This window comes from Grampus griseus (genome assembly GCF_964374135.1).
Source record: "Grampus griseus genome assembly, chromosome: 14".
In the NCBI taxonomy this organism is placed as follows: Eukaryota; Metazoa; Chordata; class Mammalia; order Artiodactyla; family Delphinidae; genus Grampus; species Grampus griseus.
In genome coordinates this window covers 38,125,251-38,263,972 of record NC_139008.1, presented here as the reverse complement: position 1 = coordinate 38,263,972, position 138,722 = coordinate 38,125,251, and the positions used below count along the sequence as shown (strand labels likewise).

Sequence of the window (138,722 nt, the reverse complement as noted above, 5' to 3'; positions counted from 1 at the left end):
GGGAATTCCTGCAGGTAGCTTTTTTTTTATTTGGTGGGAATTTCAGTATCTACAAAACAGCTCAAAGAATATAGCTCAGAATATTATCTGTGGCCCTTGAGAAGACACTAAAAGTCCTTGACTTTGTTCAATGGCTAAACTATTATTTTTTTGTCTTGCTTGACTGTTTTCCTTTGTTTCTGCATTTTTCTCATTTCTCTGATTAAATGTATTCTTTGGCTAAAGTTTTCCTCCAGACAAGAGGCAGACGGAGGCATGGGGAGAGGGAGTGGCCTGTGCAGGGAAGGCCCCAGAGGGTCCTGTGCCATTACAACAGTGCTGTAACTCGGGGTTCCCAGAAGCTGGGGGACGGACGCCACCTCCCTGGATGTTCACATCTTAAGGAGAGACCCCCAGGTCCTTGAGAAAGACTCTCCGGGGTCACAGAGCTGACAAGAGGCCTGTCTAGGCTTCAGAAGGGTTAGCAGGCATTTCAAAGAGAGGAGGGTGTTTACCCGTCTTCTAAGTAAATGATCTGAGGGAAGGGAGGGGGGATCTCTTCCCTTATTTTCTTTTTTAAAAAATTTATTTATTTTATTTATTTATTTTTGGCTGTGTTGGATCTTTGTTGCTGCGTACGGGCTTTTTCTAGTTGTGCCAAGCGGGGGCTACTCTTGGCTGCGGTGCACAGGCTTCTCATTGCGGTGGCTTCTTTTATTGCAGAGCATGGGCTCTAGGTTCGTAGGCTTCAGTAGTTGTGGCATTCGGGCTCAGTAGTTGTGGCTCGTGGGCTTAGTCCCTCTGCGGCATGTGAGATTTTCCCGGAGGAGGGATCAAACCCGTGTCCCCTGCATTGGCAGGCAGATTCTTAACCATTGCGCAACCAGGGAAGCCCTCTCCCCTTATTTTCTTTTTAATTAAATTAATTAATTACTTAACTTTTGGCTGCCTTGGGTCTTTGCTACTGCGCGTGGGCTTTCTCTAGTTGCGGCGAGTGGGGGCTACTGTTCATTGTGGTGCACGGGTTTCTCATTGCAGTGGCTTCTCTTGTTGTGGAGCATGGGCTCTAGAGCGCAGGCTCAGTAGTTGCGGCGCACGGGCTTAGTTGCTCCGCGGCATGTGGGATCTTCCCGGACCAGGGCTCGAACCCGTGTCCCCTGCATTGGCAGGAGGATTCTTAACCACTGTGCCACCAGGGAAGTCCTCCCCTTATTTGCAACGGGGGAACTAAGCCTTTTATTTTAATCTTATTTGTCCTTAGAACACACACACTCACAAGTATTGGGTGCTTTCTGTGAAGAATTCCACAGGGAGGGAACAATACACTGGATACCACAGTGTCCACCAGGAGCTGAGGAAATCTTGTCTTGCTGTGATGGCTCTTTACTTTGTTGTTTTGGGTTTTTTTAAATTTTTTAATTGAAGTAGAGTTGATTTACAATGTTGTGTTAGTTTCAGGTGTACAGCACAGTGATCCAGTTACATATATGTATGTATTCTTTTTCATGTTCTTTCCATTATAGGTTATTAAAAGATATTGAATCTGGTTCCCTGTGCTCTACAGTGGATCCCTGTTGGTTGTCTATTTTATATATGGTAGTGTGTGTCTGTTAATCCCAAACTCCTAATTTATCCCTTCTCCTCCCCTTTCCCCTTTGGTCACCATAAGTTTGTTTTCTAAGTCTGTGAGTCTGTTTCTGTTTTTTAAATAAGTTCATTTGTATCATATTTTAGATTTCACATATAAGTGATATATGAAATTTGTCTTTCTCCCACTGACTTCACTTAGTATGATCATCTTAGTATGATAATCCTGTTGCTGCAAATGACATTATTTCATTCTTTTTTTATGACTGAGTAGTATTCTGTTGTATATATACCACGTCTTCTTTATCCATTCGTCTGTCGATGGACACTTAGGTACAATTCCATGTCTTGGCAATTGTAAGTAGTGCTGCTATGAACACTGGGGTGCATGTATCTTTTCCAATTAGAGTTTTATCTGGATATATGCCCAGGAGTGGGATTGCTGGATCATATGGCAACTCTATTTTTAGGTTTTTAAGGAAACTCCATACTGTTCTCCGCAGTGGCTGCACCAGTTTACATTCCCACCAACAGGGTGGCAGGGTTCCCTTTTCTCCACACCCTCTCCTGTGTTTGTCGTTTGTAGACTTTGTGGTGATGGCCATCTGACAGGGCAACTCTGCCTTGAATATGCTGCAGAGGAGCCGGGTGGCGCTCTCACTGTAGGGCGCGCTGCTTCACTCGCTTGGTGTTTTCAGTGGGTGATGCCTCGGCATCCGCGTGCCCAACCCTGTCCCCGTTCACGCACGTCTGCATCTGCAGTGACACCAGCATCGCCTCTTTCCGCGTCTGCCTGCAGTAGCCTGGACGGTAACAGGGCCACCCCCAACTCAGTCATTCATCTCAAACCTCAAGTTTGAGGTTGTGTCCTGATTCTGCTACCACGAACATGCACAGGGTGTTTCTGTTTGAATCAAGTGCTGACAGGGCCGATCTCCCACCTCACACCCCCGAGGGCCGGCGGCCTGGCTCTGGAGCCTCACGGCCTCCAGCACCCGCCCTGCAGAGTGGTGGCACCTGTCATTGGCCTGAGAACGTCTGTATCCCTCGTTCTCCCATCTCTGGGTACCATCCTCTCAATCTTTACCCATCTGGGCTGCAAAATGGTACCTTCTGGATGCTTTAAAGAGCACTTCCTAGGGACGGGGCTGGGGGACCAGTTTTCTAATGCTCACATTCTGTCCCGTATTCTGAGAAGCCCCCTCAGTGTTTGTGGTCTGTCTCTGGGGCTGAGACTTGTGGCCTGTTCATGGCAGCACATGGCACCACGTGGCACCACGTAGCCTGGGCTTGGAGCCCCCATCACTCCCTGTCCTCACCCTGCCCTCAGCCTGAAAGGACCTCAGATCCCTGTTCTCCCGCATAAATCCCATCCAGACGACAGGAACCAGCTCAAAACTCGGCTCTCATCAAACGTGCCTGGTGAGAGCAGGGGCACGTGACCCACCTTCTTCTCCATCGTCAGGATGGAGCCCCATGTCAGCCACGCAGTCTACAGGTGAAGACTCATCCCAGCAAAGACTCTCACACCCTGGCCCTGCTGTCGGTGCAGCTGGCTCACCTTCCAGAACCTGCACAGCAAGACGGGATATCGGGCAGTTCCACCCACTGATGGGCTGGCTCCCTGGTCCCTCGGAAGGAATAACTCGGAGCCATATGTTCTCCTGGCTCCCGAAGAGCCTCGGTTACCCATAGTGGGAACACTCTCCACACACGTGTCACCAGCCATTGTCTCTTCCCCGCCACAGTTCCCTTCCTTTCCACATGGTGCCTCCCCTGAATCTTCCTCTCAGGGCAGAACTGAAAAAAAGGCAGCGTGCAGCACCCTCCAGGGGCAGGGCTGGGCCGGGTGAGTCAGGCAGTTGGGGGATCCCGACTATGCCTAACGTTTTGAGAAGTCATAGATCATTTAAAAGAACACAAACCAGATGTTGTATCAGATCATTTGACAGCAAGTGGTGAAGAAAACAATTTAGAAGCAATTGAATGGCTATTTGAGGATGAGGGCAACATAAGCATATTCTCAGAAACCTTTGAACCAGTTTCAGTAAAGCTCTCATAAAAGGAAAATGTCCCAAGAGATATATTCGGCAAAGGAAATCAAATCTCATCATCAAGCCTACTGTTATCTTTCTAAAATAGATCATGTCAGAGAGAAAGAGAAGAGAGAACCACAGTAACCCAGAATTAACAGTCTAAATGATATCAAGATGTCAGATTCGAGGGGATGTGAGACCAGGAGATGTGAGCAGCTGATAAATGTCTTCTCTTATTGAGATTACATACAGACGTCTGTTCTAGAAGAAAGGGGAGAAGGAGGAAAAGACACAGAAATATTGGAACAGTATAAATGAGTAAATTAAGGTGGGAGAAACCAGTCTGACCATATCAGTGATTATATAAATGCAACAACAGTGAAGTCAACAATTAAAACACCACTGTTGAAGGTGAGTATCAGAAACACATCCGGATGCACACTGTTTACAAGAGAGAAGCAAATGTGGAAAGTAAAAGGATGCAAAAAGATATTACAAGCAAATACTAGCCAAAGGATAGCATGATTCATAAAAAGAAAATTTGGGATAAATTGATTTCACCACAATTTAGAACCTATGTTCCTCAAAAATCACTCCTAAGAAAATGGGAGGAGGAGTCACAGGGAGAAAATAATTGCAAAGCATAAAATACTTGTAACCAGAACATATAAAGAATTCCCCAAATACCATTGTGAGAAAACAAAAACCCAATTGGAGAAATTGTTCAAAAGATGTAAACAGTTTGCAAGAGAAGCTATGAGGATGGCAAATAAGCACATGAAAATGCTCAATGGCCTTAGTCATTAGGAAAATGCAAATTAAAATAAAAGCAAACCAGTTAAAATGGCATTTTAATGCCATTGACAAAGCCAAGGGCTAGTGAGGATGAAGCAAAACACAGGCTTTCCGTGAACAAGGGAAATGGAAGCACATTCCCATGAAAACCTATATAAAAGGTTCAGGTTGGCCTTATGCATAATCACCAAAAACCTGAAACAATACCAATGTCCTAAACTGGTAAATTCAGGTGAAAAAAAAAAGAAAGCAAGAAACTTCAAGTAAAAATAAATGAGAGGTCTTCCCTGGTGGCACAGTGGTTGGGAGTCCGCCTGCCGATGCAGGGGACACGGGTTCGTGCCCCAATCCGGGAAGATTCCACATGCCGTAGAGCAGCTGGGCCCGTGAGCCATGGCCGGAGCCTGTGCTCCGCAACGGGAGAGGCCGCAGCAGTGAGAGGCCCGCGTACCGCAAAGAAAAAAAAAAAAGAGAGGTAAGCAAACAGCAGTGTATGCATGCAGGGGACAATGGATGCAGCCCAGAGGCCAGAGGCTGGGGCTGGGAGCGTGGCACACGGGGATTTTTTGGAGTGAGGTCATTGTTCTACACCTACAGTACAGTGGTGCATCTGTCAGAGCCCATAGATCTGTATCCTAAAGTTGACAAATTTTACTGGATGTCCCTTACACCTCAATAAACCAGACCCTACAGAGAGATCATGGAAACAACAATTTGTGAAAATAATCATGAAACTGGGTCCATACAAAAAATCTTAAGGGAAAAATAAAAGCTCCAGGCATGGATATTTTAAAAATGAGCTCTACCAAAATTTCAAGCAATTGATCAGCCCAATTTTACACAAAGTCTTCCCCAAAGAGAGGGAAAGAGGGAGCCTTACACATCCTATTCTAAAATATCACCATAAGACTGATGTTGACACCAGATCAAAATCATAATAAGAAAGGAAAATGTAAACATCAACAGGGTTCTAAAAATTAATAAGTTGTACCCACCTGGGAACACAAGAGAACATGACCAGGCTGGGTGTGTGCAGGAATTCAAGTTTGGCTTATTAATAATAGTCCATGAATGTAATCCACCACGTGGACAGACTAAAACAGAGAAATCATATGATCATCTCAATAAGCACAAAAAAATCATTCAATTCATTAGGTAGAAGAATAAATCTCTTAGTCACAAGTGTTAGAAGGAAATGCCTTTACCTAGTAAAGCACATCTATAAAAATAAAAACCTAGAGGAAACATTACCCTAAGTGGGTAATGATTAGAAGTTTCTTCTATAAAACAAACCAAAAAATAAGCCAAGGAATACTAGCCCCACTTTTATTTACCATGGTACTGGAAGTCCTAACAAGTGTAATGAAAAGAGGGGAAAAAAGTGTCGCCTTTTTATATACCGTCAGCAAACAGCTAGAAAGTCTAATGAGAGTACACCATTTTCAGAGTCTCTAGGAATAAATCTGTTAAAAGGGGTGCAAGAACTCTAAAAAGAGAAACTGTAATACATTATTAAGATTTTTCCAAGTTTTTATTGTCGTAAAATACACATAACATTTATCATCTTAAACACTTTTAGCGGACAGTTCAGTGGTATTAAATACATTCGTATTGTTGTATAACCATCTCCACCATCCTCTCCAGAACTCTATTCATTTTGTAAAACTGAAACTGTTTCCATTAAACACTAACTCCTTATCCCCCTCCCCCAGACGCTGGTGACCACTATTCTACTTTTTGTCTCTGTGGATTTGACTCCTCTAGGGACCTCTTAGAAGTAAGATCATAGAGTGTTTGTCCTTTTATGACTGGCTTATTTCACTCAGCATAATGTCCTCAAGGTTCACCCATGTTGTAGCCTGTGTCCCAATTTCCTTCCTTTTTAACCTGAATAATGTTCCACTGTACATATGGACCACGTTTTGCTTATCCATTCATCTGTCAATGGACACTTGGGTCGCTTCCACCTTTGAGCTATTGTGAATAGTGCTGCTATGAACATGGATGTACTATTCGGATGCGTTTCTGAAGAGACCTAAATTGATGGAGAGATAGATCTTCGTCTTGGATAGGACAACATATCATGGAGATAGATGTTAATCTTTCTCCAAGTGACCTGCAGATTCAATGTGATTCCAGTATAAATCCCAGCTGGATTTTTTCATTGACTTTAATGAGATTTTCTGAAAGTAATACAGAATTCCTTTGGGCCAGCGATAGCACAGACAATTCCAAAGAACAGGGAGGGAGGACTTCCTCTATTAGCATCAGGACCTATTACCGACTGTTCTGGGGTCGTGCTTTCTCCCACTTCAGGTCAGATTGACTCTGGGCAGCCTGCCCCTCCCCCTTCCTCCTGGAGGGTGAGTGCTTGGCTGCCCCGTGTGGCCCCAGGTGGAACTGCAGGTCATTTGGCTCATCTGTCAGGCCTGTCCAGGAAGGTCCTTTGGGGGACAGGGGCAGGGGGGGTGGGGTGCGCCCAGGGGCAGGCAGGCAGCAGGTGACTTCTGCCTCGGTAAATGCAGCGAAGCTCCTGGAGCAGTGCCCAGTGCTGGGATGGTCAAGGGTGGCCCCGCTCAACCTTAGGCCGCCAGTCCCAGCCAGGCCCGCCCCAGGGACCAGACCCCCAGGAGTGCTATATCAGAGGGGGTTCAGCTCCCGGCCTTGGGGGCCCAGCATCCCAGTGCCTTTTCCCTCTGGGAACAGCCTGCTTCCGACGGTGGTGGTCTCCACCCACTGTCCCGCCACGTCCGAGGCTGCCGCCATGGGTACAGGCCCTCCACAGTCTTGTGGGGTCGTTCCCTGTGGTTTGAAGGTGCCCACGGGGGCCCTCCAGGATGGGGAGAGCCTCCTCTGCCCATTTGAGGAAATGTGCTCCCGTTTCATGGAGGGGGCGGCTCGCTACCCCAGGGCTGTCCCCCTCCCCGTCACAGTCCGATTGCAGGTGTGTTCATCTACAGGAGGACAGTCAAGGTCCAAACACGTCCCAGCGGTTGCGGTGAGGACCACGTGAGAACCACGGGAGTGCCTGTCGTGGCCTGGCAGAGAATAAAGGCCCCGAATCCCCACGAACCTGCCCATCCGAGACCCCGGCCCTGTGCACATTCAGGTTCAAAGCAGAATTCCCCTCAAAAGATCAAACACAGAATTAGCATATGGCCCAGAAATTCTGTGCCTAGTATAGACCCAGAATAATTGAAAACAGCTGCTCTAACAGGTGCTGGTAGCCTCAGGCTCACAGCAGTGCGATTCTCAGGAGCCAAAAAATGGAAAATACTCAGGTGTCCATCAACGGAATGTGGTCCATCCACACTGTGGAATATTACTCGGCCATAAAAAAGGTCCATCCACACTGTGGAATATTACTCGGCCATAAAAAAGGAATGAAGCACTGACACTCACTACAACGTGGATGAGCCTTGAAAACATGTTCAGTGAGAGAAGTCAGACACAAAAGACCACACGATGTATGATTCCATTTATATGAAGCATCCAGAACAGGAAAATCCACAGAGATAGAAAGTAGACGGCGGTCGCCAGAGGCTGGGGAGGGGGAGTGAGTGCTTAATGGGGACGGAGCTTCTCTTTGGGAGGATGTTCTGGTGACGGATGGTGGTGATGGTCATACAACCATGTGAACGTACTTCATGCCCCTGAATTGTACAGTTAAAAATCATCAGAATGGTAACATTTTGTTGGGTATATTTTACCACAGTAAACAAGGAGAGGATTCGCCCAAATCACAGAGAATAAAGCATTTTCAGCAAAGCCACAAGCACCTGTATTCAGCTAACATGACCCCTGTACCTCCTGGTCAGACTGGAGTAGGTGGCCACTCGATCCAGTGGTCGATGTCCTTGTAAGAAGAGGTGGAGATACTGGGAGATACACAGAGAGGACGGCCATGTGACCACGGAGGCAGAGGTTGGAGTGACGCAGCCGCCAGCCCAGGATGCCGGCATCACTGGAAGCTGGAGGCATCCTCCCCGGAGCCGCCCGGACACCTTGGTTTGGACTCCTGGCCTGCAGACTGTGAGGGTGCCTTCCTGCTGTTTTAAGCGCTCCCCCCACCTTCCCTAACCTTGATGCCCTCACCAGGAAGATCCCACCCACCAGCTGCCTTGGCCACACCCACAGGTAAGGACACAGCCCAGAGCCTGCTTTTCATGAGCTACAGAGGGAGGCAGGGGTCCTGGATACTCCCCCGACCCAAGCCCCATTTTAGGGCACAGTCTGGCCTCTACTTCTCAGCTGAGGGCAGGGCCAGGTGGGAGAGTCTCAGGGCAGGGGGACGGTGGAGGACGCCAGGTGAGGTGAAGAGCTGGCATCAGGGGCCCCGAACACCCTGGAGGGTCTGCCTTCAGCTCGTGCCGGCAGCACCCTGCTTCCCGCCCAGGGCTGAGGGGGTGAGCGGCCGCAGCGGTGGCCCCAGCACAGGTAGGTGGTCACTCCAGGAAAGCTGGGGCGACTGCAGCCCTCCGACAGCTCACCACCCCTATCTGGAGCCAGGTTCCCTTCCAGGTACAGCACTGCACCGAGGCGAGGCCAAGTCTCCAGAGACCCTCACTCCCTCTTAGGGCCAGAGTCACTATCATCCTTGCCAAGATCCTGGTTACTCCAGGGGGGCCCAGAATCCCAGGAAATACTCAGGAAACAACCATGATCCAAAATGGCTGGGGGGGCCAGCAGGGAGGGGGAGTCCGCGTGCAGGAGAGTGGGGCCCCGGGGCACAACCTCTGGGTGGGTGAGGGGCTTCCTCCCCTCGTCCTCTGCTCACCGGCTGTGGTGGATGTGAGTTTGGGGCCTGTTCCCAGGGTCCAGCTGACAGGACAAGTCACAGAGGTGACAGCAAGAAGCCACAGGCCCTCGGGCCAAGCCTGATGCTGGAGCCAGACTTCCCGTCCCCCAGGGCCGGTGACCACAGCTTCTGAGAGGAGCCCCTGAGAGGTCCCTGGGGGCAAAGACAGCATCTGAACGTGACCCTCGGATAAGCCAGAACCAGAAATAAGAGGTTTGAGGGTTGTGGGGAAAATGTCTCACGACTATTATTGGCGAGTAATATGATTTTCTTCCCGGAAAACCCAAAAGCCTCAACTGAAGAGGTTTTTAAATTAAGTTTCTTAAAGTGTCGAGAGGGAAGATAAATGTTTTAAACACAAATAAGTAGAGAAAGAAGAAACTCATTCTTGTTTCCCAGTAATAACTGGGAGGGGCCGTAATGGTAAGGACTCGGTTTACAGCAGCACCCGCAGCACTGCACCCCCCATAATAGCTTTACGAGAAACGTTCAGAGTCCGTGATGACTACAAAACTCTCCTGAAAAGGAAAACAAAATGTCATGCAAGGTTACTGTCATCAAATGTCAACTCTTCAAAACTCCAAAGTGACATGAACTGCAGGAGAATCCGGTCGTTTTCATGAATGTTGAAGTGATTACCAAGTTTGTCTTGAGGGAAACACAGGGGAGGACGTCCACGGAGGCCACAAAGCAGAGCACGGGGCAGCCGGTGTCACAACGTTGTCACGGTGAAGACCAGGGCCTTCCAAACACACAGCAGTGGACGCGCTGGCTCTCGAGCTCACCCCCTAAACCCCAGCCACAGAGACGGCAAAGTGGCTGCAGATAAATGGCAGCGAGGGACTTTCCTGGTGGCACAGTGGTTAAGGCTCCACGGTCCCAAAGCAGAGGGCCCGGGTTCGATCCCTGGTCAGGGAACTAGATTCCCACATGCTGCAACTAAGAGTTCACATGCCACAACTAAGGTGCCCACCTGCCACAACTAAGAGCGGCACAACCAAATAAATAAATATTTAAACAGCATCAACTCAGGGGGACGAAGACAGAGGCCACAGCATCGATGTTGGACAGGCAACAAGCGAGTGTCTGGACACCGGATGGAGGAGACAGAGAAGCGGGGCCGGGGAGCACAGCCCACTTTGCTGGTGGATTGAAGCCCCCTCACTCTGCTAGGAGGACACCCGGTGAAGGAGCCGCCGTGTTCTAAGGGACCCAGGCGAGGGGGCTGGAAAGACAGTGTCCTCACAGGGTCTGTGAACAGGGAGGTTGTTTGAAACTCTGGTCACAGAGCTTCAGAGCCTCCTCGGGCGGGACGATGAGTTGCCCACCCGGGACACGGGCCCAGATTTACTCTTGGCAGAAAGTGAACAAGACTCAAGGCTTAGGACCACCCAGCACGGAGGAGGGTGGCAGAGGGGCATGAGGCTGAACACAGAAGGATTAGGAGGTCAGGGGAATTCCCTGGCCGTCCAGTGGTTAAGACTCCGAGCTTCCACTGCAGGGGGCACAGACGGGTTATATCCCTGATTGGGGGACTAAGATCCCACATGCCGCATGGATTGGCCAAAAAAAAAAAAAAAAGGATTAAGAGGTCAGGACCCCAGCCTCCTTCCCCCTCCTGCACCCAGGGTCATGCCCCAAGGAGGAGGCTGAAAGATCCAGCTCTAGGTGACTGTGGGTCCCAGAAAAGACCAACAAACATGGGAATGGCACCTGGGAAGCCCAGTTTCTTGCCCAGTCATCTTAGAATAAAACAAAATAGTCGACAAGCCCAATGAGGGTGACAGATTCAAATCATCACCTGAGAGCCTCACTCTTATTGAACTTTTGATAAACACAGTTGTTCTCGTCCATTAGGAAAATACCCTTGGCTATTCTGGGAGCTTTGGACATAAACCACCCTTAAAACCTAGGGATTTATTCTTTTTATCTTTTATCTTTTTTTTTGGCTGGGCTGTGCAGCTTGTGGGATCTCAGTTCCCTGACCAGGGACTGAACCCAGGGTCATGGCAGTGAAAGCACCAAGTCCTAACCACTGGACCGCCAGGGAACCCCCTTACTCTTTTTCTTTTTTTTTGAAGTATAGTTGATTTACAAGGTTGTGTTAATTTCTGCTGTACAGCAAAGTGATTCATTTATATATACATACATTCTTTTTCATATTCTTTTCCATTATGGTTTATTACAGGATGTCGAATATAGTTCTCTGTGCTATACGGTAGGATCTTGTTGTTTATCCATTCTAAATATAATAGTTTGCATCTGCTAACCGCAAACTCCCACTCCATCCCTCTCCCACTCCCCCTTCCCCTTGGCAACCACAAGCCTGTTCTCTATATCTGTGAGTCTGTCTCCTAGATGAGTTCATTTGTGTCGTATTTTAGATTCCACATATAAGTGATATCATGTGGTGTCTGTCTTTCTCTTTCTGACTTACTTCACTTAGTGTGATAACCTCTAGGTCCAGCCATGTTGCTGCAAATGGCATTATGTCATTCCTTTTTGTGGCTGAGGAGTATTCTGTTGTATATAAATACCACATCTTCTTTATTCATTCATTTGTTGATGGACATCCAGGTTGTTTCCATGTCTTCGCTACTGTAAATAGTGCTGGAATGAACATTGGGTTGCATGTATCTTTTCGAATTATAGTTTTGTCTGGGTATATGCCCAGGAGTAGGATTGCTGGATCATATGGTAACTCTATTTTTAGTTTTCTGAGGAACCTCCAAACTGTTTTCCATAGTGGTTGCACCAATTTACATTCCCACCAACAGTGTAGGAGGGTCTAGGGATTTATTCTTAAATAAGAAGGAAACAGTTGGGGGTCCCCGGAAAGTGGTGAATTAGAGAGTTAGAAACCAAAGTATAAAAACAAACCAAAACAAGGTATTCAAAGCTATTCAACTAACAATAGAGAGAATTAGAAGTTTAAGGAAACTCAGGGAGAAGATGCTGCTTTTATGAAACAAGAACTACATACTGTGTGTTTTTTTAATATAAACTTATTTATTTATTTATTTTTGGCTGCGTTGTGTCTTTGTTGCTGTGCACAGGCTTTCTCTAGTTGCGGTGAGCGGGGGCTACTCTTCGTTGCAATGCTCAAGCTCTAGGCATGTGGACTTCAGTAGTTGTGGCACACGGGCTCAGTAGTTGTGGCTCGCAGGCTCTTTAGGGCAGGCCCAGTAGTTGTGGCACACAGATTTAGCTGCTCCGCAGCATGTGGGATCTTCCCGGACCAGGGCTCGAACCCATGTCCCCTGCATTGGTAGGAGGATTCTTAACCACTGCGCCACCAGGGAAGTCCCACTGTGTTCTTTTAATATGAAATAGAGAACAACCAGGTGCCCTTGAAAATTAAAAATATAACAAATTAAACATTCCATAAAAGAGTTGGAAAATCAATTCAAGGAAACTTCTTAGAAAATGGAACAAAAAGACAAAGAAGGGGTCTTTCCTATTCTCTTGACAACCTGAAAACAGAACTGAGCTCGAGGTGGCCCCGTCCTGGCTGCACCAAGGGCTGTGCCTGCCCCAGCTGCCTGCCCTTCCCCCGGGGCAAGCTCTCGGGAACAGCCAGACAGAAAAGCAAACAGCTGTGACTCAGGCATAAGCCGCCTCAGCTGGGGAGGCAGCTGTTACTGGAACTCCACGGAAGCCCAGCCGCCCGGAGCCCATGGGCTCCCAGGGAGCCATTGCATGAGAAGCCAAGCTCTGGAACAGCCCAGCATTTGGGAGAAGTTGCAAAGTTGCAACCGTGGAGCCATCAGACACGGCTAGCCATTCTGGGTCACTCCAAGAGAGTTCCTGGGGTCACACTCTGAAAAAGTCCTGCTTTCTCCACAAGAGTGATGTCACACATCTCAAGAGACTGGAAACGAGGGAGGGGGCTCAGAATCCTCTACCCCCAGGGTGCAGGCGGAGTGGAGGTGTACTTGGCATGCAGAGACTCAGAGCATGCACCCCAAGGTCCCTGCTGCAGGTAGAGGGCAGTGTGCAGGAGGTTTCTGGGGAGTCAGCCCCGGAGGGAGGCCCTGCTTCTTCCCAGCCAGGCCCTGGCCTTGGCAAGTAGACCCCGCTTTCTCTGCCCTGAGCCCCCGGCGGCCGGGCTGCGCTCACTCTCAGCCTTTAATTGCTCGTTAATCTCTCCCAGCTTCTTCTCTTTTAACGGGCACCTCCACCGGGTTTACAATCACTACTAAGCTCCCGGGACCCAAAGCCCCCATCCTCCCCAATTTCTCACACTGCCTGCTCCCCCGGCACAGCTGGACCCCACACTGCAGTCTCGTGCTACCCAGCGTCAGTGTGTGGGCCCAGCTCCAAGACCCCGCCCGGCTCCAGCTGCCATGGATCAGGCTCAGGAAGCCCACACTCAGGCGGGACTAGCACACAGGGAGTTTTATGAGGGTGGGGAGGAGGGCAGGACCGGGCAGAGGGAGAAGCTGGGCTGCCACTCAGTCAAGGGCTCAGCCGATGCCACATGGGGTTTGGGAGCAGGGCGGCCCCAGGCAGGAGGCTGGGGGGGGCCTATATAACCTCCTGTCGTCCGTTCGGGATACGGACGCCCGGGAGGGGGCCTGGCCTTGGTGAGCGGCCCCCCAGCCGTCCCTTAGAGATGAAGCGTGAGGGGCCTGCCCGCAGCCCTCCCAGCAGCGGGGGCAGCCGGGTCTCCCCAAAGGGATGTGTGAAGGGCATTTCTGAAGGAGCCACCGCTGACCACACAGCGCGTCCCAGGGCTGCGGGAAGGTGAGTCGGCCTCTTGCTTCTGTTCCTGGACAGGCTGTGTGGCCAAGCCTGATTCCCACAGGCAGGGGTGCATGACCCACTTTGGGGGGACAGTCACTACAGGGGCACAGACTAGGGTGGTCGGCTACACACCTCCCCATGTGCCAGGGAAGGAAGGAGAAATGGAGTTCCAGGAACAAGGGGAGCAGCACAGGGAAGGGCCTTCCATGCACCCTGGGATCCCGTGATGGAGGGAACCCGAGGAGGAGGGGTGCCGGGGCCCACAGGAGGCCGTGACACCCCTGTAGTGACGGTGGCTATGCAGTCAGTCATCCCTGGAGACCTGGGCGGGATGCCATGAACCAGGCCCCGGGTCACTCCCTCAACAGTTGCACCAACGTCCTGGCATGGCCCCACCTCCCCCCAGGCCCTGGAGGAAGTGGGGGCCGTGCAGATGGCCGGCCATTATGTCCTTCCTCCTGCTTCAGAGGGGGAGCCCCTAAATGCCCCAGAAGGAAGGGGAGGGAGCTCAGGACCCTCCGCTGCAGGGTAGTCAGCATCTCCCAGCACCTGTCACCATCCAGGTGTCACTGCTGAAATCTGCCCCCGTTTCCCACCCACCACAGCCCACCTGCAGGCGCGGCTCGGGGCTCAGGCCCCGGCGCCCTGGGAGGGGTCCCCACAGCTCAGCGCTGACCCCGGCCTGGGGAGGAGTCGGGGAACTGCACTTTCCTCCACTCCGACCCCTCTCCAGCCGTTTACTCCAAAGCATCAGCCTTCCCGGGAGCCCTTGAGGGCAAGGCCGGGTCTCCAGTTTGTCTCTGGCCCCCGGGGGCTGGGGAGCTGTGCACGGAGTGGACACGTCTGGCGTTTGCACCACCCAGACGCCAACAGAAAACTGCCCAGGGGAGGGCGTCCGGCAGGCTGCGGCCACCAGGGGGCGGCAAAGAGCAAAGGCAGCTGCTCCTGGGAGTCCTTAACCTCCCCCATCTCCTGCCCCACGTTTTGTCTTTAAATTTGTTCAAATGTTGAATGAAACCTGGAATTTAAAAATCACATTGCTGTCGGAAGTGGAAAGCCAATATCACATTTCATGAGCAGAAAACCGACATTAAAGTGTGGAAAGTGGAAACAAAACATCTCTCCGCTCTGGGAGATGGGGGAACTGCCTGGCTCTCCAGCCCAGGGTGTGTCTGATGTGGGAGAGGGGAGAGAAACTGCCACTGTTCGGGGGGAAACCCCATCCCCTCTGGGCTCCAGCCTCCTGGCTGCAGATGCAGGGCAGGCAGGTCACGGGAGCCTCAGAAACTGGGTGCTGTGGGCCCTCAGCAAGGCTCTTGACCTCTGTGAGCCTGGGCTTTTCTGTCTCAATATGAGGGGCGTTGTCTGCCCCTGGGGCATGGGAGGTGCAGGAGAGCTCAGGTCCTGCCTGGCCAGGCAGGCAGGAGGAAGACCAGGCTGTTGTGCTCGGAGAGTGAGGGGCCTCCATGTTCAGCAGGGTGATGTCTGCACCCCGCCAAGGCCAACAGGCTTTGGTTTAACTCGGGGTGCTGGGTAATATGGGTCATCTTCGTCGGCTGGCTGTGGTGGTAACATTTCAGCTGCCCAACAGGGACCCCATGTTTTGCAGTTATATAAGAAAGTGGGGGTGGGGAGTTCTGAATGTTGGCTGTGCCCCTTCTGGAGCGTTCTGCAGGGAGTTCATCTGGTCTCTTCTTGGGGAGGGGCTGGACATCCCCCCACAAAACTTTTTAAACAAGATGCTCTTCTGTAATTGTCAGGTTGGAACTTGATGCAGGAAAAGCATCCCCAGGGGCTGACAGGGTCAGAGGGGACCCAGCTTGGTGGGGATCATCCAGGGAAGGTGTCGTGTAGGGACGATACATACATTTGTCGGACCGACAGAAGGCATGACATGGAACCAGCCTGGGGTAGACGGGGGTGGTGGTGGGGCTTCAGCCAGCAAGACTGTGTCCATATCAGATCATCAGTCCTAACATGGGCACCTCAGGATGAGGATGGCCACAGAAAACTGTGTGAGACCTGGGCTTCCTGACACAGTTTTTCTCTAAATCTAAAAATGCTCTTGGGAATTCCCTGGAGGCCTAGTGGTTAGGATTCTGGGCTTTCACTGCTGAGGGCTCTAATTCAATCCCTGGTCGGGGAACTGATATCCTGCAAGCTACATGGCATGGCCAAAAGAAAAATATATATATTCTTAAAGAATAAAGCCTAGGGACTTCCCTGGTGGTCCAGTGGGTAAGACTCCATATTCCCAGTGCAGGGGGCCTGGGTTCAATACCTGGTTGGGGAACTAGATCCCACATGCATACCGCAACTAAGAGTCCACATGCCACAACTAAGACCCAGTGCAACCTAATAAAATATATTTTTTAAAAAAGAATAAAGTCTAGTTTGTGTATATATATATATATATATATATCTTTTTTTTTTTTTTGCCTATGTTGGGTCTTCGTTGCTGCGCGCGGTCTTTCTCTAGTTGCAGCAAGCAAGGGCTACTCTTCATTGCGATGCACAGGCTTCTCATTGCGGTGGCTTCTCTTGTTGCGGAGCATGAGCTCTAGGCGTGTGGGCTTCAGTAGTTGTGGTGCACAGGCTTAGTTGCTCCGTGGCATGTGGGATCTCCCCGGACCTGGGATTGAATCCGTGTCCCCTGCATTGGCAGGCCGATTCTTAACCACGGTGCCAACCGGGAAGTCCCAAAGTCTATTTTAAATTGCTTGTAATTAACTAGGGGGAAGAAAAGAAAGTCTAAGACAGGCTCAAGGCATAGAGGGTGAGCTGGGGGAGGGGGGGCAGGTGTGGAGGTGACCAGTGGGGCCAGGCGGCCACAGAGCAGGATGCAGAGTGAAGGCACCACCAGATGGGCCGGCGTGAGATGTCACAGGAGACGCTGCATGTCCGGTCGCCAGGTAGAGTCCTCGGGGAGAAAGTGGCAGGAGCAACCCTCTCTATCCGCCCACCATGTCCACGGGAGAGAGGAGTGGTCCCTTCACTTGGCTGAGACACAGGACACCAGCGACCCCTGCCACCTGGGCCTGCAGGACCTTCTGTCACCCAGGGGCAGAGGAAGGAAGGTGAGAACATCTGGCATCTGTGAGGACACCCTGCAAGTCCTGGGGACACATCCACGAGTGACAACTGCTGCAGGTGTGGGCAGAGCAGGGTGGAGGGGATGAATTGGGGCGCACGACCCACTGACCATGCGCCGGGGCTGCAGCCTTAGGAAGCCGTGTGTAGCTGCATGGCCGTGGGGTAGACGTGCAGGAACGTATGGGTTGGAAGTTACGTATCACCCAGTAAGCCGGGCAGACCTACAGGATCGGGGTGGGGGTCTCTTGCTGGCCCCTGCCTATGTGCCACCCTGCATCACACCGGTGGCGGTCCCCTGACCACACCTCTGGCTGACTCCTTGGTCAGTGACACCTGGGTGCCAGCCTCAGACACCGACTTCGCTGACTCAAGCAGAAGAGGGATTTCAGGAAAGGATGCTGGGAGTGCAGCTTCCACCTGGCGGGAAATAGGGCCCCATAGACTCCTGGCTCCCTTTCCCAGACTCAGTGGATTGGAATAGCATCCGCAAAAAATCCTGTCCACCCGGAACCTCAAAAGAGGACCTTATTCAAAAATACGGTCTTTGCAGTTGTAACAAGTCGAGGTCATACTGGATTAGGGCATCCTTAGGAGAGAAGACAGAGGCAGAGGGTGGAGTGATGTGTCCACAGGAAAGAGGATGACAAGGATGGCCAGGAGCTGGGAGAAGCCGGGGGGGCTAGAGCAGGTGCTCCCTCAGAGCCTCTGCAAAGAACCCACCTGCTGGCACCTCAATTGCAGACTTCTGGCCTCCAGCACCTTGAAAAAATTAATTTCTGTTGTTTTAAGTCATCCAGTTTGTGACGCTTTGTTACAGCAGCCCCAGGAGAACAATACACCAGCCGAAACAAAATAATACCCTGGGAGTAGAAGGACGTGTGAGTTGGGGGCTGGGATCCCCGTGACAGAGGGCAGCCAAGGCCTGGCGTTGAGGGGAAATGGCTCAGGGCAGCAAGGACACCAGGACAGAGGGCTGAGCTGCTCACTAATTTCTCTGCCACATCAACCAGGCCGAACGTGAAGTCTTGTGTGATTGTGTACTTCTGTCAAAAACTCATCACATTGTATACTTAACGCTGATGAGTGTTATTAAATTACACCTCATTAAAGCTGCCTTTTTTAAAAGAGACTTTACAGGTACTGAAATAATGCACGCAGGACATTGGTGCAGAATTCTAAAGATCAACCGTCAGAAAGGAAAAATTTAAAACCTAGGTAATAACAAAATTTGGGGGAAGGCAGAGAAACGGGCGCTCTCGGTTCCAAGGTGAGTGGACTTGTTTCCCATGGCTGCTGTAACAAGCACCAAACTGATAGCTGAAAACAACAGAAATGTGTTAATTTTCTCTTTTTTTATTGGCGTGATGGCCACATCACTGCTGTCTCTGCCTCCATATCCACGTTGCCTCCGTGTCCCCTACGTGTGTCTATTATTAAGATGCATTCGGTTGCATTCAGGGCCCACACATGAAATCAAGACAGGCTCCTCCTCTCAGGAGCCGTCATCACATCGTTTGCCATATGATGTAACACCCACTGGTCCCAGAGGTGACGACACGGACAGATCTTTGGGGGTCAACATTCAACCCACTGCAGTGGAGTGGCGACAAGCACGGTCATCGGCCTGGTACTTAGTGAAGTGAGGCGTGCCTGTGCCCTGGCCTGACGTTTGCACCCCGGGCAGAGAGCCCAGAGAAGATTCCCTCACGGAGAATGAGATCACAAATCATCAAGATGCGAGCAGCATATGGAAGAAGAAGCAGCACATGAGAAGTTAACTCAGAGATGTGGCTGGACTCCCCAGGCTTCACGCTGAGTGAGAGGATGAATCCCGGACTTCAGCTCTGCTTGGAGGGAACCTGACCCCAGATGGGCCCAGAGCAAACACCTGGGGGCGGGCTGGCAGGGAGGCCCTCCTGCCCCAGCAAGTGTTGCAGCAGGGTTCCACCAGGGGGCGCAGCAAAGGCGGGTGGGAAGGACTGGGCGATTTCACACCCCAGGAGTATAAATCCCAACCGCTCGAACCCAGCACAAAGAGCAGGGCCCTCGGTCTTTCCCTCTGGGTCCTGATTCACCTTCCCTGAGGCAGGCGGGGCTGAGATACGAGGAGACGCATCCTCTCTGCCCTCAGACCTTCTGTCTGTCCACCAGGCTTCCTCCCCTCCTCTCCACAGCCCCGGGGTCACTCCCACACCTGGCTCCGAGGGCAGGAAGAAAACTGCAATGCTAGAGGTCAAGGGTACAGACGGGGCCAGCAGCACACTTCACACTACAAGTGTCCACAAGAACCATGCGCGCGAAGGTGGAACTTTATAACCAAGATCTTTTTTCCCCTCTCAAGTCCCTGGTCTGTTTGAGTCAGCCAACTCAGTGCAGACGTTTCAGTTAGTGACCAGCGAGGGTTTGGCACGCAAATGTGAGCAGTTTCTGCAGCCCTAAAGCCCGTACCCGGAGCAAGAGTTTAAAAATCGGCGGTGGGTGGAGTTTACAGCGCCCGGCCGGCCGGCCCCCGGGGGGTGGGGGGCTGGGGCGTCCCAGCAGCGCCGCCCCCACCTGCAGAGCCGCCAGGTGTCAAGAGACTGGTCCCACCTGCGGCCCGACCTTGGCCACGCCCCTCCTCCCGGCCCGCGCGCTCCCGTGTGGCCTGGAGGGGTAACTGCAGGCCCCATCTTTTTTTTTTTTAAGATTTTTTTTTTTGCTGTGGACAATTTTTAAAGTCTTTGTTGAATTTGTTACAGTATTGCTTCTGTTTTATGTTTCGGTTTTTTGGCCGCGAGGCATGTGGGATCTCGGCTCCCCCAACGAGGGACTGAACCCGCACCCCCTGCATTGGAAGGCGAAGTCCCAACCACTGGACCACCAGGGAAATCCCTGTTTTAAGCATCTTAACAGGCAGCGAGCAGTCAGTGCGCGGGCGGTCAGGGCCCCGCGGTCCTGCGGAAGCTTGTCCCCGTGTCCCACCCACCACAGCCCACTTGCAGGCGCTGCTCTGGGCTCAGGCCCCCGTGCCCTGGGAGGGGCCCCCACAGCTCAGCTCTGAGCCGGGCGGGGCGCACTTCCGTCCACTCCGGCCCATCTCTGGCCGTTTCCCCCAAAGCACCAGCCTTCCCGTGTCTGCGGTTTGTCTCTGGTCCCCGGGGGCGTGGGGGGAGGGTGCCGGGCACGGAGTGGACACTCCGTTTACACCACCCAGAGGCCAACAGAAAACTGCTCAGAGGAGGGCGTCCGGTAGGATGCGGCCACCAGGGGGCGGCAAAGAGCAAAGGCAGCTGCTCCTGGGAGTCCTTACCCTCCCCTATCTCTGCCCCACGTTTTGTCTTTAAATGTGTTCAAATGTTTAGCTAAGATCTGGATTAAAAACAAAAACTATATAGCACAATCAGAAACGGAAGGCCAGTGTCACTTGACATAAATAGAACTACAACACAATAGTTAAAACGGTGAAAAATAAACTCAAAATGGATTAGAGACCTAAATGTAAGACTGGACACTTAAAACTCTTAGAGGAAAACATAGGAAGAACACTCTTTGACATAAATCACAGCAAGATCTTTTTTGATCCACCTCCTAGGGTAATGGAAATAAAAACAAAAATAAACAAATGGGACCTAATGAAACTTAAAAGCTTTTGCACAGCAAAGGAAACTACAAACAAGACGAAAAGACAACCCTCAGAATGGGAGAAAATATTTGCAAACAAATCAACGGACAAAGGATTAATCTCCAAAATATATAAACAGCTCATGCAGCTCAATATTAAAAAAACAAACAACCCAATCAAAAAATGAGCAGAAGACCTAAATAGATATTTCTCCAAAGAAGACATACAGATGGCCAAGAAGCACGTGAAACTTCTGCTCAACATCACTAATTATTAGAGAAATGCAAATCAAAACTATAATGAGGGGCTTCCCTGGTGGCACAGTGATTGAGAGTCTGCCTGCCGATGCAGGGGACACGGGTTTGTGCCCCAGTCCGGGGAGATCCCACATGCCGCGGAGCGGCTGGGCCCGTGAGCCATGGCCGCTGAGCCTGCACGTCCGGAGCCTGTGATCTGCAACGGGAGAGGCCACAACAGTTAGAGGTCCGCGTACAGCAAAAAAAAAAAAATGAGGTATCACCTCACAGCAGTTAGAATGGGCATCATCAGAAAATCTACAAACAACAAATGCTAGAGAGGGTATGGAGAAGAGGGACCCCTCTTGCACTGTTGGTGGGAATGTAAATTGATACAGCCACTATGGAGAACACTATGGAGGTTCCTTAAAAAACTAAAAATAGAACTACCACATGATGCAGCAATCCCACTACTGGGCATATACCCTGAGAAAACCATAATTCAAAAAGACACATGCACCCCAATGTTCATCGCAGCACTATTTACAATAGCCAGGTCATGGAAGCAACCTAAATGTCCATCGACAGACGAATGGATAAAGAAGATGTGGTACATATATACAATGGAATATTACTCAGCCATAAAAAGGAACGAAACTGGGTCATTTGTAGAGATGTGGATGATCTAGAGACTGTCATACAGAGTGAAGTAAGTCAGAAAGAGAAAAACAAATATCGTATATTAACGCATATATGTGGAATCTAGAAAAATGGTACAGATGAACCAGTTTGCAGGGCGGAAATACAGACACAGATGTAGAGAACAAACGTAGGGACACCAAGGGGGGAAAGTGGCGGGGGGGGGTGCGGGGGTTGGTGGTGTGATGAATTGGGGGATTGGGATTGACATATATACACTAATATGTATAAAATGGATAACTAATAAGAACCTGCTGTATAAAAAAATAAATTAAATTAAATTCAAAAACAAAAACAAAAAGTGAAAATGGGGACTTCCCTGGAGGTCCAGTGGTTAAGACTCCAAGTTCTCAATGCAGGCGGCACGGGTTCCATCCCCGGTCGGGGAACTAAGATCCCACATGCCGTGTGGTGTGGCCACAAAAAAAAAAAGAAAAGAAAAGAAAACGGTGAAAATGAAGCATTGTTGCCAGATTCTGACTCTGTACTGCTGTCCATCAAGAGGTGCCACCTCCTCCATCCCAGGACTCAGGGGAAGGAGGACAGAGAGCAGTGAGCCCCGTTTTCCCAGAGGGAAGTCTCAGATCCGCTGTGGAGCCTTTATGGTGGGAAAGCCTTCTCCTCTCCCAGCCAAGTCTGTAAGTCAGATGCAACAGGACATCCAGCAGGACCAGCCAAGACCGGGCCACACTCAAGACTGCAGTGATGCAGGGTGGTCCTCATCACGTCCCCTGAACACACCACTACAGCCCTGCAAGAACCACACGGATCCTGGTGGATATTTGGTAACTTTGACTGTAGATGCTGGGCTGGAATCTTCACCAGGACAGATCAACAAGCCTATGGCACCTGGAATGTGGCTACGGATCTGGTGGGTGTGTTCTTTCCAATCCTCATCAGCAAGGAGGATGGAAGAGTTTACCTGGGGGGGACACCAGTGCATGCACGTGGTCTTGCCCTGGAGCATCCAGCCATCCCGTTGATGACATCATGATGATGGGACTTGGTAAGACACACACCTGCCAGGGGTGTGGTTCATTGATGAGTTTTTCAGGGTACAGTGCTTTGGGGGCATCCCTTCCAAGAAAAAGGACAACTTCCATGTTGCACCTCCTGCTGTCAACAAAGCAGCACAGCACTCAGCAGCACCTCTGGTTCTGGAGGTGTGTGGACCACACTGGGAATGCTGCACCAACACGTTATCAGGTGAGGACCAATTATCAACTGCCGATTCTGAGTGGAGCCCAGCAAGAAGGGGCCCCACAGCAGACTCAGGCTAGTCCAAGTGGCCCTGCTGCCTGGGCTGTACGAATTGGTGCTGTGAAGGCATGATCTTCCCAGGGTCTCACCGGGTAGAGCTGGCACTGGAATTCTGTGCCCCATGGCTTGTGGTCTATTCAGACCCCCTGAGCATTCAGCACACAGGACTGGGGCTGGGGCAACGGCTGGGCTTTCTCCCACCTCACAACGACCACCCCCACACTCCACACCCCCACTCCAGCCAGGAGATCCATCCCAGGTGTGAAGAGGCCCTCCCGCACGCTCTCTCTGCCTCAGGATCGGGCTGGTGTGAAACAGGCAGAACACTCCTGCCCTGTGCTCCCAGTTCCTCCCCGGATGCAGGAGTGCCATTCCCTCCTGCCGGGCCTTGGTAACACGTCCTCCCACCCTCCCGCCTCTAGGACTTCTGAGCCCTCCTTTCTGAGAGCCCCACGCGATTCATTCATTTGTTCATTGATTCAACACGCCTCTCCCCAGGCTCTCTGCCTGCGCTGAGCACCATGAAAGTGGCCTGAATAAGACACTCCCCCGCCTCAGGGCTGCTGCACCGCTGACCTGGAGCTGCTCCAAGGATCCCTCAGGCCCGTCTGCACCCGCCTGCCACTTCTCCCCCTGAGCAGGCACCCCTGCTCAGCTCTCGGCTCTCTGCCCTCTGCAGACCACCAGGGGGCACCACTTAAATAGCAGGCCCCGTAGGTGGGCAGCCAAAGGGCCGGACACATGGAAGGACAGTGGACAGTCACCCAGGCCTCACAGCAGTGGATGGTGCCTCCGTCTGCTCGGCCCCGTAACAAACCACAGACATTTACTTCTCACAGCTCTGGAAGTGGGAGGTGCAGGACCAGTGTGGCTTTAACGTAACAGATTGGCAGGGTCACAATTCAGCCCAGAGCAGACAGTGTGAGCACCCAGTCCTGCCTCACACCCTGAGTGATCTCGGAATCTGAGCGTCACCCCTCAACCCGGGCAGGAGGCGGTGTCCTGTGGGGTTCCCCCCACTCTTCTTCTCCAGCTTTGCTCCCCAAGCTCTCTTGCTCACACATCCTTCCTTGCAAGGCCGCGGAGAGGCTCAGTGAGGCCCATCTGGACCCAGAAACTCGGCAGGGAGGGCTCGGCAAGCCCTGCCCGGTGACCCCACACCCAGGGACCCCGCCGCTCCCTGGGTGAGCCTCAGTTTCCCCTCTGTTACCCCGATCTCATTCCTCTGCTGTGAATCATTGGCCTCTGGTCTCCCTTGGCCAACCAGCTTTTCAGGTTTTGGTGTTTGTTTATGAAGTTACTTACCTCTTCTTGGGTCATTCTTGCTGAGAATATTTCTCTTTCCCTATTTAGAAAAAAAAAGTTTTTTTAATGCATGGCACCAACTGAGTTTCTTATCAGCATTCAAACACACCTCAAATTGCTTGGATTTAGAAACAAAACAACAAACGCTCTCCCCTGACCGGCACTTTCCTCCAGCTTCCTCTCTGCTGCGTTCTCTGGTCCACGCAAGCTGCTTCCTTGTCTTCCCCACTCCCCTCCTGCCTCTCGCCCCGCAGCCCCGCAGCTGCTCTGCCGAGGTCAACATCGACCTCCACACGTTCTCTGTCCCAGTCTGTATATGGTGGTGACCTGCCATCCTGACCTGTCCAGACTGAGGGGGCTCCCAGGAGGTGAGATTTCAGGACATTATTACAGTATTATTACCATTATTATTATAAAACACACAACATAAAATTTGCCATTGTAGTCGTTTACGGTGAAGGATTCAGTGGCATTTAGTGTATTTACAATGTTGTGCAACACCCACCTCTTTCTGGTTCCAGAACATTTCCAAGCCCCAAAAGGAACCCCATCCCCATGAATCCATTGCTCCCCATTCCTCCTCGCCCCCAGCCCCTGGTGACCACCGATCCGCTTCCTGTCTGTCTGTGGATTTCCCTGTTCTGAACTTGCCCGGGTGGAGACACACGCTCTGTGGTCTTTAGTGTCTGGCTTCCCTCGCTCAGCACGTTGCCGGGCGCGTCCACATGGTGCGGGGCGTGGGGCCTGACGATGCTCCACTGTCTGGATGGAGCAGTCTGCTGCTCCCTCTTCCGCTGACGAGCCTGTGAGTTGCTCCCGCTTTTTGCCTGTCATGAAGAGCAATGCTGTGAACACGTGTGTACACATTTTAGTGTGAGTGACTGGTTTCAATTCTTTTGCATCTACGCCTAAGAGTGGGATTGCTGGGTCCTATGGGAAGGGACTTTCAGTGTTAAAACCAAACTGGGTGGTGGGCCACCCCCCGCCCCCATATTGCCTGACCTCCCAGCTGCCTTCACCCCACTCTTCTGGGCTCCTTGACAAGCTGCCTCCGCCATCCTGCTCCACATCCACTCCTCCGCAGGCTCCTCTGCCCGAGCCCTGTAAGTGGCATCACAGCCTGCCAGGTGGGGAGTGGTGGGCAAGGCCAGGGAGGTGGCAAAAGTGGCTGTCAGCCCCTGGGAGAGGCCCTGTCGGACAGGGGCCCTGGTGACAGGGAAGGTGGCAGGGGAGCCCATGACAAGGCTGGGCTGCCCTCCCTGGCTCAGGGCTCTGGGCCATGCATCTGCCGCCTGAGACTGTCCCCCTCCTCAAGGTCAGACTACCAGGGACAGAGACCCCGGTCAGCTTCAGGGACACACACGCTTGGTCCTGAGCATCACTGAGACCTGGAGACCAGGGTGTGGAGTCTGAGCACCAGGCAACTGGGAAGGGATGCATCAAAATGGCCTTGGAGCATGTTGGCTTTGACTCTACGCAAATCGTTCAGAGTGGGGACAAGGAGAACATGTGTCCACAGATGGTTCTGGGGGCTCAAGGAGCCTGTGTTTAAAAAAAACATTGAATTATAGAATGAAGGAGACATAACAGTTTCTTGTAGAATCCCTCAGATTAAAACAAAGAGAAAGGTTTCCCTTTGGGCCACTGTGGTTACTTTTTTTTTTTGGCCATGCAGCATGTGGGATCTTGGTTCCCCCACCAGGAGTTGAACCCGTACCCCCTGTGGTGGAAGCGAGAAGTCCTAACCACTGGACAGCCAGGGAAGTCCCTAGCCACTGTGGTTGCTCTAACACATCTCCAAGTCCTGGCGTCCTCGACCCCTCCCACCCCCCACCCTCACTTTAACAAGGACAGGTGCAGCCAAAATCTTGTCAGGTAACCTTATCAGGCTTCAAACTCAAAGTATGGTCAGGTTTGCACTGTATTTCTTTGGGTGCAAGGCATAGGGACCCAGCCCCTATTCAGCTGTGATGGGAAGCCTCCTTTCATCACGCTTACTTGCCAGCTGAGTGAGCAAACAAATGGCTAGCCTGCCGCCGCAGCACCTGGCACACAATGGGGCGGGCGGGGGTCGAAACTGCGTTACCTGCCGCTGCCTCCGTGGGGCGGGGGCGGAGAAGCGGCGCTTTGCTGCCACTTGGCGGCCGAGCGCAGGGCAGGGAGGCGCCGCTGCCGCATCGGAACAAGCCGAGCCAGGTAAGCGCTGTTTCCTGATTCTTCCGCCTGACACATTATAAACTCCTCCCACCACCTGGGCGCAGGTTGGGAGGGAGCCCCCCAAACCGAGGGTTGTAGCTCCAGCGAGCAAGGCCTTCCAGCGCTGGGAGAAGGCAGGGAGGGGCTGGGGTTTAGAGCAGGTAGGAGGGGAGGGGTGGAGGGAGCCACCTGGCTGCAGTGTTGGGGGAGAGGAAGGGAGGCCGGCGGAGGGGACAGCGAGCAGAGGCCTGGAGGCGGGAGCGACTTGGTGTCTCAGCCTCATCCTTTGAGGCAGAGTTGCTGCGGGGGGTGGGGGCGGAGGGGCGAGATTGGGGGATTTGACCTGCCCAGATGGGCGAGGAAGAATGCTGGCAGCGGCTCTGGGGTCCCCAGAATGCCTATTTAGATGTGGAGGACTGAGTCTGATAGGGGGAGATGCTGAAGCAGGGCTCAGGCTGGGCGGGGGGGGGGGGGGGGGGGGGAGGGGAGCTCTGGAAATGCCTCCAGGAGCGTGTGCACCTGCGGGGGGGTGGAAGCCAGGTCCCTCCACTGTGTGCCCAGCTCCCGTGTGCTCTCGATCCATGCCTCTCTCTCTCTCCCTCTCTCTCTCGCACACACACTGTCTTGGGGTAGCAAACATATTCTCCAATCTTAAGATGAAATAAAAACCAACCAACCCTTCTTTGGCCCCACGCTCAATGACCAGGGAGAGAGGGAGTGAATGAATGTATGACCAGGTGGGAAGTCACCTGGAGAGAGAAGGAGGCCCCCCCCACCCCATGTGTCCTCCATCTGTTTCATGGGGGTTGGGGCCCAAGCTCTGTTAGTGCCACATTCTTCCTACACAGCAGTGAAGAGGCTGTCCAGCTGCCCCAGGCAGCCTTATTCTCCACTCACGGAAATGCTCCTGACAATCAAAAACTATCTCTCATCCTGGTGGCTCATCTCTCTGCAGGCCAGGGGGAGTGGAAGTAGAGACTCGCCCTCTCTGAGTCCCACCACCTGGGCGCTGGGAGGGACGCACAGCAGGGGGTCCACCCTCCGCCAAGTTCTGAGCATCCAGCCTGATCCCAGCCTCTCTCTTCGGTGACAGTGGCAATTTAGCAGCCGGCAGTGATGGGCATCCAACGACCATCTTCCTTTCTCATTTGGGACACAGAAAAGCAATCACACCCACAGTTCACGGCACAGGCAATCAGAGACAGTCCCAGACTTTGCTCCTTCCTGTTCTAATGTACAAAACCATCCAGTGGATGAGACAAGCAAGCTCGGGGACCCTGACCAGGTTAACACGTGCACAGATGGGGGGGAGTGACACTTTCACACGGCCCCAGCATCCCAGCTTGGGCCTCTAGAAAGCGTCCTCTGGGCCCTTTGGGGCCAGGCCAGGGCCTGAGGAGCCATGCGGGGGTCTGAGAGGTGCCCCAGCCCTTTCAGGTCAGAGGGTTCCCTCGGGGAGCTTGCAAGGGGAGCCCCTTGAAAAGGGAACAGTAGAACCCATCACAGCTGAGTCACTGCTACTTAGGAACATCTTGCAAAGGGCTCAGCCTGGCTCAGCTGGACTGCAGCGGGGGAGTCTGTCAGAGGCTCAGGGGGTGTCCTCTATGGACCTGGAGAGCCTGAGGGCAGCACTGCCCACCAGAGCCTGGAGGACGAAGCAGAGGGCACTGGGGCTGGGCCTGAGGAGAGGGAGACTTTGGGGAGCAGATGTGGGCACCCATCCAGTGCCTCTCAGCACCCCCTGCAATCCACATGTACCCCCATAGCAGAAAGATGGGGCTCCTCATCCTCCAAGGACTGTTCCCAAGCTCAGGGAGACAGATGCAGCCCTTCCCAAGCCCCTGGCCTTCCCGCCTTCCAGATTTTTCCACAGCAACTGCATCATTTTACATAACCACCAGCAATGCTCAAGGCTTCCCGTTTCTCCACATTCTTGCCAATGCTCATTATTTCCTGTATTTATTTATTTATCTGCCACACCGCAGCAGCATGCAGAACTTCCCTGACCAGGGTTCAAACCCATGCCCCATGCAGTGAAAGCGCAGAGTCTTAATTAACCACCGGAGGCCAGGGAAGTCCAGTTTGTTTGTTTTTAAAATTACCATCCAATGGGTGTGAGGTAGTATTTTAGAGGGGTTTGATTTGCATTGTTCTAGTGACTAGTGGTGTTGAGCATCTTTTTTTTTTTTTTTGCGGATCACAGGCTCCGGACGCGCAGGCTCAGCGGCCATGGCTCACGGGCCCAGCCGCTCCACGGCATGAGGGATCTTCCTGGACTGGGGCACGAACCCGTATCCCCTGCATCGGCAGGCGGACTCTCAACCACTGCGCCACCAGGGAAGACCTGTTGAGCATCTTTTCACGTGCTTATTGGCCATTTGTATGTCTTCTTTGGAGAAATGTCTTTTCAGACACTTTGCCCATTTTTGAACTGGGTTTGTTTTGTTGATGTTGAGTTGTAGGAGTTCTTTATATATTCTAAATATTAACCCCTTATCAGGTATGTAATTTGCAAATATTTTCTCCTATTCTATGGGTTGCCTTTTTACTCTGTCAATAATGTCCTTTGATGCACAAAAGTTTTCAATCTTTTTTTTTTAATACATTTATTTATTTATTTTTGGCTGCATTGGGTCTTCGTTGCTGTGTGCGGGCCTTCTCTAGTGTGGCAAGCAGGGGCTACTCTTCGTTGCGGTGTGCGGGCTTCTCATTGAGTTGGCTTCTCATTGCAGTGGCTTCTCTTGTTGCGGAGCACAAGTTCTAGGTGCGCAGGCTCAGTAGCTGTGGCACATGGGCTTAGTTGCTCCATGGCATGGGGGATCTTCCCAGACCAGGGCTCGAACCCTTGTCCCCTGCATTGGCAGGGGGATTCTCAATCACTGTGCCACCAGGGAATTCCCGAAAGTTTTAAATCTTGATGAAGTTGGATTCATCTAGTTTTTTCCTTTACCTGCCTGTGCTTTTGGTGTCACATCCAAGAAATAATTGCCAAATTCGGTGTCATGAGGGTTTTCCCCTGTTTTCTTCTATGAGTTTTATAGTTTTAGCTCTTATGTTTAGGTCTTTGAGTTGGTTTTGTATGTGGTGTGAGGTAGCGATCCAACTTCATTCTTTTGCATGTGGACTTTCTTCCTTTTTAATCCAGCCCCTGGAGCAGCAGCCCCTGCACACAAACCTCCCAGATGCCCATGGCCTGACCCTCAGCAGGCACCCGGGGGAGCTGGGGGTGCTGCCCCTACTCTAGGCAGCTCCCAGTCACACTTACCCCCTCCCCACATGGTGGGCACATGACCTGGCTCAGTCAGCCAGAATCCTTCCCCAGGGCTTTATATTTACTGACATTGCACAAAGCTCCCCCCCCTGCAAGCCTCAGTTTTTCCGTTGTACCCAGGGAGCTGGACCCAATCAAATCCCCCCTCTCTCACGAGAACTGTTGCACTTTGGACACAGCAAACTCCCCAGCACAGTGGAAATGTCACTTGTGGTCTGGTCTCAACTGCCTATCCCACCCCACGCCTTCCCCTCCTCCCCTCCCCCTTGCTTGCTCTGCCCCATACACACTGGCCTTTCCCTACTCAGCCCACCTCCCTCTCCTTCTGCCGGGAAGGCTCTTCCCCCAGCCCTCCCCATAGGCCTGTTTGGAGGTCACCTCCTCGGAAACCTCCCTGTCTAAACCAGGTGCTTTAGTCAGTGCTTGCTGTGTAACAAGTCACCACAAACTCAGTGGCTTTAAAGAAGGCACCTCTTTTTTTAAAATCTTGGTTTCTGTGCATCAGAAGCCCTGGCTTAGTGGGGTCCCCTGCTCAGGGTCTCGGAAGACTGGGGTCACCTTCTCCAGTCCTCTTGGGGCTCAGGGTCTCCCGCAGACTCCACGATTGTTGGCAGCTGTCAGCTTCTTGCTATTGAAGGCTTGGGATCCCTGCTTTCTTGCTGGCTGTCAGTGGGGGGGCCATTCTCAGTTCCTGGATGTCACCCCCTGTTCCATGCCATGTGGCCCTCCCTACAACATGGCAGTGTGCTTCTTCATGGACTGTCAGTTCTGGATACACGTTTGTGAATGACTGATGAGGGGGATCACCGAGAGGCCACCATGGAGAACCTGTGTGCAGGAGTGCAGGCTGCTCACATAAGGCTTCTGAAGGTTGAGGATTCCAGAGCCTGCCCACTCCCTGCCCTCCTCCAACCCACCCTCCAGCTAAACGTCCCTCCTCTCTCCAACGATCCCAGCACCCTTTCTCCCCGCCAGCATGAGGACCCCACACCACCTTCCACTGGGATAGGAGTTCTCTTTGCTGGTTGGAACTCAGCCACCTGGGCTGAGGGCCACACCTCCGCCACCTCCGGGTGTCCCCTCACCAGGACTTTGTCTTGCATCTCCTGCTCCACAGCCTTCTATGGCTCCCCATGGCCCACAGAATCAGGCCCAGGCCCTCCACAACCACATGCCACATCCAGTCTGCCTCCTCACACTATACCCACCATTACCCCTCCAGCCCACCTGCCCCCACCTCACTGTGAGCCCTACCCTCTCTTTGCCCCCTTGGCTGTGCAGAGCCCATGTGGGCCCCTAGTTCTCCTCTCCTTCCTCCAGCAATGGCCACCACCTTTCACTGGCCACTGCTACTTGCTGGGTGCCTTCCTCATGCAGCCCTGTGCAAACCTCCTGGTATTCTCACAAGAAAGATGGCACTGGCACCTGAGACCTATGCTCCTGGGGTTTCTTAAAGTGTAGCTCTGCAGCCAGGTGCTGTGCAGCAGGCCCACCTGGGGCATTTGTTAAAATGCACACTTGCAGGACCACTCAGAGCCAGCGAACCAGGGCTGGGGACCCAGAGAACAGATGTCTCAGACAATCCCTGATCCTGGCATTTGCCTCAGTGGAGGGACAAAGGGAGGCAGCGCCTCAGGCCAGGCCCACGCTGGGTCACTGTGGGGACCCAGGAGTGGGCAGTCCCTTTGGGCTTCAGAGCCTAGGAGAGACTTGGAATGCTCACATGCGGCTCAAGGGGGCTGGGCCCTCTGGCCTTTGTTACCTGGGACCCCAATCACTATAACCAGGCCCTCTCGCTGGGCCACTGCTGACCAGGAGGTACCCTAGACAGACCCCCTCTCCAGCCCAAGAGAGCCACCAGACCCAGCAGACTACCCCCGACACACACCGCTGCCCACTCCCCATCTCAGGGCTTGTGGCCTTCCTCACTGTACTCCTCCAGAATAACAGAACTGCTGGGAGCACACGCAATTCATCCACTGAACACCCGCTGAGAGCTTTGGGCCAAATGTGGGCCTTGGGACACCAGACCTAGGGTCCCTGCCCTGGAGGCCAACAGTCTCAGCACAGTGCCAACTAGGGGACTGGGGTGGGGAGGGGGAATGCAAAGAAATGGAGGGAGGAAGGAGGAAGGAGACAGAGGGAGACTGTGAAAGGGAAAGAAGCAGTGAATGAGAGCAAGCCCTCTCTGCTGTCCAGGGCCGCCAGGAGCCCTGCACCGGCCGCGCGGCCCGGGTCGGGGCCCGGGACACCTCTCGCCACCTGATCCCAAAGCGCCCAAGGGCGAGGCGGCCTGACCTTGGAAAGCGCCCTCTCCCACCGCGAGCGGGGGAGCGGGGTTCAGGGGCCGCCCGACGGGGAGGCGCCCAGCGTGGTCGGGAAGGACCCGCGTTTGCACACAGGTTCAGGGTGGACCCGAGACCGGGACGGCAGAGACTTAGCCGTGATTCGGCCAGCTTCCTTTCCCCTCCCCCACCTGCTCCCAGCCCCGACGCCCCTCCCCCCAGTGCCAGCCCCCGGGTTAGGGAGCGTCCGCACTTCTCCTTCCGTCGGTCGGGCCAGCACTCGGCCTTTTGTACGGGGTCTGCTCATTGGGCAGATTCGACAAACGCCCCGCCCAGAGCCCCGAACTGGCCAATTGCAAGGGGCTTCACAGTGTGCCGTACTCGAGGGATCGTCACCTTGCTGCGACGCTTTGGGGATCCCTAGGCCTCAGTAGTCTTTGCTCCCCTGCCCCGGATCCTAGCCTCAAGGAGACCTCTGGGAGCCGTGCCCGGGGAGGTGCCCGCGGGGCATCCGGGGAGCCCTTGGAGATCTCGGCCTCCCCGTTACCCCGCCGCTCGCCGGTGTGTCCTCGGGTGGACGCGTGCCCCGCGAAGGGGAGTTTGCAGACGCTCCCTCACATCGGGGACGCGGCTCCTTTAAGAGAGTAGGTGTCCAGGGCGCCGCCTGACTGGAAAGCCGCCCCCGGGCCGGGCTCCCGGGCCGGGCCCGGGGCGCGGGCGCGCGGCGGTGGAACGCGGGCGGTGGGCGGCGAACGGCCTAGCGGGCGGCGCGGGGCGGGCGGCGGCGGCGGCGGGTTGCGGGGCAGGCGCGCGGTGGGCAGGCCTCGCAGGCCCCGCCCCGCCCCGCCCGCTCCGGGGTCCTCGAGCGCTCGGGCTGCGCGCGGAGCGGGCTCGGGAGGGAAGTCCCGAGACAAAGGGAGCGCCGCCGCCGCCGCCTCGTCCGCCTCGCTCGCCGGGCCGCGGCCGCCCGAGGTGAGCGCGCGGGGCGGACGGGCCGGGGGCCAGGCCTCGGCGGGCCGCGGCCTCCGGCGCTGTCGGGCCCGGCCGGGCGGGCGCCCTACACCCGCGGCCCGGCCCGCTCCCGGGAACCGGCCCGCCCCGGGCTGCTGACGCCGTGGCGGGGGCCGACCCGCTGGGCTCACCGGCCCGCGGCCCGAGCCCCGGCCCGTCGCAGCCCGGGGGGGCGGGGGACGTTCGCTCGGGCGCGCGCTCGGGCGGTTCGCGGCGCGCGGGTCGCGTCCGGGGCCGCAGACGGCGCCCGCCGCTCGGGCCGCGGTGACAGGAGCGCCGAGCCCTCCGCCAAGGCGGAGCGTTTCCGGGGTCAAGGTGTGCGCGCGAACCTGTGGCGCGTTCTAGCCCGGGAGAGGACACACCGCACAAAGAGTGCAAAGCCGCGCGCTGCAGAAGCGCGGGCGCGTTTGGGGGGGTGGCGTGTGATGCCTAGAAATGAAAACAAGTCCGAGCTCTTGCGCCTCCGGAGCTCCGCTCCCAGTTGGTGGGACACTGAGTGTTAGCGCTCCCCTTAACGGGGAGATTTCCTCCCAAGACTGCTTTGTACCAATTGCATGGAGGCTGGAACTGGTAGTTAGGCGAGTAGGAGGAAGGCGAGGCGATGATTAGCTGGGATCATGGTAACAACGACAACACCTGCTCCTAAATCACGGACTTAACTGGTTTGGTTTGTATGATTTGGAAATAAGCTTAGTTCTTCAGTTAGCAAAGTTACTGTTCTGTGTTTGCGGAACTGGCTTTTGTTGGTCTCCTTTTAAAGCCTGTAGTCGTAAATGTTTCTTGTTCTTAAGGAAACCGTGCGTTTGGATAGAAAACCTACCCAACAGAAAAGAGAGATGGATCCCAAGTTTGTCCTGACTTGTTTATGGTCTTTCGGGTGGTTTAGGCGTGAATTTTGTATCTTGTTGCACCTTTGTCTGGTGAATCTTGCTGGGGGTTTGGGGCCTTGCTTCAGAAACGGCTTGGGGTCCTGGGAAGTAATGTCAGGAAAGAACAGGGAACTGCACCTGGTCTGGAGTGTCTCCTGAGTGCAGGGTGCCTACATCAGGTGAAGCCAGTGCCTTCCCCTGGGGAGTTTACTTTGGGTGAAAAAAACCCATCCGGGGCTGCTGATCCTTTATCAGTTTCATCCCCGGCCAACCTGTGGGGTCACAGTGCTATTGTCCATTTTACAGGTGAGAAGGTTGAGGGTGGTAGAATCCACTCGCCCACATATGCAGCCAGTAAGTGGCTCTGAAGTTTCCTGTCAACTAGAAGAGCGGGTTCAAGTACAGCCTGATCTGGAAGAAGGTGACGGCAGATTTCCAGGGTCTCCCTGGAGAACCCAGGTCCTCCCCTGCAGGCTGTGTTTAGCAGTTCATAGATATCTTATTTTCATATCTTATGATTTTGCTGTTTTAAAGTGTCTAGTAACACTTAACTGCTCCTTAAGTGCCTCTCTGTTATTTGGGGAAGGCAGATTCGATCCTAAGTGCGATTCTGAAGTAGTGGCTCCATGTTGTAATTAAAATGTACCAAATTGGCTGCTTTCTCCTGGGGAGCAGGAGGCCAGGTCTCTGCTTGGGACAGTGCAGGTGTGCACCTGTGGCTGTTTGCCCTGGTGGTGGAAGCGGTCTTTTTGGTTCCCACTCTGGTCCATTGGCACCCCTAAGGAAGGGGCTGCAGGAACTCCTGTAGGGACCCCCCCCCCGTTACCTTTTGCACCTGAGACAACCACAGCTGGTGCTTGGACAGGGCCTGCAGAGGCAGCTTTGTCCGTTGTCAGCAGAAGAGGTGGCCTGTGGCAGGGTCCTGGCATGCGGTCAGTATACAGGCGGTGCTCAGGATTGCCCTGCTGGCCTCTCCTGCGTCCTGGCCCAGCCCTGCCCCTCCAGAGCCGCCCGAGTACTGGCTTGCCCATTCCGGAATCCACGGATCCTCGGTGTCCAGAGTGCTGCCCTGGGGCTCCAGAAACCAGTCTTGATGCCTGGCCGAGCGCAGACTCGGGAACCTCACGCCAGCTGCTTGTCTTCTGCTGCTGAACTTCTGCGTTCATTAGTTCAGAGGTGGCCGCCAGCCTATGCTGCGTGCTCTGCCCTGGCTGGTGAGGGGCTTGCTGTGGACATCCTCCACATCCCTCAAGCCCCGTGGGGGGGGGTCGTTCCCACCAGCCCTGGGGATGAGGTGGGGTTGAGCCCTATTTAGAAGAGCCATTTGAAGGGTTTGAAAAAGTCTCAGGAATGAAGGTTTTACAGTTTTACAGACTTCGGGGTTACTGCTCTAGCCTCCGACAAGAGAGTCTTAAAGACAAAAGCGGCTGGCGCTCTCCTGTGCCCTGATCCGCTGCATCTCCCCGCCTCCCTCAAGCAATCCCAGGCCCTCAGGACCAGTGCCCACCCTTCCAGCTCTTTCTTATGTTCCTGCACTGAGCCCATTGCTGCAGGCTGTGTCCAGGCAGCCACCTGACCACCATTAGGACCCAGGTGCCGCCCGTCTCGTAGTCGTCCTGCTTTGTGTCTCCTGGCACCTAGCACTTCTCCCCATGTCAGCCGTCCGGGCAGCGACACTCATACCATTCCTCAATTTATGTTGCATGAATGAATGAAAATAGCAGATAGAGGTGTGCCATCCAGGGAAGGAGATCCTAGACGTGTTACTGACGGTCGGGTCCACGGATGGGGAGGAAGCGGGCAGACCAGAGCTCTGGGGTTGGGGGTGGCAAAGAGAAATTGTGTTTTGGGTGCAGGCCTGGTGTTACTTGTCTTGGACTTAATCTTGAGGTTGGGCAAGTTTATAGCCTTTTAGAAGGTGTGCTTGGGTCAGAGTGCTGCCAGGGCAACAGTTCCTGTCACCATGCCTGCTGAGTGGGGGCTTTGATTTTTTTATATATATAAATTTATTTATTTTTGTCTGTGTTGGGTCTTCGTTGCTGCACGCGGGCTTTCTCTAGTTGTGGCGAGCTGGGGCTACTCTTCGTTGCCGTGTGTGGGCTTTTCATTGTGGTGGCTTCTCTTGTGGAGCACGGGCTCTAGAGTGCAGGCTCAGTAGTTGTGGTGCAGGGGCTTAGTTGCTCCACAGCACGTGCTCGACCAGGGCTCGAACCCATGTCCCCTGCATTGGCAGGCGGATTCTTAACCACTGTGTCACCAGGGAAAACCGGGCTTTGATTTTTGACCCTCGCTTTTTTTCATGATGACATGAGTATATGTGTTTCTTGATGACACACCACATCCCGTTGCTCTGGTGTTTTGCAGTAACTCACCCCACTTCCTGAGACCTGGGCTCGTGGGTGATGCTGGAGGCTGCGGTGGCCATCCCAAACCCGCCCTCCCCCCCAGCTATGCTTACTTCTTGGGGAGTCGTCCAAGAGCCAGATCCCCGCAGAGTTCCTGGCTCCATGGGGCCACTGGGCCTGGGGACGTGCCCTTGTAACCAGCACCCAGTGAGGTAGCCGCCCAGGGCCCCACTGATCGGCTGGTCTGCTGTTGCATTGTTGATCTGACTCCACCTCTCCTGCAGGAACGTGGGCGTGTTTGTGTTGTCTGAGGCCTGGGGGCAGAGTGTCCCAGCAGATGCTGCAACAAGGTTTTGATTTGGATTGCTGGAGCACTTGGGGGTCAGCCTTAGCCAAGGGAGGGGGCTGCAGGAGTGAGTATGAGGCAGGGGCTGCAGAGAGGAGCAGCCCTCCTGCCGGAAGTGGGAAGACCCCCTGGGTTTGAGTTGAGGCTTCTCCCTCAGTGGGCAGGTTACTCCTGATCTTCCCTTCTCAGGTCTAAAACGGGCTTGGTGGTCCCCAACTCTGGGTCAGGGCCGGCACAGCTGGGAAGCACGGCTGGTTTCCAGTTCTGTCTTTGGCAGAAGTTTGTTCTTCTGTGCCTGGTTGAGAGCTGTGTTGTGGTTGCGGAGGGTGCCCCGTGTTGTCCTAGGGAACTCGAGGTGCTGGACCTCTTCCCTGCCAGAGGTGCAGAGGGGGCCTGTCCCCGGGCCCTCCAGTGCAAGCCTGCAGGGTGGGGACAAGCCACCGGCCATGCACGTGTAGGATACACTCTCTTCGGTCTTGTTAAAGTCTTGCTTAATGGAAATACTTGATTCAGGGTATCTTTAATGTTCCCATGGACTCTGAAGACCAGCAAACACACTTGGGATCAAATTCTTCAGCAAGTTTTTGGGTCTTAGTTGCGGCGTGTGGGCTTAGTTGCCCCGCGGCATGTGGGACCTTAGTTCCCCCATCAGGGATCGAACCCGCATCCTGTGCATTGGAAGGCAGATTCTTAACCACTGGATCATCAGGGAAGTCCCTAAGGGTCGCGTTCTTGTGGGCAGAAGGAGGCTGAGGGCAGCAGGGGTTACGATAGAGTGCCACATGCCTGGTCTGGTCTGGTCTGCGTGCTGCATTAGCAGCACCTGGGAGATGGGCTGACAGCTCCGGGCAATGAATCTGAGTGGCTGATGCCGCCAAGCCCTGAGGGTCTGTGGTCCAGAGGTGCAGGGGAGCCGATATTCAGGAGAGACCAGGAGTTTGCGTAGCTTGGCTGCAGGGCCTGCTCCCCCTTTTGTTGACTTTCCCAAAGTCACTGGGAGACAGGTCTTGGCCCACTCACAACAGGTGGAGTGGCAGCGGGTCCTAGGGTGGGGCTGTAGGATGAGAAAGTGGCAGGGGCCAGGGAAGGCCCGAGCCCCCAGGCCTGGTGACAGGTGGGTCTGTTGGATGCTGGTGGGAGGGGGGGTGCTGCCTCTGGACTTGTGCAGCCCCCACCCCTTGCATGGTTAAACTGCTCTCTGCCCAGGGCTGCCTTCCTCTTGGTTGCCTTCCAGGACCAGGGCTCTCCTCCTGGCCGGGCATGAGTCTAGATTCTGAGCCCCTGATTCTGGGCCGGAGGCCTGCCAGCACCCCCACGTCCCTGCACCGGGAAAGGGGAGTGCTCAGAGACTGCCCCTCCCAGGTCTCGGGCCTGCGCTCTGGACATCCCCATCTTGTCCCTGCCTCTGCTACGGAGTCTGGTGGAATTGGGGTCCCTGTCACTCCAGCAGGTGCACAGGAGAAAGAGGGCAGGGCTAGTGGGCAGGTGGCTGCTGCGAGTGCACGGCGCCCCTCCCCATGCAGCACCTGGCAGCTATGTGACCTGGGCCTGGGGCTTTGCTTCTCTGGAGCTCTGTGTCACCAGGAAATGCAGGTCACAGCGTATGCCATGGGGGCCTGGGGATGGGAGACCCGCTCCCTGTTCCCTGGTGAGCTGCCTGCACCAGGAGGCTGGGAGGCTGGGGTGGGGGGAGCTGTGACAGCTTGTCCAGAGCGGCGTGTGGGGCCGGGCGGGAACCTTGGTTTCCCTGCTTCTTGGAAGCGAGTCTGTTGGGCTGGGCTGGGCACGGGGTGAGGGGGCAGAGGGCCCACAGCTGCCGGTGCTCATCGCACACTGCCCATCTCTTCTAGGGACGCAAACATGTCGGGGATCGCTCTCAGCAGACTTGCCCAGGAGAGGAAAGCTTGGAGAAAAGACCACCCGTTTGTAAGGAAAGCTTTACTTCTGCGTGTGGCAGGGTGATGGTTTCCCCTTGACAAGAACGTCAGGTCCCTGCGGGTCAGCCATTTGGCCTCTGGGCTGATGCTGGCGGGTTTATCCCGGGAGCAGGGAACTGGCTGCCACGGCGCTGATGTGCCCTGTGTTGTTTTCTCTCAGGGTTTTGTGGCCGTCCCAACAAAAAATCCCGACGGCACGATGAACCTCATGAACTGGGAGTGCGCCATTCCCGGGAAGAAGGGGGTAAGAGGGGCTGCCCCCCTTCAGAAGGACTCAGGTTCAAGTGTGTGTGATGATTGTGATGGTCACGCGGGCCGTGGTCCCATCCCCTGGCCAGGGGGACAAGGTTAGGGTGACATGTGGCCCTCCGGGCAGTCTTAATTCAGAAAGAGGCTGGGCTCTAGCAGATGGGGAGGGGTGGCGTCATGCAGCCCCCCTGCCACGTCCCAGGAGCAGGAGGAGCCCTGGAGGGGGTGGAGGGGGGCTGAGGTTGAAGCAGCCCGGACATGGTGGTGCTCTGGGGCACGGGGGGTGTGGGTCTTGAGCCTGGGACACCTGCAGATCCTTAGACACAGAGGCCCGGCATCAGCCACCTAAGACAGCCATGTGGGGCCCCACATGTCCTGCACTCATGGGCCACGGTGCTGTCTCCTCCGCTCACCTGAGTGTGCCTGGGTCCGTTAGGACTGGCACGTTGGAAGCATTTGGGAGGGAGGGTCTCTTCTTGGGGGAACTGGAAGGAAGGAGGAGACTCCTGAGGTGTCTGGGTGATGACAGGGCTTCATCGTCTCCATTTTCTCCTACCCATGGTTGGTTGTAAGCATACAGCAGTAGGCCTGGGGGTGGCGGGTGGGGAGGGGTGTTGGGCCGTGGAACTGGGAGGTTGCCCAGGGACCCATGGGACCTGAGGGAGGAGCCTCACAGAGCCGCCAAGTCTTCACTGTACCCACTCAGTGTCGGCGGGAGCCCCCCAGGGCCTCCTGTCTCTCCAGGGAAGGCCCTTTCCAACTCGGGGGTCATGGAGGCCCCAACAGTCCTGCTAGTGGGCTGTGAGCCATTAGGAGCTGCCTCTGGGGGGCCCTCACCATCCTGGGGTGCAGCTAGAGCAAGCTCCTTGCCCTTCCTGGGCCCAGCCCGCCGCAGAGACCCGCAGCACACCTGATCACAGTTTTATTTCCCAACAGACTCCGTGGGAAGGAGGCTTGTTTAAACTACGGATGCTGTTCAAAGACGATTATCCATCCTCACCTCCGAAATGTAAGTAGAACGCAGTCCTCAGAAGTCGGTCGGCTTCTGCCTGTTCCTTCAGAGAGCTTGGGCCTGTGGAGCTTCAATTATGTCCTGCTCTGCTCCTGGGGTGGCTCCAGGGACTCTGATCCCTGGGGCTGGCTGTGGATTTGAGTCTGTTTGTACCCCCAGTGGCTAGAGGTGCACATAATAGGCCCAGTCTCAGACCCAGAATCCCAGCTCTCATCACTGAGAGGTGGGCCCTTAGTGCTACCAAGTTCCAGCCCTGGATGGGGTAGACATGCAGAAGGACAGCGGTCCAGAGCCTCACCCCACAGAGGGTTTTGTTGCCTGTTAGAATTTGATACTTATGTGGTGCAGCGTGTGCACCCTGGGTGGATAGCGTGCTGAAGTCTCCAGAGAAAGCGGCAGGAAGAAAGAGCCAGGGCTGCATCTGAGATAGTGCAGTGGCCAGACCATCAGAACACATTTCAGCAAAACTCAGAAGGGACCCCAGGTCCCTCCCCTTTTGTAGCTGGAAATGAGCAAATGCTATCTGTGTCTGGTTAATTGGGTGTTTTAACGCATGCCCCAGCATGTGAAGAGTGCCCCCAGCACCAAGACTGTCAGCGTTCACTCTGGTGGTCAGTAATTCAAGATGTCTGTTATAAAGACACAACCAGAAGAATTTCTAAAACTAACAGTTAACCACTGGGATGGAGACTTATTTCATTTGGGGTGGTTCTTTGCTGTTTGAATTTTTTTGCCACGTGCAGGTATTACCTTAAAGAATGTCTTTAATCAGAGACTTCCCTGGTGGCGCAGTGGTGAAGAACCACCTGCCAATGCAGGGGACATGGGTTTGATCCCTGGTCTGGGAAGATTCCACATGCTGTGGAGCATCTAAGCCCATGTGCCACAACTACTGAGCCTACACTCTGGAGCCCACGTGCCTGGAGCCCATGCTCCGCAACAAGAGAAGCCACCGCAATGAGAAGCCCGCACACTGCAATGAAAGAGTAGCCCCCTCTCGCCGCAACTAGAGAAAACCCATGCCAGCAACAAAGACCCAATGCTGCCCCCAAAAAATTTAAAAAGAATATCTTTAATCAAGAAATGAGACATTGTAGCTACGTTCATCACTTCTATTCTACATTGTATTGGAATTCCAAGAAGATAGAGCCCGACAAGAAAAATCCCAGCAGAAGAACTGGAAGACAAGACTGCAGACAATCTTTCCCTGAGTCTAAGATTGCTGAATAAAAGACTAATTCACAAAATTTTTTATTTAATTTAAAAGGGGGGGGGCTTCCCTGGTGGCGCAGTGGTTGAGAGTCCACCTGCGGTTGCAGGGGACACGGGTTCGTGCCCCGGTCCGGGAAGATCCCACATGCCACGGAGCGGCTGGGCCCGTGAGCCATGGCCGCTGAGCCTGCGTGTCCAGAGCCTGTGCTCTGCAACGGGAGAGGCCACAGCAGTGAGAGGCCCACGTATAGAAAAGAAAAAAAATAAATAAAGGGGGGGACTTCCCTGGTGGTCCAGTGGTAAAGAATCCGCATTCCAATGCAGGGGACATGGGTTTGATCTCTGGTCAGGGAACTAAGATCCCACATGCCGTGGGGCAGCTAAGCCCGCGCACCACAACTACTGAGCCTGCGTGCCGCAAACTACAGAACCTACGCCCTCTGGAGCCCGCGTGCCACAGCTAGAGAGAGAAAACCTGCACACCACAACTAGAGAGAAGCCTGCACGCTGCAACGGAGTATCTTGCATGCCCAACAAAGATCCCACGTACTGCAACTAAGACCCAGTGTAGCCAAAAAAATAATAAATATAAATTTAAAAGGGAATTCTCTGGTCCAGCTTTCACTGCCAAGGGCGTGGGTTCAATCCCTAGTCGGGGAACTAAGATCCCACAAGCCCCAAGGCGTGGCCAAAAAAAAAAAGATCTCTCCGCTGAAAATGATCAGATGTTTCTGCAAGGATCAGGGGCAGCCTTGATCCCTGGCAGGGCAGGCCGTGTGCACAGCTCAGAAGACTGAGTGCATGTGCCTGTTCTCTCCCAGCTCTTCTGCAGGTTCAGTGTGATCCCAGTCACAACACAAGCAGACTTTTTTGGAAACTGTCACGCAGACTCTAAAATGCAGGAAATGCAGGGTGCTGAGAACAGCCATGCCCTTGGAGATCTGTGGGGGGAGATTGTGAGGCCTAGGCTGAGGCCGCTTGGGTGAGGAGAGCACCCAGACCTGTAGGACGGCAAGATGGAAAGCGGGCTGAGATCTGCTGCAGGGACACTGAGACACAGGCCTGCAAGGCAGAGTCCAGAGAGGCCAGCCGTATACAAGCTTGGCTGATGACAGAGGCAACTCTGGGAGGCATGGGGGGCCCAGTGGAAGGAGAGCTCGCTCTCCTGCGGATCTTGGTGCCCGGTGGGAAGTACAGCTGTGGAGGAGACGGGAGGACCTCTCCATCACGTGGGCAGGCTGAGAGCACTTTACCCATAAGGAGAGAAAGGATGAGCTGGACTGCATTTAAATCAAGACCATCTCCTCATCAGGAGACACCAATGAGAGTGAGGAGAGAGATGGGATGTGTTTGTCAGTTCTCGTTCCAAATACATCAAGAGCGTTTGCACTTCAGTGAGAAAGGGCAAACTGCCATTAGCTCAGGCCCTTCCCAAAAGAGGCTCTCCACCCAGCCAGTGGGCACAGGGGAAGGTGCCTGACCTCATCACCAGACACTGCAAGTGACAACCCAGCAGGAACAGGCAGGCAGTGGGGAGCGAGGGGCCCAGCTCTAGAGAGCACTTCCCTCGGAAAGCTCTCGGTTTGTCTACTGAGGCTACACTTAACACCTGCCCTGGGACCGGCTGTTCACTGAGGAGAGACCCAGTGCAAGTGTGCACACCGAAAGGCCTGGGCGGCATGTGTCTGGAAAAAGCTGGGGGCAGTGCAGGTGTCTGTTCACAGTAGAATGGACAGATGAACAGTGGGACAGTCTGCAGCAGAGAGAAGGAAGAGTCTGTGAGTGTTCATGACATGAGTGAGTCTCCCAGATGCCAAGGAGCTGGACCAGGTTCCGTTTGTGGAGGTCAGCAGTCCATGTGATGGCAGTGTTAGGAGTCAGGAGGGTGACCTGGTGCAGAGGCAAGGCAGCCAGTCACCTGAGATGGGGGTGAGGGGCTGAGGGGTGCTGGGAGACAAATAACAAAGGGCCTGTGTCCTGCGTATATAAAGAGCATCTGCAAGTCAACAAGAAAAGCGTGTGAGAGGTTTAAAGAAGAGCTTCTCCAAAGAAGCAGCAAGTGCGTCGCAGGGAGTGAAAGGAAAATGCAAATCAGAACCATGAGAGGCAGCCACTGTCATCAGGGTGGCTGAATTCCATGGCTGACACCACCAGGGGCTGGCAAAGTCACAAAGCGTGGGAACATGCAGACCCTGCTGGCGGCATGTAAGTTGATACAGCTGCTGTGGAAATGAGCAGTATCTACTCAAGTTCAACATGGACACCTTAAAACCCCGCATTTTCACATTGTGTGCACTAGAATTCACGTTCAGGAATGTTTGCAGCTTCAGTCGTAGTAGCTCAGATGTGCACTTACGGTGGGGTGGGCAAGTCCATGGGCAGCTTCTCCCAGCGAGGCCTGTGTGGCAGCAAGGTGCAAACTGACCCCTGGGTGTAGAGCCGCGAGTCCTGGTCTGGGGGCGGGGCGGGTGTACAAGTTGGGATAATGAGGCAGGTGAGGGAGGGAGTTTTCTGGAAGCTGTTGGTATGAGTGGGTGTGTTCATTTTTGGTAATTCATCAAGTGTACTAGCTGAACTTTTCTGGGTATAATTAAATAATGTTTTAAAAATCAAGAGAAAGGGGGAAAGCGCCCAGATGAGAGAAAAACACACGTTAGGTGAGTTAACGGACCCTGGGTGGGGCTCATAATGGCAATTTTTTCCTACCTTTTTTTTTCCTTTATTATTTTTTTCCATGTCACAAGGCATGCAGGATCTTAGTTCCCCAACCAGGGATTGAACCTACGTCTCCTGCAGTGGAAGCGCAGAGTCCTAACCACTGGACCATCAGGGAAGTCCCTGCTGCTCTCTGCTCTTTTATGTTTTCAAATTTCCTACATGTATTCTTTCTTATTTTTATTTTTTAAAAAGAAAATTAACTTTTTTTGCTTTGTGTTATTTTATTTTTGAAGGAAGAATGTGGGGTCATAAAAGTCTCTGTTTTGAAGCAGGATGATCTGCTTTGAAAATGGCCACTTGTTTGGAAGGGCCTCTGAGTTTCTGCCCTTGGCCTTCCCGCAGGACCCTCCTCACCTGCTGCAGTGGCCCCTTCCCATTTTCCTGAGTCGGGCCGCAGCCCGGCTGGGAGGACATGGGGGCAGCCATCTGGGGCTCTGTGCTCTGAATGCCAGTACCCCGGGTGGCGTCCTGGGAGCACGTGGCTTCCCCTCTGAGTCTGTCAGGAAGGTGGCTGCTTACTCCTCCCACCTCAGGGCCAGTTTCGTTTTTCTAAGTAGTTCTTGGCCAGGTGCCTGGTGACCAGCCGGGTGCCCCAGTGTAGGGGGAGAGGCCCCGTCGGGGCAGGACATTACTTGGTAGGAAGATACCTGCCACCAGAAACATGTTTCTTTCATTCCCTTTGCTCCAGGCAAGTTTGAACCGCCGTTATTTCATCCGAACGTGTACCCCTCAGGCACAGTGTGCCTGTCCATCCTGGAGGAGGACAAGGACTGGAGGCCGGCCATCACGATTAAGCAGGTATGGAGTGCGAGCTCCCTCCACCCTTCAGGGCCCGAGGGCCAGTGGTCCTCCATCCCGGGAAAGTTTGCCTTTCAGCCCGCTGGCCTCTCATCTTGCTCTGTTTGTTTTGTCTCTTACACAGATCTTATTAGGAATACAGGAACTTCTAAATGAACCAAATATCCAAGACCCAGCTCAAGCAGAGGCCTACACGATCTACTGGTTAGTAGCAATCCAGCCCCGTTTGCTGCAACTTCTTCTTGGCCTCCCTGAAGTCTGGTCTAGGCTGCCCCTGACAGCCTGGCTGGGAGGCAGCGGTAGGGGGGGTGAGACACGGCAGCCGGGCTGTCGTGCAGCCAAGGGAGCTGCGTGTGCAGAAACAGGTGACCCGCGGGGGGGTGGGTGTCAGGAAGCCGAGCTCAGGTGTTGGCCACTTTGTGTCTGAGCTGTGGCCGGGCCGGCCCTGGGACTCTGGTCCAGCTCAGAGGGAACATCCCCCTGAGTGGGGCCCTGAGGGAGGGATGTCCAACAACCCAGCTCAACCAGGGACCCCAGACCTTCCACCTTGGCCCTCCTGCTGCTCTCCCCATCTCCAGCCCCTCTTCCTGGTCCCGCCTGGGTGTGGTGCCTCCAATGGGGGTGGTCAGTGGGGGCGTGATGATCAGGTTGCTCTTGGCCACCCAGCTGCTGTGATCCCTACCCCCCCACCCCCCAGTGCCAGGCGTCCACTCCATGCCTGGCCCTTCCCCGCATGGCACGTGGGTCCTGCGTCCACTCTCCATGATGAGGGAGGAGGCCTGGTATGACGTAATTGGGGTGAGCAGTGGTTAAACGTGGCGTGTGAGCCTGTGGTCCTCCCCAGGCTGGTCTGGACGGGGCCTTAAGCTAGTCTGGGGCTCTGACGCCCATTGCTCCATCTGCCCATGTTCAGAAACCCAGGCCCACACCTGAGGGGAATTGGGGAACGGAGAGTAGCATTTTCTGAGAACAGTGCCCAGGTGCCCCAGTGGCCTGGGACCCAAGGGGCTGGCCCTCGGGAGAGGCCAGGCAGGAGCCTGTTCCTTCCTGGAGGGCATCTGGAGTGGGAGGTGGAGGGTAAAGCAGAGGCTGAGACTGTCCTGGGGCTGCTCTGAGCAGCCGGCACCCCAGCTGTTGCGAGTCCATCTGAGAGAAGCACCACGTTGCAGGAGAGGTATTTCTCTTCCCAAGATGGCTCAAGTCTCTGGGCCCAGCCCAGTGTTGTCTAAGGGCAGAAGAACCCCCCGGCAGGGCCAAGGTCCCAGAGCCCCCTGGCCCACCCCCTCCGGACTTCAATCTGGCCTTTTCCCTGGGGCTTCCCGCCAGGGGGCATTGCTCAGTGGCTCGAGTGGAGCGTCAGCGACTCCTGCCCTGACCTCAAGCTGGGCGCTGTGTGCTTTCACTGCCGCGCCCCGTTGGCCCTGCACCCTTTGTAAATAAGGCCACTGGGGTACTCGTTTGAGCTGAGTCCTTGCGACAGAGGCGTGTGGCCCTCAAGCCCGAGATGTCTCCTTGCTGCTCATAGAGCAGAGCCGGGGTTTCCTGGGTTCTCTGTGTTGGTGGCAGCGGCATGTGGCCAAGGTACCATGGGACACTGCTCTGCACCGTCAGGCACCGAGGCTCTTCTGGTTTTGTGGTCGGTGCTGGCCCAGGCTGGTGGGGTCTGCCTGTATTCCCACCTTGCTCCCAAAAGGTCACAGGGCACATCCTACACTGGCAGGTGCCTGCAGCCCCGTCCCGGCCTTCACTTGGTCAGTGGCGGAGCTGGACTTGGCTGTTCCGCCCACTCCTTCCAAAGCTCCCCGGCCACTGCCTCCGCCCTGGGGCTGTGGTGGCCTGGGCTTGACACAACACTGGGAGCCAGGGTCGAAGGTTAGGGGCCGGGGGTGGGTGTGCTCAGACCACTGTAGGCGCTGGTCCCGTGACCTCACTCTCCAGCTCTCAGGGCCACACCAGCCTCCTTGGCGCTGGGCCAGCACAGGGCCGCACCAGCAGCTCTGCCTCTCCTGCTGCTGGCACTGCAGCCGTTCCCCAGGGAGGCCACAGGCAGGGTCCTGGGCACTGGAGCCGTCGGCGCCATGGTGCAGCTGAGGAGCTTCTGCCACCCCGTGCCTGGGCTGTGGTTACAGCTGGGCCTCAGGCTGTGGGCTGCGCTCTGAGGGGCCTCGCTGGTTGCACAGCACAGCTTGGAAAGACCCCTGACTTTCTTAGCAGGGGCTTTGCACACCTTCGTGAGGGTCACTGACCAGCCCCAGCACTGGGTGTCCAGGAACCCTGTCTGCAAATATCTCCTCTCGGGGCGATGCACATTGGCCCCTTTTATCAGCGGTGGTTCTCACCCTAGAGCCCCAGCTGGGGTCCTGCCTGGCTGCCGTAAGCTGCTCGCACCTTCTCCCATGGTACTGAGAGCTGAGGGCAAACCCCCCAGAGGTTTGTGTCTGGTTTTGAAGCAGATGGTACTGGGAGATCTGTTTCCTCCAGTGACGGGTATGATGGATGCTGCCTCAGAGGTGGGGAAAGAAGCTGCTGGTCGCTGGCTAGACCGGCAAACCCACAGGGCTCACCCTTCTCCCAGTTTGGCCTAGGACCGGTGCCCCCGAGACCTCCTCGCTCATGCGCTCCAGGCTTCCTGGGCGCCCTCGGGCAGCGGCCGCACATTCTAACATGTCTCTCTTTTGACCTCCTCAGCCAAAACAGAGTGGAATACGAGAAAAGGGTTCGAGCACAAGCCAAGAAGTTTGCTCCCTCATAAGCAGCGACCTGTGGCATCATAAAAAGGAAGGGATTGGTGTGGCAAGAACTTGTTTACAACATTTTTGCAAATCTAACGTTGCTCTCTACAATTACTGGTCACCTGGGGAGGGTTGGGCGGGCGCCATTTTCCATTTCCGCCACTGGTACAGTCTCGGCTCGCTGAATCGCCCAGTTTTTCATACAGGGTCTCTTCCTTCAGTCTTTTGTATTTTTGATTGTTATGTAAAACTTGCTTTTATTTTAATATTGATGTCAGTATTTCAACTGCTGTAAAATTATAAACTTTTATACTTCAATGAGTCCCAAGGAGCTAGTTCCTTTGCTCGCGGATGCAGGCATGCTTCACGCCGTCTAGAGCTGCACTTAGCCTTCAGCTGGCTGCACGAAACAGAAAATCAGACCTGCCCCGCCCCACCGCCTCCTCTCCCAGAGCCCGGCTTGTGTTGCTTACGAGCCTCAGATCCACAGTCAGCCAGCGTTGCGTTTCCGCATCACTTCCTTTGTGTTTATATGGCGTTTGTCTGTGTTGCTGTTTAGAGTAAATAAACTGTTTATATAAAGGTTTTTGTTGCATTATCATCATTAAAAGTGAGGAGGTGACCTCTGTGTGCCCAGCACCCCCCACTCGGCCCCATCCTCTGTAAATAGTGTTGTGTATTCTGTCCCCCCGATGCCAGTGCTCTGGGTTGCAGAGTGCTAGAGAGTTCTGGTCTGGTCAGGTTGGAACTGGCATCGAGACATTTGTAAAGCTCGCACCGCCTGGGCCATCAGGAGGACAAGATGCCTAACCCAGGCCAGGCGGGCCCGGGGAGGACTGCCGTTCAAGCAGCTCACCCCCTCAGTGCCATCGCAGGCGGCTGAGGGTGGCGGGGCCCTGACAATGGAGCCCAACCTGCGGGTGAGGCGTGTGGCCTCCTCTTGCCCAGCAGCGCCCTGGCCTCAGCAGCTGCCCCAGCCTCTACGTGTAGCACCTGCGCCATCCCTCCCCGCAACTCCCACCAACCCCCACTCCTGTGCTCGCGCATCAGCGTCCCCGTGTCCCCGCCAGACGCAGGTGGTCCTGGCACCAGGACACCCTGAAAGAGCAGCAACCGGCCACCGCCTGCCCCTCAGGCTCTTCCCTTTTCCTGAAGCATCTGATCCTGCTCTGCCTGGAGGCTGCTCTCAAAGCACTGCGGATGAGGCCGCTGAAGCTGCAGAACTTCCTTGACATCCTCGACACTGTCAGAGTGGGCCTGGGTCCCGGCTCAGCAGGAGGTGCCGAAGATGGAGCCGGGAAGTGGCAGAGGGGGCCGGGCCCGTGTCCTGCACCCCGGCACTGCCAAGGCGGGTACTTGGCCTCCGGGTCCCAACGAAGCCTGGAGCCGGCCTGCCCTCCCACCCTGAAGACCCTTGCTGGGGGACCCCTGCACCTGTGGCTCCAGCCCACAGACCCAGGGGCAGGATGATCCCCATAGGAGCTCGAGGAGGACTGCTCACCCGGGCCCCTGGTCAGGAAGGGCCAAGGCTCGCCTTGAGAAACATGTGGCCTGGCAACAGGATCGTGGTGGAAGTTGGGGGCCCCTGAGCCCACAGCACCTGTGGCTCAAGGCCCCAGTGCCTTCCCAGCTCACTGAGCTGGATGTGTCGAGCTGCTGAGCTCCCAGTTTGATGTCCACAATGTGTTGGGCACAGAGGGCCTTCGGGGGATCCAACGGGTTGTGTATTTGTAGCCTCTCCCAGAATGTCTTATTTTGTAATGACCGAACTACTCTTAGTAATAGTTATACATGTATATGGTTAATATATATGGAAATTCAATATATTTTCTAGTTAAAGCATTCTAAAGTAATCAGTGTTTCTAGCAAATTGTCGTGACTTCGGCTAATGAAATGTCCTTTTGTGCCACAGTCCTTGGCTTAACAAAGGTGTGAATCTTGTAACACAAGAACTATGAAATGCGATGATTCTGTTTCTACTGTAAGGGAAGAGCGTGTGTTCCCAGCATGAGGCGCCTAATAATTAGTAAGGAATTGTGGGCTATAGATTAACCACTGTATCTAAAAATCCTCTAATTAAAATATTTCCACTAACTGCCGCCTGCAGGGTATCCTTTTCCTGCTCCGTCTGCACAGGCTGCTTCATGCTCGGTGTCAGGGGGGCCACGCTGGCCAATTCCAGGGTCCTGTGCTGCTGGCCCAGGAGCTGCTGGAGCCGCCTCCTCCCTCGGCTTCCAGCATCAGATGCTCAGTGACCCGCAAGTGGCAGAGGGTGACATTCCCTAGAGCCAAGGTTGAATCCCCCGGTCTGTGCCTCTGAGGCTGGGGCGTGGGCAGCCAAGGCTGGGCCCACATCCTGCACTGACCCCTGGCCCTGTCCCCTGAGTCTCGCCTGTACCTCCCTGGCCTACTGGAGCAGGTTCCCCCCATGGGGACCTCCTTCTCACCGCCAGGGTGGACCTCCCTGGGGCACCAGGATGCCGTCCTCATGGTGCCAAGGTGCCTGTGAGCCCTTGGCTCAGACCCTGACCAGGCCCCTGGGACACTGTGTCCAGGACTGGCTCGGGCCAGGCTGTTACATGGGTGCAGAGCAAGGAACCCAGCGTTGGGGCTTCTAGGAGAACTTGACCACAGGTAGGACAAGCTGGGAGCCTATCTCCCCAGGAACCACTCTGCCTGGAGCCCAGATAGGCTCCTGGATGGGCTCTGGGTCCCTGGGGGTCCCCCCCGGCCTCCCTGGACTGTCCTGGCCGAGTCAGCACCGTGTCCTCACACCTGCCCGCCCCCATGAGGCCACCTTGCTCCCTGACCAGGCAGCCCAAAGCCCTCCTACAATACATCAGGCCCTACCTCCGGTTTGAGCTTGCCATGGCGACGTGTTGCCAGGTTGGAGGGCCCCCGAGCACTGACTTGGGCCGGCTCCAACTGGTCTAAGTCAACTCCAGCAGGGAGGGGCCCAAGGAGTGCTGGTCCAGATCTGCCCCCAGCCGACCCTGGTGCTGAGCCTGGGGGTGTCCTGCCTCAGTGGTCAGGAGGCTCATCTGGAGGCCTCCAGACTACTGTGACCCCATCTGCAGAGGCCATGGGCCTGGCAGAGGAGCTAGAGCACTGGGTCCCATCCACCCTTAGTTCCTCAGACCCTACGGACTTTGCCACTTGCCCAAAGCCTCGGGCCTCAGTCAGGAAGCTGTTTTATCTGAGCTTTTAGAAGAAAATAATGAGGGAGCAGCAAAAGAAAGTTACAGGGCCCCAGCCTGGGTTCTTCCCTCCCAGCCTCTGCTCTTACAGGTGACCCATCCCAAGGGGTTTTTTCTTGCCTTGAGGAAGGAATCAGGGGCCCCAGAGCCAGGACAAGTGCCTCGGCCTCCTGTGTGCAGAGGGATGTGCGTGGAGGAGCCAGGCACATGACCCATTCCCAGCTCTGCCGCCAGTCGCCTGGGCCTCACGCAGACCTACAGAGCCCTGGCTGGGCTGCTGCTCTGTCCCCACCCCCAGCCCCACGAAAACCTCGGGCCTGAGGCCCCAGAGCACCCAGCCTGGCACAGGCTCCACCCGCACAGATGCTGGCAGCAGGACCCCCACTGGGCTTCTGGTTAAGTGCCCCAGGCAAGGGGTCACATGTGGGCCAGACCCCCTCTCAACTGGAGCCACCACTTCTGCTGGCAGAACCACCCAGGACAGCACAGGTAATGGGACAGATTCCTGCAGTCCCTCAGGGTCCTCCAGCCCAGGGCAGGCAGGGACGCTGACCCGAATTCCCGGGCTATGTGCCTGTGAGTTCCCTGTGATCCACCTCCCTTCCCGCTTTTCCTGCCATTGTCCTCCGACAGGTGCTATGGGGGTCAGACAGCTGTGGGAGAAGCCTGACTGCTAGGAGGCTGTGCCTGCAATTCCAAGGGCTGCCACCACAGGGCGTGATTTCATGCATTATTAAAAGTGATGGCAGTGCCCTGGACTTACCAGGATGCCTCTCACCTCTGAGGCCCCTTCTCCCTGCCCGTCAGCAGCCATCAGAATGTTTGCCCAGAGCCTGGTGCTTTTCTCCTGGCCCTAAGAAGGAAAAGCCACTCACCCTGTCTTCCAGACCCTTTCCAGCTGGAAGCTCCACGAGTAAACCCACCTCCCCACAAGACCCACCGAGCCCTGATCCCCATAGGCAGGGTGTCTTGTGCCCTAACTCCTGTGCATGCCCCGAGCTGCCCCCTCACAGCCCGTCAAGCTCAGAACCGCTGTGGGGGGCCTGGGGCAAGGGGGCCAACGTAAATCCTTCAGCTCAAGGCCTGGGGCACAGGCGCAGGGCAAGGGGCGTCCCTCCCTGTCCTCTACTGGCTGTGGGATCGCACAAGGATGAGCTTAAACCTCCAACCTGCGGAGGCCAAAACTAAGTCCCTGAAGGAAAGAGACCCTCCCAAGGCCACTGGAGGGTCCTGGGCAATGGTGGCTCCAGTTCCCATCCCCCGTGGACTGGAGGAGCTGCAGCTGACTCTAACCAGCACTTGCTCCGCGGTAAGGCCATCCCCTCCCCCTGCTGAGAGGTGGGCTCTGCTGCTGCTATCTCCGTTTTACTAATGAGGGAAACTGAGGCCCAAGGCAGTGGAGGAGTGTGGCAGGGCAGGAGTCTGACCCAGGAGGTTGGGGGACAATGAAGGGGTCGGCACGAACGGGACCATCATTCCCTCCCCAGGAAATGTTTGTGGAGGGAAGGACCCTGAAGATTATGCTTTCCTGGGGAAACAGAGGCCCAGAGTTGGCTTTGGGACCCAGCCTGTTGCTGTGTAGCCCTGGACAAGCCCTTTCCCCTCTCTGGGCCTCTCTGGGCCTCAGTTTCCCTACCTGCAAAAGAGAGTGGTGAGGCCTCCAGGCGCCCTCTGCCCCGACAGGCTGCGTGGTGTTAGTCTTAGCGGCTGGTGCATCTTCGTGACGTCGCTGGCCTCCAGCCCTTTAGCTCCCCTCAGAGCTTGGGATGGGGGTGTGAGTAGGGGCCCCCTCCACTGGCAGCTGCCCCTCCTAACTTCCTGTTTACAGCAGCTGCAGGCTCTCCTAGGCTCTCGTCTCTTCACCCCAAAGCCATTAGGATCACCATGGCAACCAGGCGGTGTTTGTTCCAACAGGTTGGCAGAACCTGATGCAAGACTGCAGAGGTGGGGGGCATCAGCTACAAGACCCTGGCTCAGGACCTGCCAAATCCCCAGGGAAGGACATTAGCTGCCCCCAAACCATTCCCACCCCCTGCAGAAGGAAGCCAAGGGGCAGCTGGTGGCATGGGATCCAGGCCCCTCCCCTGCTCACCTGACTCATCTGTCCCAAGCCATTGTGCATTTCCTGAGCACCCCCTCCCCCATCTGCCTGGCTGTGCTGGGTCAGGATGGAAGCAGGGCCTAGGGCCAGAACTTCCAGAAGGAGAACCCACCCTTCAGTGCTGTCTCCCACTCTGCAGGGCTGTCTTCCCCGAACAAGGTGGTTCTGTGTCTTATCCTGCACAGACAGGCACGCATGGCATGGCTGTGAGTCTGGGTCTAGAAATTGAGACAGGTGGTGGCCGCATCCTGGGGCGAGGGGAAGCACCTGGTCTCCTCTGGACTGGGGAGTGAAGAAAGCACAGGTGGGCTGCCTCCCAGCATGCAGCTCTGTTCTGGAACCCTGCTCCTCCAGACTCTGGCCCTCTCCTAAGTTCAGCTGACCCCTGGCCTCCCCAGCGCCAACTGTCTTTTGCCTCTGGGTCTGAGCTGAAGTGGGTTCCAGGTCTGTCTGTTCCCCATCTGGCCTGGAGTACCTCCATTAGAGACGAAGTCTCTGGGGTGAAAACTTATCCAAACCACAGTCTTGATCCCCAAGTAAAAGGTGCTCTGAGGGTCCAGCAGGATCCGCCAAATGCAGGGAAGGCGCTCTGAGGGTCCAGCAGGATCCGCCAAAGGCAGGGCTGGGATACAGGGACCCTGTGCGTCTCTGACAAGTTCAGAACCTCTCAGCAGCCCCCAGGGTTCTCCAAGTGTGGTGGGAGGAGCCTCAGATGATGGGGCCCCAGCCCAGACTTTGGGAATCAGCAGGTCCCGGGTGGGCCGAGCAATCTGTTTTTACAAGCTCTCCAGGTGACCACGGTGCGGTGGAGGGGCACCGAGGATGGGCTGGGAATGGCGCTAGAGGGGGTCCAGCACATGACGGCGGTTCCAGCCAGAGGGGCAACCCAGCAAGCGACCCAGGATGGGCCATGGGGTTCGGTCACCCCAACAGGTGATCAGGATTGTTGTGGGCATCCCGGGTTGGTGCCTGCAGCACCCCCTTGCCCCGGGTGCGGACTGTCCCTTCTGAGAAAAGCGATTAGGCCCGCGGTGGAGGAGTCCCCAGACCAAGGTCCGCTCCATGTTTGTGTTGGGGACAGCTCTGGGCTGGTAGGGCGACTTCGGAGATGACTGCGCAGGCTTTCCAGAAAAGTCTGTGCTGCGGACCCGGGCATATCTTGTTCCGTTTCGGCGACTCTGGCTTCCCTGGGGCCCCCAGGAGGGGGTCCTGACGCAGAGCAGATCCTGCTCCCGCGCTGCACCCACCTGTGGGTTGACTGACAGCCCCGAACCCCGCCCCTTGGGGGAGGGGGTGCCCGGCAGAGCACGGGGGTCGCGGGGATCCTCGCCCGGCGCTCCTTGAGGCGGGGGCGCGGTGGTGGGACTCAAGGGAGGCGGGGGCGGGGCGGAAGCGAGCCCGGAGCGGCGGGGCGGGGCGGGGCGAGCAGACCCGGCCCCGCCCCCGGCCCCTGCAGCCGCTGCGCCCGCGCTGTGCTGTCTGCTCTGGCAGCTGCGAGCGGTTGCGCAGCCAAAGCCTCCCCGGAGCCGGTGCCGAGCGCGGCGCTCGCAGGAGCACTGTCCCCACTTCTCAGCCACCCGGCCCACGGTGAGTGCCGCGGGCTCCCGCCCGGCCGTCGAAGCTCGGCCCGGCGCCCCACCGACGTACAGGAGAGCCGCCGGTCCAGCTCCCGCGCCGCGCTCGTCGCCACCCCGGGCCCCGGGAGGTCGAGAAGACAAGCCGTCTGCCCCGGGGAGACGGAGGCCGGCGTGCGCTTGGAGGAGCGGCCCTCGCTGTTGCGGCCCTCGGAGCGCGGAAGCAGGACCCGGCGGGAGCGGGGTGCGCACTGCGCAGGGGCGGGGTGACCAGACCTCCCTGCCGCGGGGGGCGCGGGACTCCAGGACCACCGTCTGCCGGCGGCCCCCGGGATGCGCAGGGTGACCCCGCTCCTACCCGGCGCGCCAACCCCGGGGGAAGCCGCAGGTGGGCCGGGGCCGAGGACCTCCCCACCCTGCTCCGAGACGCTCCGCGGGGGTTTCCCAGCCAACCCTCCAGGGAGGAAGACGCCCCTAGAGCCCAGTTCCGTCCCCCTCCTGCCGATCCTGGCAGGACCCCTTGCTTTCCCCAAATCCCTCCAGACGTCTGGGTGGGTCCAAAAAAAATACACCCTCACCAGGTTTCCAAACTGCCCCAGAACCGAGCGCCCACCAACGAGAGAAGCACCCCGACAGAACTGGGGGGCCTGAGGTTCTCACGGGGAGCTTCGGGAAGAGGGGGGACGGGAGGAAGGGGCGAGAGGGGATGTCACTGAGAGAAGTGGGAGGGAGGAACGCCGCGTGAACAGGTGAGGGAAGACAGGTAAGAGGGGGCCGGCCTGGCCAAGTGGGAGGGGACCTCGGAGGATTTCATTTTAAATGCGTTCATTCTAGAAGCATCTAGCTCGCCTCAAGCTTCAGAGCTCTAGGTCCACCTACAGAGTTGGTTACAATACAGATTCCCAGGTCCCTCCCTGGGGATTAAGTGGGGATGAGACCCTAATATTTGTAATGGGCACGCCAGGTGATTTGCAGTGAGGCACTGCAGCTGTGCTGTGTGCAGGGGAGCACTGTGTGCAGAGTCAATGAGGACAGGGAGAGGTGGGAGCCGGAAATCCTATAGGAAGAGTGAGGGGGGTCAGGTGGGGGCTGGGCTGGGAAGAGAAGACCAACAGGGCAGCAGGGACAGCTAGCTGGTGGGGCCAGACATCCTGCCACCCCCTTACACATGCCCACGGCGGCATCAGTGGACCCCCGACCCCCAAGTCTCCAGGGACTGATTTCAGTAAGAAGGCCCCAGCGCCCTGAAAGTGTTTATTCACTCCAAGGGTGGCCAGCTAGCCACTGAGGACTCTGACTAGAGAGAGAGCTGGCCCTCCAGTTCAGCTCAGCTGCCCCAGACCTACCTGCTTCAGTGCCACCCCGGCTCCCCAGTGGGCTAGCAGGAGACAGCTTGGCTTTGAGCCCTGGGCTCGAGGCCTGGCTCAGGGCAGCTCACCCCAGCCCTGGGATGTGAAATGGGACAGTGACATCCACTTTGCAAATTATCATTTCCCATTCAACCCTGGGCCTTGGGCACAGCCCGGGAACACGGCGGGCCTGTCACTTTCAGCTGGGCCCGGTGCCTGTGTGGCGTTCAGCTCCTTGGCCCGCGTCACTTTGTTCGTTGGATAAATGGGAACTGGTGGCCAGGCATACGCAGGGGTATAGGCATGTCCTGCTCTGAGCTGCCGGCCAGACCTGGGACCGAGAAATGGAGAGCTCAGGAAGGAGTCCCATGGGGCCCATCAGACAGATGGGGGGGTCCCCTGCAGCCCTGTACCCAGCTCACTATGCCCTGTACAGGCTGAGGGCCCCTGCAGCCAGTGACTGCTTCCTGGGGGTCGGCCACATGCCCACTGTCAAAGGCAGCTCTGGGGGAGGTGCTGGCTGGCTCCCAGGCTGTTGGGTGCAGTGAGGTCATCACTGCTCAGGCGGCCCAGGGTTTCCAGGGGAACAAAGGGAATTTCTGGGCTCTCAGGATGAGCCATGTCTCCTGGACCCCTGCACCCAGACGCCACTATTGCCCCATCCTGGCAATGGGCTGAGGAAGGGAGCAGGGAGGGGCCGCGCAGCACAGGGGAAGGCCAGCCCATCTGGATGGACCCCAAGACTCAAGCCGAGCCAAGAGCTTAGCGCTCGGACACCAGAGCTGGGGAGACCTCGACTCCATTCCGGGCCTCCTGCTGGCTCTGTGGCCTTGGGTGGGTTCCTAACCCCGGGACCTCAGTTTCCTCATCTAGGTGGGGGAGCAGAGTGGCACCCCCTCTCCAGGGCTGGTCTGAGGATTATCAGGGGAGGTGGCCTGCCTTGCCTTGAACATTTCGTTCTCACAGAGAAAGCCCCCAACCCTGCAGCTCAGGCCACTTGGCTCCTGCGTCATCTTCATCTCTGGGAATGTGAGCCCTGGAGCCCCTGTCACATGCAGACGCAGCTGGCGGTTGCCGTGGCAACAGCTAAAGCAGTGGCTGCTCCCTGGCTTTGGGGGTCTGTGGGGGGAGCAGCCTCTTCCACTCAGCTAGAGAGGAAAAGGGGGCCTGTGACGCCTAGCCCCCTCGGGACCTCACTGCCAGCTGTAGGGTGACAGCTTCGGGAAGTGCGTGCAGAGGCTGCGGAGCCCCCATCTTGGGTAGAGGCCCCCAGGGGCAGGCGCTGACAGGTATGGTGGGGGGAGCTCGTGGGGGCTGAGCCACCTGCCTTCCCTGTCCCAGCTCTCGTGTCTGGCCAGATGAGACCCTCTGAGCCCAGTGTCCCCTGGGCCCCACAGGTCCGGGGTTGGAGGATCAGGGAGCAGGACGAGGAGCTAAGAGCTGGTGGGGGTCGCAGACCAGGGATGGCAGCCTGGGCCCACCCAGAGACAGACCTGGTTTGCTCAAAAAGTCTGTTTAGGACCCACGAGGTGGCAGGCGTGCCTGGCCCTGGCTCTCCCAGTAGAGCATAAGAGTCCAGGAAGGGGCAGCGCTGGTAAACGGAGACTTGCACAAGCACAGGCCCAGCCCCTGAGCAGCGGGCGCACAGGGCAGGGGCGGGTCTCACCTGGCTCTCACATTGCTAAGTGCCTGTGAGATCAGGGCAAGTAGAGTTGGATCTGGCTGGGTCCCCATTTCCTATTTTGTCAAATGAAAATGGCAGGCTCAGGCTGATGTGCCTGGCCCTGTGGGGGCGGGGGAGTGCTCAAGAGTGGACAATGAGGGGACCCAGACAGTGGGAAGGCCCCCAGGTGGGCCGAGGGGAGCACGGTGTGTCCTGCACAAGAGGCTGGCAAGCTTGGGGCAGGGAGCCCGAGTGGTGGCACCGAGTGGCAGAGGTGGCCCGGGAAAGGGTCTTCACTTTGCCCTGATGGTTTTCAACGGGGGAACAGAAGACCACCCTGGGGATCCAGGGGGCCCAGGGCTGGAGGTTGTTGCCTGACCCAGGGGAGCGGTGGGTGCCTGGGCCAGGCCATGGGGTGGAAGAGGCAGGCTCAGGGGCCCTTGGTGGCTTAGCTATCATCTTGCCCTTCCCAGCGGGGTCTGCAGGGGACACTGAGACCCCTGGAGGACGTGTGTGGGTGTAACAGCAAAGGCTGGTCAGGCCGGGGGAACTGGAGTTGGCAGTGAGAGCCGCTTGCCCCTCAGGGGCATCCCAGGGCCTAGCCACCTGGACAGGAAGGTGTCCCCAGAGCAGGGCCTACTCCTCTTTTGGCAAGTGTGGGTTGTGGGGCCACAGCTCCCGCTCACTCTCCTGTCCGGCTCCAGTTGCCCATGTTGCCATGGCAGCTGAGCCACCATGTAGCATCCTGCCTGGAGCAGCCCAGATACCACACTGGGACGGAGAGGGATCCTCTGTGTTGAGTGAGGAATGGGCCCCGGGCATCCCCTGAAGCCAGCTCAGTACTTGTCATTCTGGTCTGGGTGGCCAGAATCTGTGGGAAGGGATAGGGCTTGGACTGAGCAAGTCTGCAGCCCTGTGAGGGGCTGGAGCCCATGACCCCAGCAGTGGGCACCTCTGAGCAACGGGGGACACCTCAGTCATTGCTCAGGGTGGCATCTGATTTGATCATTGGGGACAGTATGGCAACACCAGCGAATGAGCAAGTGGCCCGACCGGAGGTTGTGGCTGTGCTCTCTGCCCGCAGGCCACCCACCATGTCCACCTTGCTGGAGATCAAGAGCAGCGTGCTCAGGCAGGTGCAGGTGTGCCCGTCCTTCCGCCGGAGGACTGAGGAGGAGCCGGCGAGCAGCAGCACCGAAGTGCAGGAGCCCGCGGCTGGGGCCTGGTGGGTACCCCACAGCCTGCTCCGCATGGTCATGGTCACCTGCACCGGGCCCCCCTTCCTTCGCTGACCTCACACACCAGCTGCCCAGCATGGCCCCTGGGGGAAGCCCAGGAGGCTCTGAACCCAAGGCCATGGGAGGCATCATACCTCACCCCCAGATATGCAGAGACCCTTGAGTCGTGTGGGCCGGCACGTGCCGTGAGCTGTAGCTTCGGGGAGGGTCTGCTGACCCCGAGTCTGGGCTTTCTTGGCAGGAAACCCGGAGATGGTGTGGAGTTCTTTGCCCAGATGCGCCTCATCCTGAAGAAGGGGGAAAGCAGACAGGGCCTGCCGTGCCCCGAGGTGCGGATAGCACGGGCACTGCTGCCTGGCATGGGGTGCTGGGCCAGGCCTCCCCACCTGCCCCTCCGCCCTCCACTCCCTCCCTCCCTGGAGCACTCTGCGCCCCACTGGCCCCGGGAGCCACAGAGGCCCTCACCCGGTGCCCTTCACAGGTCCTCCTGCGCAGTAGCTCCCCAGCCCCCACAGAGCCCGTGGACCCCAGCCGTGGCCTTAGAGCCCTGACCCAAGAGGAGGTAAGGGGGAAGGGGGCCTGGCCCCAGGAGGGGCTGTAAGTACCTCTGTGTGCCAGACTTAGGGTCTGGGGTGGGTGGGCCAGGCCTCCCCATGGAAGCGAACAGAGATCAAGGGTGAGGAGGGACCCCCAATGGAGGGCCTGCTAGGTGCAAAGGCACAGAGGCAGGGATTGGGCTCTGCCAGTGGGAGGAGCTGCTGGGGGCTGGGCACACAGGGTGGACTCGAGGAGCCTGAGACCCCCTGTGTCCAGAGCCCGGGGCTGAGGAGAGACAGGGACAGGGTGGCCGGGACTCAGCATGTGCTCCCCTCCCCACCTGCAGGTGGAGATGCTCTATGAGGAAGCCTTGTACACAGTCCTTTACCGCGCAGGGACCATGGGCCCCGACCAGGTGGATGACCAGGGGGCCCTACTGAGCTACCTGCAGCAGGTGAGCCCCATTGGCCCCACCCACCCTCCTGGCCTGGCCCCTCCCCATCTCTGGGGAGGACTGAGACACTTTCCCCCACGTGCTTATGTCACTATCACCTGAAGAACACACACAGATTTGCCCCATGTACACAAGACACACACACACACATGCACAGGCAGACACAAACGGGCTGATAGGCATGCCCAGAAAGATGGAGTGATGGACGGACACACAGACACATTCAAACAGAAGAACACAAAAACAGACAGATGAACACAGAGACAAATATAAACAACACAGGAAAGGACAGGTAGACAGATATAGGACATACAAAGAAAGATGGACAGACAGACACACAGAAAAAAAGTAGAAAGGACAAACCAACAGATGGACAGACACCTTTATTCCTCACTTGTGTGTGCTCCCCCAACCCCGTGAGGCCCCCAGGACAATAGCCAGCCCTGCTTCAGCGGTACCTGGGCCCTCACACCTGCCTGCCCTGTGCAGGTGTTCGGCACCAGCCCCGAGCAACATGCTGAGGCCATGGAGCGTGTGAAGAAGGCCAAGGTGAGGCTGCTGCCCACCTGGGCAGACGCTGACCAGCGCAGTGCTCGTGTGCAGGGGCTCAGGGTGGAGGGGGCACAGGGCTGGGTACACGCTGAGCCCCGAGAGGCCCTCACACCCCCACCCACCCACAGGCTCCCACATATGCCCTGAAAGTCTCCGTCATGCGTGCCAAGAACTTGCTGGCCAAAGACCCCAACGGTGAGTGGGGTTGGCTAGCTCAGCCGGGACGTTGGCTAGCTCAGGTCTGGGGGTCACGGGAGGGCCTGGGGTCAGGGGTCGGGGGCTGAGACACCTGCCATGTCCCAGGTTTCAGTGACCCGTACTGCATGTTGGGCATCCTGCCGGCCTCAGGCACCCTGAGGGAGCCGGGCCCACACAAGGAGCAGCGCTTCAGCTTCCGCAAGGGCAGCAAGCGTGGTGGCCCACTGCCGGCCAAGTGCATCCAGGTCACTGAGGTCAAGAGCAGCACCCTGAACCCTGTGTGGAAGGAGCACTTCCTCTTGTAAGGCCCCTTGTCCAGCTGGATGGCAGGGTGGTTGGGCAGGGTCTGCTGCGGTGCCAGGCTGGTCCTGGGGTTGTATGTGGCAGCTGTGCCTGTATGCGGTCTCAGTGCCTGCCCCAGGGAACTGAGGGACTGGTCCTATGCCCATTTTTCAGAGGAGGAGACTGAGGCTCAGAAATGGTCCCTGCCCCAGCTCCGGGCAGAGGATCACCTGGACCCTAAAGGGTATCTCTCTGTTCTCCTTATAGTGAGATTGAGGATGTCAGCACCGACCAGCTGCACCTGGACATCTGGTATAGGCCCCTGTGCCCTGCAGGGCAGGGGATGTGGGCGCCTCTGGTCTGGGGAGAGCGGGAGGGGGCAGTCAGGGCCAGGCTGGGCTCCAGACCAGCCAGGTACCCCCACCTCGCCCCACCCTTAGGGATCATGATGATGATGTGTCCCTGGTGGAAGCATGCAGGAAGCTGAATGAAGTCATTGGCCTAAAAGGCATGAGCAGGTATGGCAGGTGGGACCCTTGTGCTCCTGACACTCACAGCTCGGCCACGGGGGCCAGCAGGTGGTGGCTCCTCAGGGACCTCAGGTGTGATGCCCACCCTACCGCCCCCAGGTATTTCAAACAGATTGTCAAGTCTGCCCGCACAAATGGGACAGCAGGGCCCACGGAGGACCACACCGATGACTTCCTGGGGTGCCTCAACATACCCATCAGGGTGAGTGGCTGTCGGGGCGTCACTCATGGAACACCTGCTCATGGGTGCCCCGCCTTCCTGCGATACCACTGCTGGCTATGTCCTGTGATTCCCCCAACAGTCTCCCATCTTTCTGGGGCTGGGGGGGGCACCATGCTGGGAGGAGTGGGGGAGGGACAGCCTCCAGGGGTCCAGGCGCCCCTAAGCGCTCCCTGTGCTGGTTACCCGTGTTCAGTGGGAAGCGGAGGCCTGTTTTCTCCCCACGGTCCTGCAGACAGTCTGTGCGGGAGGAAGAGGGAGGCAGAATCGCCAATCTGAACCCCCTTTCCCCAGGAGGTGCCCGTGGCTGGTGAGGACCGCTGGTTCAAACTGGAACCGCGCTCCAGCGCCTCCCGCGTGCAGGGGGACTGCCAGCTGGTCCTCAAGCTGATCACCACACAGGTGGGAAGCCAAGGGGGACCCCCGGCCTGCGGCCCTGCGCCCCAGCCCATGGGCTTGGGCAGGGCTGGTGACCGGCGGGCCCTGCGTTCCAGAGGGACACGAGCATGAGCCAGCGCGGGCGCTCGGGCTTCCTGTCCTACCTGCTGCTGCTCAGCCGTCTGCTGCAGTTCGAGCACCAAGCCGAGGAGGTAGCGCCGCCCTCGGGCCCCCGGGGCAGCCAAGCGCGGCGTGGGGAGGGTGAGAGGGGGAGGCCGGGGACCTGGGGGACGAGAGGGGATGGGGGTCTCCCGCCTCCACCCACACCCGGCCCGTCCCCCAGCCCAACTCGAGCAGCTGGCGCGGTGAGCTCAGCGGGCCTGCGGGCACCGTGCTCTGCCTGCACGGCGCCCAGAGCAACCTGTCGGCGCTGCAGCTGGCTGTGCTGTGAGTGGGCGAGGCCGCGACGCAAGAGGGCAGGGCCCCGACGGGGCGGAAGGGCGGTGGGAGGGGCGGAGCCTCAGCGAGCGAAACTGCAAGTACATGGGCGGGGCCGTGTCCCGAGGGGCGGGACACTGGAGGGGCGGGTCTCGGAAAGGGGCTGTGCTGTGAGTTGGAGGGGCGCCGGTTTCCTCCTGGTCCCGGCCCCAAGGCCGCTGCCCTGAGCCTGGGCTGGGGCCCCGCAGGCACTGGCAGGTCAGCAGCCGCCACCATCAGACGCGCACCCTGGACTACGGCTACCTTCTGGGGCTGCTGGAAGATATGCAGGCACACTGGGAAGAGGCGGCCTCGCTGCCCCAGGAGCAGGTGGGCTCGGCTGAAAATGCTGTTTCTGGGGGGTGTGCTGTGGAGCTGCTCGGGCTGGGGCAGGCAGGGACGGCCAGAGTCCTGCCCTGGTGGGATGCACAGCCTGCGGGTGCGGTAGGTGGTTAAAAACAAACGGACAAACTGCGGGACCTAGGAGAGGGCACGTGCTGTGCGGTCCCAGGATCGGGTGTGCGATACCTTGATGGAGTCCCGAGCAACAGAGGGAGTGGGCCAGCTCGCAGGAGGCACAGCTGGTGGTGCAGAGGCCCTGAGGGCGTCTGTGCCTCCAGGGGGAGCTGCGGAGGCAGGGGCTGGAGAGGTCATCACTGCAAGGCCAGTGGGGTTGGAGGTGGTGGTAGGGAGGGTGCTCCTCAGGGCAGAGCCTTGTAGACTGGCTGGTTCTGCCGTGGAGCGGGCACTCAGGAGTCAGTTCTTAAGGGCCCTGTCCCCCAGGAGGAGGGACTGGCAGACAGCTTCTCCGCCTTCTCTGAGTTTGGGCTTCGGTTGCTGCGCCAGCTCCGAGACTACTTCCCTGCCACCAACAGCACAGCCGTCTACCGCCTGGAGCTGCTGTTGAAGTGGGTGCAGCCGCTGGCACGAGGGGTGGGGGTGGGGTAGGGGTAGGGGACTGGGTGGGGCACCCCCAGTCAGTGGGTGACCGGTCGCCCAGGTGTCTTGGCAAGCTGCAGCTCTTCCAGCCTTCCTTTGAGATCTGCCCCTTCGAGACGGAGCTAAACATGGACATTGCTGCTGCCCTGAAGGTGTGTCTGGTAGCTTGGTCTGGGCTAACTGCTCCGGCCCTGCCCGTGCCCCTGCCCCCGCCTGGACCTGCTGTACCACACACACTTTATTGTCCTTCTTCCCTCCCACCCACCACGCTGCTTTGGCGGCTTCCCTTGCAGAGAGGGAACCGTGAATGGTTCGACAAGCTCCTGAACTCCCAGAGTCCTCGTGAGCAGGTGTGACTCAGGGGGGGCATGGGTCAGGGGGAGCAGGTGTGGCTCAGGGGAGGGGGGGCAGCATGTGGGTGCAGGCCAGAAGGTCAGTGTGCTGGGCTTCCTTGCAGCCGGGGCCACAGCGCCTTGCAGGGCTGGTCAAGCTGGCTGACACTGTCTACGAGGATCTGCAGTCCTGCTATGGCATCTATGCCAGCCTCTTCCACAGGTGGGGCCAGCGCTCTCCCTGCTGCCCCTGCATCCAGCCCCTCAAGTTCTGCCGCTGGACTGGGGAGCAGGGAGAGCAGATGTCTGAGGTGTGTCCTTTGCAGCATCATCAAGATCGACTTCTTCACCCTCACCTTTCGGCAGCTGGAGCGTCTGGTGAGGAGGTCGCCTGGGGAGAGCCCCCTGGCTGGGAAGGGACCTGGGTTTCCTGTTGTTGGCAGTCTGACTCCACCCTCCTGGGCAGGTGGCTGAAGAGGTGTGGGTGCTGACGGAGGAGCTGAGCCCGAAGATGACCCTCGAGGTGGCCTCAGGGCTTTTTGAGCTCTACCTGACCCTGGCAGACATCCAGTGCTTCTGGAGCAGCATCCCGGGCCGGTGGGTGTCCTGCCCCCCACCTGTCCTCCAGTCTGCTCTAGGAGGACTCTGTGCAAGAGACTCTCCTCGGGGCCTCCTTAGGCTAGGAACCTGGGACATGTTGGCTCAAGGTGTCTGAGTTGGGGTGAGCTCTGACTGCTGGCCTCCCGCTGCAGGGACAGCCGCTCCCTTGCCCTGGCTGGCATCCATGCCCCATTCCTGCCTGCTGTGAAGCTTTGGCTGCAGGTGCTGCGGGACCAAGCCAGGTGGAGGCTTCAGGGAGCCGTGGATGTGGACACGGTGAGTGAGCACCTAGACCTGAGGGTGCTGGGCTCATCCAGGGCAACCTCACAACCAAGGCTTCCCCCTGCTTCCTAGCTGGAGCCCATGGATTCCTCCTCCAAGCACAGCAGCTCCGCAGCCACTGCAAGCCTCTGCTTCAGCCACATCCAGGAGCTGTGGGCCCGCCTGGCATGGCCAGACCCTGCCCAGGCCCAGGGGCTGGGCACCCAGCTCAGCCAGGTGGGGACTCCCGAGAGGAGATCGGGGTCTAGAGGGGCAACAGGGCCAGGGGACATGTCCCACAACTCCTGAGCCCCCATCTTCCACCCCAGGACCTGTGTGAAGCCGCCCTCTTCTACACAGAGCTGCTGCGGAAGAAGGTGGACACTCAGCCTGGGGCAGCAGGCGAGGCAGTGAGCGAGCCAGTGAGCTGACGGGCGGGGAGGGGCCAGTTGCAGGGAGGAGGAGGCACGGTGGGGCCACCACCTGACTGCCAACCCACACATGTCCGGCACACCTCCCCAGCTCTGCGTGGTCCTCAACGACGTGGAGCTCCTGCGCAAGGCTGCTGGCCAGGCGCTACGTGGCCTGGCGTGGCCGGAGGGGGCTCCAGGGCTCGAGGGTGTGCTCCCGCGCCCCCTGCTTAGCTGCATGCAGGCCCTGGATGAGGACCTGCAGCGGGAGGCCCGAACCGTGACAGCACACCTGACCTCCAAGGTGGGCAGGGATGGTGGGGCGGGACCTGGCTGCCCCCTCCCTGCACCCCAACTTGGTGCTGAACGCCATCCTCCCACAGATGGTGGGTGACATCAGGAAGTACGTGCAGCACATCAGCCTCTCGCCTGACTCCATCCAGAACGAGGAGGTGAGTGCCTAGCCAGGTGAGGGCTTGGGCATGGTGGGGAATGCGTGTGTGGGGTGGGGGTCCAGGCTCAGTCCCAGCCTGAGGACCCTGCCTGCAGGCCATGGCCCCGCTCCTGAAGTACCTGGACGAGAAGCTGGCTCTGCTGAACGCCTCGCTGGTGAAGGAGAACCTGAGCAGGTATGGTCCCGGGCAGGTGGAGCAGGGCTGGCCCAGTGTCCAGTCACAGATGCCGAGTGTCCCTACAGGGTGCTGGAGGCCCTCTGGGAGCTGCTGCTACAGGCTATTCTGCAGGCTCTGGGCGCAAACCGTGACGTGTCTGCTGACTTCTATGGGCGCTTCCACTTCACGCTGGAGGTAGGGCCATGTGGAAGAGCCCTTCCTGCTGCAGCTCCCAGTTCCTGGCTCCCCCCAACCCCAGGCCCAGGGCAACAAGGCTGCTGACCCTTCCCAGCTGCCCTGCTGCACCGTGCTGGGATGCCAGGCCCTCCCTGGACACCCCTCCTCTGGGAACCCACCAGGGCAGCATCTCCTTCCCCCAGCCCACCTGTGTCAGAAGCACCTGGGCCACCTGTTAAGACAGCTATTTGGCCTCAGGCACCGACATTTTCCCAAGCTTCCTGGGGGCTTCTGATGCGCCCCAGGTGTGAGTGGCTCTGCCCTGGGCTCCCGAGAGCCCGAGCTGGGTGCTGCTCAAGTCTCCATTTGTCTCCACTCTCGGTCCCCAGCACCCACCTCGCCCCTGATATCTCTCCCTTCTTGCCCCGCCGCAGGCCCTGGTCAATTTTTTCCACGCTGAGGGCCAGGGTTTGCCCCTGGAGAGCCTGAGGGATGGAAGCTACAAGGTGAAGTTTGGCCCTGGGGCCTCTGACAGAGGAAGGGGGAGGGGTGGACACCAGAGACCCAAGTTTGAGTTCATCCATGCCCCACACGTGAAATGGGGCCGTGAGGAGCTGCCGGCATCACCAGGGGCCTCCTCCTTCCTGCAGAGGCTGGAGGAGGAGCTGCGCCTGCATCAGTGCTCCACCCGGGAGTGCATCGAGCAGTACTACTTGGACAAGCTCAAGCAGGTAGTGCGGCCCAAGTGTGGGCACGAGGCCCCGCCTCCGGGAGTCCCCGGGCTCCAGCTCACCGGCCCCCTGGCTTTTCCACAGAGGTCCCTGGAACACAACCGGTTTGGGCGCCTGAGCGTCCGCTGCCACTACGAGGCGGCCGAACAGCGGCTGGTGGTGGAGGTGCTGCACGCCGCCGACCTGCTCCCCCTGGACGCCAACGGTGCGGGGGAGGGGTGGGGCGGGGCGAGGCGGGGCTGGCGGGGACGGCGGCGTGGTCCGCTCACAGCCGTGTCCCTAGGCCTGAGCGACCCCTTTGTGATCGTGGAGCTGGGCCCGCCGCACCTTTTCCCTCTGGTCCGCAGTCAGAGGACCCAGGTCAAGAGCCGGACGCTGCACCCCGTGTACGACGAGCTCTTCTACTTGTGAGTGTCCCTCCCTGCCCTGCCTGTCCGGAGCCGGGAGCAGGGTTCCAGGTGACCACCGCCCGCCTCCCCCCGCCCCCAGCTCCGTGCCCGCAGAGGCCTGCCGCCGCCGGGGCGCCTGCGTGCTGTTCACCGTCATGGACCACGACTGGCTGTCCACCAACGACTTCGCAGGGGAGGCAGCCCTGGGCCTGGGCAGCATTGGTGGCGTCGCGAGGCCCCAGGTGGGAGGGAGCGCGAGGGCCGGGCAGCCGGTCACCCTGCACCTGCGCCGGCCCAGAGCCCAGGGTGAGTGAGGGGCGGGGCAGGGGCAAGGCTAAGGGCGGGGCCAGCCGGGGCTGACACTGGCCCCGTCCCGTCCCGTCCCCCCACCACCCGCCCGCAGTGAGATCAGCGCTTAGGATGCTGGAGGGCCGCAACAACAAGGAGGCGCAGGAGTTTGTCAAGAGACTCAAGGAGCTGGAGAAGTACATGGAGGCGGACCCCTGAGGCCCTGCGGCCGCCAGCCAGGCCCTCCCCAAGTCCCCGTGTTGTTCTCTCGCCGTGGTCAGCTTTGTGCAGCCGGGCTCGTGGTGCCCCTTCCCCTGCTTCGTGGTGTGTATGCTGTGGCTGGACTCCCTGGGCTCCCTTTTGCCCTGGTCATGTCTCTCTGGTGTGTGCTGTGAACCTTCTGTGCCCAGTAAGCCCCACCCCACTGGATCAGGACGGCCGACTGGGCAAGGTCTGGCCAGCAGCTACCCGCTCCCCCCCCCCGGAACAGAGAGAGCAGGCCTGGCCGCCAGGTGAGCTTCCCACCTTCCCTCAGGTTCCACAGCCACAGGGCAGGAGGGTGCTGGTCTTAAAGCAGGGCTCTCGTGGGGCAGCCTTGCCCCCCAGGGGACATTAGGTGCTGCCTGGAGACATTTTTGGTAGTCAGTCACAACTGGGGAGTGGGTGAAGGCTGTGCTATTAGCACCAGTGGGTAGAGACTAGGCTTGACATCCTGCCATGAACCCTCCCCCCCCAACAAAGAATGGTTCACCCCTAAATGTCACCAGTGCTACAGAGGACAGCCCTGTCCTAAAGGAAGTTCTGTCCTCGTCTCTCCAGGGCTGAGGCAAGGCCTCACTAGCTGGAGATGCAGGAAGGTGCGTTTTGAGTCTGGACAATCCAGGCTTTGGAGGGCGAGGGTGAACATGTGCAGTGTCCCCACCCTTCTCCAGGGACCCTCCATCCCAGAGGGCATGTGGAAGGTGGTTTGCCTGAGAGCTGCACAGGTCTCCAGTCCCCACCCAGCTGACAGGCCCAGGGTCTCTGGCTGAGGATGTCATTCAAGGCTGGTCAGTGTAAGGGGCTCCATGCCAACTGGCCAGCTATCTGGCATTTCTTTTCACGAATGCATGGGTGCCCACACAAGACCTACCCTGCAGCCCCATCCCCACACCCCAGACCCCTCTAGGCAGGGTCTGCCTCACTAGAGGCTGAGGGTCCCCCCAAACCCCCAGGCCAAGCGCGGAGAAGCAGAGGCTCACACAGGGTACTCCTTGGCTTGCAGCTTCATTGGGAGGGCTCTGAGGCAGGACCCAGAGCAAGGCCGGGTTAGAAGCACAGGGAGAAAACCCAGACAGAGTCCAGTCCTGCTGGCAGCTGCAGGGGCTGAGGCCACCAGGCCTGTGTGTGTGTTCCCGCAAGTTCCACTGCCATCTCTAGATGTCCTCGTCACTCTGCCTCGGAAAATATACATGTCTGCAGCTTTCAGTCTCTCTGCCGTTTCTTGATTCCTTTCCAAATCTCTGTGGGGACCCTGGTCTCTGTCTCTTCAGGGCTGCTGCTGCTGCCTCCCCCGTCCTTGGAGTCAGGCCCAAGTTCCTCAGACTCCTCCTCGGTGTCACTGTCAGCCCTGTCTCTGGGCAGCCTGGGAGGGAGGGGTGCATTCACTGGCCAGTCTGAGTTAACATCCCTCCCCACTCATTCACCAAAGCCCCTAAGCTGAGGACAGATTCCTATTCCCTGTCCTCTCAAAACTGAAATCCCTCCATTAGGACCTCCACCTTCCCTTCTCCGCACTCAGAAAGGCATCCTGGTGTTGTTTAGGACACCACCCCACCCTGCAGCAGGAGTGGCTGAGGCCAGAGGCGGAGGGGAGCCCTGGGTCTGAGCTGTCATGAAACTTGGGAAGCCCGAGGACCTACCGGGGGCCAGACACAGGCCTGTTGGGGTTTGCAAACTCTCGCCCTGAATCCACATCAAAGGGATCTGAATCGAGGAATCAAAGAGGAAAGCGACCTGTAGGTGAGCCTGGAGCAGAACCAAGCATCCCACAGCTGTGGCAGGAAGGCTCCCCCCAACCCCCAGGCTTCTCAAAGAAGGTGGTAGGCCTGAGGGTGCTGGCTCCCACCCAGGGGGCTTGTGTCTGTGCCAGGCCTCACCGATTTCCTCCTCTTCCTCGGGGTGCTCCTTGGTGTGGGCCAGGAACTCCTGCTCTGCCTGCAGCACCTCCTCTGGGCCACTGCAGGCTGCATACTTGTCCAGGAGCTGGCGGTTCAGGTCTAGGAAGCCCTTGCCCCACTTGAACTTCCGTAGCAAAATGACAGCAAGGTCTGAAAAACCTGTTGGTGCAGGAAACAGGAATTCCAAGGATGTGGACAATCCCTCTCCTGTCACCCTTGCCGCTGGTTCCTTCTGTCCCAGGAACTAAAAGTCCCGCTGACACTTTCCCACGGTCCAGAGAGCCCATGCCCACTCACGAGCCTCTGCCTCAGTAGCCCATTAAGTCCCTCTCCCCACAGGGAGTCTCACAGGGCCACCCACCTGGGCCTCCATGTGGACCATAAGGTCTCTGGGGGTGAGCTTTGGTAACAAAGGACTCTCAGGGCGGTGGTGTCCTGACAATGAGGGCCAAATACGGGTGCATGTAGGCCAGCGAAGTGTTCTGCCTCCACCTCAACCCCACATGGCGAGGACTTAAGTGGGAGTTAGGACGAAACCTTGGCCACCTCCCCGTACATGGTCATGCTCCTCCTGGGACTTGCAGCAGAAAACACACTGCTGGGAGCACAGCCAGACTCCAGGCTGCCAGGCCCTGACACTCACCCAGGATGCAGAAGGTGGCAGCAAAGGCCTCCACGCAGGAGAGCCTGCAAGGCCGGCCATAGTTCACAGGGTTGGCAGCCACCAGGTGGGGCAGGATCCGCAAGTGACTCCCTCTCATCTTCCCAAACGGAGTCTCATCCAGTCTGGCCCAGGAGCAGTCGATGACAGCGACCCCGGACTGTGCCACCAACTGTCTGCCAGGAGCAGCGTAGGGCTTGGTTCTGGGGTCAACTTGGTGCTGGCCCCACTGGGGATTCAGCGGCATCATTTCCCCATCCCAATGACCCCCAGGGACTCTCATGGGCCAAGCTTTTGAGGCAGCTGGGGGGGAGGTGTTCCTCGACAAAGCTCATTTATTCACTCAACAAACGTTTATTGAAACCTGCGGCATCCTGAACTTTGCCCTAGGTAATGGGGGCAAACTAGACAGATCAGTGCAAATAGGTGAGCCCTGAAAAGAAGGATGCGCCAGAGTAGGGGACTCATTAAGAAAAGACCCAGGAGGCACCCCACCCTCCCCACCTCCACACCCTGTCCTCTCCCGCCTACCTGTCTGCGGGGGACACGTACTGGGAGCCCACGGGGCTGAGCACGAGGCCGCCGAACCTGTGGCCCAGACGTAGGCAGCGCACCAGTCCCAGGCGCGCCAGCTTGCGGCCGGTGCAGCGCCGGGGGTCGCAGTGGCCCAGCTCCCACATGGCCAGAGCGCAGGGCAGGTGCGCAGGGCCCGGGGCGCCCTCGTCCTCGGCCGCCTCTGACTCCACGGACGCTACACCGGGCACAGAAGGGGACCCGGCCTCAGCCGCGGCTCCGCGACCCGACCCTGGGCCTCCGACCCCCGCCCCCGCTCCGGATCACGCCCCACTCACCGCGTAGCGCGGCGCCCACCTCCTCCGCGAAAGCCTCCAGAGAGCGGCCCGCGGGGCGCCGAGTGCGGCCACCTTCGGCCCCCGGCCCACAGGCTGCCCTGCGGCGGCCCATGGCTAGGAGCAGGGCCCGGGAATCCCGCCCGCTCGCAACTTCTCAGGCAGCCGAGGCGCGCCTCTGCGCAGGAGCCGGACGCCACATCCGGTTCCGGCGTTCATGTGATAAGTGCGCTCACGTGACCACGCGCGGCGGCGGCGGCGGCGGCGGCGGCGGCGGCGGCGGCGGCGGCGGCGGCGGCGGCGGCGGCGGCGGCGGCGGCGGCGGCGGCGGCGGCGGCGGCGGCGGCGGCGGCGGCGGCGGCGGCGGCGCCGCGAGATGGTGGCGAGGTTGGCGCGTTTCGTGCTGCTGCTGGGGCTCGCAGCGCGCGGTTAGTGTCCGGGCTGCCGACGCCCGCGCCCCTCCACCCATGCCCAGGCCCCTGCGTCCCGGAGCCCCCTCCTCCCCGTCCCCGCACCCCTGCCGCACGCCCGCCTCCTCACTGCGTGTTCCCCGTAGGGCCCGCGCCCGCAGGTGCCGCCAAGATGAAGGTGGTGGAGGAGCCCAACACGTTCGGGTGAGCGGCGTCGCGGGGAGCGGCGGTGGGGGGTTCCCGCGGCGGTCCGTGCCCGGTTCCCCCTGACTGTGTCGCTTGTCTCAGGCTCAACAACCCGTTCCTGCCCCAGACCAGTCGCCTCCAGCCCAGGAGGGATCCTTCTCCCGTGTCTGGTGAGTTCGGGGCCCTGGCCGCGGGCGTGCTGGGGGCCTGGGAGGGAGCAGGGAGCTGGCCTGGCTTCCCGACCGGTGGTGCGCGTCAGCTCTCGGGAGCCTGCTCCAGGGGGGCAGGGAGGGAGGGAGGCCACGGATGAGGGGCCCTGAAAGTTAGGGCCTGGAGGGTCATGTTGTCGTTTGTCAATAATTCTAAAATTATTTTTAAGTGCGCGGTAACATTCCAGACTGTGATTGTACCAAGTTGAGTAGTTATCCCGGATATAGTCCTTAATTTTTTTTGCTAGAGTTGATTTTTGTTACAGTTCGGTGTTTGTTTTTCCAAACGTTTTTTATGCTTTTACGAGAAAAAACGTGTAGTTTTGTGTGTGTGTTTGTGTAAATTATTTTTGTGATGTTTGCCTTTTTTTGAGCAGTACTACTATACAGGTGTGCTCATTTGCTGTTGTTGCTCACGGTGTTTCTTCACGGTGGATGTGGGTCTTCACTGTTTTCACTTGGTGTTTGGTATTCCATAGGATGGCTCTGCATTCTTTTGTTGTCCAGCAAAGTGTTGTTTATGGTTTTTGGTCACTAGAAACATTGCTGAGGAGAACATCCCTCCAGGGACTGCCGCCTTCTACCCTTCTGTGAGTAGTTTCCTGAGACAGGATCTAAGAAGTGGAACTGCTGGGTTGTTAAATGAGTATTAAATATAACAAACAAAAATTCAAGAATTTTTTTTTGGCTGTGTTGGGTCTTCGTTGCTGTGTGCGGACTTTCTTTAGTTGTGGCAATTGGGGTCTACTCTTAGTTGTGGTGTGCAGGCTTCTCATTGCAGTGGCTTCTCTTGTTGCGGAGCACAGGCTCTAGGAGCGCGGGCTTCAGTTAGTTGTGGCACGCGGGCTCAGTAGTTGTGGCACACAGGCTTAGTTGCTCCACGGCATGTGGGGTCTTCCCGGACAAGGGCTCGAACCTGTGTCCCCTGCATCGGCAGGCAGATTCTTAACCACTGCACCACAAGGGAAGTCCCAAGATCTTTTTTTCTTGAATACTACCACATGTCAGGGTGTGTCTGTGCTGGGGATGTAGAAATGAAAAAAACATACAGTGTGCTCATGGAGTTGACAGTTTAAGTGGGGGGGTAGATAGGCCATAAACAAAAAAGTAGGTAAAATGTGAAATGCTTGATGGTGAAAAACACTCTGTAGGTATGGAAAGCATTGAAGAGTGAGTGTTTGGGGGGGTTGTTTTGAGGACTGCTGTTTTAAATGGGTTCAGGAAAAGACTGAGAAGTGAAATTTTGTTCAAAAGTTGAAGGGGAACAGGAGTAAGGGATGTGAATATCTGGGGAAGAGTGGTCTAGCAAAAGGAGTGGCCAAATAAAGGCTTTGAGCAAGGATGCCAGGGCCAGAGGCATTGGCCGCAGGGGTACGGTGAGATCAGAGATAGAGGGTACAGCTGTGAGCTTTCACACTAAACAAATCGATTCCAGCTTTTTACTGTGAAAATATTGAATAGAAAAATGGAGGAATGTGGCTGTGCACAGCAGCATACTCTCCACCTCAGTACAAGAGTTGACATTTTGCCATGCTTGCTTTATCTTCTCGTTTTCACTTTGAAAAAAGTGAACTTTCATTTTGCTGAACCATTTGAAAGTCAGCTACAGACATCATGACGTTCTATTCCTAAATATTCACAGTATGGATCTCCCACTCCCCAAGTTAGCAGAAATTCTATAATATAACCAATTCACATCCACATTTCCCTGTTGTCTCAGGAATGCCTTCTACAGCTGTCCCAGGACCCACCCCACACGGGAATCAGTCAAGGGGTTGTGTGCCGGGCCAGTTGCCTTACAGGATGTTTGACCAGATCTGTCTGGTTTGTGAGGTCATTAGCTTGTTCTGCTTTCCCCAGTATATTCTGTAAATGGCCTGGAAGCTTGATTACAGTCAGGTTAAGCAGTTTGGGCACAAATACTTTGTAGGTAGGCATCATGTCAGAGGGCTGCAGTCGACTGCGGCTGAGTGCTGCCAGGGTCTAGCGGTGGGAGGCAGGTTTCTCTGCCCTCAGCGTGCCGTCCGTGAGCACTCCTTTGGTGCTGAGTGGACATGCTGCCCCCGGTGGCCTCCTGCTTCAGTCTGATGGGGTAGAGGAGTGCAGAACTCTGCTTCTCTCATGCCTTCTGCATTTATTGTTGGCTGGTGGTCTCTGGTAAAGAGGAGTGTTCCTTTTCCCCCGCTTTCTTTCTCTCTCCTTTTTGAACATCATTATTGGCTCAGATTTAAACCCTATTTTTATTGAGGTATAATTGACATGTTCAGTTTGATAAAGTTTGTAAATTGAGCACATGAATGTAATCACCACCCCCAAACAAGACTGAGAACATTTCCACCACCCAGAAGATGCCTACGTGTCCCTTTTAAATCCCCCCACCCATCACTTTCTGGCTCAGATTCAAACCCTATTTTTTTATTTTTTTAAATTTATTTTTGGCTGCGATGGGTCTTCGTTGCTCTGCATGGGCTTTCTCTAGTTGTGGTGAGCGGGGGCTACTCTTTGTTGCAGTGTGTGGGCTTCTCACTGCGGTGGCTTCTCTTGTTGCGGAGCACGGGCTCTAGGTGCACGGGCTTCAGTAGTTGTGGCTCGTGGGCTCTAGAGTGAAGGCGCAGGCTCGGTAGTTATGGCGCACTGGCTTAGTTGCTTTGCGACATGTGGGATCTTCCTGGACCAGGGATTGAACCTGTGTCCCCTGCATTGACAGGCGGATTCTTAACCACTGCGCCACCAGGGAAGTCCCTCAAACCCTATTTTTATTGAGGTAAAATTGATATGTTCAGTTTGATAAAGTTTGTAAATTGAGCACATGCATGTAATCACCACCCTCAAACAAAACTGAGAACATTTCCATCACCCAGAAGATTCCTATGTGTCCCTTTTAAATACCCCACCCCATCACTCTCTGGCTTCTATTGCTTTAGAATAGTGTCATCCGTGCTTGGATTTCAGCTGAGCAAGTCAGCATACACTTCCATGTCTGGAGTCTTCCTCAGCATCATGTTTTTGGGATTCATCTGTGTTGTTGCATGTATCAGTAGCTTTTTCTTATTGCTGAACACATACAAAAACTGAAATCCGAGTACGGTTTGTAGTCTAGTTAGTTGTATTGTGCCAACGCCAGTTTCCTAGTTTTGGTGATGTACTGCGGTTGTAAGTTTATGATTATTTCAAGGTAAAAAGCATGCACACACATACACACACATAGATGTATTTGTGCTGGAAGAATAGATGAAACCTATGTGATTTTAAGTTTCAAATTGAAATGCAGTATTACAGGGTTTTTATTTTCCCCATTCTTTTTTTTTTTACTTTTTTAAATACTTTATTTATTTTGGCTGCATTGGGTCTTCATTGCTGTGCGTGGGCTTTCTCTAGTTGTGGCGAGCTACTCTTCGTTGCGGTGCGCAGGCTTCTCATTGCGGTGGCTTCTCTTGTTGCGGAGCATGGGCTCTAGGCACATGGGCTTCAGTAGTTGTGGCATGCAGGCTCAATAGTTGTGGCTCACGGGCTTAGTTGCTCGGCAGCATGTGGGATCTTCCCAGAACAGGGCTTGAACCCATGTCCCCTGCATTGGCAGGCGGATTCTTAACCACTGCGCCACCAGGGAAGCCCTCCCCTTTATTTTCTGCTCCTGTCTTTTCCCCTAACACTAAAAAGCTGGGTTCTTTAGTCACATAAATATATTTACTGGGTTTTCCCTATAATTTACATAAAATAGTTTCAGATTTAAAATAGCAATATTACTACTAACCATGAAACGAGTGAGGTTTTCTTGCAGTTTATTTTTTTATTTTTTTATTTTTATTTTATTTTTTTTTGCGGTACGCGGGCCTCTCACTGTTGTGGCCTCTCCCGTTGCGGAGCACAGGCTCCGGACGCGCAGGCTCAGCGGCCATGGCTCACGGGCCCAGCCGCTCCGCGGCATGTGGGATCTTCCCGGACCAGGGCACGAACCCATGTCCCCTGCATCGGCAGGCGGACTCTCAACCACTTGCAGTTTATTTTGGAGTGTATCCAGCCAAAGATGGACAGCAGGGCACTGTGGTCCAGCCTTCACCAGGTCATTGTTTTCTCTGTCATCAATTTGACTTGCAGTTGGATCCATAACGTTTCTGCTTATGTTCAGTTTTAGTGCTTGCCATACATATTTTTACTTTTGTTTTTTCCTTAACTTAAAAAAAAATAGTGTGTTACAATTTCAAGCACATGCATAAGTGGAGAAAGGGTATGTGAGGCACCAGGCAGCCTCACCCAGCCCCGACCCTCACCCTGCCACTGCAGTTACTTTGAAACAAATTTCCCACAACTTATTTCATTTGTAAATATTTTGGTATGTGTCTCTTCAAGGGCATAGCCACAGTATCAAGCAACAAAAATCCCCTCTGTGCTTCTGTATGTTGCTAATACTGTCTCATAATTTTTTAATATAAATTTATTTATTTTATTTATTTATTTTTGGCTGTGTTGGGTCTTCATTGCTGTGCGCGGGCTTTCTCTAGTTGCGGCGAGCAGGGGCTACTCTTCTTTGCGGTGCGCGGGCTTCTCATTGCAGTGGCTTTTCTCGTTGTGGAGCACGGGCTCTAGGCGTGTGGGCTTCAGTAGTTGCAGCGTGCAGGCTCAGTATTTGTGGCTCACGGGCTCTAGAGCACAGGCTTATTAGTTGTGGCACACGAGCTTAGTTGCTCCGTGGCATGTGGGATCTTCCCGGACCAGGGATTGAACCCATGTCCCCTGCATTGGCAGGCAGATTCTCAACCACTGCGCCACCGGGCAAGCCCCAGTCTCATAATTTTTAATAGGTGGTTGGTTTGTCTGAGTCAGTATGAAAGGTCTGTGTGTTGTGTGTGCTTGACACGTGTGCTTCAGTTTCCTTGAATCTATAGATGCCCTCCATTTTCTTGCAATTTATTGAGGAAACTGGGTCTCTTGTTTCCCACATTCTGGATTTTGTTCATTGCATTCCCGTGGTGTTTAACGTTTCTTCATCTATTAGCTGGAGTGCAGTTGTGTGCCTTCACCCTGGCTGGGCCTCCAATTTCGGGAGAGCAGTGGGGAGAGGCTTCCCCCCACCTGGCCTCGGTCTCCCACCTTCAGTTCAGGGTCTGCAGAGGGGCATTTGTAGCCCTTTCTCAGGTGGAGGACCTTCCCTGCTGTTCCTGGTCGCTGAGTTTTTACCACGAATGGGTATTGGGTTCTGTCAAATGCTTTTTTTAAACCTATCAAGAGGATGATGGGTTTTCTCATTTAGGCTGTTTACATAGTGGGTAGCATTGGTTTTTGAATGTTGAGCCAACACTGTGTTCTTGGAGTAAGCTCCACTTGGGCACAGTGAATACATATGTTTTATATATTGCTGGATTTAAATTGCTAATTATTTCTGACTTTTTTAATTTCTAGACTTTCTGTTCTTTTTCTAATTTTTATTTATCTGCTGAGATTCCCTATCTCTTTATTACCATGTTTTACTTTACACCCTGGAACATAGTTACAATAGCTGCTTTAAAATCCTCTTCTACTTCCAACATCATCTGTGTTTGTTGGGGTCAGTCTCCCATGTTTGCCTGTTCTCTCGGGGGTGGGTCGCATTTGCCTGCTTTTATGTCTAATACTTTTGGATACACCCTTGGCCCGGCTCTCCCTTGGGAGAATGTGGTGTGCTGAGGCAGCTGGCTGGGCAGAGCTCACCCAGGACCGACCTCCCTGCTTGGTGGTTCATGCATGCAGGGTTCAGCCAGAGAGCTGGGCAGGCTTCCCTCCCTCCACCCCCGCTGTCCTTTTTGATACCACCCCACGCCTTCCAGCTGCTGGGTAGGCTCCCTCTGTCCCAGATCCTATGGCCAGAGACTGGGGCGGGTTATGCCATTGCCTGCCCCAGGCGGGAACCCACAGGAATCAGTGCCCTCTTCTTCCAAGCCGGCCCCGCCGCACCACGCCGCCACCCCCCCCCCCCCCCGCCCCTCAGTCCCCTCCACAGCCTCAGGCCTTAAGACATTCTCTACAGGGGGATCTGTAGGAGACTTGGTCCCATGTTAGTGGCTGTGGCTTCTGATACCTGGTGTCGTCACATGGTCATTTGCTCTATTCTACAGCACATATATAATGGCCTGAAAACTAATATGGCATTACTGCTGTTAACTCATTAACAGTACTTGTTCTTAAGTCACTGAGAGTGATTCTTCTTCCGGTGAAGTGACGTTACTAACTGTGTATAGTTCGGTTCGTTTGCTTTGATTTCAGCTGTAGGGGCTTTAATGTCATCCTTTTATTTTACCTTTGAGCACATTAGCATGCCTACGTGGTTCACATGTAAACCTTAGGACAGATACGCCCTGAGCTCTCCTTCCTGCCTTGTGCTCCCTGTCCAGGGCCATTTGCTGTTTTGTTTGTTTGTTTGTTTGTTTTAAGGTATAATTGACATATTAGTTTCAGGTATACAACATAATGATTCACTATTTGTATATTTTGCAAAATGATGGGAATAAGTCTAGTTATTCTCTGACACCACACAGTTACCAAAACCTTTTTTTCTTCTTGTGATGAAGACGTTTAAGATTTAAAAAAAAATTTTTTTATACAGCAGGTTTTTATTACTTATTTTATACATATTAGTGTATACATGTCAATCCCAATCTCCCACTTCATCCCACCACCACCGCCCACACCCCAACCCCGCTTTCCCCCCTTGGTGTCCATATGTTCTCTACATCTGTGTCTCTCTCTTTTTTTTAAAATTTATTTATTTTCGGCTGTGTTGGGTCTTCGTTGCTGTGTGTGGGCCCTCTCCAGCTGCGGCGAGCGGGGGCCACTCCTCGTTGTGGTGCATGGGCCCCTCATTGCGGTGGCCTCTCCCGTTGCAGAGCTCTAGACATGCAGGCTTCAGTAGCTGTGGCTCACGGGCTCCAGAGTGCAGGCTCAGCAGTCATGGTGCACGGGCCTAGTTGCTCTGTGGCATGTGGGATCCTCCCGGACCAGGGATCGAACCTGTGTCCCCTGCACTGGCAGGCAGATTCCTATCCACTGCGCCACCAGGGAAGCTGTGTGTCTCTATTTTTGCCTTGCAAACCAGTTAATCTGTAACCATTTTTCTAGATTCCACATATATGCGTTAATATACGATATTTGTTTTTTTGACTTGTTTCACCCTATGATTGTCTCTAGGTCCATCCACGCCTCTACAAATGACCCAATTTCGTTCCTTTTTATGGCTGAGTAATGTTCCATTGTATGTATGCACCACATCTTCTTTATCCATTCGTCTGTCGATGGAACATTTAGGTTGCTTCCATGACCTGGCTATTGTAAACAGTGCTGCAGTGAACATTGGGGTGCATGTGCCTTTTTGAATTATGGTTTTCTCTGGGTATATGCCCAGTAGTAAGATTGCTGGGTCATATGGTAATTCTATTTTTAGTTTTTTAAGAAATCTCCATACTGTTCTCCATAGCGGCTGTATCAGTTTACATTCCCACCAACGGTGCAAGAGGGTTCCCTTTTCTCCACACCCTCTCCAGCATTTGTAGATTTTCTGATGATGCCCATTCTGACTGGTGTGAGGTGATATCTCATTGTAGTTTTGATTTGCATTTCTCTAATAATTAGTGATGTTGAGCAGCTTTTCATGTGCTTCTTGGCCATCTGTATGTCTTCTTTGGATAGGACGTTTAAGATTTACTTTCTTAAGATGTGGTACATATATACAATGGAATACTACTCAGCTATAAAAAAAAGAACGAAATAATGCCATTTGTAGCGACGTGGATGCAACTAGAGATTATCATACTAAGTGAAGTTAAGCCAGAAAGGGAAAGACAAATACCATATGATATCACTTATATGTGGAATCTAAATATGACACAAATGAACATATCTACACAACAGAAACAGACTCAGACATAGAGAACAGAGTTGTGGTTGCTAAGGGGGGGGGTGTTGGGGGAGAAATGGAGTGGGAGTTCGGGGTTAGCAGATGTAAGCTTTTATATATAGAACGGATAAACAACAGGGTCCTACTGTGTAGCACGGAGAACTATATTCAATATCCTATGATAAAGCATAATGGAAAAGAATATATATATGTATAAATGAATCACTTTGCTGTACAGCAGAAATTGAGCACAACATTGTAAATCGACTATACTTCAATTTAAAAAAAAGATATACTTTCTTAGCAACTTTCAGATATGCAATTCAATATTATTAACTGTAGTCACTGTGCTGTACATTATATCCTCAGGACTTATTTATTACTGGAAGTTTATATCTTTTGACCATTTCACTCACTTTGTGTCCCCCCCAATCCCCTGCTTCTGGCAAACACTGATCTGTTCTTTGTATCTATAAGCTTGGTGTTTTGTTTTCCACATAAGTGAGATCATAACGTATTTGTCTTTCTCTGACATATTTCACTTAGGATAATGCCCTAAAGGTCCATCCGTGTTGCAGATGGCAATTTCTTGTTTTACGGCTGAATAATACTCTGTTGTATATGTATACTCCACCTTCTTTATCCATCAGTGGACACTTAGGTAGTTTCCATATCTTGACTATTGTAAATAATGCTGCTGTGAACAGGGGGGTGGAGATATCTTTCCAAGTTAGTGATTTTGTTTTCTTTGGATAAATACCCAGAAGTGGAATTGCTGGATTATATGGTAGTTCTATATTTAATTTTGGTGGGAACCTCCATCCTGTTTTCCATAGTGGCCACACCAATTTCCATTCCTACCAACAGTGTGCAAGTTTTCCTTTTCTCCACATCCTTGCCAACACTTGTCTTTTTTATAGTGGCTGTTCCGATAGGTGTGAGGTGATATCTCATTGTGGTTTTGATTTGCATTTCCCTGATGATTAATGACGTTGAGCATCTTTTCATGTGCCTGTTGGTCATTTGTCTTCTTTGGAAAAATGTCTATTCAGACGCTCTGCCCATTTTTTAACTGGATTGTTTGTTTTTTTGCTATTGTGTGAGTTCTTTATACATTTTGGATATTAGCCCCTTATGTATATGATTTGCTAGATGTTTTATCCCATTCAGTAGGTTGCCTTTCATTTTGTTGATGGTTTCCTTGGCTGTGCAGACCTTTTTAGTAAGATATTGTCCCATTTGTTTATTTTTGCTTTTGTTTGTGGAGTCAGATTTTGAAAATCATCACTGAGACTGATGTCAAAGAGCTTATCACCTATGTTTTCTTCTAGGAGTTTCATAGTTTCTGGTCTTACATTCAACTTAAATTTTTGTGTATGGTGTAAGATAGTGGTCCAGTTTAACCAGCACCGTTTATTGAAGAGATTATACTTTCCTCATTGTATATCCTTGGCTCCTTTGTTGTAAATTAATTGACTGTATATGTGTGGCTTTATTTCTGGACTCCCTGTTTTTATGCCAGTGCCATACTGCCTTGATTCTTTGTATGTATGTATGTATTTATTTACCTGGCTGCATTGGGTCTTCGTTGCTGCACGTGGGCGTTCTCTAGTTGCAGCGAGCGGGGGCTACTCTTTGTTGCGGTGCGCGGGCTTCTCATGGCAGTGGCTTCTCTTGTTGCGGAGCATGGGCTCTAGGCATGCAGGCTCAGTAGTTGTGGTGCATGGGCTTAGTTGCTCCGAGGCATGTGGGATCTTCCCAGACCAGGGATCGAACCTGTGGCCCCTGCACTGGCAGGTGGATTCTTAACTACTGTACCACCAGGGAAGTCCCATACTGCCTTGATTCTGTTTGTTGTTATTTTATGTTTAGTCTTTTGGTGTTTCTTTTTGCTAGTATAAGAAAATATGAATTACCCTCTTTTTACTGTGGTAAAATATACATAAAAATTACCATTTTAACCATTATTAGATGTTCAGTTATTAAGCACATCCATATTGTTGGGCAAACATCACCTCTATCATCCCCAGAACTTTTTCATCTTCCCAAACTGAACCTCTGTCCCCATTAAACAACTCCCCACCCCTCCCAGCCTCTGGCCCCCGACATTCTACTTTCTGGCTCTATGAATTTAATGACTCTAGATCCCTGCTGTGGTCACTGTGTGTACACAGGTTGAAATTCACAGGTTGAAATCGTAACTGAAAAAGATGATGGTGTTAGGAGTTGAGGTCTTTGGAAGGTGCTTAAGTCATGAGAGTGGAGCCCTCAATAATGGGATTGATGCCCTTATAATAGAAAGAGGCTCCAGAGATCCCTAGTCCCTTCTACCATGTGAAGACACAGTGAGAAGGCACCCTCTGTGAACTAGAACGCGACTGTGCTGGTGCCCTGATCTTGGGCTTCAAACCCCCACAGAACTGTGAAAAATAAACTTCTGTAGTTGTAAAATTACCCAGTGGTATTTTGTTATAGCAGCTCGAATGAACTAAGTACCTCATGTAAGTGGAATCATATAATTCTTGTCCTTTTGTGACTGGCGTGTTTCACTTAGCATAATATCTTGAAGGTTCATTTATGTGGCAGGATTTTCTTCCTTTTTAAGGCTGAATAATATTCCATTGCACATATATACTACATTCTGCTTATTCATCTATCAGTGTACACTTGGGTTGTTTTTACTTTTTGGTTACTGTGAATAATGCTGATCTGAACATGGGTGTGCAGCATCTGAGTTCCTGCTTTCAGCTCACATACCCAGGAGTCGATTTGCTGTATCATATAAATCTACGTTTAAGCTTTATGAGGAACCACCAAACTGTTTTCAACAGCGCTGCACCGTTTTACATTCCCGCCAGCAGTGCACAAAGGTTTCAATTTCTCCACATCCTAACCAACATTTATTCTTTTCTGTGTTGTTGTTGTTGGATAGTAGCCATCCTAATGGATGTGAGGTGATATCTCATTGTGGATTTTATTTGTATTTACTTATTTTTCACTTCTTCAGGAAAATGCCTAGTAATCCTTGGCCCATTTTTTAATTGGGTTGTTTGGGGCGTTGCTGTTGTTGTTAATAGGAGTTCTTTATATGTTTTGGATATTACCCTTGTTAGAAATGTGATTTGCAAATACTTTCTCACTTTCTGTATTTCAACACTTCCTTGCAAAGTTTTAAATTCTGAAGTCCCATTTATCTAGTTTTCCTTTTGGTGCCTTTGCCTTTGATGTTGTATCCAAGAAATCATTTCCAAAGCACAAAGCCAATGTCAAAGATTTCCCCTTATGTTTTGTAGTTTCAGTCTCAGATCCATTTTAAGTTAATTTCTGTACACGGTGTGAGGTAAGGGTCCACTTTCATTCCTGTGCATATGAACATCCAGCTTCCCGACTCCATTTGTTGAAAAGTCTGTCCTTTCCCCCACTGAATGGTCTCAGCACCTGACAGATCCTTTGAGCATATATTCAAGGGTTTGTTTCTGGGCTCTCTGTTCTGTTTCGTTGGTCTACATGTCTGTCTTTATACTGATGCTGCACTGGTTTAATTACTGTAGCATTGAAGTAAGCTTTGTGGGGTTTTTTGGTGTTTTTTTTTTTTTTTTTTTTTTGACGGTGTTGCGTGTCTTGTGGGATCTTAGTTCCTCAACCAGGGATCAAACCTGGGTCCCTGGCAGTGGGAGCACCAAGTCCTAACCACTAGACCACCAGGGAATTCCCCTTGAAGTAAGCTTTGAAATCAGTAATTGTGAGTCATTCAACTTTTCTATTTCAATATAGTTTTGACTATTTGGGGTCCTTTGGGAATCCAGCTTTGTTGCTGCGTGTGGGATCTTCATTGTGGCATGTGGGATCTAGTTCCTCCTGACCAGGGATTGAACCCAGGCCCCCTGCCTTAGGAGCGCAGAGTCTTAACCACGGGACCACCAGGGAAATCCCTGGAATTGTTTCATTGAATTTCCTTTTTGGGTTGTCTGTTGGGTTGTCGTATAGAAACACAACTGGTTTTTAGTGTCACTTCTGTATCCTACAACTTTGCTGAATTTAGTAGCTCTAATATATTTCTGTGGACTCTTTAGGGTTTTCTATATATATGATCATGTCATCTGCAAACACCGCATTGTAATTTTATTTCTTCCTTCCTAATTAGGATGCCTTTCCTTTTTTTTTGCCTAATTGCTCTGGCTAGAACCTCCAGTACAGTGTGGAATAGTGAATAGTGCTGAGAGCTTCCTTGTGTTCCTGCTTTTGGGAGGAAAGCTTTTTCAGTCTTTCACCGTTCAGTAAGATACTCACTGTGGGTTTTGCATATATGGCCTTTATTGCGTTGAGGAAGTTTCCTCCTAATCCTCCTTTGTTGAGTGTTTTCATCATGAAAGAGTGTTGAATTTTGATAGGTGCTTTTTTCTGCAACAATTCAGATGATAATTCCCCCCCTTTATTCTGTTAATGGGGTGTATTACATTAAAAAAAATTTTTTTTTAAAATTTGGAACCATCCTTACATTCCAGGAACAAACCCCACTTTTTCACACTGTAGAATCCTTTTAATGTGCTGCTGATTTCAGTTTGCCAGTATTTTGTTCAGGATTTTTGCACTGATGTTCACAAGGGATGTTGACGTCTGTAGTTTTCCTTTCTTGTCAGGTATCTTTTTGGCCTTGATATCAGGGGAATGCTGGCCTCATAGAATTGAGTCAGGAGGTGTTCCCCCTTCTTCAATTTTCATAGTATTTTCTTGTAATCCTTTTTATTTCTGTAAAATTGGTAGTAATGTCCCCTCCTTTTGTTTATGATTTTAGTAATTTGAATCTTTTTTTTTAATTAATTATTTTGGGCCATGTTGGGTCTTTGTTGCTGCACACGGGCTTTCTCTAGTTGCGGCAAGTGGGGCTACTCTTCGTTGTGGTGTGTGGGCTTCTTATTGCAGTGGCTTCTCTTGTTGCAGAGCATGGGCTCTAGGTGCGCAGGCTTGCTTCAGTAGTTGTGGCTCATGGGCTCTAGAGCATAGGCTCAGTAGTTGTGGCGCACGGGCTTAGGTGCTCCGCAGATGGAATCTGGAAGATTCCATCTTCCCAGACCAGGGCTCAAACCCGTGTCTCTTGCATTGGGAGGCAGATTTTTAACCACTGCCCCACCAGGGAAGCCCATCTTCTTTTTTGTTACAGTAAATCTAGTTTAAAGGTTTGTCGATTTTGTTGATCTTTTCAAAGAACCAACTTCTGGTTTTACTGATTTTTCTTTGTTTTATTTATCTCTGCTCTAATCTTTATTTTCTTCCTTTTGCTTGCTAGTTTTGTTTGTTTGTTTGTTTTTTGCTGTGCCATGCAGGATGTGGGATCTTAGTTCCCCAACCAGGGACTGGACCCACACCCCCTGCATTGGAAGTGTGGAGTCTTAACCACTGGACCACCAGGGAAGTCCAGCTTGCTAGCTTTCTTTTTCTAGTTTCTTAAAGTGTAAAAGTTAGGTTATTGATTTGAGATCTTATTTTGAATATGTTTACAGCTGTTAATTTCCCTCTTAGCATTGCTTTCACTGTATCTGATAATTTTTGGTACCTTGTATTTAGAAAATATTTTGAAACAAAAACAAGTTTCCCTTGTGAATTCTGTGAGCCATTGGTTCTTTAAGATTGTGTTAATTTCCATATGTTTGTGGATTTCCCACATTGCTTTTGCTATTGATTTCTGGTTTCCATTGTGTTCAGAAAAGAAACTATGATTTCAGTCTTCTTAAGTTTGTTAAGTGGCCTAACATATGGTGTGTCCTGGAGAATGTTCCACGTACACTTAAAAAATGTAATTTCTGCTGTTGTTGGGTGGGATATTCTGTATATGTTGATTAGGTCGGGTGGTTTTAGTGTTGTTCAGGTCCTCTGTGTCCCTAGAACTGGGGTGTCGAATGTCCAAGGATTGTGGAACTGCCTGTTTCTCCCTTCAGTTGTCAATGCTTGCTTTGTTTTCGAGCTCTGGTGTTTGGTGCCCATATGTTTGTAATTGTTATAATCTTGGTGAATGGACCTTTTTTATCAATGAATAATGTCTTCCTTTATCTCCTTTAACAGTGTTTGAATGATAGTCTTTTTTTTTTTTTTGGCTGTATCGGGTCTGTCAGGCCACAGTTGCGGCAGGGATCTTCATTTTGGCATGTGGGATCTTCTGTTGCAGCGAGTGGGCTCTTCGTTGCAGCGCAGGCCCCTCTTTAGTTGTGGCACGTGGGCTATCTAGTTGTGGTGCGCAGGCTCAGTAGTTGTGGCACGCAGGCTTAGTTGCCCTGAGGCATGTGGGATCTTAGTTCCCTGACCAGGGATCGAACCTGAATCCCCTGCATTGGAAGGCGGATTCCTAACCACTGGACCAGCAAGGGAAGTCCCTGATAGTCTATTTTGTCTGATGTTAGTGTGGCCATTCCTGCTTTCTCTCATTATTTTCGTATCTTTTTCCATCCTTTCACTTTCAGCCTGCTTGTGTCTTTGATCTTAAATGCGTCTCTTACAAACAGTATATATAGTTGGATCACATTTTTTTTACCCATTTGGCCAATCTGTGCCTTTTGAATGGGAGAGTTTAACCTGTTTACATTTAAAGTAGTCATTGATAAGGAAGGATTTAGAGGAAACAAAACAGCAAAATTTGTCTTATAGTTTTTTTGTCTCATTCCCTCCATTCCTTTTTGTTGACTTACTTCTAAGTGACATGTTTTGACGTCCTTTTTACTTTTGTGTATTAGTCTGTGTAGCTATTTCCTCTACGGTTGCCAGGGGATTACATACGATCATAAAGCTGTTAAGTCTAATTTGTACATGATTGAAATTGGTATAAATTCAAAGACTTCTCCTGTACAGCTCTGTCCCTCCCCCAACTTTGTTATTGATTTCAGAAATTACCTCTTTAAATGTAGATTTGTAATTATTTTTATGCATCTTTTTAAACCCTGTAGTTTGCAGATCAGAATCACATACTGCTTTGGGTTTGCCAGTGTATTTGCCTTTACTGGAAGGACTCTCTCCAGGGCAGGCCTCGTGGTAACGAAATCCCTCAGCTTTTGTTTATCTGGGAGTGTCTTGATTTTGCCCTCATTTTTGGAGGATAGTTTCCTGGATGTAGACTCCTCAGTCGACAGTTTTTTCTGCCATCCCACAGCTTTCTGGCCTCTGAAGTGTGGCAGAGAAATGGGCGGGTAGTCTTATTAAGGATCCCTTGATGTGATGAGTCACTCCTTGCTGCTCTGGACTTGGTTTTTGACAGTTTTCTTCTGTGTCTTGGTGTGGGTCTGTCTGAGTTTATTGTACTTGGAGTTCAGTGAGCTGCTTGGATGTGTAGATTCATGTGTTTTGTCAAGTTGGGAGAGTCATTTCCTCAGATACTCTCTCTGCCCCTCTCTTCCTTCAGGGACTCCCACTGTGTGTCCTGCCATCTCTTCACTGGTTCTTTCCTCTGCTCAAAATCTGTTAACCCCTTTTGTGGATTTATTTCAGTTGCATTTTTCAGCTCCAGATTTTTTTGGTTCCTTTCGATACTGTTCGTCTCTCTGCCTACATGTCATTTGCCTGATAGACTTTAGTTCTTTGTGTTTCCCTCCAGGTCCTTAAGCATATTTCAGACATTTGTTTAACTGAAGTCTTCTATCAGTCCAGTGTCTGGGCTTCTCCCAGGTGGTTCTGTTGGGTTTTCCTTTGAAGAGGCTGCAGTTCCTTTGCAGCCTGGCCCCATGCTGGGGCAGCCTTCACCACCAGGCTGGGTGTGTTCGGAGTCTAGGGGCAGCTGTGTGCACGCTGCTCCTGGTTGTCTTTGGTTCTCCAAGAGTCTCACCCCAGCTCCTCCTCAGGTCCTGGATGGCCTGTTGTGTGTGTCCAGCCATAACCCCTTGCCCTGCTGCAGCCCTCGTGAGCAGCTCCCTTTCCTTCCTGGTGATCTGAGTTGGGCAAAACAGAGACCAGTCCTCCCGGCAGCCCCCAGCTAGGCTGGGATGTTGCAGATGAGGTCAGCCTGCTCCTCACAACCACGCTGGGGCGGTGGCTTTGCTGCGTTGTGCTCACTTGGTTGCTGTAGACCTGATTTGCAGAACTGGGTTAGCTCAGCTGGTTTGTAGTGGTTCACTTGCTGTTTTCACAGGGATATGAGCTTGGAGCTTCCTAGTCTGGTACTTTGCTGATGTTGCCCCAACTCTTTTGCTCCAGTTTTAAAGTTTAAACTACTGGATCTTTTCCTAAATGGCCCTGGTTCTGTGGCTTTCTGCACGCCTGCTCTTTGCACTGCACTCAGCGGGCCGTGCTCTCCCCTTCCAGGGCCCGTGCATCTCTCCAGACTTTCTGGCAAGTGCTTCAGCCTGGTGGAGTCCACGTGAGTGAGGGCAAGGGCAGGCGTGGCCAGGGCCTGGGACGCCCCCTGACAGCGCTGTGCCCCCAGGTACAAGTACGAGCTCTGCCCGTTCCATAACGTGACGCAGCACGAGCAGACCTTCCGCTGGAACGCCTACAGTGGGATCCTCGGGTGAGCGGCGCTGGGGGTGGCTGCGGCTCCACCTGCCCATTGTCCACCCCACCCAGCCTCACCCACTCTGCTCCTCCCCAGCATCTGGCACGAGTGGGAAATCGCCAACAACACCTTCAGGGGCATGTGGATGAGGGACGGTGACTCCTGCCACTCCCGGAGCCGGCAGAGCAAGGTGGGCTGGGCGGGAGGGTGGGATTGGGGCCTGCTCCCCCCACCCGCTCACCAAGGTTTCCCACCAGGTGGAACTCACCTGTGGCAAAACCAACCGGTTGGCCCACGTGTCTGAGCCAAGCACCTGTGTCTACGCACTGACGTTCGAGACGCCCCTCGTCTGCCACCCCCACTCCTTGTTAGGTGGGCGCCGGGGCCGGCAGGGGGCACTGGGGGACGTGGGGGGCAGAGGGGCTCTGCTTAGTCTGGTTTCTGTTGGATTCTCAGTGTACCCGGCCCTGCCCACGGCCCTGCAGCTGAGGTGGGATCGGCTGGAGCAGGAACTGGCGGATGAGCTGATCACATCCCAGGTGAGCGACAGGGCGGGCACCGCCTGGGCAGGGAGCAGTGCAGCTGCAGTAGTGCTCCCTCCTCGTCCTCCACCTGCAGGGCTACGAGAAGTCACTCAGGGCGATTTTTGAGGATGCTGGTTATTTAAAGACCCCAAAACAAAGTGAATTGGTGCAGCAGGAAGGAGGTGCCAAGGGCCTGGTGTTTCAGACGCTGGAGAGCTGTAACGAGGTACAGACGGTGCTCCCAGGCCTGGGACCGGCCTCCCACCAAGGGCCTGACTGCTCCATTTCAACTCCTGTTCTAGGCTCATAAAGCCCTGTCAAAGGAGATGAAAAGACTTAAAAGCATACTGACCCAGCACGGCCTCCCCTACGTGAAGCCTGCAGGTCAGTTATGCCCAGGGGTTGGGGCTAAGCCCACCTTGGGACCTGCCGCCCTGTAGGTCAGGTCCTGACCTCCTGCCGCCTGGTGTTTTGGCAGAAACTTCCAGCTCTGAGCACTTGGGTCCCAGGACACCCACGGACAAGACAGCAGAGCTGCTACGAGGCGACCCTGGACTGCGTGGGAACACCCTGTGATCTGGGGCAGGAGGAGCAGGGTGACAGGTCACAGCCAGAGGACACCTTCCTGTTCCTTCTGTGCCAGCAGGCTCTCGGGGTTGTGTGCAAAGATGCAGACAAAATAAAGATTCAAAGTTTTAATTAATTTCCCTACTGATAAAAATAATTCCATGAATTCTGTAAACCATTGCATAAATGCTATAGTGTAAAAAAATTTGAACAAGTGTTAACTTTAAACAATTCACTACAAGTAAATGATTATGCATTATAAATACTACCTTCTGGGTTAAGAAAATTCCATTCCAATAACATTCTCCTCTAAATACTCAAAACAGACATACAGATTGGGGCTTCCATAAATTAATCCACATGAAGCATCCACACTGAGTCGTGGTCTTCTGCTGACCACAGTTACACAAATGGTGTGACAATGTAACATCACCGCTAATACTGAACACTCAGGAGCTGACAGATTCGGCAACAAGAACGGCCTCGCCGAGCACCACGCAGCTTCAGCTGCTACACCCAGCGCCCCCCTTCATCACCTGACTGCGGGGCGGTGACACCCTGAGACGCCGAGCCTGGCTGAGCCCAGCATGGGTGGCCCCTCAGAACACCAGGGCCACCGCAGACAGGCAGCAGGGGTGGGAGGGCCCCGAGGTAGCCCCGGGAGCTCCACTCTGGGTGGTTCTTTGGTCTTCCCACCACACACCTGTCCTCAGAGCCAGCGAGTGCCTGGGAGGGGGCGCCTCCAACCCCCACCCCGAACCCCACAGAAAGAACTGACCGGAATAGCTTATAAATACACCTAAAGCTTAATTGTTCTTGCTTATAATTTGAAAATATCTAGGCTAGATGTCAATAACAAACGTCCTATTTTCCCCCCAAAAGACCAAAGGCCTGAAATGGGAAACAAGTGCATAAATATTAATAAAATAAAGAATTTTAAACAGTGATAACAGTAGCACAAAATATACGTAATTTCTAAGAGCTACTAAATCATTATCAGTATAATTAGAAACAAAGTAGATTCACTACAACCAAGTCATATAGTTACCTTTAGCAGCGGGCGAGCTGCACGATGCCATGGACCCACCTTAAAAAATGACAGCTTTCCTATCAGTTTGTCTTATGTTAAAAAAAAAAAAAGGTCTTAAACTTCTCACTATAGTAAATACATTCTAATTTGGTCACTGATAAAAATTTTTACCTAGTCACCTTGCACTTAAAAAATGCTATATAAAGTCTTTGGCACAGCCCCAAGCAGGGGGCATCCTGTCCCTTCCGGGCCAGGGCCCAGCCCCTGCTCCGCACCTGGCGGCAGACTCTGGGAAGATTCTCAAGCCAATCTGGATCTGCCACGAGCAAAGTCTGGGTCAACTACAGACAGGTTTTACTTCCTCCCAGATTCCTAGGGAAAGTGACCCAATGCAGACAGAAAAGACTGAAGCCGGCACTAAAATCTGACCCGTTCCCAGCAGCCTTTCTGCCACCCTGCCCCCGCACGGCGGCCGGGTCCTCCCCAACCCCATGGTCCCTCGAACATAACACCTGCACAAACAGATCCAGTGCAGTGTCGCCCTGGAGGCTGGCTAGGGTCTCCCACATGGGTGGAGAGAGGCTCCAGCCAGGATGCCTGCCAGCAAGCTCTGGGAAGGGGGAGCACCACATGGCTCTGCACAGTCAGTATGATGCCCGCCCCGTCGGGTCCCCCACCCCACTGCCCTGCTCACTGTCACCGCGCTGACCAAGTCCAGGGGAGAAAGGACAGCACGCAGCTCCTTGGCTTTCCTAGGCGCAGGCACTTGAGCAGGAGGCCGCAGGCGCAGGGCGCTGTCACTGACGCTCCAGTTAATGTGCACGTGTTCAGGAAATGAGTTCCCTTCATAAAATTAAAAACATCTACATGTATATGTGTCTCTCAATAATCACTCTGCTATAAATACTATTAGTTTGCACTTAATTTGGAAACTGTAAAAATCCTAGGCATTTCTCACTACTAGATAAATGCTCACTTCATAAGTACTAATTTCAGATATGAAACCTAATGTGTTTACCGTACTATGGATTAACAATAGACCGATAGGAAATACTCTGTTCACAGTACACGTATAAAGCTTCATATTATCGCATATTAAAAACATGAACCTCAAAGCAGCTTATAGCAACTCGGAACGTCTGCCTAAACTCTTCCGTCTACAAAGTGCTTCTCGGGATGTGAACTCCCAGGATCCGGTCACAGTGGCGTCAGGACCACAAACCCCGCAGAGTCACCCTGCCCGCCGAGCCCCCCACACGGCCTTCAGGGTCTGTGAGGAGAGTACGAGACCGTGGGTGGTCTGTTTGGGGCTGGGGTCCCGACGTCGGTGGCACCAGGAGGCGGGCGACAAGGCGGCCGTCACCAGGGCAGGGGCTGGCCCGCGCAGTAGGGGCACTCGGGTGCGCTGGCTGCGCACGGCTCGCAGAGCACACGATGCTGGCAGGGCCGCAGGACAGCGCTGCGGGCCCGCTCCCCGCACACCCCGCACTGCTTCGCTTGCAGCTGGAAGATCACCTGCGGGGGAGACGCAGTCAGGGGGTACCCCGCCCCCACCCAGGCCGGGCCCAGGGTCAGGGTGGGGTGGACTCCCCTGCTGGGGGCCACCCAGGAACAAAAAGATGGGGTGGGAGAGGCTTCACCAGAAGACCCTTGGGTGGGGACGGGCTCCCGGGGCCAGAGCCACCACGTGGTGTGGGAAGAGTAGCCAGGCAGGTGGCCACACGGAGGGGCCAGGTCAGGATGGACCCCAACTTGGGACCCAGCCTCCGGCCGACAGCAGCCAAAACCTGGATGATGGCGCCTTGGAGATGGATGCGAGGTGTGCATCCCAACGGCCTGGGCCGTGAGCCAGGGAGGGGACAGTGTTTGAGAGGCAGAGCTGTGGAGCCTTCCCAATGCCCCAAGTTCTAACAAAATGCCCGGGTGTGGAAGGATTTTCCAACTAAGCTGAGGGCAGCGGCTTTCACGCTACACCAGGCAAGGGGGTGACCAGGGACCCTGGAGGGTGACCCAGGGAGGTGCCCCAAACACCACCAGACCTCCAGCCGCGTGAGGCGACATGGCCCCTGTCCACGAGGGCATGGCCTCCAAGAGGAGGCGAAGGTGGGAGTGGACGGAAGCTGCTCGGCCGGCTCCCCACCACCTCCATGCACCCCCTCCAGTGCCTTGAAAACGAGACCCGGACTCACCCCATCCACTGCTTCCAAATCGAGGCGCAGCTGACTCTGCAGCGAATGCAGCTTCGGCAGGGGGATGGCGCTGATGTCACCACAGCCGCGCAGCCCGGGGAGAATGGAGGCCAAGCCCCGGCCCTCCAGCTCCTCCTGCAGCCGTCGGAACTGGGCCTCCACCTCATCCTTCTTCTGCAGCGCCAGCTGCCGGGCGCTGTCGGCTGCGAGCGCCCGCTCCTTGGCCTCCTTGGCCTCCCGCTGCCACGCGTCACAGGCCTGAAACCCAGGGGCTGCAGTGACGGGGCCGGCAGCCGCCACACACGCCTGTCTCACCTGCGCGGCGGCCCCTTCCCAGGCTCACCTGCTTCACCTGTTGCCAGGACTCCTCCCACTGCCGGATCTTCCTCTTGGCCTCCTCCAGCTGCCGCCTGACCCGCGCCAGCTCGGCACTGTTTGGACTCGCGCCTGAAGGGGCCGTGGGGCCAGCATTCAGGATGGGTGACGGGCTGGGAGAGAAGCTGCCAGAGACAAAGTCCCAGATGCTGCCGGGGACGCCATTCAAGCCTGAGTGTGGAGGAGCCGGATGTCAGCCTGCTTTTGTGCTGGGACCTCACAAGCATCTCCCCAGCAAGCTCTGGGGACCCCAATCTCTCCACCAGAAAAGGAAACAAATCCGTTTCTGTGGCTGCATCCTGGAGGCAGCAGTGCTCAGACTCTTGTCCCAGAACCCTTTACGCACTTAGAATCTGGAGGACCCCAAAGGGTTTTTGTTTGCATGGGCGACATCCATTGACATCCATGTTTCATTAGAAATTAAAACAGATACTTTAAAATATCAACTCTTTTAAAACAAAACAGATCGCATAACATTTCTCAAGGAAAGAAATTTAAATCAAGTTTCCTGTTTTTGCAAATCTGTCTGGTTCTGCGCTTGGTCTCTGGCGATATCACACCCCCGCAGCCTGCAGGTGAGACAGGTCTCGCCGTGGTGGTGTCACGAGAGCGGCTCGGGGTCCCAGGCACAATGACACCCCCACAGAGGTTCAGGTGCAAACCCCAGGCCCCCTGCCCAGGGCACCTTGCGCCGAGCAGCAGACACGGGGATGGGATGGGCCACACTGTGGCCGCCTCCCGCACCTGGAGCCCCAAGAGCCCCGCTCACCGAAGGAGTTGTAGGACGGGGCTGGGGGGCCCAGCGCTCGGGGCTCCGACTTGAGGGCTTGAGGCTGCTGGGGGGGCGTCATGGCTGAGGAGACGAGCGGCCCCGACAGGGACTGGGAGAAGGAGCCGAGTGGGGAGGCGGACAGGGACGACGAGGACTGCAGGGACGGGGAGCGGGGCAGGCAGCCTGGGATGGCCACGGGCGCCGAGCCCCCCAGCGACCGCTGACCTGCGTGGGGCGGAGGGGCCGGGTTAGCGAGGGGTGGAGCAAGATCCTCTGCCCCAGGAATCCCCCAGCACCGCTCCGAGCTGATGGAGCGGGTGGACACCGGGGGTGGGGGTGCTGGGGGGACCCCCACCCAGAGAGGCGTGGCTGCACCCCTCACTGCTCAGACACTAGGCCCTGCCCGGCCGACCTGTCCATGGGCATGGTGGTCCCAGTACTTTTTGGGCCCCCCAGAAATGGTTTCTTTTAATAATAGAAGAGGGATTTCCTTGGTGGTCCAGTGGTAAAGAATCTACCTTACAATGCAGGAGACGAGGGTTGGATCCCTGGTCAGGGTACTAAGATCCCACATGCCTCAGGGCAACTAAGCCCTCGCGCCACAATTACTGAGCCCGGGCACCTCAATTAGAGAGCCTCCATGCCGCAAACTACAGAGCCCATGCACCACAACTAGAGAGGGAAAACCCACATGCCACAACTAGAGAGAAGCCTGTGCGCCGCAACGAAATATCCCGCATGCCTCAACTAACACCTGACACAACCAAAAATAAATTAATTGAATAAATAATAAATAAATCTTTAAAAAAGTAACAGAAGAAGAAAGATAAACTTTTAGGTCAAACAGAATGATTCAGTATCTAATGTTAACACATTTGTCTTCATGCCAATGCAGTGGTTAAACATCTCAGAAGGGCCACAAAGCCCTGACCCCCACCTCTGCAGGGACCTCAGGGTGGGGGGTGCAGGGATGGAGACAGGACCCCTCCCACCTTAGAGCCACAACAGAAGGCCCTGGAAAGCACCGGGTGCAGGCACTACCTGTGGGTCCGAGGTCACGGCTGTCGTGCTCCTCCAGGTCCTTATCTGGGGGCACGAGGCTGATGTCACCGAGGTGAAGGTCTAAGGAGGATCCTGCAGGACAGAACCGGCGTCATTGCAGGGGAAAGCCAGGCTCTTGTGGCGGAGGGGACCCGTCTGGGCTTGGGGCCAATCTACTAGCCTCAGCAACACAGCCCTCATCTCACTGACTCAACTTCTAATCATTTGGTAAAATCTAACCAAATAAACATGCTTGACTAGTAAAGAAAATTCCAGGACGGCCACGTCCAGGGGAAAGCGGCTCACGGACGACTCAGGTGGCACCTGCGCTGACCTCAGCCAGGTCACAGCAGAGACCCACATCCATTCTCCCCTGGGGCACTGAGCTGGGTGTTCTGCTGCAGCCCTCGGTGCCCCCCAGGCCTGTCTGTTAAAGGGACAGGGGAATGGAACATGGCCCCCTCGGCGCTGAGCCCACCGGACACTCCCTCCTGGGGTCCTGTACCCTGGGGACCTGACACCAAGCAGGAAGCTGTCTTGGGGTGGCCAAGATCAGGCCTGCCAACCCCCGAAGTTCCCACAGCCCCACAGGGTCGACTCAGGGAAGTTGTGGACTGGGAACCGAGGGGAGGGGCTGCAGGAGCTCCTGGGACACAGTGTGGGGCCAGAGAGACCTCCCCAGCACAAAGTCACAGGCAGGTCCGCAGCAAACCATGGTGACATCGAAGGCACAGCACACAAGGAGCTCTGCCACCTCAGAACCTTTCTCCCCAACCCCCCTCTGGGGTCTGCTCTCCCAAAGCACCCCTTCCAGGAGGCAGGTGAGCCTCTCCTGTGTGGCTCAGTCCCATGCCCCCTGCTGGCCGCAGGGCCCCTCAGTGCCCCATGACGCCTGGTCAGATGCACCAAGTCCCATTTCAAGAGGCCACAAAGGCACTCGACGCCCCCAGCCCAGGGGTGGACCATGGGGACCCTCGTCAGAACTGCCTGCTCTGGGTCAGCCTCCCACCTCTGCCCCTCCCCCAGCTGCCTGGTGCCAAGTGTCAGAGTCCCTGGACAGTGTCCAACCCAATGAGCAGCATCAAGTCAGACCCACCCCAGAGAGGAGGAAGCTCAGCTCTGACTACGCCCCCCCACCCCCTGGGGCTCAGCCAGACCCCCAGGAGCAGAGGAAGGAGGAGCCGGGAGGCTGGGGTGGCCGCATTTGATCCAAGAGTCAAGAGGGCAAGGTGGGGACTTCCCTGGCGGCACAGTGTTTAAGAATCCGCCTGCAAATGCAGGGGACACGGGTTCAATCCCTGGTCTGGGAAGATCCCACATGCCGCGGAGCAACTAAGCCTGTGCACCACAACTACTGAGCCTGCACTCTAGAGCCCGCGAGCCACAACTACTGAAGGCCACACGCCACGACTACTGAAGCCCATGCACCTAGAGCCCATGCTCCGCAACAAGAGAAGCCACCGCAATGAGAAGCCCCCACTCGCCACAACTAGAGAAAGGCCACGGCAGGAACGAAGACCCAACACAGCCAAAAATAAATAGATAAACAGATAAATTTATTAAAAAAAAAAAAAAGAGGGCAAGGGGATGAGACTGTGGCTCTGGAACAGAGAGACCCACGCCCAGGGAGGGGGCTGCTGCCTTTCAAATGAAAGACCCTCTACCACACTCAGGGGGGAAAAACGGGGCAGGAGACATGTGACTTCTGAGGAGTCAGGAGCCAGACACATGCAGAGCAGACTTGGGGTCCAGCCTAATGGGCAGCCCCATCCCTTCCCTGCCTGGCCCCCATGGGGACCACTGAGCCAACCACGGGGAGGGCTCCCACCCGATGCCAGCGCTTAGCGGCCCACTGGGGTCCCAGCGCAGCTTCTGCCCCAGGGCGAGGCTACCATGCGCACCCGGGAAGGCGGACGAGGGGGCCCCGCGTCTGTTTCCTTCCCTGTTTCATCCCCGCCACCTGCAGACACGACCTGGTCCTGGCCCCACTGGCAACGACAGCCAGGAGCACGGAATGGGGCACAGGCTCCCTCGGCCCAGAGGGATCCCCCGACTGTACGGCACTGCAGGAAGAACTATTTGAAGGGCTGGTGAACACAGGGTGGCAACCGGGCCAGGGCCCCTGGAGTTTCCACCTCTGCTCTGGGGTGTGAGGAGGCCAAAGGAGCTGAGCCTGTGACACCGGACGCTGTGGACATCAATGCAGGCCCTGGGCTGGCAGCACCCCAAGCTCCTCAGTCCTGGGGCAGCTGCAGGAAGACGTGAAGCGCTGCTCACAGCGCTGTCCCAACTGTGACAATAGCGCCTGCACAGCTGGACCAGCCCCGCCAACAGTTTCATGTGACGCACCCGATGCCCACATCCAAGGATGGAGGCGACTAGAAGGTGGCCTGATGCAAGAGTGGTGACAGGAAGAAAAGACCAACCCGAGCCCCTCAGGGAGACAGCGGGGCTGGGACCGCGGGGGCAGCACCCGCCTCTGGCCTGCACAGTCCCCCTTTCCTCCTGGGGGCTCCACTCCCCTCTGTGGGTGCCCCCTCCAGGCCCTGCTTCTCAACGCTTCTTTGCAGCAAGTGCCTCCTGCTCCCCAGGATGCCTCCCGACATCTAGAAGCACGCAGGGCCATTCGTGTCCGGGAGCTGCCAAAACCAAGCACCACATACCAGGTGGCCTCCAGCAACACAATTCTACTCATGCAAATCCACTCTGGGGCCAGAGGCTGAGGTCAAGGTGCACAGGGCTGGGCTCCCTCTGAGGCTCCAGGGACTCTCCCTCCTGCCTCTTCTGCTGGCAATCCTTGGCATTCCTTGGCTTGTGGACACACCAGCCCTACCTCTGCCTCTGTCCTCATGTGGTCTTCCCTCCCCTGTGTTTGTGTGTCCAAATTTCCTTCTTATAAGAACACCAGTCATATCAAATTAGGGCCCATCCTAATGGCCTCATTTTATACCTTCATTACATCTGCAGAGACTTGTTTCTTTTTTTTGGCAGCACCGCACAGCTTGCAGGATCTTAGTTCCCCAACCAGGGATTTAACCCAGGCCCGTGGCAGTGAAAGCGTGGAGTCCTAACCACTGGACCACCAGGGAATTCCCTGCAAAGACTTGTTTCTAAATAAGGTCACACTCCCAAGTACAGGGGCGGAGAGTTTACAGCGGAGGCATATCTTTTGGGGAGCACATAATTTAACTCACAACAATCGAGACCACCTGGAAACACCCCCCCCCACACACACCGACCTGTCCTCTCCAGGCTGTGCTGTGGTGCTCGAACGGGTGCCTCCCGCAGACCTAGGGGCCCAGACCTGTCAGGACTCCTCCACAGACAGACCTGTCTCCTGTTAATGTGAACTCCACACAGAGGGTACAGCCTCTGGCTCCCACCTGCTCCCCAGGACATGACCACAGGCCCTGTAGCCCCTCACCCAACTCTGCCCCTAGTCGGGTGACCCCCTCCTTCTTGCTGTCCCCAGTTTCCAGCTCACTCTTTAAACTGTCACCCCAGCCTTGCCTTCCAGCCCTGCACTGTACCCCCAAACCCCTCCGGTCAAAGGTGGCCCTGTCCCTCTTTCCTCCCCTGCCTGGGGCCACATCCTGGCCCTGCCACCCTCCATGGGAGCCCGGCAGTCCCTCCTGTGCCTGGTCCACACCCGGACACAGGTGACTTCTGCAGTGCTCATCTGCAGACGCCCCAGCCGTCCCCCAGCATGGCCACACTGCCTCCTCCTAGCAGGAGTGGCCCCACTGCAGCATTGGCTCCTTATCAAACCGCACACAGGTGCTTCCTTTGAGCTGGTGCACCTGGGCCCACATGCTGAGCAGAAGCCCAGAGGAGCCCTCAACTCCTCCTCCCCTGACCCACACCAGTTAGGGTTCCCAGCTCCAGCCATCTCTGCAGGCTGCCCCTTCACCCCGACCTGCTCTGTCCCAGGAGTAACATTTCTGTGATGACAACCTCTTCATGTCCTGAGTTCTGCCTCCCAGAAAGGATGTACCCCTTGGCGAGCCAGTCCACACTCCCCCAGCAGGACCCTTTCCCACCCTGCCCCTCCCCACCCCAGCAATGGCTCCTCCTTTGTCTTTTAAGCCATGACACTGCTGTGGGCTACAGCCTGCCACAGCTTCCATTAGCCCCACTAGTCCTGAGAAAACTCCTGCCCAGACTCCAAAACCCTTCTCAGAATCACCCCCTGCTCCATCCCTGCATGTCACCTGGACTGTGCGGTCCAGCCCAGGCCTGGACCACTGCTGGCTGATGTGCAGACTCACCCGCTGACAGCAAGCACCCTGACCCACCCACTACACGCCTGACCTGCCACCACCACCCACGCTCCCTGTGCTGGCCTGGCACATCTGCTCTGCCTGGGGTCCTGAGCTCCTGTCCTGGACATGCTGGTCAGGAGGACCTGACAACATGGACTTAGCCCTTCACACCTGGAGTGGTGGGATCAGGTTAGGGGTGGTCTGCTTCAAAGCTGGCAGAGTTCCAGAAACATTTTTTTAATAACAAAGGCACATAAAATGAAGGAAGGGATGGACGGATGGATGGAAATAAACTGTGTGCAGGAGCCTTTTCTTACCTTGAAGTGATTTATCTCATCCCACTCCCCCACCCCCACCCAATGACTCAGCATAAAGGGGCACCTCTGTTGCCCTGCCCCGCTCAGGTGCAGGCAGGGCACAATAGGGGCCAAATCTCACCCGACAAACCACAGCCTGTGTTGCGGAGGCGGGGTTTGGGGGGTGGCGGCGGTTACTGGCGTTCCCAGGAGGTGTCCTGGCCCACTTTTTCACCAGCACTATGTCTCTTATCCTATTACACACCCCACTGTTCCCTAAGATCAGACCCAGGTCTTCTGAGATGTTCTCTTAAAGGAAGAACTGACAACACTCAAAATCTATGTGAACCCAGTTAGGTAAACTGTGCCATGTGACCCGGAGCCCGCCTTGCCAAAGTACCAGTAACTGCCCAGATGTTAACAAGCAATTAGCTGAAAGCTGCTGAGTAATGGCCCTGGCAAAGCTCGGTTCCCGACGTGACACAGCACATTCAAGAGGTGCCCAGGTCCCCAGGACCATGGGACACACGGGAACAATGCACACAGTCAGTGCTCGAATTAGAGGCCAGAATGGGGAACCCCTGACGTGGGGGTGCTCCCCTGCACCCACGGGGAGGGGGCAGGATGCCCCCTGGCGGTCTGTCCTTCCCCTAACTAGAGGATGGAGAAGCACCTGGCAAACCCGCTCACTGCTGGTCTGAGTTTCCGACAGTGCAGGCGGCGATTCGATTCGCAGCAGGACAAGGCAGGAACCCCGTCCTCCTCGGGGAGCGAGAGACCCCCTTCCGCTAGGCGATGCAGGCTTCCCTGGAGAAGCCCGCGGCTGGCGCCCACGCAGGGAAGCAGCGGGCGCCTCTGCAGAGCAGGTTCCTAAAGGGGGGATGTTTGTATTCGCCTCATTCCGCAACCCCGAAGACCTTGGTACCAACCCCTGGCTGTCACACCTGGCCCGGGGCGCGGGTACCGCAGACCGGTAAGAGGAGCACCGGGAGGGGAGGGGAAAGATCTGGAGGAGGGGAGGAGGGGGAGACGCACCTCACATGGGAGCGGATTTGGCCCACCTGGAGAGACGGGAGTTGGCCCACCTGGGGAGAAGGGAAGGCGCACCTAGCACAGGGAGTTGGCGCACCGCTCTATCTGAAGCTCCGGGTAACGACGACCCGCACCCTGACGGCGCGGGACTGACGATGCTGACTCACCGTCCCGGCGTCCGGCGCCCCGCGCTGCTGCTGATGCTGCTGCCGCCGCCGCCGCTGCCGATTCAAACACGGCCCTCGCCCCGCCCGGCCCGCGCCGGCCCCGCCCCTGGTGACGCAAATGTTAGATCGCCCCGCCCCCGACTTGCCCCGCCCCGGTGACGCAAACCTCGGGATGCCCCCGCTCCCGACATACTCCGTCCCACCCTGGTGACGCAAGCCTTAGGCTGCCCCGCCCCTCACCTCCTCTTACCAGCACCTGCCCCTCCCGGTGCTGCGAGGCGGCGTGCCGGGACCCCGGACCCAGGTTGTGCGAAAACCATCGCGGGGCCGGGCTGCTTTGTTCGGATTAAAGTGGGGTCTCCGCGGCAAGTCCCGAGCCCTGCCGCCTGCCGGTTGCTCCTACCCTGCCCGCCTGCCGCGGCTCAGGCTGGACCCCACTCAGGTAAAACATGCTCAACCCAACGCCATGTGGGTCAGGATGAACAGGCCGTGACCCTGCCCTCGGAGGTCACTTAGAGTCAGCTGCCCACAGCCCTGAGGTCCCTCCACAGTCGATCTAGTCTTTCCACCCTTTGCCAGCCACCCGGCAATGAACTCCGGAGGTTCCCGCCTGTTCATATGAAGTGGAAGGCAAAAGAAAGGAACCTGCCCAGTGGCCCTGAAATGATTCCACTGAATCCATTAAACACAGAAAATCTGGAACCAGCACCTGTTTATTTCAGAGTTTACCCCTTCTATTCATGCAGTGCATTAGTAAGGATACAACCTGAATGAAACTACATGGGAAAACAATCCAGTCTACACCTGTTAGCCCCAAAGCGGGTGGGGTGTGCACTCTGGGTCCTGGGTCCCAACTGCAGAAAGGCCAGCAAGGGCCCTCCTCCTGGGGCCAGAGGGCAGTTCTGAGGATTCCGTTACTTCCCAAAACTGGCTAGTATTATTGGTGCAGCCAGGTGCACCCAGACGTGGCCTGAGAGGGCCAGGTGACCCGTATGGCCCTGACAGGCACCATCTCACCCACCAGCTCCACTCTTCCCTTAGCTTTCACGACAGCCCCAACCTGGGCTCTGCGCCTCCATCCAGCTGCCAGACAGGTCCCCCGGGTCCAATCACACCAGTCATCAGTCCACAAATCCTCAAGGACTCCCAGCGGCCAAGAACCCCTCTGCAGCCGGTAGCCGTGCCCATGCCTTGTGACCTCATCCCCGCTCCTCACTCTTGTCACCGTCCCCCGTCTTCAGGTGCCCTCACCACCCCTCACAGCCCCCATTTCATTTCTCTGAAGCCTCCTGTTGTTGGTGGTCTCAGGCTGGGTGGCACTGCCCGCTCTGCCTTGCCCTGTGGGGCCTGTCCAGCTGCCCCACCTGAGGGCTCCTCATCCCCTCTGCAGCCCAAGGCCCCCAGCGAGGCAGGCATTTCCTAGACCAAGGGCAACACAGCCAAAGTGGCAGGTGACCGAAAATGCTCTTCTACAAACTGAGCATGAGCATACACCATGCATACTGGAAGGCGTCAAGGGAAGTGCAAAGAGGCGTCGGGGAGATGGGAGCAGAGCCCCAGACTTACCTGGGACCGCCTCGACGGCGCTGCCAGTGGGGTCAAGAGGGTGGGCACGAGCTGAGACAGTGGGCAGAGCGGTGGGCGAGGAGCCGCCTGAGCCAGTGCTGGATGCCAGGCTGGATGCGAGGCTGGAACTCACGCTGGGAGCGAGGGGGTGACCCACTGCCAACACTGCCAGGTGGCTCTGTGCAAAGACATAACAAGATGAGCCAGCGCCCTGCTCAGGGACAGCAATGTGATGGCAGCACAGTGACAGAGAATGACAGAATCGAGACGGATGGGCTGGCCCACTTTTATCCCCAAAACAAAATAAAGAAAGTCGACTACTTTTCCAGAGATTCTAGAGAGGCTTTAAACATCTGGTTAGTTACAATAACTATGACAGCAGAATCACGAGCTGTCGATCACCCAGGGACGGGAACAAATGTATCCAGGGAGTGTCCCATCTAATGATGATAATAAGAATCATGATAATAAAGATTCAGAGAAGGACGTTCACAAGCAGATGAGGCAGCCTAAGAACAACCCACCACAGACGTGAGCAGACAGCCAGCACTGCTTCTGAAGACGTCGATAAAATAATCCTGTGAGGGGCTTCCCTGGTGGCGCAGTGGTTAAGAATCTGCCTGCCAATGCAGGGGACACAGGTTGGAGCCCTGGTCCGGGAAGATCCCACATGCCGCAGAGCAACTAAGCCCGTGCGCCACAACTACTGAGCCTGTGCTCTAGAGCCCACATGCCACAACTACTAAAGCCGCGTGCCTAGAGCCCGTGCTCTGCAACAAGAGAAGCCACCGCAGTGAGAAGCCCGTGCACCGCAACGAAGAGTAGCCCCCGCTCACCGCAACTAGAGAAAGCCCGCGTGCAGCAACGAAGACCCAAAGCAGCCAAAAATAAATTTATTAAAAAAAATAATCCTATGACCTCATTACCCAACAAAAGAAAAAGATTGGGGCAATTCACATTATCTTTGATAGATTAAAAGAATTGGCACAATTTTGGATGAATAGCCAGTAATGTGGAGGGCACTGTGCACAGAAAAGGATGTGATAAAAATGAACCAGGACAGACCTACGAAGTCAGACCTCAGGGCTTTCCACACTGTACACAGTCATGTCTGGGTGCACACTCAGAGGCTGCTAGGAAATCAAGAGTCAGAAGCTATACTAAAGTGAAATGGTATGTCGTCTGGGTTTTGCCTCAAAATAATATAGGAGAAGTTAACCGTGGTGGGGGGGGGAGGGAAGGGGTGCTATAAGACCAAGTGCAAGGAGATGGGGTTCCTAGTGAAATTCTCATAATAAAAAGGAAATTCACTGAACAGTGTGTAAGAGACCAATCTGGCACAGAATAGCTTCTCCGAGCAAGTGTTCCCAGCCCTGAGGCCTCCTTCTTGGCGTTCACGGTCTACCCCCAGCAACTGGCTTTGCTCAAGAGAGGCCCCAGGTGACAACCCATTGCTCCATGACTGCAGAGACCCTGGGACTGATCGCCATTGTATGCTTGAGACTAAAACTTAAAAATAGTAACTCGGGGGCTTCCCTGGTGGCACAGTGGTTGAGAGTCCGCCTGCCGATGCAGGGGACACGGGTTCGTGCCCCGGTCCGGGAAGATCCCACATGCCACGGAGCGGCTGGGCCCGTGAGCCATGGCCGCTGAGCCTGCGCGTCCGGAGCCTGTGCTCCGCAACGGGAGAGGCCACAACAGTAAGAGGCCCGTGTACCGCAAAAAAAAAAAAAAGTAGTAACTCAAACTACAGAGGTCTGGAGAGCAACGTCCCCCAACTCTCCCTGGGCTTCAGCTCAGAGGTGGGCCCACCTGCCCATCCACAACCTGGCTTTCCATCCCTCCAGCCGTGGGAGGTGTGACCACAGGCCTTCTTCCTCTCTCCCGCCGCAGCCAGTGCCCCGTCCCCGGGCGAGGCAGGAATGGCAGGAACCTACCCATGGCACTGCAGACACCCCATGTTAAACCCCACGCATGGAGCCTAGCTGGGAGCTGCCGTGACTTCACCCACCCAAAAAATTCATACTGCAGGAGCACGTGCCCCCTTGAAGACATCAGGTGACACTTTGTCCTGAAAATTGATGACAACATCCTGGTTGGTCCTTTCCCTGAGGCCACCCACGGTGATTACAGATGTAGCAGGATGGGTGGAGAGTGGGGTCTCTGTCACCAGGAGAGCCAGACGTGACACAGCAAAATGGGGGAGGCGTGCCCCTCCTTACGCCAGCTTTGTCTGCACGGTTTCTCTTTTTCGTGGTAAAATACACATAACATAGCATTGACCATCTTACCACTGTTAAGCATACAATCCAGCAGTATTAAATACATTGACAGCTATGCAGCCATCACTACCATCATCTCCAGAACTTTCTCATCTTCCCAAACTGAAACTCTGTCCTATTAAACACTAACTCCCCACCCTCCGCGAGTCCCTGACACCCACCCTTCCATTCTCTGTCTCTATGAATTTGACAGCTGCAGGGACCTCATATAAGCAGGATCAAACAGGATCCCACTGTATGGGGTGGGGGGCATCCCACTGTATGGCTGCTCATCGCAGCATGTAGAATCTTGGTTCCCCAACCAGGGATCAAACCCTCACCCCCTGCAGTGGAAGTGAGGAGTCTTAACCACTGGACCGCCAGGGAAGTCCCAGGATTTGTCCTTTGTGTCTAGCTTATTTCACTGAGCATAATGTCTTTGCTGTGGACTGTGTGTCCCCCCAAAATCCGAATGTTCAAGCCCTAACCTCCAATGTGACTGTATCTAGAGAGCGGGCCTTTAAGGTGACAGTTAAATGAGGTCATAAGAGGGGGTTCTGATCCGATAGGTCTGGTGTCCTTATAAGAGGAAGGGACTCCAGGGATGCACAGGCACAGAGGAAAGGATGTGCAGGCACATAGCAAGACGCCAGCCACTGGCACCACACCTGCCTACACTTTGATCTTGGATGTCCAGCCTCCAGAACTGTGAGAAAATAAATTTCCAGTATGTTAGCCAGCCAGTCTAGTGTTTTGTTATGGCAGCCTGAGCTAACACAGTCTTCAGGGTTGATCCATGTTGTAGCATGTGATGGAATTTCCTTCCTTTTTATGGCTGAATAATATTCCACTGTATGGATGGACCACATTATGCTCATCCATTCATCCGCCAATGGGCACTTGGGTTGCTCACACCTTCTGGCTTCATGAATAATGCTGCTGTGAAAATGGGTGTACAAATACCTCTTCGAGATACTGCTTGCAATTCATTTGGGTATATACCCAGAAATGGGATTGCTGGATCATAAGGTAATTCTATTTTTAATTTTTCAAGGAAACACCATACTGTTTTCCACAGCGGCTGCACCATTTTACATTCTTACCAGCAATGCAAAAAAGCTTCAATTTCTCTACATCATTGCCAACACCTGTTATTCTTTGTTTTGTTTTTTTAATAGCAGCTGTCCCCTAATGGGCATGAAGTGGTACCTCATGGTGGTTTTGGTTTGCATGTTCCTAGAGACCACTGGTATTGAGCATCTTTTCATGTGCTTGTGGGCTATTTGTGTATCTTCTTTGGAGAAATGTCTACTCAAGTCCTTGGCCCATTTTTTTTTTTTTTTTTTTTTTTTTTGCGGTACGCGGGCCTCTCACTGTTGCGGCGTCTCCTGTTGAGGAGCACAGGCTCCGGATGCGCAGGCTCAACGGCCATGGCTCATGGGCCCAGCCGCTCCGCGGCATGTGGGATCTTCCCGGACCGGGGCACGAACCCGTGTCCCCTGCATCAGCAGGCGGACTCTCAACCCCGGCGCCACCAGGGAAGCCCCCTTTGCCCATTTTTTAATCAGGTTGCTTGTTTTGTTGATGTTGAGTTGTAGGAGTTCTTTCTATGTTCTGAATATTAATCCCTTATCAGATAAATAATTTGCAGATATTTTTCCCATTCCATGAGCTGTCTTTTCACTGTTTGTTGACAGTGTCCTTTGATGCACGAAAGTTTTTAATTTCAATGAAGTCTCATTTATCTATTTTCTCTTCTGTTGCCTATGCTTTTGGTGTCACATCCATGAAATTGTTGCCAATCCCAAAGTCAGGAAGCTTTCCCATCTGCCTGTCTTTGAGTAGCAGAGACACACTCGTGTGCTAGGGTAAGCTTGGGGTGACCTGGGGACTCATCAGACTGACAACTTGGAAAGCCCGCCTGTTCGCTGAGAACTGAGTCCCCCAATTGCTCTGCTCTCACGGGGTGACACCACTGGCTGCCTCTCAGAGCGGGACAGAGCGAGTCCTGGAGGGCTGGGGTCTGCGCACCGCGGACACTGTCTCCATGGTCTCGGAGCCTGGATTCTGCAGCGATGGGCGGCTACAGCACGGAGCTGCTTTCCTCGGCAGGAACCACCGAGTGCCGCCCAGCAAGCAGGGGGTGTCTAAGAAAGGGGCCCCCTGGGAAGGAAGACGGACACTGGGGAGTGGGCTGGGCTAACCAGCGAACTGAACCGCCTCAGTTTATCAAGGAAAACACCACACGCCCTGTGTTCCCCACTCTGACCCAATGATCGAAGGCCCAGAAACAAGAGCTGCTGCTGAGGCCCAGGGACATGGGGTCCTGCGGCCGCCTCAGAGGAGATGGGAGGTCCCAGGGACAGGTGGCCAGAATTCTCCTCCAGCCAGAGCGGACGGCGCCCACATGCAGGGAAGGGGTGCCTGGAGCAGCATCTGAGCACCATTCACCCGAGAGAGCCACCAGGCTGGCCTCATAGCCACGGCGTCCACTGGGCATTCCAGCCGACCCTTCAAACAGAGCGGGAACTTCAGGGGTCCCAGGGGAAATGCTGGGACCAGTGAACCTGGCCTAGGGGCCCTCTGGCTTTCCAACCGGGCCTGGCTTTGGGACAGGATGGAGGGGGTCTCTGAGTGCAGGTGAGTGCTGGCTGGTAGATGAACTTGGCCAGTCTACTCACAGCGCCCAAGGGGGAGGGCAGCTCGCACACTGGGAACCTCCCAGCCATCTTGGGCTCCCCCGCCGTGAGCCCCACTCCTTTCCAGGCCCTCCCTCCTCAGCCCTGAGACTGCGGTCACGTACCCTGTTGGTTACACTACTGTTAACATTTCATGTTTCAGATTCTTAATGAACAACTTCTCGATTTCAATCTCTTAAAAAAAAAGAAAAAAGACAAGATAACTGGGTTGTATTTTTACTTTCAACCACCCTGCTGATTTCAAAAATGTGCTTCAGAAGCTTCTAATGGAAAAATAGTGCCTGAACATCTTGCCCTGAAAAATCCCCCAGGAGGTACCTTCAGGGCACTAAGAAAACCAGAAGAAAAGGAACTGTGAGGGCCTGTCCACTTGGGAATTTAAAATAAAGCTCAGAGCAGAGACAGGTGACAAGCCGCCAGAAAGAGTGAGTGCTCGCTGCGCATCCTGCCAAGCCCAGGCCTTCCGGAGCATGTAAAGCTCCCTCTGCCTTTTACAGTGATAGGAAAACAAGCATCCTTGTGTCCAGAGAAAAAAACCTGTTTCTCAAACAACTTGGTTTACCAAGCGTACAGGAAGCTATGTCGCACAGAACAGAGAGAAAGGGCCTGACTTAGCAGAAGCCTGGGGGCGGGGGCGGGGGGGGGCACGGCGGGAAGCCCCCATGTAGCCTCCCTTGGAGGAGAAAGAATGCATTGATCACTAGTTTCTGATCACTAGTTCTCTCAGAGGTGAAAACAACTCCAGACTGTGACCCGAGAGAGGGAGACCAAGCCAGGCTCACCCTGGATGCTGCCATGGGCTCAACTGTGCCCCCAAAACTCAAATGTTGGGGTCCTGACCCCCAGCACCTCTGAACGGGACCTGCTTAGAGTCAGGGTCTTTACTGAGGGAATCAAGTTAAGACAAGGTTGATGGGGGGGGTCCTGATCAATAGCACTGATGTCCTGATGGAAAAGGGACCACTGGAGACAGACACAGACACAGAGGGAAGACGGCGCCTGCAGGCCAAGAACGGAGGTCCCCAAAAGGAACCAACCTTGCTGACACCCTTGTCTCCGACTTCGGGCTCCAGACGGAATCACTGCGTGTTGTTTAAGCCTCGGTCTGTGGAGCTTTGTCACGGCTGCCCCGGGGACGCTCACACAGAAGGGCCACGAAGGGCACCTCTTATTTCCCCGTGGGGGAAACTTTAAGAGGTTTTGGTTCTGTTGTTTCCAAGGTACGGCACACTTTTTAAAACATTAAAACAAAGGACACATGGAACAGATGACTTTAAGAAGAATATAAGAATGTAGCTGTTTTATAAATGGATGTTAACCAGGTCACGGCGTGAGTCAGGGGTAAGTGACGGGCTACACAGGCAGCAGTCTAGTCGCAAAGAGAACGTGAAATCTCGCCTCGGGTAGTACCTGCTTACTGTCCTGCTCGCTGGCCTTCTGGCTGCCTTCAGCAGGTGAATCTCTCCGCTTTGCCTGCAACAGAAAAAGCACTGGCTGTTGGAAGAAAAAGCAGCTGATTAAAAACACACAGAGACCTAAGCTTTGCTCGGAAGGCAGAAAAGGCTGAGGACTAGGACTTTCCTGGCGGCGCAGTGGTTAAGAATCCACCTGCCAATGCAGGGGACACGGGTTCGAGCCCTGGTCCAGGAAGATCCCACGTGCCGCGGAGCAACTAAGCCCGTGTGCCACAACTACTGAGTCTGCTCTCTAGAAGCCTGTGCACCTAGAGCCTGTGCTCCTCAACAAGAAAAGCCACCATAGTGAGAAGCCTGCGCACCACAACAAAGACCCAACATAGCCCCAAATAAACAAACAAATAAAGGGGGGAAAAGAAAAAGAAAAGGCCAAGGACTGAAGTCCATGAAACAGAAAGGCTTTCAAATCTGCTGCCTCTGCATCAGTTTTCTTGGATTCCAGTTCCTACACCTGATGTGGATCTCTGCGCTCCTTGCCGGTCCGTGTGAAGGCAGGTGAGAGCTCCCTGAACCCACAACGGCGAACCCCAAAAAAAGCCTCCCAGGCAGGGCTGCATCTCCAGAGCCGGGAAAGTCGTGGGAAGTCCAACACCTGAGACAAATGATTTCCTGGAAGGCTATTCTCTGCCCTCACCCTTTCTGCCTGGAGACAGCCTATAAATTTCCCTTCATAAAGGCGATCCCTTCCCTCCCAAGAGGAAGGGAACAGCTTAACCACCTGAGAACGCTAATCACCCAAAGGACTGCAGGAGGCTGAGCCTCACAACAAACTCACTAAAATAACCCTCATCCTCCCTTACTTCCCCCATATCTTTACCTTCCCAAATTTAGTTCCCTGTAAGCAGAAACCCTTTTTGTCTTGTCACTTCTCCACAATTTATTGCTCTTTGTTAAAAGGGTAGATAAGCCCCCAGGTCTAGCCTCCAAATGAATAAGAAATAAACATTTTCTCCAGTTAATTTGCCTTTGGTCAGTTTAATTTGTGGGACCCCAGACACTAAACCTAAATGGATAGAGGGAACAGTTTTGGTTTTTTTTTTAAATTTATTTATTTATTTTTGGCTGTGTTGGGTCTTCGTTGCTGCGCACAGGCTTTTCTCTACTTGCGGCGAGCATGGGCTCCTCTTCGTTGCAGTGTGCGGGCTTCGCACTGCGGTGGCTTCTCTTGTTGCAGAGCACGGGCTCTAGGCGCTCGGGGTTCAGTAGTTGTGGCTCGTGGGCTCTGGAGCGCAGGCTCAGTAGTTGTGGCGCACAGGCTTAGGTGCTCCGCAGCATGTGGGATCTTCCCAGACCAGGGCTCAAATCCGTGTCCCCTGCATTGGCAGGCGAATTCTTAACCACTGCGCCACCAGGGAAGCCCGAGGGAATAGTTTTTTCCTCTCTCTCGCATGTAAAAATCCTGACTCCCATGAGCCACCTTCTGGGGAAACTGCACGAGGATGGCTTTGCATGCAGAGCTCAGGACCTGTACTCTCAGGTCAAACATAAGCATGAAAACTGCACCAAGGGACTTTCCTGGTGGTGCAGTGGTTAAGAATCTGTCTGCCAATGCAGGGGACATGGGTTCAATCCATGGTCCAGGAAGATCCCATATGCCACAGAGCAACTAAGCCCGTGTGCCATGACTACTGAGCCTGCACTCTAGAGCCCGCGAGCCACAACTACTGAGCCCACGCGCCACAACCACTGAAGCCCATGCACCCTAGAGCCCACGTGATGCAACTACTGAAGCCCACGCGCTCTAGGGCCTGCATGCCACAACTACCGAAGCCCATATGCCTAGAGCCCGTGCTCCACAAGAGAAGCTACCTCAATGAGAAGCCTGCGCACCACAATGAAAAGTGCCCCCCCTCACCACAACTAGAGAAAGCCCACGCACAGCAACGAAGACCCAACACAGCCAAAAACAAAAACAAAAAACAAAACAAAAAAACGTTCTTTAGATCTGAGTGTTATTCTGATTTTTGTGCCTAATCTTATGTTAAGTGAACTTGAACTTGTGGCGGTGGCTTAGGTCATCCCTTCCTTCCTTGTTTGATTTCTGGATTTGTAGAAGGACCCAGAAGACTCACAGAAGGCAGAGAAGAAGCCATGTTCACACAGGCCCTGACTGGGGCCCCTTCCTCCTGCCTGATGCCCAACACCCAGCTCAACTCTGAGCCCGTCCTGGTTTCTCTGGTTTCCTTGCATTCTTTTCACCCAGAAGTGACCCCCCTACACACCCCAATTTGGTTGTTGGCCTCCGAAGGCCTTGACCAGAGACCTGAGACCCTCGCTCTAAGGAGAAGCTACATTGTGAAGAAACCAGGTTGCCCTGAAACAGCTCTGCTCGCCTTCAGGATAAAGTCCCAGAGCTCCTGCGTGGGGCCTTGTCCCCGTCCAGGGGCCCTTCGACTCTTCCCTGGGCCTGCACCTGTGCTGGGCGGGGAGGGGAGCTCATGCTCTGCAATGTCAGCAACCCACCATCACACAGGAGCTTTCAGGTGTGCTGAGCAGGCACCTAGCTGTGCGTGAATGTTCTGGAACGGGGCAAGAGGGCGGCCGGTGAGAGCAGCTTGCCCCGGATAGAGCACAGAGTTCTTTCACTTACGTTCAGTTCTGCTGTCAAAGTTGACTGAGATTCAGGAAAATGGGGAAGGGAAGCTGTCCTCTATTCCTCACCCCCAATTTAAACGAAAATGGTTCGTTTGGGACAGTGAGACCCATGCTGAGGTCCGAGCTTCTCCAAACACCCCAATCGACGTATTCCCTTAGGGTCACGACCAAACCACATGCCCCTGAACCCATGCCCAGAGGCGGCCCGAGTTGACCCCAGCGCCTCAGATCCCACATGATTCTTGGATGCTCAAAATCTATTTGAGCATGTGCTGAAAATGTCAGACAGGAGGACGAGCCAGTTCCCAGTTCCAATGTTGTGGTCCTCCAGGGGAAGACTGGATGTTTCACATTGAAACACTTTGCTTGAATCTTTTTAACGGAAACTTTGTAATAGGGAAGAACAAATCTGACTCCATATTGGATTGTTTCTTTTGCTTTAACCTTTGTATTCTATTGCTTTTGCTACAAGTTAATCACTAAAAGAATGTTGCCTATAGCCTGAAATACACAGGATAGCCCATTCTCAAAGTTCTGACCTTTAAAGGTTTATCACTTTTCCATTCATATAGAGATAAAAAGTTGCAAAACAGAGCATAACATTTATCTTGTTGGAGGTTTATAGGAACGTGACCAGACCTATGCAGACAGCTTTGAGAACAAAGGATTCCAAGAAGTTCGCAACAACTAACCATACGCCCTCTCCTTTTAGTACAAAAGAAGCCTAAATTCTAACTGGGTTCTTTGGGACACTAGTCCACTGTCCTCCTGGTCTGCTGGCTTTCCGGATAAAGTTGCTATTCCTTGCCCCAACAACTCATCTTTCGACTTACTGGCCTGTCATGCGGTGAGCAGTACAACGGACTCGGTAACTTCTTGGAGGATTTTAACTTCTCCCTCAATTTCCAGTCCTGGCCTTAGGCCCACCTGAATGAGTTCTGTCTCACATAAGGACGAGCAGAGGTGGTGGCCACACGAGGCGCTGCTGTTCATTCTGAAACGGTTACACTGACACACTCGAGTCCCACCTCAGGGTAACTGAGGACCTGTGAGGTGGGCGAATCCAGGTGCACCCTGCCTAAAGCAGCTGTGGGGCTGGAAGCCTGACCCGGGGAGCAGGGTGGGCATCACCCAGGAGAGCAGCCCAGCTCCCTGCCTCACCAAAGGAACTCAGCTGCGTCTGCAGCCAGACATGAGACGCAGCACGCAGAAACGTTGTGCTAAAGTCACAGCTGGTGAAGAGGAAACACTCCTCTGTGACACTCGCTACCTGGAGACAGCGCAGACCCCCACAGACTGAGGGCTGTTCCACGAGACACAGCTGCACCTCAGACGCCAATCTAAGTCCCAAGTTGTCACCTGTGCGCCTGACCAACCAGCTGTAAACCAGGGTTTCCATGACCCCCTCCTTGGGTTCCATCTACAATGGAACCCAAGCCATTGTACTATAGCTCACAGAACTCCAGGAAACATGTAACTATGTTTACTGGCTCATTATGTAATAGAGGATGTGATAAAGGACACAGATGCACAGCCAGGTGAAGACGCACTCCGGGCAAGGTCCGGAGGGGTCCCAAGTGCAGGAGCTTCTGTCCCCGTGGAGCTGGGGTGCACCACCCTCCCGCACATGGATGTGTTCCCCAACCTGGATGCTCTCCAAACCTCATACTTTAGAGATTTTTATGGAGGGTCATCACGTGGGCACGATCCACTATTGACTCAATCTCCAGCCCCTTCCCCCTCCCCAGAGGATGGGGGTAGGGCTGAAAGTTCCAGGCTTCTAATCACACCTGGTCTTTCTTGTGACCAGCCCCATCCAGGAGCCCACCAAGAGTCACCTCACTGGAACAAAAGAATTATGAGGGTCTTGGAGTCCTGTGTGAGGAGCCAGGGGGAGAAGAGACCAATATACATATTTTCTATTATTTCACAATGTGTTTCTGTTGAGAGATGCCAGCAGGTCACATGATGTGGCCAGTTCTGGACACAGTGAGGAGAGGGTGCCGGCAGCGGGAGCCAACGCACAGCTACGTGGGCCCCACAGCCGGAAGCAAGCAGTGGGGAAGCCGCTTCCCTCTCCCCGGTCGTAGAGGAGGGATTCAAACCCAAGACAGACTCCTCAAACCCAGGACCACATCTACAGGTGATGAGACTCCAGGCATCTCTCCCCCACCAGGGTGAAGTATGCATACTGAGGTTCATGGTTTGTCTGTTCACCCAGACTCTCTCTACACTGAAAAGGAAGCAGCGGGAACACCCACTGTGCACAAGGCTGGATTCGGGACTTGTGACAATCCTCACAAACAAATATACTCAGGATGGAGGGGGCAACCAGTAGAGAATGAGAACCTCGCCCCCCCAACCCCACCCCCCGCCACCTGCCCCAAGCACAATGCCCTCCCCTGCACGATCTTCCCGTTCAGACCTGGCAGGGCTGCCGGGCGCTCCCTGCGGGGCTGCTGCAACAGGAGACCTGAGAGAGACAAAACCAGGGCTCCCGCTCAGCCAAAGTCGCCCAACACACAGCTGGAGCCCAGCACCGTGCAGGAAGATGGTGTTGCCAGGCCTGCCCTGAGGCTGTCTACGTCCTGGGCCCGAAAGTCAGAGCCAGCCCCAAACAGGATGCTTCATTACTTTTTTTAGTTTTTTAAAAAATCGCGGCAAAATTCACACAAGAGTAATTTTTAAAAAGTGAAGGATTCAGTGGCATTTGGCACATTTACGATGTTGTGCGAACCCCACCTTTATCCAGTTCCACGTTTCCATCTGCAAAGGAACCCTCCCCACTGAGCCCTCACTGCCATCCCTTCCCCAGCCCTGGCACCCACTATGTGTTCTAGCACGGTGACTTTTAAGTTGCAAAATAATTAACAAAAGACAAAGGATGCCCTGAGAGTCTGCAGGGGTGGGCGCACTGTTCTGGCACCGCCCAGCAGCCGGAGGCGCCTCCTGCAGGGTCCCAGCTTCCCCGTCCAAACACCCTGGTTGTTGCTTCTTCAGGTACAAGCCACACCGAGGATCCATCCACCCTGGCTCTCAGTGGGAGCCAAGCCAGTGGCCCTCTGACCACCACCTGAAACCATGACTGTCACACCCCCTGGGAGCCACCAAGAAGGTGAGGAGGGGACTAGCTTCTGCCTCTGCCAAGCACCGGCTCTGCTACTGGAAGAGAGTGGCAGTCCCGAATGCTCCTCCGTGCTGAAGGAGCAGTGATGAACTGTGTGCCTGGCAGGGCTCCTCTAAGCAAACCCCACCTCAGCTGTCCTCACCTTTCCTGTCCTTCTGTTTTTTCAGAAAAGCACCAAGTGGAAAGAAAGACAGGATGGGGAAACACCTGAGTTTTCTTCAGTTTCCTTCCTAGAACCAATCCCAGGCGGCCACCTCCTCAGTGACACCAACACGACAGATAAAAACGCGTGCGAGGAAGAGGATCATCCTCAGAGACGTAAGGCAGAGCCAAGGAGCCCACAACCATGCCCACGACCATGCCACAGTGACGGACGGGACGCAGGATGGAGCCCCCCATTGTCCCCTCCACCTGCACGGGCACAAGGGTCCTAACCCACAAGGCCCCCCATCTCTCACTGCACAACTCTCACTGAGACGCCTGGGTCTGCCCTCACACCTCGTTGGGGACCCGCCTCTCCTGCCCTTCAGGGATCCCCATGGACTCGGGGCCCCTCTTCACACTCAGCCAGAGACCGCGCCTCGCACATGGCCAATATGTGCGTGTCTGGCAAAAGGCAAGGCCAGGCAAGTACACCCGGGCCAGGACTCAGCCAGGATTCTTCTAGACTCTTCTATAAGGAGCCGCCAACCCTGCAGGCAGGCCGCCTCCAACCATGTCACCCAGAGATCACATCCATCCGTGTACCTAATGCTGGATTCAAACCAAACAGCAGAGCGGGCACCCTCCTCGGGACGCCGTCCACTTACGTGTCCGGGCTGCCCGCTGGGGGCCACGGGGCCGCTGGTGGAGGTGAGGTCTCGGCAGCCCCAGTCGCTGGCCATTCCAAGACTCTCTGCCGAGAAAGGGGGTGGCAGGCTTTGAGTGGCTGCTGGCTGAGACTTTGGTTAAAAAGACCCCACAGATCAGGGAGAGCAAGCGTGCGCTAGTCTCTAACGGGTCGGCCAGAGCCGCTGTGAGCCGAGCCGACCGCATGGGACCCTGGCGTCTTCCAGAGCAAATCATGAACAACTCCAACAGCAGAAAGTAATGGAAAATTTCAACAGGAAAAGCCACCCTCCCCATTAAAATAAAAAATAGTAAAAGCAGAATTTGCAACTATGCTCATAAGAACAGGAATCCCAAATCAAAAAGCTTTAAGAGGAAGCTCTCGGGAACCCCGGGGAAGGGCCGTGTCTATGCATTTCCCGTCACCGACATGGTTTCTGCCTTTGGGGACTTTATGGGCTCACCTGGCCAAAATTACTACACTCATGGCCCTGGGGTGTCCAGAGGCAGGGCCATGCTGAACCCCATGAAGCCCAGAGCCCTGCCGACCCTCCCAGCCGCCCCCGACCGAGGCTGAGCCCTGCCTGCTCCGGGTGCACCAAGGTACTCACTCTCCACGTGCGCAAAAGCACAGAAGGGGCCCCGAGGGCAGTGCCCAGTCTGTCGCATGTCGTTGCACTTGGTAGACTTGTAGATCTAGGAAATGAAAATAAAACAGCAAATAGAGAGGCTGGACTGGAAACCTGTTTCCGTGGGAGGCCCAGAGCTGGCTGGGCCTGGCCTCCTCCTTCCAGCTGGAGGCCCAGAGCTGGTAATCACAAGGGGGTATCCTGAAAAAGAAGGATGTGGACACCGCACCCCTCGTCCCCACTCCTCCCAGCAGTCCCAGGACGCCCTGTCTGCGCAGGGCCAGTCAGCCTGGGAAACCGTGTGGGCCTGAGGCTGCTCCTGCAGCACCTGTCCTTGAAATCACATATCAGGTCAGCTTGTCCACTTGGCACTTCCTGAAAGATACACCTGGTTCAGTGCCTGGTATACAGCAGGTGGGCAAGAAATGCCTGTTAAGTGACCACGTGCGTCCACTCCATGGCCAGACCCAAGGCTGCTTCACTTGGGTGTGGCCCCGCAGCACAGCCTGCCCAGAAGGGACAGCGGCCTCTAGGCCCCAGACACCCTCATGGGTGCTGCCACCCGCCCCCTTCCCTGCCCGAAACACTGCTCGTTCCCTGTGGCTCTTTGACCATCCCCTGAGCACCTGCACTGAAATTTTAAGGGTCACCAACAGAAGCAATTTCAAAAGGTCTCCAATTCAGAACTCCAAATATCAGGAATCTAAGTGTTGTTTTATGCACGCTTTGAAGCACTGAATCTCTAGACAGAAGAAACTTTTAAGAAATGAAACACCACAGCCTTTCAGACCAGGAGCCCACCCCTCCCTGGAGCCCAGGTGCCCCAGTGGGCACAGCTGGGCGCTCCTTCACCGCAGAGCCTGCTCCCAGACTGGCCCTGATCCTCCTGGTCCCAGTGCTCTGATGCTCTCCCATTGGTCCAGGGGCTTTGTGTGCTTGTTCGTTTTTAACACAAATCCGAGTGTGCAGCAAAGGGTTAACTCCATGGCTTCCCTGTCCATACCCGCATGCCCCAAAGGAAGGACTGGCTTTGATGGGCTCAGGGAGGTGATGTCTGAGTCCCTGGAATGTCCTGCCTGGTCGGGTCTCTGTTTACCTAGGGCCCTGGGCCATGCCACATGGTGACTTAAGGTGGGCCTGGGCCACGCAGCATTGGCTCAGCCTCTGCAGGGGCCAGAGACTGAGGTTAGCCACGTCTGCTGACCGACCCCCAGTAAAAACCCTAGATGCCAAGGCTTGGGTGACTTCCCAGCTGGCAGCACTGTGAGTATGGCCACAAATACGGCCACACACGGTGGCTAGGAGAAGGACACACCGTCCACAGTGCGTGCCTGGTCTCCCCAGGACCCGCCCCTGTGGCCTTGATCCTTTGCTGATTTTAATCGCATTCTTTCCGTGTAAAGAACCATAGGTGCTCAGCCCTGCGAGTCCTTTGAGCCCGTCCCTGGACCGAGGGTGCTCCCGTACCTCGGGGTGGAACTGCTGCTCTGTGCGCGAGTGGCAGTACTGACAGCTGTCCCCGCTCTCGCACCTGGAGGGCTCGCCCCACTCGTCACCGTGCTTCACGCTGGGGCAGGGGGTGGACCTGGGGGACAAGGAGGAGTCAGCGGAGGATGGATGTCCTCCCCACATGCCCTGGGGCGTCAGGCTGTCCGCACAGTGCTGAGCACACGTGCACCACCAGGGGACATGGGTGCCAGCCCCGGAAGCACTGGCCCCTTCCTCACCAGGACAGGCAAAAAAAAAAAGCAGGGCAGGGATTTCCCTGGCCGTCCAGTGGTTAGGACTCTGCGCTTCCACTGCAGGGGGCGTGGGTTCGATCCCTGGTCAGGGAACTAAGATTCCACATGCCGCAGAGGGCGGCCAAAAAATAAATAAATAAATAAATAAAAAGGAGTGCAGGTGCCTGGTGGAACCCAGAAGGCATTCAGGAGCCCGTTTTCATTTTCCACAAAATGTGAAGTGAGTGAGTCAGAGCCACCGATGCCACTGTGACAAGCACCTCGGAGACGCAGCCAGGCCTCCTGTAGCAGGAGGAGACCAGGCCCAGCCCCCGCCCAGCCCACCAGGGGACCACACTCTGTCTCCCCGTGAAACTATTTCAAAATTGAACCTGAGACTTTGGTCCTACAATATGAAAACCCTACCCAATACCCTCTATTCTTCAGGTACTTCCTGACAGCTTTATTGTATTGGATTTATTTAAAAAATTATCATTTGTGGGAAATAAAACTTTTATTTTTTACGATTTTCCATCCCTTTGATACACAGTAAATTCACTTCACCTTCTCAAGATGACATCGGGTAACTAAAAGCCAAAGGTTCTCTGTCCCTCAACTGAAACTACTCAGAACAGTGACTGTCATAAAAACAACTTTATCTGAAAGTGAGGGCTCTCGGGCAGGTGAGGTGGCATCCAATTATTAGAGAGAGGCTCTTTGCTCCAAGAACAAGCTCTACACAGAGCTCGGGACCCAAGGGAGGAGCGAGGTGAGGGCCAAGGTGCCCAGGCACCGCTGGGGTTCTGTGTCCCCAGTCCGCCACCCCGCTCAGTGCCAGGTCCATCCAACAAGTTGGCAAACCCAAGGCTAAGCTGGGCACCAAGGTGAGGGCAGCTGGAGTGAGGAGGAGACGGCCTAGGAAGAGACCAGGACTGCCAGGTGCATGAAACCAGATGAGGCCCAAACCCACCACCCCGAGGACATCAGTCCCCCGGAGAGGGTGAAGTTAGGCTGTGGGCACTGGGACTCTCAGCCTCGCAAGGGCCAGTTCCTTGCCAGTAGGTGCTATTGCTGGCAGGGACACACAGGTCACAGGAGGGAGGCCGGGGGAGGGGGGGAAATGGAGGAGCCACGCCCTGACCGCACCTGCCGGCTGGCTGGACACCAGAGCCTCTGGGGAGAGTGAAGGGAGCAGAGGGGTGGCTGCCTAAACTAGAGCCTCGAGCCAACGTGAGTGTGAACAGAGGGGACCACCGGGCTGGGCCCACACCAGAGAAGTCGGCCAGGGCCCTGCGGCGCCCGTGGCCCAGGCTCACCTGTACTGGAACCTCCGGGGGTCCCGCCGCCGGTCCCTGCTATTGTGGAAGTGCGGGCATGCGTAGCCCTGGCGGCACAGGCGCGGCGGCTTGGGGCACTGCTCTGTCTTGTAGCTGCCTAGCACGAAGTTGGTATCTGAAAAACAGGGGTCCACACGGAAACGTGCACACGTGTGCTCACGGCAGCCACACAGCCAAAAGGTGTCCATCAGCAGATGATGGGTAAACGCCATGTGGCCCAGCCATGTGGTGGAGCATCACTCGGCCATGAAGAGGAGTGAAGCACTGACACGTGCTACAACGTGGATGAGACTTTAACAATCTGAACACACAATGCTGAGTGAGAGAAGCAGACACAGAAGGCACATGTTGTATGATTCTACTTATAGGAAACATCCAAAACAGGCAAATCCATAGACAGAAAGTAGATTAGTGGGTATCAGGGGCTGGGGCTTCCTTGGGGAGACTAGATAGAGTTTTAGAACCAGATAAAAGTGATGGGTGCACAACACTGTGAACATACTAAAAACCTCTGAAATACACTTTAAAATGGCTCATTTTACACCCAATAAAGTACCATACAAATTTAAAAAATAAATAAATAAAAATAAATTAAATGGCTCATTTTAACCCCAAGGTAAATGATGGGCGCTGGGTGATGCTGACATGTCAATGCAGGCTCTCAGCTGTGACAAACATCCCACTGCAGGGGGGCTGCCGTGTGTACGGAGGTACCAGGTATGTGAGGACTCCCTGAACTTTCCACAATGTGGAACCTAAAACTGCTCTAAAAAAAATAAAGTCTATTTTTTAAGTAGTTAATTTCATGTTACCTGAATTTTATCTCAAAGCAAAAATAAACACAAAAACCACCAGGGGTCATTTAAAAGCAGTAATGGATGAAAGGAGATTCTTGAAAATCATACCCATTCTTGGGTTGGTTAATAACTGACCCTCCCCATTTTTTTTTTTTTTTTAAACAAAGGACATTGTTTTTAATTACACTTGCCCAGGGGGGCTGACCCTCAAGGCATGGAGGGGAAGACAGTGGAGGGAGGCTGTGTTGCCGGGCCAACCCCGGGAGCCACGCCCAGGACACGCTTCCACACCCACATTTAATGGCACCACCCCCCACACACCAAACTCAGTTCCAAATAACTGATAAAATGACAAGGGACGTGAACCACACAGCAGGGCACAGAGAGGACAAAAGGAGTTTAAACAGAAAAGACGATTTTAAGAAAATAAAAATTGTAAGACATTTGTTCACAAGCATTGACAGAGGACCTCCAACAGACATGAGGTCCTGCGCTGAGTGGCATGAACCACAAAGAAGTGAGAGGCGTGGCAGTGCCTATGAGTCACAAGGGCTCCGGGACGCCCTTTAGTGGGTGACGGATGAGCGGTCCACCCAGATGTGGAGAATTATTCAGCAATAAGAAGAAAGGTGCTAAGATAATATGAGAAAAAAAAAGAAGAAAGGTGCTACCGAGCCCCAAAGAGACACAGGGAGCCCTGAATGCACAGCACTAAGTGCAAAGGCTACACACTGTGTGATCCCAACTGTAAGACAAAACAATGGGCGAAAGATCAGTGGCCACCAGCAGTGGAGCAGAGAGGACCTTAGGGCAGTGACACTACCTGCATGACATCATAATGGAGGATCCGTGTCTTTACACATTTGCCCAAACCCGGAGAATGCACAATGCAGGGGTAAACTGTGCTGTTAATTAATAATCATGTATCAATATTGGTTGTCAATTCTAACAAATGTTACCTCATCAACACAAGACATTCATGATGTGTAATTTTTTTGTTAACCGAAAACTTCCCTAAAAAATAAAATCTACTAATTAAAAATCCAAACCATGGGCGCTGAGGGTTAGTTACCCGGCCAGACCCGACCTAGCGCCTCCTCCCACCTTCCCTTCCTCAAGCTCAGCCCACCTGACAGTGACAAGAGAGGACCTGTACCCCCACCTGCACCACAAGCCAGAGCTCACAGGTGGAGCCTGTGGTCCAGGACCAGGGAGACCGAGGGGCTGCAACAAGAGAAGGACAAGCCCCGAGGCAGGGAGCTGTGGGCGCAGCCCTCCCTCTGTGCAATCCTCTCCCCAGAGGGACATGGCGATGCTGGGACCCCCATATATGCTGTGGGTCCAGGCCCCCCACACCACAGGCGCGATGGAAGGCTAGGATCCTCAGCGCTCCTGCAGGGCCCGGCCTGAGGCCTGGGCATCAGGAAGGCCTGGGCAGTCACCTTTGTTAATTCGTCCCTGGGCCCAGGGTGGCATAGGATTCGGCGGGTGGGGGAAAGACCCTTGTAGGGAATTCATCACTGAAGTAAGCGCAGCCTTGAAGCGTTTACGTGCGTGAGAGCAAAGCCAGTCCAAGGAGACATGGCATTACTGAGGGGGTTTCTCTTAAAACCGCACCACCCTCGGGAAACATCCAAACAGGCAGCTCCACGGAGACACAGCCAGGCTAGTGGGTGCCAGGGCTGGGAAGGGGAGACCACTGATGGGCACGGGTTTCTGTCCGAGGTGATGGAAATGTTCTGGAACCAGACAGAGTTGATGGTTGCCCAACACTGTGGTGCACCAAATGCCACAGACCTGTGACTTTCAGATGGTTAAAATGGCACATTTACATGATGGGTATTTTACAATTAAGCAAACCTCACTGCCCATAGCCATCATCTGTGGAGGCTGCTGGGGACCAGGCTGGCTCTGGGACCAGACACCTAGCAGGAGCTGTGCCAGCCGTGCAGGCCCCTCCCCCAGAGCAGCCTGGGGACCAGATGGGCTGCTGGAGGGGCTGAGGGTAATGTGCTCGAATGGAACCTTGGTCTCCCCTCCTGACCTGTAAAGGGGGTGACGAGGTCCACCATGCAGGCATTTTACAGACAGAGGTGAGCCCCCCGCCCCAGCAGCGGCTGCAGGGTTACCTTGCCACCGGGGGTCCTCGCCCAGGATCTTCTCCATCAGGGCCTGGCTGGCCAAGACCCCAGGCTGCAGGTCAGGGACGCCATCCCCAGCACTGAGCTGGCCGTTCTGCAGGGCTTCCTGGGCCTGCAGCTCCCTGCAACCAAACGGCACGTGGTCACGGTGCTGCAGCCTGTCCGAAGCCTCCGACAGTGAGATAGCCACCGGCTTCTGTCACTTTATGAAGCCGCCTACGTGAGGGTTCAGGACGTGCAGCCCACAGCCTTGGGGCCCCCGTTCCAGGATGACAGTCTTGGCCCAAATCCCAAGAGCCTCAGAGCCGAGCGTGCGAGACGCCACAAGCTCCCTCGGGTCCGGGTCAGGAGGGAGGAGAAGGGTCACTTTCTCATTAGCAGTAAAATCAAGGCTCAGAAAGAGCTGCTTGAGGCAAGCAATGCCCGAAACACAGGGAGGAGAGTGGCTCCCGGCAGGACGGCCACTCACCTGATGTCACACACGGGCGGCCGCAGGTCCAGGGGGCCGTGCGCGAAGGCGCAGTGCAGCCCGTTCTTCACGCAGTGGCCCCGGGCATCTGTCTCATGGATGCATGTGCCCGTCTTATAGTAGCGCAGGTGATACTTGCGCTCCGTGTCCCCGGTCGTCCGGTGCAGGTACGGACATCTGGGAAGCAGAAGACGACATGCACCGTCTGGGCCCTGGGGCCACCACGGTGTCAACCTGCTCCCAGCAACTGGTTCTTGTCTCCTTTTCCCAAACACCTGCTCTAGTCGGAGGATGAACAGCACTGGACAGAGCACCCGCCCCTGCTCCAGACCCTCCCCCACGGCACTCAGACCCCCACAAATCCCTCAATTACACATGGGAGAAAAATACAACACCCAAGTTACCCGAAAATCACCCTTCATAATTTTTTGAATAAAGTGGAAAACAAAGTTCCCCCATCAAGTAAGGGGCTGGCGGCCTCTCCCATCCCCCGTCCAGGTCCTTTCAGGGACCCCTCGAGGGAGGTGGAGGAGCCTGGAAGGGCTGGAGAAGGACGCTGCGGGGAGACAGGCTGGGGAGAAGCAGCTGGGGGGAGGCACGGATGGGGCAGCATCCCACAGGCCACACAAAGGCCCAGAGCCACGCACTTCCAGGGAGAGCCACACGCGGCTCCCTGAGCAGCAAGGGTTAGGGTTAGGGTAAGGGCTCCCGCTGCAGGGATGTGGCAGCGGCAGAGGTGGCAGTGGCAGAGGTGGCATGGACGGTTCCAGAAGACATGGGGCAGGGCACTGAGCCCGCCTCAAGGTCAGTCCCTCCAGACAAGAGCCAGAGACCCAGAAGAAAGAGAGGGGATACGCAGAGAACTCTGAGCAGCCCCGGAGTGGCCCAAGGCCAAGGCAGAGCCATGGCTGCAAGTCCCCAGATCTAAAAACAAGGGCATCACCCCCAGAGATGGCTGGGGAGCATTGTGTGGGGCTTGGGAAAGGTCCACTCCCACCTCGCTGCCTTGCAGGCTGTGGACCTGGGTGCTGGGAGCACCTGTGGGGGTGGGGGGCTCCCCATGCAGAGCACAGATGGATGGACAAGACCAAAAGTAAAAGAAAAAACGACTTAGGGACCAACCAGTTTAAACCCCCATCTGGTAAGATGAAGAAACAGAGGCTCAGAGTTCGGACAGCTCACCCCAGACCTTAAGGAACACCTTGGGTGTGCAGGCCATGAGAGCAGGACAGAGAGGACGCCATGCCCCGGCAAGTCCCCGGGTCCCCTGGAGCCAACCAAGCAAAAGGCAAATGCTGTGGGCCCAGAAGATCCAGATGCACTCCCGGAAGAGCTGGGGTCTCGAAGATACATGTGCCCCCACGATCACAGCAGCACAAGTCACAAGAGCTTAAAGCTGGAAATAACCCGAGTGTCCACCAGCTGATGGATGGATGAACAAAAACATGGTCCATCCAGACAGTGGAATGAGCACTGGTACAGGCTACAACAGGGATGAACCTTGAAAACATTCTGTTAAGTGAAAGAAGCCAGACACAAAAGGACAAATACTGTGTGGGTCCATTCCCATGAGGTCCCTAAAGCAGTCAAATTCATAGCAACAGAAAGTAGAGAGTGGGGGTAGGATAGGGAGGGTGGGAGGGAGGGAGATGCAAGAGGGAAGAGATATGGGGACATATGTATATGTATAACTGATCCACTTTGTTATAAAGCAGAAACTGACACACCATTGTAAAGCAATTATCCTCTAATAAAGATGTTTTAAAAAAAAGAAAGAAAAAAAGAAAGAAAAAAAAAATATATCATGTACTACCTAAATCTTTTTATAGCATGCTGATGAAACAGAGAATAATATATTACTGTTTCAAAGAACGTGTTTGAAAACAATTATACTAAGCATTTTCTCATTTTTATTAAGTCAATAAATATGTATTAAATATGTGAGTATAATAAACAGAATAAAGAAAACAAACAAACAAAAAAAGAAAGTAGAGGGTGGGTGCCAGGGGCTGGGGGAGGGAGAGGGGGAGTGAGTGTGTAATGGGACAAAATTTCTGTCTGGAAGGAAGAGTCTGGAAATAGATGGAGGTCATGGTTGTACAACTTTGTGAATGTAATTAATGCCACTGAATTGCACATTTAAAAATGGTTAAGTGCACCACAACTACTGAGCCTGCGCTCTAGAGCCTGTGAGCCACAACTACTGAGCCCATGTGCCACAACTACTGAAGCCTGCATGCCTAGAGCCCATGCTCCGCAACAAGAGAAGTCACCGCAGTGAGAAGCCCCCGCTCGCCAGAACTAGTGAAAGCCTGCACGCAGCAACGAAGACGCAACGCAGCCAAAAATAAGTAAATTAATTAATTTAAAAGATGGTTAAAATGGCAAACTTTATGAATGTTATCACAACTTTAAACAAAGCCCATTGGAGACAGAGAAGAGAGAGATGGTCTCTATGTTTGTGTTGAAATACACCACACTTACAGGGAAGTGTGTCACAGGTCATACCTGGATGGCCTGTGGCATTTCACAAACTGACACCTGAGTGACAGCACCCAGTTCAAGAGGACAGAACACAGCCAGCCCCTCGGGCCCCTCACATGGGCACAAGGTGGAGGTGATGACCACACTCTCTTGTGAGTGGCGGGAACTGAAAATGAGGCAATTCCTCCAATTAACTCTGCACAAACACTTCTGGGGCAATCCCAGCTGTCGTTGCCAATCACCAAAGATCCGTGAGAAAAAGGAAAAGCAGAAGATGGAGAAAGCAGTTTAGACTAGCTGGTCCCCACCTTGTGAAAAGAGAAAAGAAAAAACTTAAAGAATTATGACTGCATTACATACAGACAAGAAAAAGGAAACACTGCCTGTGCAGACAGTGCTCTCTGTGCCCAAATAGGAGCTGTCTCCTTCGTGTGCTTAAAGATAAGTTCCAAGGAACATTTTCAGGACGTGTGAGTGAAATGGTCAAATATCTGCTTAGGATTTTTACTCTATTAGGTACTGACGCAGCCTTGATTAAAATCCCTCACTATAGAGTTACATCTTACATTTTGAGCTCCTCCAAGAGCTCCTGTGCATCTCCTCACAAGCACTGGTGTGTAACTCAGTCTCTGGGTCCCCAGAGAGGTGAGGCTGTCATGGAGCAGTCTCTGCCACACCAAGGAACCTGTTCTAGAACAAGGAACCCCCTCCCACTTTTCACATTAATATATAGACTAATATCACTAACAAAGAATGTGTAGAAATAGAGACGCCAGGAACTCACAGAACAATGGGCTAGAGAAATAAACAAGGAACTTATAAAAGAGAAAATGCAAAGGGTCTCGACCACTGAGAGGCACTCATCTTGCTTCTGATAAGAGAAATACACCTGGAGGCCCACCTGTTCCCGGGCAAAACCCCAGGCGCAGGGCTATAGTAAACCAACACTGCTGCTGGCAAGAACGCCAAGTGAAAGGCATCAAGAGGATAGGTGCCATTACCCTCTGTCCCAGCAATCCCCAAAGACAGACTGGCACACAGAGGTAAAAAGAAGTTTTGTTCGTAATCACCAAAGGCTGGAGACAACCGAGTTGTGGGATAAACTTCAAGGGAGCTCAGCGTGGCTTGGAGGAATGGGCAGTCTGTGTGGACGGCTTTGGAGGGGGCACCAGGTGGTACCGTGAGGGAAAAGCACTAAGAAGAGGGAGTGCAGGACTTCCCTCGTGGCACAGTGGTTAAGAATCCGCCTGCCAATGTAGGGGACATGGGTTTGAGCCCTGGTCTGGGAATATCCCACATGCTGTGGAGCAACTAAGTCCATGTGCCACAACTACTGAGCCTGCGCTCTAGAGCCCGTGAGCCACAACTACTGAGCCCACATGGCATAACTACTGAAGCCCACGCGCCTAGAGCCCGTGCTCCGCAACAAGAGAAGCCACCGCAATGAGAAGCCCGCACACCACAACGAAGAGTAGTCTTCGCTCGCCGCAACTGGAGAAAGCCCGCGTGCAGCAACAAAGACCCAACACAGCCAAAAATAAAATAAATAAATAAATAAATAAATTTATTAAAAAAATAAAGAAAAGGGAGTGTCGCACCCTGTGGTTTACATCGGAAGGTGGGGGAGGGGAACAAGAATACAGATACGTCTGCTTATATCAAAAATTATGGAAGGAGGAGCTATTGTTTCATGGGGACAGAGTTTCAGTTTGAAGATGGAAAAGTTCTGGAGGTGGATGATGGTGATGGCTGCACAACACTGCAAATAAACTTAACTCCACTAAACTGTACAATTAAAAAAGCTAAGATGATAAATTTAATGTTATGTATGTTTTACTACAATAAAAAATAAAATAAAATGACTTTAATAGGAAAATGGCCATTTTGCAAAAACAGTTCCAATCTTCAGAAACACTCACAATCTACTATAAGTTAAAGCAAAAGAATTCCAGAGTCTGGGGAGAAGGGGACCAGCACATCAGAGCTGAGGCACTGCCTGTTGGTTTATCTACAGAACCCAGTCCGCATAGCCGTGCTGAAGCAGGACCACACGGACCACAGGCATCGCCAATGCGCTAACTGCAGGGTGTGGCAAAGGCTGCGTGCACCCCCACAGCTCAGGGGAGTGAATGTGGTGGGTGACACCTCCCCCATTTCCTCATGTTCCCTAATGGTCCCTCAGGTCAGCTCTAAGCATCATTTTGTTTCCTTGCCAGTACCATCACTGGGGCAACCAGAGCCCGGCCAAGGTTCCCCCTCTCGCCAGCACTGAGCACCGAACAGGCAGTATTATTTCACTAGGGGCATGTCACCTCTGCGTATTACATGACTTCAAAGCATAAGCTAAGATTAAAATATTGGAGGACATTTAATGAAAAGAAAATGGCTTCACCTAAGAACATCTAAGAGGCAAAAGGGAAAACCTTAGAGAAAACACAATGGCAGAACGTAGACCCTCACTGAAGCGGGGAAGAGGCTGGTGGGAACCCCAGGGGTCAGCCCAATACCACGTGCAGATGCTTCCTCACCACAGGAGTTCACTCATCCATCCGGGGGGGCCACTGACAGCCCTGTAGCACCTGTAATGTGATTCAGTTCCACAGCCCGCCAAATTCAGGGTGGCACCTGTGGTTCTCAAAACCATCCATGACAATTAGTGACCCAATCAGTGTAAATAAAACAAGGCTCCATGGATGGTGTGATGCAGCAGTACATGCCAGACACAGGTCTGCCATGATGCTCTGGAACCACTGAAACTAGGAGGGAGGGGTAAAGAGGAACATGGCAGGGGCTTGAGGCTGCTGTCTGTGTTTCCAGGAGAGCCAGAAATCATCCCCTTCCTTCCTGAAACTCACCCAAAACAAAGGTGGACCCACAAACTCAGTTCCACTATACATCAACATCGGTCAGCAAGCCAGGCTGGAGCGCATCACAACCACCTGGATGGTCTGCTAACCCCAGACCATCTGATCTCGGCGGAAACCTTGGGTAGAAACTGCTGGCAAGTTCCCAGGTGATGCTGCTGCTGCTGATCTGGGGGCCGCACTGGGAGAACCACTGGGCTGAGACGGACACTCAAGCACAACATGATGCTCTCCTAGTCCTCAGGGAGCTCAGGCATAGGTGGGGACCAGAATACAGCACAGAAAAAACTGAGGTGTGAACTGGACCAGAACCGAGCAGCAGATATGGAAAATGAGTGGCAGCAGAAAAATGGGAAAAGGAAGACCTGTGTGCCACAGACAACTGGGGATGGCGAAAAGGTGGGGCTTGTGGGGAGAAGCTTGAGTGTCCCCCTCTTCTGTGACACTAGGGGTGGGGGGTTGCCAGTTAACCCCATGTGGACCACACACCCATCCATTCAGCCCGGCACCCCCAGCCTCTGGCTTCCAAGGGCTGCCCTGGACTCTCGAGCCAGGCCAGCGACCCCTCATTAATCCCTAACATGGACCATCAGCTCGGCAACAAGTCCACCTCCCTCCTCTGTGCCCAAAAAGCTGCCACCCTCTCCGAGGAACCTGTCTCTGCTGAGGCCGTCTCCCCACTAGCCTCCAAGGAGCACCAGAGCTCCCTGTGCCAGTCGCTCCCTCCCAGTCACCTCCTCATCCCTGGCCCTTCAATCAAAGCAGGAGGGCCTGAAATGCTACAATCACTCTCACATTCTTCTGCTTCTTCTACATACTGGTCTCTGATAGGTCCAACTCAGTCACCTAATTGTAATTTCTTTCCTTAAGTTGGCTGATTTGTAAAGCCTGTGTCTTCCTCTAGACTGTTAAGTAGCTCCCTGACTCCTAAATATTATGTTCTAACGTGGCCTGCCCTTGGCTTTCACCTCACCCCGAATGCCCAAGCAGAGTTCACTTATATGGTCAGTTTAAACAGCAACAGCTTATAACCATCCTGAAGTGAACGGACTTTCACCTAAGCCTTAGGTCCTAGGATACCTGACTTTTTAAAATTAAACATTGCAGGAGCATCTCTCAACAGACAAGTCAGACTAAGGACAAGTATGACACAGCAGGCACACCAAGACTTGGGCATATAGAAAAGTTTCTGTACATCAGCAAGCTCCCACAGTGCCCAAATTCACGGCTGGGAGGTCCCAGGCAACGTGCAGAGAGGAGGGAGGGAGGTGTGGGGAAAAATGCTGGGCCTGCCAGGTGAAAACATGGTAGGGAGCCCTACCAACAACAAGGCAGATCTCTAGAGCCAATCTGGAAAGTTATAGCACAGTAATGGGGCAGGCTCACTTCTTATTAAAACCAAGAAAACCTATAAAATGTGGGGTCTGGAGGGCCGCCTCCAGGGACTGCCTGCTTGTGGGAGAAGGAGGGTTATCAGAAAAGAGGATGGTCACTTTGTACTCTGTATAGTTGGGGACTGCTTGTATTGTCTGCCAATGAAAATGTTCCCCTGGAGGGGCCCCTCAGACCCCTGGAAGGGCCTTTGCTTTTTATGCGTCAGAACCTACCTCTGTAAACGCACCTGACATGCATTTACAAGCACAAAACGGACACATGGTCTCCTGGGAGCGGAAGCACACCTAGGTTACAGGTGGGAAGACCCGCCCTGACGGTCTATGGTCCAGCGCAGCAAACAGGACTAGCTGGGGGCTGGGTCTGTCCCCACCCACTGCCTCTCTCAGAGTAGATTTCAGGATGTGGCTGGACCGCGACAAACCTCCGGCCAAGCTTCGCTCCGGCAAGCAAGCGTCGCTTTCTTCAAAATCCCAGCCTGAGAAATACCTGCGACGGATCCGCACGGGTGGGAACAGCGACCCTGTGGGGTGGGCCGGCCCTCAAGCTCGGAGGCAGCGCCCGCTCAGCCGACTCGCTCTTGGCCGACTACAGAGGGCGCGTAGCGAGCTGCAGACCCAGGCGGTCCAGCCGCGCCGCGGGGAGGCCAGTTCCCACGGGGGCGGGGCGGGGCTCACGTGACCTGGACGGCCAATCGAGGCCCGCGCCGGGGAAGGGGCGTGCCCGCCAGAACAAAGGGCGCCGCGAGAGGGAGGACCTGGGGCGCTAGCACTGAGGGGCCTTCCCGGCCACAGGGTGCCCGCTGGCGGAGGGTGACAGTGGGGTGGGGTGGTGGGGGGATGTGGCGGACGGGGAGGGGCCACGGAAGGAGGGGTGACAGAGAGAGGGGGAGGGTGACTGCGCACGGAGTAAAAGGGGTGACAGAGGGGGTGCCCATGGGGAGGAGGAGATGAGGGGGCTACCCAGAGATGACAGCTGGAGTACTCACAGGGGGTGGAGGTGACAGATGGGGAGGGGTCACTGGGAGGAGGATGACAGTGAGAGGGGAAGGGTGACGGACTACCCGCTAATGAAAAGGGGTGACAGCGGGGGTGTGACAGCGGGGGAGGAGTGCCTGCAAATGAAAAGGGGTGACAGAAGGGGAGGGGGCCCCAGGAGGAGAGGTGACAGCAAGGGGGGAGAATGACCACCTGCCTAGGACAGGAGTTGACATCACAGGGGTGCCAACCCTCTTGGGGGTCCCACCCTCCTGGCCACGGCTCAGCCCCACAGCGCCCCCATCAAGCTCCAAGAACTTGTGCTTATGTCACCTGATATTGGCTGAAGGGTCTTTGGTCTCTGATACATATTCATGATTTACAATAACAGGTTGGTAGTACATATGCCCAAAATAGACATTTCAAGAACCAATGAACTGAAATAAAAGGAAAGCCCTTTCCTTGCTCTGAAAGGTAGTATCTATTTACAGATTCCATGGCAACGCTGCACGAGCTAGAATATGTAATTCAACAGGACAAACTCTGGGAAAGTCTATCTCCCGTGGAATGAGTGGTAATTACTAAGGAGAGATTCTCAGGGGAGATGTCTGGCCTGTCAAACACTTCCTATGGGACTGAAGCAAGTCATGTCTTGTGCTCACTAAAAGTCACAAACAAAATCTTTAATAAGACACATGTACTTTCATACTGTGTGTACATGTACACAGGATGCACCCAAAACAGTATCAAACAACCATCTTAGTCCCATTCTTCTTCTCAATGATAACCTGCTAACCTGCATGCTATCTGGACTATATGTTAATTTTTTTTTTTTTTGGCTGCACCATGCGGCTTGCGGGATCTTAGCTCCCTTACCAGGGACTGAACCTGGGCCCTCGGCAGTGAAAGCCCGGAGTCGTAACCACTGGACCGCCAGGGAATTCCCCATGTTAATGTTTTTGCAATAAATAATTGTAATATTTAACTAATATTTGAGTCCAGCTTAAAATGACCATCCACAGGTAGGTGTCCACTGCAGCACTCTTCATTCCGTAGGAACTGGACCCCACCCTGGATATCCAGCAATGGGGCCAAATCCATACCAGGACATTCAGACTCCGGAACCCAAAACAGCTGTTAAAATATGCTTTCTTTCTGGCACAGTGGTTAAGAATATGCCTGCCAATGCAAAGGACGCGGGTTCAAGCCCTGGTCTGGGAAGATCCCATATGCTGGGGAGCAACTAAGCCCGTGCACCACAACTACTGAGCCTGCACTCTAGAGCCCACGAGCCACAACTACTGAGCCTGCATGCCACAACTACTGAAGCCCGCGCGTCTAGAGCCCATGCTCCACAACAAGAGAAGCCACCACAATGAGAAGCCCGCGCACCACAACGAAGAGTAGCCCCCGCTCTCTGCAACTAAAGAAAGCCCTCACGGAACAACGAAGACCGAACACAGCCAAAAAATAAAATTAATTAATTAATTTAAAAAATATATATGCTTTCTTTTCATGCATTAAAAGCATCACCAGTTAAAAAAAAAAAAAAAAGCATCACCAGTGAGGGGACTTCCCTGGCAGCCCAGAGGTTAAGAATCTATGCTTCTGCTGCAGGGGGTGCAGGTTCGAACCCTCATGGGGGAAACTAAGATCCCACATGCCATGCGGTGCAGCCAAAAAAAAAAAAAAAAGCTTCACCAGTGAATACTGCCAAATAGTCCAAATAGTCCCCCATCCTGGACTCTGGAATGGGGTCAGACATGCTAGGTGACTGGATCCCTGCATCAGGGTCTCAGCAGTGGCCCCTGGGGGCAACTCAGGACTTAAGGTCCAGAGAGGTGACTGACGTGGCCAAGGGATATGAGGGACCAGAGGCCAGGCCTTAGCTAGACAAAAATATCTCTCTTCTGTAGACCCATTTGCAGAAAACAGCAGCTCAAGATGCAATTAAATAATGCATTTTTAAAACTTCACAGAAGTATAATACCATCTTAACCAAAGTGGAGCTGGCTACATTATTTCCACAGGCTCCAGGCTGCCTTAACAACAACCCTATGTAACTATCTGGTGTTCAATTAAAAACCTTTCAAGAAATATATAAAGCTTTTAAGATGATCACCATAGGTCAAAAGTTTACTCCCTGACCTAAGCATTTTTGAAAATGAAGAACAGATTCACATGGGTCTCCCTGTGCAGCAGCGTGAAAGTTGTCTTTAAAAGGGACCATACCTGGAGAACCACCTCCCTTCAGAGGGTCAGGGGAGGAAGCCTACAGCGCCTCCCCCAGATCAGACCAGGATCCAACAGAAGCTGAACAAGCTGCTCTTTCCAAGAGGCCCTGGGGCACAGCGCCACCACCTCACCTCCAGGTGGGGATGGATAGGCTCTTCTCAAACGGCCCACAGGAAAAAAGCAAGACCTCCCTCTACCAATCTCTGCCAGTTATATGAATGTACAATCTGACTTGTACTTTCCGTGTTTTCCTATTCTACATATTTCAAAATGAAGACATCTGTTCACAACACCATTAGAAAACTTGTGAAAAAAAAAAGGCAACCAAAACAAAACCTTGATTTCCTAAACTTTAAAAGTGCTACACAAATAACTTTCCTATCAATTTTTTTAAAAATAAACATATAAACAGAAAGAAAGGAACCATTCCAGAAACATTTGCACAATGTGAGCAAACCTTCTAACAAGCTCTCTGACCAAAAGGCAACTGACAACTACAAAATGGTTCTAAACTCAAAAGGTTTACCTCATAAGGGTTGGTTCTAATGCAGGGAATTTACAGAACTGGGTGGCAATCAAAAGTGGGAAGTGCAGCAAAATCGGTTTGTCCCGTACAGGGTTATCCCCCAGCCAGATGTGGTTCTTCCCACACTGGCCAAGAAATAGGGAAATGTCCCCACCAAGACCAGCGGTCACGGGAAAACTTCATAGTGAAGACTGGGCCCTGCAGGTGCCAGGTGCTGGAAAGCCCAGGTCCGCCACCCACTCAGGTGTGGGGGCCATGCTGCCCCGCGCAGCCGCGCACACTCACTCGTCGCCGTCGGGGCACAAGCCGCTGGCCTCGTCGTACTTGGAGCAGTACACGTCCGGGCTGTAGTTAAAAGTGCCGTCGCGCCTGCGGAGCGGTCTGCGCCGACGCTGATTTAGGAAATGCCAATGGAAACAGGTAAATGGCCTGTGCTGGGTGCACTTGTGCTGCACAAACAGGGAGCACTGCTCTGTCCTAAACTCCTTTAGATACCTAAAAAGACAAACAGCGTTGGGGTCGCTTCCGTCGCCACCGCCGCCGGCGGGCGGCCCGAGAACTCGTGGGCAGGGGTCAGATCCCGTGCGCCCGAGGGCCCCGACCCCAGGCGCGATCCCCCACTCTGCCGACCCCCTTCCCGCCTCTCCCCACCCAGGTGCGTTTCTCAGACCCCAGGCACGATCCCACATCCCCGACCCCAGATGCGACCTTCGACCCCAGGTGCAAACCCCCATCCTCTATCCCAGGCATGGTCCCAGATTCCAGGTGCGACCCCAGACCCCAGGTGCAGCCCCCCATCTCCAATCGCAGGCACAATCCCCTAACCCAGGTGAAACTCCCCATCCCCGACCCCAAGTGCGACCCCCGACCCCAGGCGCCGCTATCCATCCCAGACCCCAGGTGTGATCCCCAAGCTCAGGTGCAACCTCTCACTCCGAGTTCAGACACCCTACCCACCCCACCCGCCCCCGCAAGCCCAGTCGCGTTCCTCGGGTCCCAGGAATGGTTTGCCAATCCCAGACACGGTCCCCGACCCCAGGCGCGACCCCGCAGAATCCAGGCGCGGACTCCTGGCCCAAGGCGCAGCGTCCCCCATCTCCGATCTCAGGCGTAACACCCACTCCGACTCCAGACGATCCCTGACGGCCTCCCCCCCGCGGAGCCCGGGCGAGTTCCCGGACCTCAGGCGCGATCCCTCAGACCCCATGCACAGCCTCCTCATGCAAAACACAGACGCGACCCCCAATTTCAGGTGCGATACCCCGACTCCAGGAACGCCCGGGTCCCCAAGCCCCAGAACCATCCCTGACCCCAGGAGGAGGCAGCCGGAGCCCAGATGGCCGCCCTCCGCCCGAGCCCAGACGCGGTCCCCAATCCCCGACTACAGGCGCGTTCTCGGCGGCCCCCGACCCACGACCCCAGGCGCTGTTCCCCGATCCCCAACCCAGGCGCGTGGACCCCCGACCTCGTCCTCCAGCCCCCAAGCCCAGGTGCCACCCCAGACCCTGGGCGCCGCCTCCTGAGCTCAGGCGGCGGTAGCTGAGTAGGATGGTGGTCCACCAGCCCAGAGTCCAGGCGCGGCGCGGAGGCTGGAGGGCCGGCTGGCCAGGGGGCTGCAAGGGAGAGGCAGGGGGCGGGGGGAACGGGGAGAGGGGCGGCGCGGGGCCCCAGGCCGCACCCGGAGGCAGCTCCCAGGCCCAGGGGCGCGGGGGCGCGGGCCGGGGGCGCGCGGGGCCGCCCCCTGCCCCGCCCCCGCTCCCGCCGCGGCCGGCCCGGGCACTGACCTGTAGTGGGTCGGCTTCTCGGTCTGCGGGGGGGACCCGCTCAACGCCGCCGCCGCCGCTTTCGAAACCGACGGCATTTTCAGTCAAAACAATGCAGCGCGCATGCGCCGCGCGGGCCCGCCCCCGCCCCTCCGGATCTCCCCCCTCGCGGAGCCCACCCGCGCCCCCCGCCGGGACGGCCACGCCCCCGCCACGCCCCCATCCGGCGCCCAGCGCAGTGCCGGAGGCCCAGTGAACTTCCCAGCACCAGGCGCCAAGCGGGGACCAGCGCGCACCCCAAACCACGCCATGCCCCGAGCCCGCCGCCTCGGCCGGACGCCTCCACCCACCGTGCCCCCCCGGCCTCCACGTTCACAGCCCATCTTGCACTTGCTTGGTCCCGTTCCCGCTGCCGCCTTCAACGCACCACGGCTGCCCCACGCGCCCTGAACGCCCTGACAGCGCCCTGAGCAGCTCCAGGCTCCGAGACGGAGCCAACAGGTCCCGAGGAGACAGCGCGCCCAGGCTGCTCACACTCGCCTTCATTCGTTCTATGACCCCCGGGTTGGGTGCTGACACCGCGAAGAGTGGCTACAGTTGCTTAGGGCTTGGTGTGGGGGAGAGAGGGGGAAAGGAGGCCTGACTGCTCATGGGTAGCGAGTTTCTTTTAGGAGTACGCACAGGCCCTAAAATTACATCGTGGTAATGGTTGCCGCTACGAATACACTAAAAAATCAATTGTATACTTTAAATGGGTGAATTGAATAATATGTGAACTACATTATCAATAGAGCTGATTTTTAAAAAAGAATCCAAAGGCTCGAGGTCAAGGGGGAGACAGACCGACAGACAGACACACACACACAAACACACACACACGCACGCACGCGCGCGCGCGCGCCCTCTTCATCAACAGGGTGGGCGGGGATGCACAGAGGGTGGGAACTCTGGGAGGCAGGCACCAGCTGCCACCCCCGGTAAGCCCTACCACTCAGGGCCCCAGCTCATCTGACCCTGGAGGAGGAAGCAGGGTGTGTATTTCGGGAGGGAGAACCCAGACCCAGAGTACATTGTTTTGTAAATATATAGCATGAAACACTTTTTTTTTTTTTGGCCGGGCTGCACGGTTTGAGATCTCAGAGTTCTAACCACTGGATCGCCAGGGAATTCCTGAGACATTATTTAAAATTTTCAACCTCGCTAGTAATTTTTTTTAATGCAAATTAAAACAAGGAAGAGCCCATGGAGCAGGCAGACTTTTTGTTGTTCTTAACAGCAACCCACAATGCTGGTGACCTGCAGCAAGAAAAGCCCTTAAAGGAAGTGTGGCTGGGAGGACGAATGGGTACTGACCTTTACAGAAAATAATCTGTTCCATTTCTAGAAACTCCAACCTAAAAAAGAATGAGATTCAGACAAAGATGTACAAAGATAATTATCAAAGTTATTTGGCAAAAACTTAAAGAGCACCTCACAGAGAATGACAATGCTTCCTGAGAATTGTTAATGACAAGAAAAATGCTCCTACTTAAGTAACAAAACGAAGCAAGATACTGCAGTTCCATACGTTTGTTCCCAAGCATGTAAGTTTCTGGTTTTTTTTTTTAACACAAGTAATACAGTAAAATAAGCCATCACTTGCTGGTGGGATGAATGACTACTTTCTTTATATGTTCACATCGTCTAAAGGAATTACTACCTCTACAAACATTACATTTAAACCTGGAAATTAAAATGGCAAAAAATCAACATGATACTTTTGAAGAAAATCAAGCAGAAGAATGAAACAAGGCCCATGAATTCTTTGGAGGAGGACTAAACAGATCTTGAAGACTGCCAGGATGCAGGGAATGAGAAAGAAGTTTAAGATATTTCCAAAGTCCCGAGCTGGGAAGGATACAGAGCAAAGAAACAGGTTTGGGGAGAGCTTAACTCTGTTTTGGACCTAAGGAGCTTGAGGAACCTGTAAAGTCCAGTAGAGAAGTATAGAGAGCCACCTCGAGCTTAAAAAAGGAAGTTGGGGGCTCAAGATAAAGAAATTTGGGGATCTTTGCTGTAGAGGTGGGAGAAAAGATGCCTACCCAAGAGGCACCTTCCTTGAAGAGAGCAAAGAGAACTGTGACAGGCTGTAAAGATTGTCATTTTTCATGCTTTTGAAGAATGTTCTTAAAAGGCTGGAGTAGTACCCAGACGTTAAAATTTTTAAAAATCCAAGGAAAAGAGGTTACCTAAGTCGATGGCCTCATATCTTCCAAGCCTCAGCAGCTTGGAAGATATGAGGCCATCGACTTAGGTAACCTCTTTTCCTTGGATTTTTTAAAACACAATCTTCTCCATCTTCTGCCCAACAGTGCTCACAGCAGTTACCTCTAGGTGGTGGGATTATTACTGTTTCTGATTCTCTACCTTTTGCTTATTACACTGTTTAACTTTTCCAGATAAATCATATTGCTTTGGTCATATGAAAATTATTTTTAATTAAAACAAAATTTCTTCTTGTTAGTTCTGACTTTTTTTCCTGCAGAGGCTAGTGAGAGTAAAGTCAGGGTTCAGGTTTGAATGACTGTTGCTCAAATAAAATGGTTCACAACCAAATAGGTCACAACCACACCAGGTCAGAGAAAGGACATCTTAGTTCTTTGCTCCCAGTGGAACTAATGATGTAGCCTGAGCCATGATTAGGTCAATCCTTCTGAATCTTGGTCTCTTCATCTTTAAAAAAAATATATACTTGTCTTAGCACCACCTCCCTGACAAGCATAATTTACCAAGGCGGGCCAGACCTTGGCCAAGGCCTTGTGAGAAGCCAGTACACTGCCATACAGTCAGTGGTCTTCAACCATCCGAGTGAGAGAAATTTCCAGTTAACTTTGGCACCAAAGATATGCCATGATAAAACGTTCCACTAGAACCTTAAGTAAATAAAATCTTCCCTTTTATGCATCTTGTATTTAATCCAGAATTAAGAAAGTTTCCTACTAAGCAGTACTTGAAAACATATCATTTACATACCCCAAATATTGCCTCTAAATTGTCCATAAAAATATTTATCAATGTTATTCCACTCAGAAAGTTGTTGCCTTGCTAAAATTAAAAACTGGAAGAGAGGTGAGAAAGTGTTCCACAATTAACGTTTAGGTTTCTTTCCTCAGTTCCTATTCTGGAAAAAACAAACAAACAAACAAAGGAACTGAAAAGACTAGAAGGCTCCCTTTTTTAAATGAAATGCAAAAAAAAAAACAACCAAAAAACCAAACATTGGCTTAATTCCACATTACCAAATTAATATTTATTGTTAGTCTGTTAAACTAACATCAATTTATACACATCATGGTACACTGTAAAACAAAACGTTTAACTCTTGTGCCAGTTATTCTGTCTCAGAAAGCAAATGACCTGCAAAGTGGATCACACTGGATTACAAGTGTCACCAGCATCCCTTTGGAAACGTGATAATGTTGTACAAAGACATCCCAAATCCAACAGCACACGCTGCAGCCAAAACCCTTTCTATAGACCTGAAAAGTCTTTTGGACGTATTCGATGGCAACAAGTATCAGGCAAAGAGCCGGTTCCGATTTGCTGACATTCTGCTGTGCCTTCAACGAGTCAGCTTTGCCAGGCGCGCCATCCAAGTCCTTCAGTCTGGGGACGCGCATAACCAGGACAGAAACGGTCAAACGCGACGTCAAAGCCTAAAGACTGAGGTCTGTTCCCTCGCTGCTGGCACCCCGTTAAGTTCTCGCCCCATGGGCCACCGGACTTCCAGGCTCTTCAGAACGATCGCTGGGCTCCGGTACCTCTTCTTCCAACATCCGTCCCAACCACCGGTCCGCGCTGGTCTCCTGTCTAAAAAAGCACCAGATGACCAGAACCATGAGGCACAAGCTGAAGGGCAGCACCCTCCACCAGGGCCGCTGCTGCTCCCTTCCTAGGGAGTGCTTCACTGTCCAGCGGAACGGGATGGCTTTGCTGGAGGAAAACTGAAGGGGGCGGTCAGGGTCAACCTCTTCCTCACCCTCGGCCGCGGGCTGGGCACCAGCCCGGCCACCGGGCGGAGGATGCAGACTTCGGAAAGGCCAGCGCACGAGCCTCAGTACCCGGAGGGCCCTGGAAGAGAGAGAACAGTGAGCGCACCCGCCCGCCGTTCTCACCCTAGGTCCCGCCGAGACCGCGCGGACCTCACCCAGCAGCCGGCGCCCGCAGGACGCAGCTCATCGCGACCCCGGCTCCGCACTCGGCGCCGCCGCGCGCAGCGTCGCGTCACTTCCGTCGCGCGAAGCCGGAAGCCGCGCGCTGTTCCTGGCCTCCGCTCACGACTACAGAACGTGGACCCACTCGCGCAACGGAAATGACTCACGGCCTCAGGCGGCCTCTTCCGTCGTAGACCCGCCCCCGGCCGGCCGCGCTGGCATGCCGGGAAATGTAGTTCGCCGCCGGTCCTAAGAGGAACTAGCGGGCAGGTTCCTAGGCTTCCGCGCCGGGCTTGAGGCCGGCCGACGGGGACGGGATGCTGGCGTCGTCCTCCGACGAGCTCGCATCAGCGCGGGTCTCACCGTCGGCCAGGCTCGCCTGAGATCGGGGCCCTGAGCCCACCCTCCACACCCTTCCCGCCAGGCAGGCGCAGCCCCTGGACGCCTCCGCCCCGGGGCCTGGCGACGCCGTTTTGCTCTTTTCATTGGACTTTCAGCCGCGGAGTCATCTTGTCCCCTCGACTAGTGTCCGCCGCCCCATGGCCGCGGACCCTCACCCAGCCCTGGCGCTTTGCGTTGCTCTGTGCTGCGCACGAATAGCCGCGTCTACACCACCCGCCCTGCGGGACAGGCATTTCTGCGCACTGCTCAGCCGCAGGGCCGCCATCTCTCACCCACCGCAGCAGAGCACGCCCACGGCTGTCACCGGGAAGCCAGCAGGCACTCGGACAAGTCTCTCTCTCCAGGCCAGCGGAACCACCAGTGCAGAGCCTAGCGCGCCATCATCTTTGTGGATGGAGGCTGCAGCCTGCTCGGGGGGAACCTTCCCATCCACCTTAGGAGTCAGGCCGGGAGGGTCACCCTCGGGCTGTCCTGGGACTTCCTGTCTACCCAGTTCCCCAGTTGACTTCATAGGGAAGCTGCTGGAGCCTTCTGCCTTCAAGGCAAACTAGCCCTGGCTCTGCTGAGCC

General features: G+C 54.6%; 6 protein-coding genes across 9 annotated transcripts; 3 read left to right on the top strand and 3 right to left on the bottom strand.

The window, feature by feature from the left end:
* Positions 1-32,737: 32,737 nt before the first annotated feature.
* UBE2I (ubiquitin conjugating enzyme E2 I) lies at positions 32,738-47,793 on the top strand. Its single transcript, XM_082670972.1, has 7 exons — positions 32,738-32,859; positions 38,309-38,384; positions 38,556-38,639; positions 39,581-39,653; positions 44,275-44,384; positions 44,509-44,588; positions 47,073-47,793. The coding sequence occupies exons 2-7, from the start codon at positions 38,319-38,321 to the stop codon at positions 47,134-47,136; spliced, it is 477 nt and encodes a 158-aa protein (XP_082527098.1). The 5' UTR covers positions 32,738-32,859; positions 38,309-38,318; the 3' UTR covers positions 47,137-47,793.
* Positions 47,794-58,057: 10,264 nt separating this feature from the next.
* On the top strand, positions 58,058-67,727 carry BAIAP3 (BAI1 associated protein 3; the record flags this gene model as incomplete). 4 transcript variants are annotated; one of them, XM_082671280.1, is made up of 33 exons in its annotated part: positions 58,058-58,225; positions 58,480-58,567; positions 58,720-58,800; positions 59,122-59,229; positions 59,719-59,778; positions 59,910-59,976; positions 60,085-60,280; positions 60,529-60,573; positions 60,702-60,779; positions 60,891-60,993; positions 61,306-61,413; positions 61,506-61,601; positions 61,733-61,836; positions 62,076-62,196; positions 62,650-62,774; positions 62,867-62,957; positions 63,099-63,155; positions 63,263-63,360; positions 63,464-63,515; positions 63,604-63,734; positions 63,890-64,013; positions 64,092-64,235; positions 64,328-64,420; positions 64,521-64,712; positions 64,792-64,860; positions 64,958-65,037; positions 65,106-65,214; positions 65,631-65,702; positions 65,847-65,927; positions 66,012-66,132; positions 66,211-66,334; positions 66,417-66,622; positions 66,720-67,727. In XM_082671280.1, 33 exons carry the CDS (start codon positions 58,095-58,097, stop codon positions 66,821-66,823), a joined length of 3,459 nt encoding a protein of 1,152 aa, XP_082527406.1. In that variant the 3' UTR covers positions 66,824-67,727. The 4 variants fall into 4 exon arrangements, with proteins under 4 accessions (XP_082527406.1, XP_082527404.1, XP_082527403.1 ...); XM_082671278.1 differs by having other exon boundaries at positions 58,095-58,225; positions 59,206-59,229; XM_082671277.1 differs by having other exon boundaries at positions 58,095-58,225; positions 59,191-59,229.
* Positions 67,728-67,854: 127 nt separating this feature from the next.
* Positions 67,855-70,447, bottom strand: TSR3 (TSR3 ribosome maturation factor). The gene is made up of 6 exons (XM_082671282.1): positions 70,276-70,447; positions 69,956-70,175; positions 69,407-69,600; positions 68,743-68,922; positions 68,506-68,569; positions 67,855-68,228 (listed from the first exon to the last, which is right to left on the bottom strand). Exons 1-6 carry the CDS (start codon positions 70,385-70,387, stop codon positions 68,069-68,071), a joined length of 930 nt encoding a protein of 309 aa, XP_082527408.1. The 5' UTR covers positions 70,388-70,447; the 3' UTR covers positions 67,855-68,068.
* Positions 70,448-70,624: 177 nt separating this feature from the next.
* GNPTG (N-acetylglucosamine-1-phosphate transferase subunit gamma) lies at positions 70,625-88,644 on the top strand. Its single transcript, XM_082671205.1, has 11 exons — positions 70,625-70,700; positions 70,829-70,886; positions 70,971-71,038; positions 87,228-87,282; positions 87,349-87,432; positions 87,514-87,607; positions 87,675-87,789; positions 87,874-87,956; positions 88,036-88,167; positions 88,244-88,325; positions 88,420-88,644. Exons 1-11 carry the CDS (start codon positions 70,649-70,651, stop codon positions 88,515-88,517), a joined length of 921 nt encoding a protein of 306 aa, XP_082527331.1. The 5' UTR covers positions 70,625-70,648; the 3' UTR covers positions 88,518-88,644.
* Positions 88,645-90,897: 2,253 nt separating this feature from the next.
* On the bottom strand, positions 90,898-133,672 carry UNKL (unk like zinc finger; the record flags this gene model as incomplete). The annotated part of the gene is made up of 15 exons (XM_082669592.1): positions 133,580-133,672; positions 132,081-132,290; positions 121,318-121,494; positions 120,837-120,970; positions 117,890-118,025; positions 116,320-116,437; positions 114,835-114,919; positions 114,205-114,290; positions 107,609-107,671; positions 101,239-101,416; positions 93,916-94,008; positions 92,872-93,099; positions 92,071-92,273; positions 91,728-91,985; positions 90,898-91,053 (listed from the first exon to the last, which is right to left on the bottom strand). The coding sequence occupies exons 1-15, from the start codon at positions 133,654-133,656 to the stop codon at positions 90,898-90,900; spliced, it is 2,202 nt and encodes a 733-aa protein (XP_082525718.1). The 5' UTR covers positions 133,657-133,672.
* Positions 133,673-136,833: 3,161 nt separating this feature from the next.
* Positions 136,834-137,840, bottom strand: UQCC4 (ubiquinol-cytochrome c reductase complex assembly factor 4). The gene is made up of 2 exons (XM_082671375.1): positions 137,745-137,840; positions 136,834-137,668 (listed from the first exon to the last, which is right to left on the bottom strand). Exons 1-2 carry the CDS (start codon positions 137,774-137,776, stop codon positions 137,293-137,295), a joined length of 408 nt encoding a protein of 135 aa, XP_082527501.1. The 5' UTR covers positions 137,777-137,840; the 3' UTR covers positions 136,834-137,292.
* Positions 137,841-138,722: the final 882 nt, after the last annotated feature.

What these genes read in the sequence shown, in the direction of transcription:
- TSR3 (XM_082671282.1), bottom strand. Translation starts at nt 70,387, where the DNA reads ATGGGCCGCCGCAGGGCAGCCTGTGGGCCGGGGGCCGAAGGTGGCCGC. An exon ending in TACGTGTCCCCCGCAGACAG is followed by an intron (nt 69,601 to 69,955) that starts GTAGGCGGGAGA and finishes TGCTCCTGGCAG; the next exon opens with ACAGTTGGTGGCACAGTCCG. An exon ending in CGAGGAAGAGGAGGAAATCG is followed by an intron (nt 68,570 to 68,742) that starts GTGAGGCCTGGC and finishes TCCTCGATTCAG; the next exon opens with ATCCCTTTGATGTGGATTCA.
- UBE2I (XM_082670972.1), top strand. Translation starts at nt 38,319, where the DNA reads ATGTCGGGGATCGCTCTCAGCAGACTTGCCCAGGAGAGGAAAGCTTGG. An exon ending in CCATTCCCGGGAAGAAGGGG is followed by an intron (nt 38,640 to 39,580) that starts GTAAGAGGGGCT and finishes ATTTCCCAACAG; the next exon opens with ACTCCGTGGGAAGGAGGCTT. An exon ending in GAGGCCTACACGATCTACTG is followed by an intron (nt 44,589 to 47,072) that starts GTTAGTAGCAAT and finishes TGACCTCCTCAG; the next exon opens with CCAAAACAGAGTGGAATACG.
- GNPTG (XM_082671205.1), top strand. Translation starts at nt 70,649, where the DNA reads ATGGTGGCGAGGTTGGCGCGTTTCGTGCTGCTGCTGGGGCTCGCAGCG. An exon ending in GGATCCTTCTCCCGTGTCTG is followed by an intron (nt 71,039 to 87,227) that starts GTGAGTTCGGGG and finishes CTCCCCTTCCAG; the next exon opens with GGCCCGTGCATCTCTCCAGA. An exon ending in CCACCCCCACTCCTTGTTAG is followed by an intron (nt 87,790 to 87,873) that starts GTGGGCGCCGGG and finishes TTGGATTCTCAG; the next exon opens with TGTACCCGGCCCTGCCCACG.
- UQCC4 (XM_082671375.1), bottom strand. Translation starts at nt 137,776, where the DNA reads ATGAGCTGCGTCCTGCGGGCGCCGGCTGCTGG. An exon ending in CTGCGGGCGCCGGCTGCTGG is followed by an intron (nt 137,669 to 137,744) that starts GTGAGGTCCGCG and finishes TCTCTCTTCCAG; the next exon opens with GGCCCTCCGGGTACTGAGGC.